Source organism: Coregonus clupeaformis, unplaced genomic scaffold (genome assembly GCF_020615455.1).
Source record: "Coregonus clupeaformis isolate EN_2021a unplaced genomic scaffold, ASM2061545v1 scaf1672, whole genome shotgun sequence".
Classification (NCBI taxonomy): domain Eukaryota; kingdom Metazoa; phylum Chordata; class Actinopteri; order Salmoniformes; family Salmonidae; genus Coregonus; species Coregonus clupeaformis.
This window is the reverse complement of record NW_025535126.1, coordinates 1-119,474: the sequence shown is the minus strand read 5'-3', so window position 1 is coordinate 119,474 and position 119,474 is coordinate 1. Positions and strand designations below refer to the sequence as shown.

The 119,474-nt window shown below is 43.7% G+C and overlaps 1 protein-coding gene across 6 annotated transcripts; it reads right to left on the bottom strand.

Moving 5' to 3' along the window:
- Positions 1 to 48,114: 48,114 nt before the first annotated feature.
- Positions 48,115 to 108,778, bottom strand: LOC123487352 (signal-induced proliferation-associated 1-like protein 2). 6 transcript variants are annotated; one of them, XM_045218577.1, is made up of 20 exons: positions 108,609 to 108,778; positions 106,032 to 106,135; positions 100,925 to 101,082; positions 95,131 to 95,710; positions 93,777 to 94,051; positions 85,451 to 85,666; positions 80,164 to 80,313; positions 76,496 to 76,593; positions 75,826 to 75,923; positions 70,691 to 71,091; positions 63,467 to 63,691; positions 62,083 to 62,136; positions 60,899 to 61,019; positions 59,797 to 60,031; positions 57,558 to 57,689; positions 55,287 to 55,313; positions 52,840 to 52,902; positions 50,726 to 50,843; positions 50,134 to 50,215; positions 48,115 to 49,545 (listed from the first exon to the last, which is right to left on the bottom strand). In XM_045218577.1, exons 1-20 carry the CDS (start codon positions 108,754 to 108,756, stop codon positions 49,396 to 49,398), a joined length of 3,435 nt encoding a protein of 1,144 aa, XP_045074512.1. In that variant the 5' UTR covers positions 108,757 to 108,778; the 3' UTR covers positions 48,115 to 49,395. The 6 variants fall into 6 exon arrangements, with proteins under 6 accessions (XP_045074512.1, XP_045074513.1, XP_045074514.1 ...); XM_045218578.1 differs by lacking the exon at positions 55,287 to 55,313 and having other exon boundaries at positions 50,726 to 50,846; XM_045218579.1 differs by lacking the exon at positions 55,287 to 55,313.
- Between the last annotated feature and the right edge of the window lie 10,696 nt (positions 108,779 to 119,474).

The following is a 119,474-nucleotide window of genomic DNA, read 5'->3' as shown; positions in this document are numbered from 1 at the left end:
TGTTTTTCAGAATTGTTGCTAATTAATACAAAATTCAAAGCTGAAATGTCTTGAGTCAATAAGTATTCAACCCCATTGTTATGGCAAGCCTAAATAAGTTCAGAAGTAACATTTGCTTAACAAGTCACATAATAAGTTGCATGGACTCTGTATACAATAATAGTGTTTAACATGATTTTTTAATGACTACCTCATCTCTGTACCCCACACATACAGATAATTGTAAGGTCCCGCAGTCGAGCAGTGAATTTCAAACACAGGTTCAACCACAAAGACCAAGGAGGTTTTTCAATGTCTTGCAAAGAAGGGCACCAATTGGTAGATGGGTAAAAAAAGACATTGAATATCCCTTTGAGCATGTTGAAGTTATTAATTACACTTTGGATGGTGTATCAATACACCCAGTCACTACAAAGATACAGGCATCCTTCCTAACTCAGTTGCTGGAGAGGAAGGAAACCATTCAGGGATTTAACCTTGAGGCCAAGGATGACTTTAAAACAGTTACAGAATTTAACGGCTTTGATAGGAGAAAACTGAGGATGGATCAACAACATTGTAGTTACCCCACAATACTAACCTAATTGACAGAGTGAAAAGAAGGAAGACTGTACAATATTCCAAAACATGCATCCTGTTTGGAACAAGGCACAAAAGTAATACTGCAAAACATTTGACAAAGCAATTAACTTGTGACTGCAACATGTTATGGGTATGTGTGCAATAGTTAAGGACCAGGAAAACCTGGTTCAGTCTGCTTTCCACCAGACACTGGGAGATGAATTCACCTTCCAGCAGGACAATCATCTAAAACACAAAGCCAAATCTACACTGGAGTTACTTAAAAAGAAGACAGAGAATGTTCCTGAGTGGCCGAGTTACAGTTTTGAAAATCTATGGCGAGACTTAAAATGGTTGTCTACCAATGATCAACAACCAATTTGACAGCATTTGAAGAATTTTAAAAATAATAACGGGTAAATGTTGCACAACCAAGGTGTGGAAAGCTCTTAGAGACTTACCCAGAAAGACTCACAGCTGTAATCGTTGCAAAAGGTGATTCTAACATGTATTGACTTAGGGGGTTGAATACTTATCTAATGAAGATATATTAGTGTTTTATTTTTATTTATTTTTAATTTTTACAAATGTTATAATTTTTCTTCCACTTTGACATTATCTATGTGTAGATCGTTGACAAAAACGGATAATTAAATACATGTTACTCCCACTTTGTAACACAACAAAATGTGGAAAAGGTTGTCGGGTGAGGTCGTTGGGTAAGCTCGTCGGGTAAGCTTGGCTTTATACATAGTTTGGGCTTTGTCGAGTAAAGCTTAAACTATGTATTTAGATTGTAGTTAGGTATTGTAGGTAGTTATTGTGGGTTGTTGTATGTAATTATTGCAGGTTAGTATTGTATTCGGCTGAGCCCGGTGAAGCACGGTGAATCACGAAGCTAGCTAGCTACCTGGACTAGCTGGCGGGTAGCTACTGGCAACTATTAGCAACGGTATAGTTGTTTCACGCCTGAGAGTGCCTGTAATTACGCCAGCTGGCTGCCTACAATAATTACATACAATAATGCCTACCATTCAGCTGTTTTCTAACCTCATTGTCTGAACCGTTAACATAGGAAAGGGTTGGGGTGGAGGAGGTTGTCGGGTGAGGTCGTCGGGTAAGCTCGTCGGGTAAGCTTGGCTTTATACATAGTTTGGGGCTTTGTCGAGTAAAGCTTAAACTATGTATTTAGATTGTAGTTAGGTATTGTAGGTAGTTATCGTGGGTTGTTGTATGTAATTATTGTAGGTTAGTATTGTATTCGGCTGAGCCCGGTGAAGCACGGTGAAGCACGAAGCTAGCTAGCTAACCCACTACCTGGACTAGCTGGCGGGTAGCTACTGGCAACTATTAGCAACGGTATAGTTGTTTCACGCCTGAGAGTGCCTGTAATTACGCCAGCTGGCTGCCTACAATAATTAAATACAATAATGCCTACCATTGAGCTGTTTTCTAACCTCATTGTCTGAACTGTTAACGTTAGGTAGTAAGTGGCTACTGTGCTTGAAATTTAGCTAGCTTGTTGCTACCTGGATAGCTACTAGTAAACAATAGCTGGAACGACCTAGCGAACAGACGCGAACTGGCTGAGTCAATTCAGTGGCTAGCGTTGCACTTGGCTAGCTAACAGTAGCTGCTAGGGGTAAGTCATAACCTACATTTGTGTTTTGTTTTTACATATTGGTAGCCAGAGTCGTTCAAGGAATTCGGGACATGGGTGACTAGTTAACGTTAGCTTGGCTCTCTCTGTGTGTTCGTGCCGTGAAAGGAGGGGTTTCTTCTTTGTCTGAAAGCAATGGCTAGCTAGTATGCTAAGTATTCTAGCTAACTAACTGGCTGAATAAGTTGACGACGGACTCGCTCAAGCTGTCGGGACTAACCCACAACGTTAGACACGGACACGAACGATCTGCTTGGCGTGTTGACACACTGGTGGTTTGTTGTGGCCGAGTATTGGTGCTAAACCGTGTTGTTGGAGTCCGGCATGCTAGCTGGCTGTGGCGTCTTATGACTAGGTGCCCTGGACGATTTTCACGGAAGAATACTGTACCAAGTTAGCTAGCTGAATAAACTAAGTTAGTCTATTCCTAGAAAACATTGAACCGCTGTAGTTTACAACAATTATAGTTTCTGAGGTGGAAGTTGGGAGAGTTATATTTGGGTGTTGTGGTGAGGGAGGCCCCGCTCTCTCCTATCCCAGATGTTTAGTTCATTTAATTCCGATCTCCTTTGCATTATTGTAGCCATTTTCTGCAGCCTGTCAACTATGCCTCTGTCTATCCCTGTTCTCTCCTCTCCGCACAGGCTATACAAACGCCTCACACCGCGTGGCTGCTGACTCTCTAACCTGGTGGTCCCTGCACGCACCACCCACGTGGAGTTCCAGGTCTCAGGCAGCCTCTGGAACTGCCGTTCTGCTGCCAACAAGGCAGAGTTCATCTCAGCCTATGCTACCCTACTGCTCTCTCCTCGTCTGACCATGTGTTCTCGCATACCCCGAGAGCATCTGGTCAGCGGGGTGGTGGCACAGGAATCCTCATCTCTCCCAAGAGGACATTCTCTATTTTTCCCCTGACCCATCTGTCTATCTCCTCATTTGAATTCCATGCTGTCACAGTCACTAGCCCATTTAAGCTTAATATCCTTGTCATTTATCGCCCTCCAGGTTCCCTTGGGAGTTCATCAATGAGCTTGACGCCTTGATAAGTTCCTTTCCTGAGGATGGCTCACCCCTCACAGTTCTGGGGGACTTCAACCTCCCTACGTCTACCTTTGACTCATTTCTCTCTGCCTCCTTCTTTCCACTCCTCTCCTCTTTTGACCTCACCCTCTCACCGTCCCCCTACTCACAAGGCAGGCAATACGCTTGACCTCATCTTTACTAGATGCTGTTCTTCTACTAATCTCACTGCAACTCCCCTCCATGTCTCCGACCACTACTTTGTATCCTTTTCTCTCTCGCTCTCCTCCAACACTACTCACTCTGCCCCTACTCAGATGGTAATGCGCCATCGCAACCTTCGCTCTCTCTCTCCGCTACTCTCTCCTCTTCCATCCTATCATCTCTTCCTTCTGCTCAATCCTTCTCCCTCCAATCTCCTTATTCTGCCTCCTCAACCCTCCTCTCCTCCCTTTCTGCATCCTTTGACTCTCTATGTCCCCTATCCTCCCGGCCGGCTCGGTCCTCCCCTCCAGCTCCGTGGCTTGATGACTCATTGCGAGCTCACAGAACAGGGCTCCGGGCAGCCGAGCGGAAATGGAGGAAAACTAGACTCCCTGCGGACCTGTCATCTTTTCACTCCCTCCTCTCTACATTTTCTTCATCTGTTTCTGCTGCTAAGGCCACTTTCTACCACTCTAAATTCCAAGCATCTGTCTCTAACCCTAGGAAGCTCTTTGCCACCTTCTCCTCCCTGCTGAATTCGCCTCCCCCTCCCTCCCCCTCCCTCCCCCTCCTCCCTCTCTGTGGATGACTTCGTCAACCATTTTGAAAAGAAGGTTGACGACATCCGATCCTCGTTTGTTAAGTCAAATGACACTGCTGGTCCTGCTCACACTGCTCTACCCTATGCTTTGACTTCTTTCTCCCCTCTCTCTCCAGATAAAATCTTGCGACTTGTGACGGCCGGCCGCCCAACAACCTGCCCGCTTGACCCTATCCCCCTCCTCTCTTCTCCAGACCATCTCCGGTGACCTTCTCCCCTTACCTCACCTCGCTGATCAACTCATCCTTGACCGCTGGCTATGTCCCTTCCGTCTTCAAGAGAGCGAGAGTTGCACCCCTTCTCAAAAAAACCAACACTCGATCCCTCTGATGTCAACAACTACAGACCAGTATCCCTTCTTTCTTTTCTCTCCAAAACTATTGAGCGTGCCGTCTTTAGCCAACTCTCTTGCTATCTCTCTCAGAATGACCTTCTTGATCCAAACCAGTCAGGTTTCAAGACTGGTCATTCAACTGAGACTGCTCTTCTCTGTGTCACGGAGGCTCTCCGCACTGCTAAAGCTAACTCTCTCTCCTCTGCTCTTGTCCTTCTAGACCTGTCTGCTGCCTTTGATACTGTGAACCATCAGATCCTCCTCTCCACCCTCTCCGAGCTGGGCATCTCCGGCGCGGCTCACTCCTGGATTGCGTCCTACCTGACCGGTCGCTCCTACCAAGTGGCGTGGCGAGAAGCTGTCTCCGCACCACGTGCTCTCACCACTGGTATCCCTCAGGGCTCAGTTCTAGGCCCTCTCCTATTCTCGCTATACACCAAGTCACTTGGCTCTGTCATATCCTCACATGGCCTCTCCTATCATTGCTACGCTGACGACACACAACTAATCTTCTCCTTTCCCCCTTCTGATAACCAGGTGGCGAATCGCATCTCTGCATGTCTGGCAGACATATCAGTATGGATGACGGATCACCACCTCAAGCTGAACCTCGGCAAGTTCGGAGCTGCTCTTCCTCCTGGGGAAGGACTGCCCGTTCCATGATCTCGCCATCACGGTTGACAACTCCGTTGTGTCCTCCTCCCAGAGTGCGAAGAGCCTTGGCGTGACCCTGGACAACACCCTGTCATTCTCCGCTAACATCAAGGCGGTGACCCGATCCTGTAGGTTCATGCTCTACAACATTCGGAGAGTACGACCCTGCCTTACACAGGAAGCGGCACAGGTCCTAATCCAGGCACTTGTCATCTCCCGTCTGGATTACTGCAACTCGCTGTTGGCTGGGCCCCCTGCCTGTGCCATTAAACCCCTACAACTCATCCAGAATGCCGCAGCCCATCTGGTGTTCAACCTTCCCAAGTTCTCTCACGTCACCCCGCTCCTCCGCACACTCCACTGGCTTCCAGTTGAAGCTCGCATCTGCTACAAGACCATGGTGCTTGCCTACGGAGCTGTGAGGGGAACGGCACCTCCGTACCTTCAGGCTCTGATCAGTCCCTACACCCAAACGAGGGCATTGCGTTCATCCACCTCTGGCCTGCTGGCTCCCCTACCTCTGCGGAAGCACAGTTCCCGCTCAGCCCAGTCAAAACTGTTCGCTGCTCTGGCACCCCAATGGTGGAACAAGCTCCCTCACGACGCCAGGACAGCGGAGTCACTCACCACCTTCCAGAGACATTTGAAACCCCACCTCTTTAAGGAATACCTGGGATAGGATAAAGTAATCCTTCTACCCCCCCTTACCCCACCCCACCCCCCTCCCAAAAAATAATTTGTAAGTCGCTCTGGATAAGAGCGTCTGCTAAATGACGTAAATGTAATGTAAATGTCAAGAAGTGTGAATACTTAATGAAGGCACTGTATGTCTTACATTTGCATCAATAGTGATTTTATAGAAGGTCCAGGTAGTCCCTCTCTGTGTCAGTCTGTTTTATTCCGTTTGGTGCTTAATGAACTTCGAGGCACACTGTTTTTATGTCATGACATTTACTCTGTCCAAAACAGAGGTTGCATCCCTAATGGCACCCTGTTCTCTACATATTGCACTACTTTTGACATTTACATTGACATTTTAGTCATTTAGCAGATGCTTTATCCAGAGCGACTTACAGGACCAGAGGCCATATGGATCTGGTCAAAAGTAGTGCACTATATAAGGAATAGGGTGCCATTTGGGATGCAGAGCCAGAGCCACGGAGCGTGTGGTGGCGAGTAGCCGATTCCCACGATGCAGTGGGGTACCCGGTGATGAACTGTTGATGAGACACTCCACAACAGGGGAGGTGCCAAAGGGGATGCTGCGATACGTAATTAGATCACAATGCCGATTGGACCAGAAGTGGACGTAGTTGACAGGAAGGCAGATAAGAATAGTGAAACAATTTCTATTAACAAATCAACTCCCAAAATTTGCAAAAAACATGCAAACAGAAACAATATCCTTAAGCATTAAGAACACTTTGTTATGCGAAATCTAGTCTCTGACCAAAATCCACCTTATACTATCGGCAGACGTATAACTGAAAACCTCGTTGGTTGTCGTCGCACAGCAGGAACAAACAAACACAGAGTACAGGGTGTGTTGTGGTGGTGGCAAGCAGTGAGGGCAATTCCCACAATGCAATGGGGCACCCAGTGAGGGGCAGTTGAGGAGACACAGGGGGCTGCCATAGTGATGCTGGGTAAATGTGATTAAATCTCAACTCCAGTGAGCCTGAAGTGGCTCAGACACAAAGGGGAGGCAAATAGGGAAAGTGTATCAGCTGTGCTTACGTGTGAGAGTAGACAGATAGTACACAGATCCTCTCCTCAAGGACCACGACAGTGTCCTGGCTTTTTACGTAAAAGGCAACTCCACCACTTTTCAACCTCATTTTCATTATCTCCAGCACAATACTAGTGTCAACAGTTTCATTCCAAAACGCTATGTATTCATTTTCAGAAATGTTGGTAAATTAGCTTTTATTGTTTAAAGAACTTATGAAAGCGATTGATGTGTTTTTTTCACTATCTAATCATGGTATGGGGTTGTTTAAATGACAGACATGTATTTGTTTGAAATGTATCACTTGGTGGTTTAATTTCTGAGAGACAAATAATGTTTTTTGCAAAACACTACAATATATATCCGCCTCACTCTCAGAGAAATAAGTAGTACTACTTGGTTTTACCCAGTCAAATGTAACAAATAACTGTTTTTAAAAATAAAGAACTGTAGAAATGATACATTTGTGACATCAATATTTAATACAGTAATATTAGATCTGTATGTAAAACATTTACATTTGACATTTTAGTCATTTAGCAGATGGTCTTATCCAGAGCGACTTACAGTTAGTGCATTGATCTTAAGATAGCTAGGTGAAACAGACACATATCACCATCAAATGTACAGTATACAAACATTCCATAAAAAAAACCACATAAAAAACTATCTATTTTTGTGAAAAAACAACTGTGGAAAATTGGTGGATATAGCGTTTTGGAAATAAACTCTTCAGATATGAAAATGGCGCATTTCTAAGTAAATAAATAATAAATAAATAAGTAAAATAGTTATACCCGTTGACAACAACAAAAGTTAAAACATTTTAAAAACAGTGATTTTCAAACACTGTGTGATTCGTGGTGGCATGGAGAGCAATAAATTACCCTCCCTTGGGCTAGAAAGTCATTGCAAGTTTTGAAAATCACATGTTTTTTCTCTTTAAATCCTGTCACAGAGAAGCAATTTTATAGGACCTTTCTTCTCACATTTTTAACCACATATCATAGAAACACACTGTTTTAACATATGTAACAAATGTAACACTGGTTTGGTGCTGGAGATGATGAATATGAGGTTGAAAAGTGGCGGAATTGCCCTTTAAGTGATACATTAAATATATGAATTGTCCAGAGGCAGCACACACATGTCTATGTCTCTTAGGCCCACTGCCTCTTTAGGCCTAAATCTGTTCATTAGTTAGCGGGCATGGATGAAAACATCGTGTCATGACCAAAATAATATAAAAAGAGATACAAATACAACAAATATTTTTTATTGCTCATTTCTTTGGGGCGCTGACTCCCTTGTTTGATTGTCAAGCCAAGACACAGGTGTAAAAAACAAAAGTCTGAGCACAAAGTAACTTCCCTGTAATAAGACAAAATGTCAAACCTGAGGAACACATGGCTTTTCTGTTCATGCAATTAAAATTAATAGAGTAGAATTTGAATTTATTCCCACACACAGAGTAGGAGACCACAAGCCAGTCCCCAAAGGCCTTCTTCACTCAAGGACACTCCATTCTAGATTTCACTACAGTCTTTCACCAGAAGCTCAATCCAATTGAAATGATGAAGATATCAGGCTGAGCGCCAGTACGTTTTCAAGTGCCCATGACAAACTACTCGATATCCGGCAATTCAGATAACGCTCTGCATCCCAAATGACACCCTATTCCCTATTTAGTGCCCTACGTTTGACCAGGACCCATAGGACTCTGGCAAAAGTAGTGCACTACAGGGAATAGGGTGCCATTTGGGGCGCATCCCACTTGTGTGTTGATTAATCAAAAAACACCAGATGGGCATGTATTATCAAGCCATGAAAAGTGATCAAAACAACACAGCCAAAGTGCTTGGGGATGGTCTAGTCGTAGTGCTGCTGAATCAGGACCAAGCATGTCCCCCCTGGTGACGTGAGTTTGAATCCCAAATCGGCAGCTTTCAATTCTGTCGTTCCTCCTCAATTTGTCTCATATTTACCATGCCAACTGTTGCAAAAAAGAAAAAAAGAAACACGGCCATATTGATGAGAGGAGACCTTTAACAGAGATTTTGTAAATCAATTCAAATTGACTTCAATTTGAAATTTGCAAGTCAATTCAAACAATGATTTCAAAAGACTTCATATGAAATAATCATGATTTAAATTTAAATTTAGCTCCTGAATTGACTTTAGAGAATAGAATTGACCCAAACCTTGGCCAATTACGGAAAAAGTTATTTCATTTTGTCAAACTGTGCCTAAAATGGTTGAATGATCATGCAGCACAGCTACGGTGCATGCCATCTCTTGGGCACCGTAGCTTCAGTTTGTTAATATGATCTCACACACCTAACTTACACTTCTTGGCACACCTCTAGTCACACCAGATTGTGTTCCACACACACACACACACACACACACAGGTACTAACACCCCGACCGAGGGCTGCCATGGTAACCTAAAGATAATTCACTTCTTACAAAGGTGTTAGCAAAACCCTTGGTGAGGTGATAGGAAGCCAATTATCTATAATGGGGTATTTCATTTACATTGTCTGAAGGTTGAAATTAGACTACCAGAGAATATATCATGGCTATGTCTGGGTGGATTATAATAGGGCAGATATTTGGGCCACCCATTGCCTATTCACATACATTTCTTGATTTACTCCCTTGTCTCAAAGGAGTGACAGGGACTACAGTGTGTTGGAACCACAAATGAAAATGGGCTCTTTTGCTAACTTTTGATGTGAACACTGAAGTGTTGATTACAGTTTTTGGATTGCTTGAGCACATTTATCCAAACAGAATTCACTTTTTCAAAACAATTAACACGCAGCCCCAAACTGAAACACGTTGGCCAAAATGACACATTTCATTTGCAAAATGCATAAAGACTCAAAACATGAAATACATGACACAAAAACGTGTTATCTAATGAAAAGTTATTTCAATCAATCGTTACACAATGGCCCAATAAATACTAACTACAACTATCAATATATCCTAACATGGTTATCCCACTTTGATACTATAATTATAGTATGCACTATAAAAGGCAAGTAAACATATTATCACAGCATGGGCTGTATTCTTTTTTCCTAAAATGATTTTACCAAAGATGACCAATGCAGAAAGAATGTCACTCAAGAGCATGAATATGCAGAAACAAAATGTTATTTTACCTATTTCCATTTTAACTGAGAGCTGAACTCTCTTCCTCTATGGGCCCCTCTACCTCTCTTTTGTCCTTGCCCTCAGCCTCTTACTTTGTCCATTCATGCAAACAGCAACTCAGAGGTGACCTCATTAATGCATGGATAAGGACTGATTGCTGATTGAACAATTGTGCAAAGAAGTTTTGCACACATGCAGAAGTGGTTCACGTTCATGGGAGTAATTTGTATCAGCTGTGACCAAATGTTTTAATTTTGTTTGTCATGATTTACTCAATTGAGTTTTGCGTCTTTTGTAGAGAGTTGTGTTTACTCTTTGCAAAAATGTGCTTAGCATTTGCATTGTGTGTGAAAGCAATGAGAAACGACTACAGTTTTTCAAGAAATTATACTGTTGTGCTCATTAGGTTATGATGGAGATCAAGTGAACCCCAGTTTCATTAAAAGTGTCTTAGCAATCGAGAAAAACTGTAATAGGCACTGTCCCTGTCAAATAAAAAATTCTGCAAAGATATAGTTAGAATTTGGTTTCCTGATTATCTGTGGTCATGAAAGAGCCTGTACCTCTTCTTAAAATGAGTAAGGGTGTGATTTGATCAATTCCTGTTTTGGATGCCCATTGAAAATAACAGGGGTTGTGTGGAAAAACAAAAATGTGTGTTTCTTATTGGTTCAAATACCTCCTCAATTAAACTAAAAAATAAACTAAAATAATCCTGTTTTGTGCCTACCGAACATAACCCTGTTCTTTCACTTAGGCAAACATTATGACATAAAGTATACTGTATGCTGTCTATAATACGACTCGATAATCCGAAAGTGATTGCGATTTTGGAATTCCACTAAAGACGTTGACCCTAGTTCAATTCGGTCTATAGCAATAATTTCATCCTAATATTCAATACAAGATCATTTATTGCAAGGATTTAAAACTGTCAAGATTTAACTGAGACGTCCTATAATCTCATTTAGTCTATATCTATACTAGTCAGTCAGATATCTCCCTACTTTTTCAGCTCATGGGAAATTCTTAATCCGTGTTTTGTGTTTGGGATTATACAATTGCTTATGACGACATACTGTAATATATCATTTTAACCTCTTAAAAGGCAGGATGTGAATTCACCGCCATTTTGCTTTCTGTGATCATATGTTATAATGAGATAATAGTACATTCTTAGGGTTTTCTGAATTGCATTGCTCTTTAATTAACTCAAACTGATTTCACTTGGTATGCAGCAGACGCTGATGGTTAAGACTACCACACGTTAGTGGTAGTTTAATACCGTAAAATGTATTAAAATATAAATATAATTTCTTCCACATTTTCGGTAATTACACGAATACTGTGCATCTCTTCAAAAACAAATGCACACTCACTTACTTAGAACATGTCAGTGAAGACTTCACAGCTTTTGATAAGATAAATGATCAAAATCTATGGCTCCCAAGATTAGGTGCATATTCCATGGCTATAAAACATGCACATGCACACACAGTTTGCATGCGTTTCAGAACTACCAAGAAGATGGACACATGATGCCCTTAACACAAAGCATTGTGAACTAGTGACATGTCAACTGCAGCTCAATCTCCCCACAGGGATCAATAAACAATGAATCTCTATCCAGTCTAATCAAACCACGAATGATAGCACATGATGCTAGCATGCCGTACCATACCATGATAGCATATGATAGCATGCCCAAATACATGTAACATATACCCTCCACTCTCTAACATGCTGCATATGTAACAACCCCCATATCATTTGGGGTACAGTATGTCTATGTGTGACGTTCTCACTGGTGGCCCAACGGCACAAGGCACGTCAGCCATGATAGTTGTTTCATTGACTGTGGTCATTTGATTTCCTGCAGTGTCACCCTCATCACCCGCTTCAGATTACGAGGCCAATGTTTCTGCGTGAGCGAGCGACACACAGGCCGTGAGCCAGAATGAGATGTGCGAGAAAAACAAATACACACAGAATATATACTGGACTAAAATATAAACGCGTGTTGGTAATATGTTTCATGAGCTAAAATATAAGATCCCAGAAATGTTCCTACAGTTAGTTTCAGAGTGGGTGGCAAGGAATAAGTTAGTCCTAAATATTTATAAAACTAAAAGCATTGTATTTGGGACAAATCATTCACTAAACCCTAAACCTCAACTCAATCTTGTAATAAATAATGTGGAAATTGAACAAGTTGAGGTGACTAAACTGCTTGGAGTAACCCTGGATTATAAACTGTCATGGTCAAGACATATTGATACAACAGTAGCTAAGATGGGGAGAAGTATAAAAGACGGGGGGCCAGTATAAAAAAAAAAGATATGTATTCACTAACTGTAAGTCGCTCTGGATAAGAGCGTCTGCTAAATGACTAAAATGTAATGTAAATGTAATAAAGCGCTGCTCTACCTTCTTAACAGCACTATCAACAAGGCATGTCCTACAGGCCCTAGTTTTGTCGCACCTGGACTACTGTTCAGTCGTGTGGTCAGGTGCCACAAAAATGGACTTAGGAAAATTGCAATTGGCTCAAAACAAGGCAGCACGACTGGCCCTTGGATGTACACAGGGCTAACATTAATAATATGCATGTCAATCTCTCCTGGCTCAAAGTGGAGGAGAGATTGACTTCATCAATACTTGTATTAATGAGAGGTATTGACATGTTGAGTGCACCGAGCTGTCTGTTTGAACTACTGGCGCAAAGCTTGGAAACCCATGCATACCCTACAAGACATGCCACAAGAGGTCTCTTCACAGTCCCCAAGTCCAGAACAGACTATGGGAGGCGCACAGTACTACATAAAGCCATGACCACATGGAATTCTATTCCACATCAAGTAACTGATGCAAGCAGTAAAATTAGATGTAAAAAACAGATACAAATAAACCTTATGGAACAGCAGGGACTGTGAAGCAACACAAACATAGGCACAGACACATGCATACACATGATAACATACGCACTATACACACACACATGGATTTTGTATTGTAGATATGTGGTAGTGGTGGAGTAGGGGCCTGAGGGCACACAGTGTGTTGTGAAACCTGTGAATGTATTGTAATGTTTTAAAAATTGTATAGCTGCCTTAATTTTGCTGGCAGACGCTAATGGGGATCCATAATAAATACAAATATAAATACAAATCCTTTCAGATCTACACAAGTGCCTAAAGGCCCTGGTGGTGGGAGCAGGGCCACTGACTGACAGCACCTCTCAACTACCTTGTCTCACTATCCTGTCAGTGCAGTAACTGACTAATGGCTGTGTTCCATATCAATATGTGTGCGCGCACACGCATGCTTGTGTGTCCAGTTAGGTCATTAGACAGGTTTCCATTGGCCCAGGTTTATTCGACAAAAGCATTGTCTCAATGCCTAGGGCGGCAGAACGGCCAGAACAGGCCCTGTTCATTGAACCTTCTTTATTGCGACAAATGATGATGGAAACTGGGTTTTTCAAGTAAATGATGATTGCCGAAGAATTTTGAAGGTATGCGGGGCATCTGATGTCATCACGTAACTATAAAGCTTCACCCCACATTTAATTCTTAATGCCTACTGTTTGCAAAATCAATTTCTTCAACTATAAAAAATAATGTTTCTTTGCAGGACAAGGATTTCCCTGACTTTCAAGAATGCCTGAATTGCTTCACCTTGCTTTTCTGGTTGGCTGGCAAGTTTCACCATCCAATTATTTCAGATCTACAGGAGGGCAAGTTTCACCATGGCACGGGCCGTGACAAAACTATAATTGGCACATAAGAATTATTAGAAAATGGCAAATATAAGTGAATTATTGCATTCTATCCTTGCTGGCTTTCGCAGGCTACCTGAGACATGAAAGAGATAGGTAGGATGGCATACAGGCTGTCACCAGTTTATTATTGTGCAATTTGCCTAAATGGGTAATGGAAACACCATTAAAAAATAATAATAAAATAATGTGACGTCATTTCATCCAGCTGTTTTTATCGACACAAGATAGTTCAATGGAAACGCACCCTAGCAGGCAATTGTCGCATTTATTTTCTAAATGTTGACAAAAAATCTATGGACAAGGTCATGGAAACATAACTAATGTCAGTTTAATAAGGGCTTAAGGCAAAGAGAAGAGAATAAGTGATTTGGGGGGTGTCTTTACTTGGCTCTGCAAGCCTGCAGTCAGATATATCCAAGCAAACAGCTGGAGTTAATCTAGTACTCCCTTCATCTTGGTTGTGTTCACTGGGCACAAAATGGAAGAAAACGGAGAGGTATAATAAAACGGGGAGGTATAACCTGAACTCATCCTATAAGAAACAATCATTATCGTTGCATGTTTTACTATGGTGTTCCCTAATGAATACAACCTACAGTAGTTGAGTGTTTCTTTCCCTGTGTGTTTCTTTCCCATATTGTAAAGGATAATCTTTCTCTGTTGGGTCATGCTTGGATGTGAACTACATGTGACAGGTTTTTTTTCTTCCCAAGAACAGATTGAGCGAGGGTCAGTTGTGCTAGTGCAGTATATTCTAAGTTGTTGTGTTGTGTTGGACTTCAACCAAAGTCACTGCTGGCAAACTACTGAAGCAGAAAAGGACTCCCTGAAATTCCTCACCAAGTTATTTTAAATCAATGAACTTGTCGGTTACCAGTGCTGCTATGGCGGTAGGTACGGGTTTCCTGAATACCAAATGAACCCCTAGTCCCTGTCCCGTAGGCACTAGATCTGAGAGGATTGGATATGCCTCCGCAATATGGCCACAATTCCACCAGGCCGATCAAAGGGCAAGATGGAGCTACCACTATATTGCTTACATCTATGCAATGTTCTCAGATCTACACAAGTGCCTAGGTAAGGGCTGGGCTGGGGCTAGTGGTTGATTTGGAAGTTAAGATTGCAGCTGCTCTCCTAGCTATCTCTCTCTACTCTGGCTCTTCCTGCCAGAAGCCACACCTCCTTTTTAATTAGTGAAGCACAGGTGTTCTGCATTAAGTCAGGGAATCTGTTAAATAGTCACACAGAATCAGTTAACAAGCAGTATTCAACCTCTCCCATTTCAATAGCTTTTCATCCGTCAAGTCCTATTGGATTATTGGTCTCAAGGGAAATTCAACTATCATAGACTGTGCTGGAGTCTGGTCAAATGGCAGTGCAGCCCTCTCTGGACCCCATGTTACCCCTAGAGACATGGGTTCTGATCCTGGGTCTGCCCGTAGGTTCCCCTTTTCATCCTACCTTTCCCCTTTCATTTATCTCCCTATCTTCACCTCTCTCTGAAAAACAACAACAAAAAGTATTAAAGACCTTTGGGTCCACAGTATTTAGATCCTTGAGATCCAGGTTTAGATAACAGCGTGTTTTCCTTCACGACACTACTATTGAGAGCTATCTATTTATAATTCATAATCTATCTTTGCATTATGGATGAAAGGACAGTTGTTTTTGTTAGGTACTGAGAGAGAGGAGTGTGTAGGGACGTTGTCAGTGGGTCGCCCAAATAGCTCAGAAGAGCTTATTTAGTATGACTCACCGTTCCACAACAATAAACACAGCCGCCATCCACTTAGCTGGGTCCCTGAACCCTCCCTGGTTCTACTTATTAGTTTTCCTCTGATGGAGGGAGGAGGGAAGTTGAACTCAATTAGTGAACACCATGTCTGGACGCGGGCAGTAAGCCATTGTCCCACAGTGATCAGCCAAAGTAAGCCTTACCATCATGGCTCTCAGTTCTGGCCACATTGGCCAGCACTGGGCCCGGCTGAGATATGTGGGGGAAGGCAAGGCCAAAGAACAGAAATAGGACTGCACTCTGGTAAATAAACTTCAACTGACATGTTTTTTATGCCGCAATAACGTTTCGGGCATGAGCCCTTCTTCAGCGTTCAAGGCAATGGCAATCAATGTCACAACAACAATACCACACAGTTGGGCATAATTATACATTCACAGTCAGTATTGGCCCAATCAAGAGATCCCAGCATAGGGAGCTGTGGGGGAAACCATACAGATCAAATAAAGATAGACACACAATACAAATACATTGTGATGTAATTACCTAAATGTTTGGCCTGTTTATAACCTACTACAAAAAAACATACTACAAGAAAAACAACATTCCTCATTAAGGCCTGCTGGGGCAAGAGTGCCCAAGCGGTCTATCCAATATGTCTCTCTTTGGAGAAGTAATTATCCCTATCTCCTCCTCTATGTGGCCCCTTCACCAATTCAATACCTGTATTAACGTAAGGCACTTAGTTCATGATTATGGCTATTGAAATGCCTGGCAACAGGTGATTTTTCATCATGGTCGTGAATGGAGCTCTTATGCTCACATATCCTTGTCTTAAGTTTACATTTGGTCTTACCCACATAATAAAAGTTACAGGAACACTTAAGGAGATATACAACATATTTCGTGCTACATGTTATTCTACCTCTAACCTTTATCCTCTCGAATGGGATGGATAAGAGAGTTCCCTCTGGTTATGGCATAACAGTGGACATAGTTGTGACAAGGGAAATTGCCATCTGGAATGATAGACGTAAATTGTGATGCTTTTTTCTTAGGCAATCTGACCGTACTAAACAATCCCGTAAATTTGAGGGTCTCTTATAGCAAAACCTCGGGGGGGATTCAAACGCTTTACCAAAGCTGGGGTCACTGTGTAATATGTGCCAATGTCTATTAACCACTTCCTTGATCGATCTTGAAATAGGACTGTAGGTGGACACCAAAGTTGCAGAGAGAGGAGAGGGATTCCTTTGACGTGACTGCAATAATGCCTTCCACTCACTTTGTCTTGCTCTCTTAAGGCAATAATTCTTCTTTATACCCTCTTCTTTTGAATCGTTCACATTGAAGGCCCACAGCAGACTATGTAGGGAATTAATGTATTCATGCCAGTGACATCTATAGCTTCATAGCCTTTAGGAAGGAACATGAACTACCCACTGGGTAAAACTGGGGTAATCAACGTTGTTTCCACGCCATAGAAAAATAAATCAAATCAAGGTGATGACGTTGAAAAAGTAATCGACGTAAGGGAATTGTATTTTTTTCACACAACTTTTAACCTAAATCCAATGACAAGGTGACATTTTTTGTTAATTTCCCGTTGAACTCACATTAGTTGACAACTCAGCCAAATGTAAATCAAAACTAGACGTTGAACTGATGTCTGTGCCCAGTGGGTAGTTTTCAATGCAGAGGCGCCTTTGCACCACTTCCTGGAAATCTATGCAACCAAGTCACAGGATGAGAAGTGGAAGCAATGGCAGGTGAAATCCTCAATGAACATTGATGAGAAGAACCTTGTGGTTAAATTTTGGACGGAAAGAGTGGCTGACGAAGATGTCGACGGCTTGATCGAGATATACTGCACCATTCTACAGCCAGCTGTGAAGCCTGTAGATAAGTATGGTATCTGGTACGGAGTGAGAAAGTACAGGGTGAAGTTGAAGAAGGGAAGGACGGGAGAGATGTTAGAGTTGCCGAACACAATCGCCTTGGGCCCCTACAGTGGTAGGGTTTTCTACCCCAGACAGGCCCTTCTCTGCTTCATCTGTAACCTTGCTGACCTTCAAGCCAAAGAATGCACAACCATCAAGTGCAGGCGCTGTGGATCCCTTGGCCACAAGGCCAGAGAATGTAACAACACCAGCAAATGCACCATATGTGATAAAACCAGCCACTCCTTCTTCGACTACCCAGAGTCCTATGCATATCGGACTATACAGAGCATTCGGAAAGTATTCAGACCCCTTGATTTTTTCCAAATTTTGTTACGTTACAGCCGTATTCTAAAAATGATTAAATTGGGGGGTTTTTTCCCTCATCAATTTACACAAAATACCCCATAATGACAAAGCAAAAACAGGTTTTTAGAAATGCTTGCTAATTTATAAAAAATCAGAAAGAAATCATTTACATAAGTATTCAGACCCTTTACTCAGTACTTTGTTAAAGCACCTTTGGCAGTGATTACAGCCTCGAGTCTTCTTGGGTATGACGCTACAAGCTTGGCAAACCTGTATTTGGGGAGTTTCTCCCATTCTGCTCTGCAGATCCTCTCAAGCTCTGTCAGGTTGGATGGGGAGCTTCGCTGCACAGCTATTTTCAAGTCTGTCCAGGGATGTTTGATCGGGTTCAAGTCTGGGCTCTGGCTGGGCCACTCAAGGACATTCAGAGACTTGTCTCGAAGCCATTCCTGCGTTGCCTTGGCTGTGTGCTTAGGGTCGTTGTCCTGTTGGAGGGTGAACCTTCGCCCCAGTCTGAGGTCCTGGAGCAGGTTTTCATCAAGGATCTCTCTGTACTTTGCTCCGTTCATCTTTCCCTTGATCCTGACTAGTCTCCCAGTTCCTGCCACTGAAAAACATCCCCACACCATGATGTTGCCACCACCATGCTTCACCGTAGGGAGGGTTTCTCATGGTCTGAGAGTACTTTAGGTGCCATGAGCTCTGTCAGAGTGACCATTGGGTTCTTGGTCACCTCCCTGACCAAGGCCCTTCTCCCCCGATTGCTCAGTTAGGCCGGGCAGCCAGTTCTAGGAAGAGTCTTGGTGTTCCAAACTTCTTCCATTTAAGAATGGTAGAGGCCACTGTGTTCTTGGGGACCTTCAATGCTGCAGACAATTTTTGGTACCCTTCACCAGATATGTGCCTCGACACAATCCTGTCTCGGAGCTCTACGGACAATTCCTTCGACCTCATGGCTTGGTTTTTGCTCTGACATGCACTGTCAACTGTGGGACCTGTGTGTGCCTTTTCAAAAACAAAAAGTATTTAGTCCATTTTAGAATAAGGCTGTAACATAACAAAATGTGGAAAAAGGGAAGTGTATATAAGAGGGAGTCCGAGCAGAACCACCTAGTGCCCCCCCAGCTCAGAGAGGACAGACAGCTTCCAGCGAAGAACCAGCAGAACAGGAACACCAGCAGCAGAAGCACGACTGCTCAACCTGTCAAGCAACGTCACTCCTCACCATCTGCAGGTAATGCAAAATGAAAACGTGAAACCTAATCCTACATAATAACTGTCTGTCTCTCATGAAAGAGAAAATAATCAGAGAGCTATGCTTTTATAAGCTGATCTTGTTCAAATCAGTCATATAGAGTCATTCAGGCCCACACCTTTCAGTGGAAATTGTGAGGTTGTACTCTGCCCCCCCACTTCATCCCTACATCCATCTCCTTAAGAGAGAGAGAGAGAGAGAGAGAGAGAGAGAGAGAGAGAAATAAGGCGCTCGGCTAAAATAACAAAGCAAACGACAGAGCGGGCGGAAGGAGAGGGGGGTTATTGTTTGGGGAAGGTTACGGGTGCGTTCCAAATGGCACCCTATTCCCTATATACTTCTGAACAGAGGACCCTGGTCAAAAGAAGTGCACTATATAAGGAATGGGGTGCAATTTGGGACGCAGCCTACATATCTGCTGTCTTCCTCTGAAAGGGAGACACAGTAAAGGTTTTAATGGTGGAGTTCGTCAGACAGTGTTGTTTGTGGTGGCCCCCAAGCACCCCGATCTCGAGACAGACAGTGTGACCTCTATTGTCTGGTTCTAGCTGCAACTTCTATCGCCAAATTTGGTGATGTGAGTAGGACCGGCTGGGCAAATGCGGGTCTCTTGGGCGCCACAAGAATGTGTTAGCCCTCTGAGCTAAAGCCTAGTCATTAGCTTGGTCATTTTAGATTGCACATTAGAAATGTTGAATAGGATGCTTTTTTTTTTTTTTTTACCACTGCTACCTTTTTAATTGGGGAGCAAGGTTGCTGCTACCTTAGCAACTAGGAATGATATATGTTTTTTTTGGTACCATGTTATTCTTTGCTGTCTGCTACCATCCTTTTACAAGTCTGTATATCGGTTTACTTAACCTTGTGAAATGAAATACGGATAATTGGCTCGACATAATAGGTGTTCCAGCGTGTTGGGAGTATTTTAAATGGGTTTTTGTGTGTATATGTGTGTGTGTGTGTGTGTGTGTGCTGTATCTTTAATTACAATTGCTTTTCAAAAATAACTCCTGTTGCCTGCTGATGCCTGAAGCCTCAGCCAATCTGTCGGCAAAACAAGCAACCATGATTGACTTCAATTGCCGGAAAATGCTGTTAGTTTCATTTAATTTACACCTGCAAATTTCCATTGTCCTGTTTTCCTTGAATTGTTATAGGAGGCATTTGCAATATCATGTAAAACCTGAAGTCATTTTATATCATACAACTGTCTAACAATGTAGAAATGTTTTCTTGCTGTTTCATATGACAAGGGAGATACTGTAGATAAGATAAAGGGAGTTGCAGAAGGGAAATCATTGTATTAGAAGATAACCATTTACATGCATCTGTCTTTGATTCTCATAATCTCAAACACATCAAAAAATAGTAGCCATTCTTGCTCTTCTACTCAGCCAACAGCAAGTCTCAATTCTTAGCTTAACAATTTAATGTACGAATATGGCGTCTACTCTTCACAGTATAAGCTGGCACTGTGTATGTAACTCTTCTGTTCAAAGCAAAACACTTTACTTTGAAGTCGGACCTTTCTGACGGCGGGGGCATTTTGCTACTTAACACGTGGAAATGTGTTCTATTTAGGGTCCAGATAGCCTGGCTCCCCTCATCGCTACTGTTTGGTCCCCAGCCCTCCACTCCTCCCTTCTGCACCTTTCTCCGTCTTCTCAAATCCTCCTCTCTGTCTCTCTGTCATTGACTAATCCATCAGCCAGGAGCTTAGATATGTGGAGAGAGAGAGAGAGAGAGAGAGAGAGAGAGAGAGAGAGAGAGAGAGAGAGAGAGAGAGAGAGAGAGAGAGAGAGAGAGTGAGAGACATCCCCACGCAATTTATTGTGCAAACCCAAAGCAGTCCTCTCCAGAGTCTCAATTTCATATTTCAATATCAAAACACTTCAGAAATGGAGATGATCCTTCATTAAACCTACTGTAAAAGAAACGTTTCAGATGATCCAGAAACAGTTATCATTAAGTGCTGCTGAAATTGTGATATACTTTCATGCTACATGAAGAAACGTATCTTTTTTTCTTTGATTGGTCTACCTTTTGGTTATTTAGGCCCAGAAGGTAGGGGTCTGTGTCTGTGAGTAAAGGAGGCTGTATCACCATGTCTACGGTGTCATTAGAGAGACTATTAGGATCAAACAGAGGCGGGAAAATACCCGGCATGTGGTGATATTGATGTCAAGACCTCTTTGTAATGGACTCCACCATTGAGTAACACTATAGAAGGGCTGTGACCCTGCTCAAATACCCAAGGTCATAGTGGATCCCCAGGCATTTAATGGCAGGTGGGTCTCCATTTTCAAAAGGTAATGCAATTCTTTCAGATAGAGAGAGAAAGAGTGTGTGTGTGTGAGAGAGAGAGATAGAGAGAGAGAGAGAGAGAGATATAAAGAGAGAGAGAGAGAGAGAGAGAGAGAGAGAGAGAGAGAGAGAGAGAGAGAGAGAGAGAGAGAGAGAGAGAGAGAGAGAGAGAGAGACAGCCCCATACATCAATATCAGTGAATGGAGATGGATCCTCTCCCTAGAGGGTTGAGAGGCGTATGGTGATGGGCTTGCTCAGAGGACATCTCTCAATGCACACACTGCAGAAATGTGTATGACAGTCAAACACCACTCGGACTCTCGATAGTCAGCAAGGCATATAAAACAGCAGACTCAAGTATACTGAGCAATGGTAAACTGCAATAAATACCATGTTTGTTAGCCTACTTGTGTCTAAACACACATCGTTTTTGTATTCTTTCATTCGATTATTTCAGTTGCATAAATATATTTACCATGTTTCATGAAAACGGGGACATACAGTACTGACTCATGAATGTCAAATAGTCCTATCTGCATAAATTAAGAGGCTAGAACTGACCTCAAAACCTACGCAAAACCTAACGTAGATCTATACACAGGTATCTATAGACAACCAGTATGTATTGTCCTCAATGCATATTTATTAATTAAGGGATTCAATTTGATCGTAGATTTAAACAATGTGCCATTTAAAGGTAATGTACGATTGAGCCGACAAATGCAGCTTTATTTAGATCACATTTTTACCTGTGTATTATATTGTATGACATCACATTTTATGTATGTTTCTGCATATGTACCAAGATGTTAAAATAAACCTAAACCTAATTGAAATTATTACTGTGTGCGTTCCAAATGGCATCCTATTCCCTATATCAGGGGTACTCAACTCTTACCCTACGAGGTCCGGAGCCTGCTGGTTTTCTATTCTACCTGATACTTAATTGCACACACCTTGAGTCCCAGGTCTAAATCAGTCCCTGATTAGAGGGGAACAATGAATAAATGCAGTGGAACTGGCTTCCAGGTCCAGATTTGAATTTGAGGGCCCTATATAGTGCACTACTTTTGACCAGAGCCATATGGGCCATGGGCAAAAGTAGTGCAATATACATTATAGGGTATAGGGTGCAGGGATCTGGCTACACAAGAGGCTCCAGATGCCAAGGTGATGCCAATGGATGCCAAGGCCAAGGATTTCAGCGTGAGAGGGTGAGAGAAAGCAAGCACAGATGGTCCTAGCACCCCCTTAGTCATGTACACACACACACACACACACACACACACACACACACACACACACACACACACACACACACACACACACACACACACACACACACACACACACACACACACCAAAAGCTGCATACATTTGTATCAAACAAAGTTACCCAAGTTAAAATCTGAGCCTGTTATCCTGTTACCACATTTAGCAGACTTCATTTAGCTTGGGGGGGTCATATCAGAATAATAGGTTAGTCTATAAATGTTAGACAGATTTCAGTGTCATAAAAAATGTCCTTTATTCGGCTTATCCTTTTCATTTTGGCCTGCCATAGGTCAGAGGTCAACTTTGTTTTTATTTAAAACCTGGAAGTGCATACAGAATGCCACCAATGCCATACTGTATGATCCCCATATGCATGCCCCACTCCACCACAGCTGTTAGTTGACATAACAGCTAACAATATGCAGCATAGCCTTGGGCTCTTAGAATAGGTGTAGCTATATGATATATTTGGAATATATCCATTGCTTATAGCAGAAAATGAAAGCAACCTCACTTAACGATATTGCATTAAAAAGCTGAGTAATGACAAAACAACACACTATGTGTCACACCCTGGCCTATGGAACTCTAGCTAGTTTGGTCAGGGTGTGAATATATTCTAGGTTTGTATTTCTATGTTTGGCCGGGTGTGCTTCCCAATCAGAGGCAGCTGTCGCTCGTTGTCTCTGATTGGGGATCATACTTAGGCAACCAGTTTTCCTGCCTGCGTTGTGGGATTCTGTTATGTTCATGTTTAGGCTTGTGTGTTAGCCTTTGGACCGTCACGGTTAAGTTTGTTGTTTTGGTTACTGTTTCGTGTGTTTATTAGTTAATAAACATGTTCGCCGTTCACGCTGCACCTTGGTCCGTTCCGTTCCTTAACGTACGTGACAGAAAATCCCACCAGACCTGGACCAAGCAGTGTGCCGAGGAGGAGCAGAGAGGATGGACTTGGCAGGAGATAAGAGAGGATCTGGCAAGAAAGATGGAGGCCCTGAAAGGGATCAGGGTGGAGAGACAGCCCCAAGAAAAAAAAAATTGGGGGCTAAAAGGGTGGTCGGGGAGCGACAGAGAGGAGCCCCGACCACTGCACTCGTGGGGGCTCAAGGAGGAGGACGGGGCGCGGAGTGTAAAGGACGGAGACAGTCATAGACCTCCAGCGCCAGTTCCCAGTCCGGTACGCCCCGTACCTGCTCCTCACACCAAGGCAGTGGTGCGCGTCGCCAGTCCGGCCCGGCCTGTTCCTTCTCCTCACACCAAGCCGGTGGTGCACGTCGCCAGTCCGGCCCGGCCTGTTCCTGCTCCTCGCACCAAGCCAGTGGTGCGCGTCGCCAGTCCGGCCCGGCCTGTCCCTGCTCCTCGCACCAAGCCAGTGGTGCGCATCGCCAGTCCACCCCGGCCTGTCCCTGCTCCTCGCACCAAGCCAGTGGTGCGCGTCGTCAGGCCGGCCCGGCCTGTCCCTGCTCCTCACACCAAGCTAGTGGTGCGCGTCGCCAGTCCGGCCCGGCCTGTCCCTGCTCCTCGCACCAAGCCAGTGGTGCGCGTCGCCATGTCCGGCCCAGCTTGTTCCTGCTCCTCGCGCCAAGCCAGTGATGCGCGTCGCCAGTCCGGCCCGGTCTGTCCCTGCTCCTCGCACCAAGCCAGTGGTGCGCGTCGCCAGTCCGGCCCGGCCTGTTCCTGCTCCTCACACCAAGCAAGTGGTGCGCGTCGCCAGTCCGGCACGGCCTGTTCCTGCTCCTCGCACCAAGCCAGTGGTGCGCGTCGCCAGTCCGGCACGGCCCGTGCCCGTTCCACCGGTGCCTGGTCCGGCACCGGTCAGCGGCTCCACTCCGGAGCCAGAGCAGTCCGCTCCACCGGTGCCTGATCCAGCTCTGGTCAGCGACTCCACGCCAGAGCCAGAGCAGTCTGCTCCACCGGTGCCTGATCCAGCTCCGGTCAGCGGCTCCACTCCGGAGCCGGAGCCGCCACCGAGGCTGGAAGCCCACCCCGGACCCTCCCCGATTCAGTCAGGTTTGTGCGGCCGGAGTCCGCACCTTTGGGGGGGGGGGGGTACTGTCACGCCCTGGCCTATAGAACTCTAGCTAGTTTGGTCAGGGTGTGAATATATTCTAGGTTTGTATTTCTATGTTTGGCCGGGTGTGGTTCCCAATCAGAGGCAGCTGTCGCTCGTTGTCTCTGATTGGGGATCATACTTAGGCAACCAGTTTTCCTGCCTGCGTTGTGGGATTCTGTTATGTTCATGTTTAGGCTTTTGTGTTAGCCTTTGGACCGTCACGGTTAAGTTTGTTGTTTTGGTTACTGTTTCGTGTGTTTATTAGTTAATAAACATGTTCGCCGTTCACGCTGCACCTTGGTCCGTCCCGTTCCTTAACGTACGTGACACTATGATTGGAGTAATAACCCATTAGGGCTGCATAGACGACCGTTAAAGGCCCACTCCTTAATTTGCAACAACAAAAAGGCAGCCCCACCACTTGATTTGCTATAAAGATCACTTTAAATTATCAGAAACGGGTGTATATATCACAAAGTGAGCCTTTAAAACCAGGTGATTTAATAATCTACAAGCTGTGAGCAAGGGGGTCATAATCTTTCATTCTATCCCTAACCCTGGCTTAACCTAGCCTTGACCTCCTCAACCATAGGATCAGTGTTGTATAAGCAGTCCATATATTGATGATTCCCCCTTGTTTTACATGGATTGTTTCATAGAATCGTGTGATTTGTAATATATACGTGGTGGTAGATAATCCATAGAAGCCTATGCATTACATAAGTGTTCATCATGCGGACTGGGGGCTACTTGTGTTTTGGTGCATAGGCGCTAATTCCATGCTATGCAGTCGTGCGATCTCCCAGGTGAATGCATTGCTAATACAAGGTAAGATAGGGTGCTGTTTCAGGTGGTCTTTTCTGCCATCACTCTGTAGAAATGATCAGATCACACAATGTCTAATCTACACAGCACGACTACAAAAACAACAACCTGAAACGCCACCAAGGTGGTCTTGCACCTTGATCCCCTCAACAATGTTAAGTTAATGTACTGTATGCTGGTTGGTATAACATCCAACATCCACTGCAAACATTTTTGGCTGCATACTGCAAGGCTCTGTAATCAGACTTGTAGCTTTTACTTAGTAGCCTACGACGAAGTCAGTGCCATGTTCAGGGATAAGCACAAATAAGCACAAACAAACCCCTGAGCAATAAATTAAATCTAAAGGGCAAACCAAAAGATATCTACGGTGAAAAAATGTAGGCGGCATCAAAACAACTATCATAATGCCTGTTAATAGTGCCCAAATGAACATGTGAGACAGTGTTTGAAATAAAGACAGTCAAACGAAAGACAGATGAGAAATAGTAGGCAGGAGGATATTTTTTTCTTCTTGAATCATAGGGGAACACTAAAGGAACACCAGAAGACTATGAACAGATCCCTGAGGAACGTCTTTACTACTATCTTCTAGTACACTAAAACACTTAGGGAAGGACATGAGTTATATGCCCTGGAAAGTGTGTCAGAGAGAGAGACTGTCTGACAACAGCTGAAGACAGCCTGACCTATATACGAGATGCGATGCAGACAATATCCCAGGGATGCAGGCAGCTCACCCCCAAGGAGAACGTCTGCATAACGTCCAGCCATTAGGCAAGAAGCAACAGCAAGGCGGCAGGCGGCATCTCCAAGAGAGCAATCCTCCATCCAGCAGCCCTACTATATTCTCACTGACTACAGAGAAGAGACACAAGCCATATCAACCACGCTAGAACCATTTGTGTACGGTATGGTGTGGTGTGTGTAAGCGGTGTCATGCCCACTGAAACAGAGTTTGCATCCATTTGTATGCTGAAAATACAGATACTATTGTTTATTTTACGCTGAGTTCATTCTAAGATATCGAATTTGGCCATGAGTGCACCCTCCAGAAAATAGGGTGCATGATGGCTTGTGTGTGGAATGTATTCTGAGGATCAGGCTTTTTAGCAATTCCACAATCCCTCCGAACTCCACCACAAGCAAACCCCTAGCAACCCTCTGATATTGGGACTATTTTACTGTAAAGTGTATTGAAAATGTCGATTTGTTGTTGTTGATGAATTCCAGAATGTACCAATTAGAAACTACAATGACTACGATGTGTCTTACTGTACAGTACTAGAGACTACTAGCTAATAGCACTCCCAGACTCCTACTATTCATTGTTCATTACTTACTTAATCCTCCTTCATCCCCATTGGGACATATGGCCACAATGAGGCTCCCTCCACTTCTCTATGTCCTTGGCGTCAAGTTCCTTGTTCATTGGTTTGTCGTAGCTAGCTGTCTAACAGCGCTGGGTGTGTAAGCCCCCATGGGACCCCCTGTCATGGCCGACTAATTGTCTCAATGACAGAAGGGGTCACTCTGACACTATCAATAAGGTGTCAGCTCGATCCAGCAATGGAGATAGGGACATTTCACCACCTCCTTCTCAAGGCTGTAGTGACTGAGTGAGAATGTGTGTTTGTTTTTGTCATAGTCTTGATCTTTGAATGACAACCTATTGAATTAGCACTGATTAGCAATAATCAAACGTTGTTAATATAATAATGTGCTTATGTTGTATATGCTACAATATGCTGCAAGCAAAGGTCATTTTCTTCCTCTGAAAATCATTGATATGTTTCATTGGGGTCATAGTGTAGCTTATTGACTTGTCATTGGTACTGACCTCTTGGGGTCATCTCTAATCGACTTATTCATTACCTGATGTGACGAGTGATTTCATTGCTATGCATCGCCAGCTAATTCAAGCTTGGCCTTGTCACTCTTTCAAAACATAAGTATAGGCAAAAGCTTTCAATGACCTACTACTGTATGCTCATCATTGAGTGAAAGCGTTTAGGTCTAGTAAGTCTCAATTGTAGAATGTCTGTGTCAGTAACACAAGCCTATAACAAGCCTCAATATATCACCACAGAGTTCTTACTTAGTAGTGCAGATGGTACCTACAGGCAATTGAATAGGAAAACATCAGAGCAGATTCATACAATAGTCCCTTGAGATAGTAAAGTTATACTTTTCCACATGAGGACATTTCCTCCAGGCATGTTCATGAAACATTAATGTCATCATTAGATCGGCCCACCTGCTTCTTCCCCAACTAACAAATGAGTCACATGATTCATCATAAGACATTTTTAAAAACATTTTAGTAATTTAGCTGACACGCTTATCCAGAGCGACTTACAGTAGTGAGTGCATAGATTTTCATATTTGTTCGTACTGATTCCCCATGGGAATCAAACCCACAACCCTGGCATTGCAAGTGCCATGCTCTACCAACTGAGCCACATTGCATCACCCTCACCAATGTACAGCACATTATTGGTAACACCATAATGACAAGAAGGCCACCATTCCAACTGGAAAGAATACATAGAACATAGTAAATATAGAATGGGCTGATTTTCTGTTTTCAGAATAAAAGGTGCCTCGCTAGATGAGCAACTTCAAGAAAAATAGCCAACTACTGGCCAATAATTGTCTACTGCATTTACATTTTAGTCATTTAGCAGACGCTCTTATCCAGAGCGACTTACAGTTAGTGAATACATATTTTTTTATACTGGCCGAACAGGGTTGTGGGAAACGAACCCACAACCCTGGCGTTGCAAACGCCATGCTCTATCAACTGAGCTACATCCCTGCCGGCCATTCCCTCCCCTACCCTGGACGACGCTGGGCCAATTGTGCGCCGCCCATGAGTCTCCCGGTCGCGGCCGGCTGCGACAGAGCCTGGATTTGAACCAGGATCTAGTGGCACAGTTAGCACTGCGATGCAGTGCCTTAGACCACTGCGCCACTCAGGTGTATAATTAATATACATGCGCCACACTGCATGTATAATTAATAGCATACAGCTCAGATAGTATTCTATGTGAAATGTATTGAAACCACTTGACATGGCTCTGTGTGCATCCCACATGGCACCTTACTCCCTATATAGTGCGCTACTTTTGATGAGAGCCCTATGGGCCCTGGTCTAAAGAAGTGCACTATAAAGGGAATAGGGTGCCATTAGGGACACAATCTCTGTCTGTCCTTCTGCGTAGTGTAGCCCTCTCCCTTAGAGCTGATATGGTTAATATAATATGTCTCTAAGGGTTAGTGAGGGTTAGTTAACACAATGTTGGGTACTCTTCCGTAAGAAGGCTTGCTACTTACTCTGCTCTGACTCTGAGTCTTCTGTCTGTCTTTGGTGTGTATTGCATATCCTATTGTGTGGTGTATTTTCTAACATGCAACGACTACATGCAAAAACGGACATGAAGTTCCCTGTTTTTTTCACTTGACGACATTATTTTTCATTTTATATATCTTATGTTCTATGTTCTATTCTACTCTATATGTGTCTAGTCCTATAGGACTTCCTCTACAGATGGGGCAAACCACACTGTGTTAAGCTGTAAATGAGTGTGAGACAACCTGGTCTCACTTAAGCTGATGCCTCTTGATGTGTTACAGGAGGGGGGCTAAGAGGGGTGCCTGCCTACACACATCTTATAGCAAGTACATAAATGTCTAGCGGCATTGTCCTGTTGGTGCTGCTAAGTACTCAGTATTACCACACACACACACACACACACACACAGACACACTCACAAAGAGATGCACGCACGTACACACACACACACACTCCTTCCCCAATTGCTGTTCTTGGCATGTATCAGTAGTTTTCTTTTCGGTCGGATACGCTGCGTAAGTGTGGCTAATGTATTCATGCTGTGTCAAAAAAAGACTCCCACCACTACAATGTGTCAGTTCAACGGTTTTGCAGTGTTCATATATAAGTGTTGGAATGTTAATTCCGCTGTTGCTGCAAAGCCAAGCAGACAGATGTGTCTATGTCTCACTCTAGTGTTGCATCCCAAATGGCACCCTATAGGTCCATATTCTCACTCTAATCACTATGACCGACTGGATTTAGAACCTGGCTCTGCTATACGCCATAAGACTGTGTTACGCTACTAAGCTAATGAAATTTTCCAGGTCATAGGCAAGGTTACTTATCACATCAGCGTGTATCAACAAACCACCTCCGTTACATTAGCGCTATTGTTGTCATGCTATGACATTTGAATTCCATGCTGTCACAGTCACTAGCCCATTTAAGCTTAATATCCTTGTCATCTATCGCCCTCCAGGTTCCCTTGGAGAGTTAATCAATGAGCTTGACGCCTTGATAAGTTCCTTTCCTGAGGATGGCTCACCCCTCACAGTTCTGGGGGATTTCAACCTCCCTACGTCTACATTTGACTCATTTCTCTCTGCCTCCTTCTTTCCACTCCTCTCCTCTTTTGACCTCACTCTCTCACCGTCCCCCCCTACTCACAAGGCAGGCAATACGCTTGACCTCATCTTTACTAGATGCTGTTCTTCTACTAATCTCACTGCAACTCCCCTCCAAGTCTCCGACCACTACTTTGTATCCTTTTCTCTCTCCCTCTCCTCCAACACTACTCACTACTCACTCCTCCAACACTACTCACTCTGCCCCTACACAGATGGCAAAACCTTCGCTCTCTCTCTCCCGCTACTCTCTCCTCTTCCATCCTATCATCTCTTCCCTCTGTTCAAGCCTTCTCCCTCCAATTTCCTGATTCTGCCTCCTCAACCCTCATCTCCTCCCTTTCTGCATCCTTTGACTCTCTATGTCCCCTATCCTCCCGGCCGGCTCGGTCCTCCCCTCCAGCTCCGTGGCTTGATGACTCATTGCGAGCTCACAGAACAGAGCTCCGGGCAGCTGAGCGGAAATGGAAGAAAACTAGACTCCCTGCAGACCTGGCATCTTTTCACTCCCTCCTCTCTACATTTTCTTCATCTGTTTCTGCTGCTAAGGCCACTTTCTACAACTCTAAATTCCAAGCATCCGCCTCTAACCCTAGGAAGCTCTTTGCCACATTCTCCTCCCTGCTGAATCCCCCCTCCCTCTCTGTGGATGACTTCGCAACCATTTTGAAAAGAAGGTTGACGACATCCGATCCTCGTTTGTTAAGTCAAATGACACTGCTGGTCCTGCTCACACTGCCCTACCCTATGCTTTGACTTCTTTCTCCCCTCTCTCTCCAGATAAAATCTTGCGACTTGTGACGGCAGGCCGCCCAACAACCTGCCCGCTTGACCCTATCCCCTCCTCTCTTCTCCAGACCATCTCCGGTGACCTTCTCCCTTACCTCACCTCGCTGATCAACTCATCCTTGACCGCTGGCTATGTCCCTTCCGTCTTCAAGAGAGCGAGAGTTGCACCCTTCTCAAAAAAACCAACACTCGATGTCAACAACTACAGACCAGTATCCCTTCTTTCTTTTCTCTCCAAAACTATTGAGCGTGCCGTCTTTAGCCAACTCTCTTGCTATCTCTCTCAGAATGACCTTCTTGATCCAAACCAGTCAGGTTTCAAGACTGGTCATTCAACTGAGACTGCTCTTCTCTGTGTCACAGAGGCTCTCCGCACTGCTAAAGCTAACTCTCTCTCCTCTGCTCTTGTCCTTCTAGACCTGTCTGCTGCCTTTGATACTGTGAACAATCAGATCCTCCCTCTCCACCCTCTCCGAGCTGGGCATCTCCGGCGCGGCTCACTCTTGGATTGCGTCCTACCTGACCGGTCGCTCCTACCAAGTGGCGTGGCGAGAAGCTGTCTCCGCACCACGTGCTCTCACCACTGGTGTCCCCCAGGGCTCAGTTCTAGGCCCTCTCCTATTCTCGCTATACACCAAGTCACTTGGCTCTGTCATATCCTCACATGGCCTCTCCTATCATTGCTACGCTGACGACACACAACTAATCTTCTCCTTTCCCCCTTCTGATAACCAGGTGGCGAATCGCATCTCTGCATGTCTGGCAGACATATCAGTATGGATGACGGATCACCACCTCAAGCTGAACCTCGGCAAGACGGAGCTGCTCTTCCTCCCGGGGAAGGACTGCCCGTTCCATGATCTCGCCATCACGGTTGACAACTCCGTTGTGTCCTCCTCCCAGAGTGCGAAGAGCCTTGGCGTGACCCTGGACAACACCCTGTCGTTCTCCGCTAACATCAAGGCGGTGACCCGATCCTGTAGGTTCATGCTCTACAACATTCGGAGAGTTGACCCTGCCTTACACAGGAAGTGGCACAGGTCCTAATCCAGGCACTTGTCATCTCCCGTCTGGATTACTGCAACTCGCTGTTGGCTGGGCTCCCTGCCTGTGCCATTAAACCCCTACAACTCATCCAGAATGCCGCAGCCCGTCTGGTGTTCAACCTTCCCAAGTTCTCTCACGTCACCCCGCTCCTCCGCACACTCCACTGGCTTCCAGTTGAAGCTTGCATCTGCTACAAGACCATGGTGCTTGCCTACGGAGCTGTGAGGGGAACGGCACCTCCGTACCTTCAGGCTCTGATCAGTCCCTACACCCAAACGAGGGCACTGCGTTCATCCACCTCTGGTCTGCTGGCTCCCCTACCTCTGCGGAAGCATAGTTCCCGCTCAGCCCAGTCAAAACTGTTCGCTGCTCTGGCACCCCAATGGTGGAACAAGCTCCCTCACGACCCCAGGACAGCGGAGTCACTCACCACCTTCCGGAGACATTTGAAACCCCACCTCTTTAAGGAATACCTGGGATAGGATAAAGTAATCCTTCTATCCCCCCCTTTACTCCAACCCCCCTCCCCCAAAAAAAATAAAAAAATAAAAAAACATTGTAAAGTGGTTATCCCACTGGCGATAAGGTGAATGCACCTATTTGTAAGTCGCTCTGGATAAGAGCGTCTGCTAAATGACGTAAATGTAAAAATGTAAATGATATAGAGTTGGCAGAAGCATCAGATGGGACCAGGCTGAATGAATTCATATTCCATGTAATAAACATAAAACAAAGACGAATGATCACAAATTCTGAATAATTTTACGAAGAATTGATGCATTGCTATAAGACGGATCCATGGAGACGGAAAACCCGCCAACACTACCTCTTTCTCATGCCTGCCTATTCAGACATTACAGTACGTTTGTTTATGCTAATTTATGCCATTCAAATGACCTCCACAAAGCATCTCACAAGAATGTAAACTGAAGGGAAAGACAGAGAAAAAAAATGTCCACAATCTCCACACAAACTCTGACAGATTGACAAAACCCATATGCAAATGAACCAGGATGCTCTGTCGGAGGAAAACCGCAGTGTCACCCAAAGGCCATTTCTCTCCTCTGCTTTGCGACAGACAAAATAAATAAATGTTCTTTAATTTCTCCTCATCAACCGGACCAGGGAATGACAAGTCAACAAAGGACAATGCAAGAGGGGAGCATCCTAAAAAAGGAAGCCATTGCGGGTTCCTGCTGAGCTGGTCGTAATGCCAGTTGCACAATAAACAGAGGCAGTATGAGGAAAAGGAAGGCACATTAAATATCGATCCCATGGCAACCGTGAGTGGCAGCCACGCTATGTTCCTAACTGGATAGCAACCAGTGCCTTAGGACAAAAAAAGGTTAGCTTAAATTTGTCCTTTGGTTGTGCTTCCCATGCATGTTTGTTTTTAAAATGCTGGGCCAGTCTTTTGGACAATGGAAAGAGAGAGGGACTTTTTTAGTGACTGTAGGACTGGAGCAGTTTTTCCTCCGTCATTGTCTCCTCCAGCCACTATCCTACAGAATTACTTTGACAATATCAGTAGGTCTCCACTATTGTTCATAGAATCTGTACAAAATGGCACAAATTCTTAAAATGAAATACGGATTCATTGAAAAAGAAGAAAAGATAAACGGCAGACCATGGGAGAGGAGATCCAAGAAGAAACACAGAGACAATCTACATAAACTGAAAACATTATAGACACGTTTGTTGTATGGGTGTTGAAGTCAGTGGAAGGTTGTTGTCTTTGAAGAGAAATGATCGGAACAGACAGGAGACTGACGGCTGGAACAAGGCCTGTGGCTCCTGTTCTGTCAATCAATATGATTGACAGGATAGACGGCATGGGGGCATCTCAGTTCATCCAGGCACTAAAGACAACATTCTTAGACTCCTTACCAGCGCTCAGTATAGGCCCTATAAGAGTAAATGTGTGTGTGCATGTGCGTGTGTGTGCACACATTTATGTGTGTGGAGGCCTACCTCCCCTTTGTGGGAGACGTTTTCCTCATCAACCTTGTCAACTAAGACCAGAAGTAGACACCATTTATCTTCCTAAAGGTGCATCATCAACCCTCTAAAAATAACAACATTTCTCTCCTGTTGGCTACATTACAGAGCGAGAGAGAGAGAGAGAGAGAGAGAGAGCGAGAGAGAGAGAGAGAGAGAGAGAGAGAGAGAGAGAGAGAGAGAGAGAGAGAGAGAGAGAGAGAGAGAGAGAGAGAGAGAGAGAGATTGAACGCTCTCCAGTCCATTTTTCTATGTTGTCTCTCTCCAAGTTATTTTTAGGATGGTTATCTGTCAATGCTTCGTGGTGCTTCGTTACAAGGCTGGCAATGGATTTGTTTTGTTGTACACAGACAGCTCGAAGAATCCATCATTGTGCTACTCGCCTTCAAAGGATTCTTGCTCTTGGCCAATGACCTTTGCCAAGCTGTTTGTTTAAAGTTGTTACATGTATTGTATATGACAAATGGTTAAGAAGAGAGAGCTTGCGCTAAAGTTTGGAAAGATAAGGAAAAGTTACATATACATACATATAATTTCATATTCAGTTCATATTGTATTTTCCATTAATTATTTTCCATTCGTTAATTTAAACATACTGTATATATATATACCTTCGGCTGCAACCCCCCCGCCTCCCCCCAAAGAAATACGTCCCATTTTTTTTTTACATAAATACAAAGAATTGATCATTTTGATCATATTACAGAGTTCAAAAGTAATTATAAATGTATTATGTAAAGGAAGAGAAACAGAAAGAAGTGAGCCTCCACCCCCAACCTCCCATCCCATCCCATCCCATTCCCCCAACCCCACCCATCCAACATGTCTCTGTCCAACCACCACCTCCTGCGGCAGTGCTGCCTGCCAGCAGGAATCATCTCTGATTGTTTTAGAGATTCAAGGAGCTATCATCGTTAAGTAACATAGTAGATGCAAAGCATTGAATATTTACATTCATGCACTTAGAAACACATTTTGTAACTTCGTCCCAGAAGCATTTAACTGCAGTGCACTCCCACATCATATGAAGTAATGTGCCTACCTGATTTAGGGGACACAGAACTACAGGCAATTCTAACAAAATGGTGTTCTGCATTCTGTTTTATTTCCAACTAGCTCTTACAGTCTCACGTCAGAATTAGACGTTCACCCATGTTTCTCAAACGTCACATTTCGAAGTTGTTGCAAACGTAAAATGTCTAAGTGTTTAAGGTTAAGTTTAGGCATTAACTCCGAATGGTTAAGGTAAGGGTTAAAGTTTGGGATGGGCTTAAAACAAAAATCACAAAAACTTTATATCGCTGGATTCGAACTTGAAACCTTTGCCCCTAGTGGCATGTTTCCACGTCATCTCCCGACATCCTCAGACATCGATGGACGTCGAATACTGACTTGTATCACGGGTGAGCTGGGTTGGATAGGCTACAAAAGGCAATCAAGCCATCCGTTAAAACCCTTTTCATTTTACGACTCCAATTGCTTGTGAGCGATGTAATTAAACATTTCATTTGGCCTAAAATCCCTTGAACATTGGTCAGTGTATTAAGCTGTTTTGCAAAAAGCCAAATGGATTTTCATGAATAAGTTAAGGACGCGCAGTACAAATTATATGTCAAAAGCTTGTAGGGTAGTGAAGCCTGAAGTGGAATGTATCAGAGCCCGTTGGGGGTGGACAAAACTCTCCTCATACGGGGGAACTAAAAATAATGTTTTCCGTTTTATTTACAGAATAAATAAAAAATCGGCCTAACTTAACCATTCCTAACAAGCCAGTTTCGATGACACATTGGTGAACCATGAAATGAGATAAAAAGCATTACCGGCTGAATAAGGCCACTCTGGTACACAGAGTAAGTGGTTTTGGAATAGTTTAAAACCTCTGTAGCTCAGTTGGTAGAGCATGGTGCTTGCTATGCCAGGATAGTGCATGACTGTAAGTCGCTTTGGATAAAAGTGTCTGCTAAATGGCATATATACACTGAGCGTACAAAACTCTTTCCATGACATAGACTGACCAGGTGAGTTGAGGGGAAAGCTATGATCCCTTATTAAATCCACTTCAATCAGTGTAGATGAAGGGGAGGACACTGGTTAAAGAATGATTTCTAAGCCTTGAGACAACTTGGACTGTGTATGTGTGCCATTCAGAGGGTGAACGGGCAAGACAAAATATTTAAGTGCCTTTGAACGAGGTATGGTAGTAGTTGTCAGGCACAACGGTTTGAGTGTGTCAAGAACTGCAACGCTGCTGGGTTTTTCAGGCTCAACAGTTTCCCATGTGTATCAAGAATGGTCCACCACCTGTGGAAAGCATTGGAGTCAACATGGGCAAGCATCCCTGTGGAACGCTTTCGACCCCTTGCAGAGTCCATGCCCCGACTGAGGGCAAAAGGGGGTGCAACTCAATATCAAGGTGTTCCTAATGTATATATGATGCTATGACATTACATGACAGGAGGCATTAGCAAATGTGAGTTTGTTTCCTGTGAACGAAAAGCTTCATGTTTCTGCAAGGCGGTGTGACTTCTACGCATACAATTATTTCAGCCTTTCACAGTATGTTGTATTCCTCTCTGAAATCCATGTGTAAATCTGGCCATGTGTGTGGATGTGTGCGTGCGTAAGGGAAGTGGATGTTGTGTTTTGTACTGTACACTGACACAATGCTCAGCGGATATGAGAAGACGGCCTTGTCTGTGTGGTAACTTCATTGCCGATTACATGATTTGTTGGCACAGTAACCAGGTCACCCGCAGGATATGACAAACAAAGTTACTGTAAGCCTCCTCTGGTGAGTTAGGTTTCCACTTTGCATTCCTCACTCTTGCGCTTGGAAATTTGCAGACTATTTGTTTCAAGTCTGCTGCTTGTTTCAACTATGCGAAGTTGCTAACTGTTATCAGCAGGGCCGTAACTACATATGAGGACACCAAGGTCCGGACCTCGGTAATAAAAATAAATAAATAATATAATTAAATAATAATAATATAAAAATAAATATTTTGTACACAATAAAGAAAATCAATTACAGGTCAACATCTAAATGTGGCTCCCAGTATTGGTTAAAGCTCAGATTGCTTATATTCTTGTTATAATCGCACGTGCCTCTTTGCTGGTCCTCTGTAGTGGTCCTCTGTAGCTCAGCTGGCAGAGCACGGCGCTTGTAACGCCAAGGTAGTGGGTTCGATCCCCGGGACCACCCATACACAAAAATGTATGCACGCATGACTGTAAGTCGCTTTGGATAAAAGCGTCTGCTAAATGGCATATTATTATTATATTATTGCTAACGAATGGAATCATGAACAGTGGTTTGTCCGTTATGTTCGCCTGCGTTCCCCAGAGGTGCCTTCCGGATTTGCCTTTTTAGCAGCACATTCACCACTCTGTAGCTCAGTTGGTAGAGCATGGCGTTTGCAATGCCAGGGTTGTGGGTTTGATTCCCACGGGGGGCCAGTATGAAAATGTATGCACTCACTAACTGTAATTCGCTCTGGATAAGAGCGTCTGCTAAATGACTAAAATTTAAAATGTCTCTCAAACGGTTAACTCCACCCACTCGCGGCACAGGCCGAGGGCCAAGTAGGCAACGAGAGACGCAGCTGACAATGTGTTTGCGAGATACCTGACAAAAGGCAATTTTAAAACCATCCTGTGACTTGAGGAAACCTACTGGACAAATACTAAAATAGCTAATTTCCCATAAACTGTAGGTATGACTGGAGTCTGAATGGATAGTTCAGAGCTTCTGCTCTTTTCTATTACCTGAAGGGAACACAATATACGGTCTATACCTGGCATGTAGGTTTCTCACTCATGGGTGGCACAAATTGGGATATGGGTAAAAAAAAATGCTATTATAAAACACTATTTCTCAAGCAATACTTTTGTTAGGACTGTCTGGGAGTGGTCTGAGAGGGGAGGGGAATAGGTCCTCCCGAGTGGCGCAGTGGTCTAAGGCTGTGCCACTGGTTCGAATCCAGGCTCTGTCGTAGCCGGCCGCGACCGGGAGACCCATTGGGCGGCGCACAATTAGCCGGCCGCGACCGGGAGACCCATGGGGCGGCGCGCAATTGGCCCAGTATTACTTTACTGCGTTGTTGCAAACAGGATGCATGTTTTGGAATATTTATATTCTGTACAGGCTTCCACAATTGCCTTAGACCACTGCGCCACACGGTTTTCTCCTATCACAGCCATTAAACTCTATTGTCTTCACGGAGAAATCCCTGAGCGGTTTTCTCCGGCAACTGAGTTAGGAAGGATGCCTGTATCTTTGTAGTGACTGGGTGTATTGATACACCATCAAAAACGTAATTAATAACTTCACCATGCTCAAAGGGATATTCAAAGAGTTCTTTTATTTTATACCAATCTACCAATAGGTGCCCTTCTTTGCGAGGCATTGGAAAACCTCCCTGGTCTTTGTGGTTGAATCTGTGTTTGAAATTCACTGCTCGACTGAGGGACCTACAGATAATTGTATGTGTGCGGTACAGAGATGAGGTAGTCATGTTAAACACTATTATTGGACACAGAGTGAGTCCATGCAACTTATTATGTGACTTGTTAAGCAAATGTTTACTCCTGAACTTATTTAGGCTTGCCATAACAAAGGGGTTGAATACTTATTGACTCAAGACATTTCAGCTTTTCATTTTTTATTAATTTGTAAAAATGTCAAAAAACATAATTCCACTTGGACATTATTGGGGTATTGTGTGTAGGGCAGTGACAAACATCTAAAATCTCTTAAATTCAGGCTGTAACACAACAAAATGTGGAAAAAGTAATCTCCTTATAGTCTGCCTTAACAATGCAAACTAAGGAATAAATCTGGATACAGATTCTAGAGAAAAGCAGAGACCAGATGCTTCTTGTGTTTTTTTCTTAAGAAGTATTATGTGAATTCGGGCCCAGATGTTTTTAGCAAGACAAAAACAGATGGAACATGCGGTATCTCCACGGGGCTTTGTTATAAGCCTTTTATTTCTCCAGTCCAGAGGAGACAAAGACATCCACTCTCCGTCACACATAAATGGTGTCGATTACAAAACCCACTGGCTGATGCGGAACCTCAGATTTGCCCTGTTTCTTAACTTTTCAGATGTTACATTATTTACTGAACTTCATTTTAAAGCCCACGTTTGATCATAATTATTTATTTTAAAAAAAGATCTGTCAGCGTTTCTCCCAAGGTGCATCACGGAACAAAGGTATGCTGGGCCGGACGCTAGATTCTCTAGTGCGTGCATACACTATCATCAGTGGAGGAGGAGAGAGAGTGTTGAGTGATGGGCAGGACTCGCAGGAGGTATGTTTGTAAATGAATTTGATCAAACTATGTAATCTATTGATTCCTTTTTGATGAATAAATAAAACAAAACTGTTTTGATGTTTCTCTGTAGTACTACCCACCTAGCAATTTTATGAAGTAGGCTTTAACTAGCCAGCTAGATACAGTAGGTTCCCAATCTCCCAACCTAATAACTAGCTAGCAAGCCATTTCAGGCTATCAATCAAGTTAGAGTAGCTTGTCTAACTATCTTAGCTGGCAAGGTTGCTAGACTTTAGAAAACACCAAAATTGCTTTAATTTTTGGGTTATGATAGTATATACCAGTGTAGCAGCTGTACTAAACTCCTAAGGCATAAAAGTTGTTAAATAATCAATGTGCATCGTTCATTAAAATGACAATTGAACAGGTAAAGACCTATGCTTAGATAACCTACGCAGATAAATAGACAGAAATATGTGCCTGCAGGATCTCTTGGAGATCATTTACATTTGACATTTTAGCAGACGCTCTTATCCAGAGCGACTGACAGTTAGTGAGTGCATACATTTTCATACTTCTTTCATACTGGCCCCCCGTGGGAAACGAACCCACAACCCTGGCGTTGCAAGTGCCATGCTCTACCAACTGAGCTGCACAGGAGATGAACTGTACACAGAGACATTGCCATCTGGACCTGTGGGTCTCCTGATTGGATTGTCGCCATGTGTGGACCGGTATTGTGGTTGTGAGAGAAGTTGACAGTTTTCAATGCATCGATGCCACAATAGAAGCCATATTCTTTTTATGTGTTCTAGTGCCGATTATTAAAGGAATGCTGAGTTTCTATGGTGACACATCCTGTGGGAAAGTCAAAGTACAACAACTCAGAGCAGATCTAGTTGATGCTTTTGTTCAAGTCATTATCACATGCACATATAGCTCATAACATAAGACTATTCGTGACTTTAAACACTTTATTGAAAATATGGGTGCCACATTAAACGAAGTACAACTTATAAAGGCTTCATATAGCATAGATAAAGGCTTCATAAGCACTATATAAATGCTTCACAAATCATCTATAAGCGTATGTCATACTCTATAAATGCTGTAGAATGTTACATTTGGCAATTCACCATACTATGGGAATGGTTATGTACCCTTTATACACCATTTATAGAGTATGACATACAGTGGGGAAAAAAAGTATTTAGTCAGCCACCAATTGTGCAAGTTCACCCACTTAAAAAGATGAGAGAGGCCTGTAATTTTCATCATAGGTACACGTCAATTATGACAGATTGAGAAAATAAAATCCAGAAAATCACATTGTAGGATTTTTAATGAATTTATTTGCAAATTATGGTGGAAAATAAGTATTTGGTCACCTACAAACAAGCAAGATTTCTGGCTCTCACAGACCTGTAACTTCTTCTTCTTTAAGAGGCTCCTCTGTCCTCCACTCGTTACCTGTATTAATGGCACCTGTTTGAACTTGTTATCAGTATAAAAGACACCTGTCCACAACCTCAAACAGTCACACTCCAAACTCCACTATGGCCAAGACCAAAGAGCTGTCAAAGGACACCAGAAACAAAATTGTAGACCTGCACCAGGCTGGGAAGACTGAATCTGCAATAGGTAAGCAGCTTGGTTTGAAGAAATCAACTGTGGGAGCAATTATTAGGAAATGGAAGACATACAAGACCACTGATAATCTCCCTCGATCTGGGGCTCCACGCAAGATCTCACCCCGTGGGGTCAAAATGATCACAAGAACGGTGAGCAAAAATCCCAGAACCACACGGGGGGACCTAGTGAATGACCTGCAGAGAGCTGGGACCAAAGTAACAAAGCCTACCATCAGTAACACACTACGCCGCCAGGGACTCAAATCCTGCAGTGCAAGAAGTGTCCCCCTGCTTAAGCCAGTACATGTCCAGGCCCGTCTGAAGTTTGCTAGAGTGCATTTGGATGATCCAGAAGAGGATTGGGAGAATGTCATATGGTCAGATGAAACCAAAATAGAACTTTTTGGTAAAAACTCAACTCGCCGTGTTTGGAGGACAAAGAATGCTGAGTTGCATCCAAAGAACACCATACCTACTGTGAAGCATGGGGGTGGAAATATCATGCTTTGGGGCTGTTTTTCTGCAAAGGGACCAGGACGACTGATCCGTGTAAAGGAAAGAATGAATGGGGCCATGTATCGTGAGATTTTGAGTGAAAACCTCCTTCCATCAGCAAGGGCATTGAAGATGAAACGTGGCTGGGTCTTTCAGCATGACAATGATCCCAAACACACCGCCCGGGCAACGAAGGAGTGGCTTCGTAAGAAGCATTTCAAGGTCCTGGAGTGGCCTAGCCAGTCTCCAGATCTCAACCCCATAGAAAATCTTTGGAGGGAGTTGAAAGTCCGTGTTGCCCAGTGACAGCCCCAAAACATCACTGCTCTAGAGGAGATCTGCATGGAGGAATGGGCCAAACTACCAGCAACAGTGTGTGAAAACCTTGTGAAGACTTACAGAAAACGTTTGACCTGTGTCATTGCCAACAAAGGGTATATAACAAAGTATTGAGAAACTTTTGTTATTGACCAAATACTTATTTTCCACCATAATTTGCAAATAAATTCATTAAAAATCCTACAATGTGATTTTCTGGAATTTTTTTCTCATTTTGTCTGTCATAGTTGACCTGTACCTATGATGAAAATTACAGGCCTCTCTCATCTTTTTAAGTGGGAGAACTTGCACAATTGGTGGCTGACTAAATACTTTTTCCCCCACTGTAGGCTTATAGATGATTCGTGAAGCATTGTTGTAGTGCTTATGAAGCCTTTATCTTTATGTATGCTATATAAAGCCTTTATAAAGTATACATAGTTTAAAGTGGGACCAAAATATGTTTAGTTTGTATGAGGCAGTAGCCTCAAGGCTGGAGAGGCAGGCCAGTAAACAAAGGGTTGCCGGTTCAAATTCCAGGGCTGACGGGGAACAATCGGCGGGAATGAGGTGCCACCTACCGCTGTTATGCCCTTGAGCAAGGCACTTCATCCCTAAACTGCTCCAGGGTGCTCCTCTTCAGCTGACCCTGTGCTGCTTCCAGGCTCTCGTGTGAGTGTATGAAGGGGTTGGGAAAAAACATAACACAGCAAAGACACATTTCCATTTTACAATAACAAGTTATTTTGTATTTTATTATGAAATGCTTACTTAAAGGTAGACTCAGCGAAATGACGTTGCCACAAGCAGCACCGCAGATATTGAGATGAGCGAGATGCAAGACTTCGCTCTCACACAGTCACACACAGTATCTGCGCATGTGCACGGGTTCGCTTCACTCTGTTCAAAACAGCGGAGATGTTGAGCCTCGCACTTCAACACTCTTAGTTGTTGTGGAAATGTACCCACTATGCTGTTTACTTTCTGCATCTACAGTCCGTCATTAAACTATGTCTACGTTTAATGTACTGAAAGGTCAGACCCAAAGGTCCTGTGTACCCTCTTACATATACAGTGGGATCCGGAATTATTGGCACCCTTGATAAAGATGAGCAAAAAAGACTGTATAAAATAAATAATACAAATACTGAGCTATATTGTATGCTCAACAAAATGTGAAAATTATATTATTATATACTAATACAATTGCACAGAGAAATGTATTTTGTTTAACAAGTAATAAAACAAATCTAAAAAAGATAGGGGTAAGAATGATTGGATCCCCTGTTATCAAAACTGCAGCACCCTCCCCTTGCAAGGATAATAGCGCTGAGCCTTTTTCTAAAATGTTTTATGAGATTGGAGAACACATTGGGAGGGATAATGGACCACATTGGGAGGGATATTAGACCTCCATACAGAATCTTTCCAGATCCTTGATATCCTTCGTCTTTCGTTAATGGACTCCTGTATGTATCTTTCTGTAACTAAAAGCACTATAGGCCTATATGTTCTAATTAACAAATTATACTTTTTTGGACGGAAATAATGTTGTAATTGTGAGATCCAGGGCCAAAAAATTCGGAAACAAAAGGGAAATAATTTACTAATTGATGTGGCTCATTTTCACTGACATTCCTGTGAACTTTCCTGAGAGTTTTTTTAGGATGTAAATCATCCATGCATGCATGCACACCCATACATCCTCATGGAGGCTCACCACTCACGCATACTGTACTGTTCACCAACCACTAATACTATGGTTACTATCTAGTGATTAGTGACTGATTATTACAATTGTTTATTGATTGCTCAATTTATGTCTATAATTGATAAAAAGAAAAGGGGGCATACTGAAGTGAAACGAATGGTGACCTCTAGCTCACTTTGGTTTCTTCCCATAAACATACACGCTGCACTGTAGATTTGAACTTCTACAGCTTATGTGTAAATATTTCATTTGAAAGATGATTATTTTAAAGAACCCTTGGCTGTTATGTTCACCCAAAATGTCCATCATTTGAAAAGGGAGGATTTGATTTTGCCTTCTGTGGATGTCACGAATTCAGCCGAGGCTGCCCCTCCTCCTTGCTCGGGCAGGCTTCGGCGTTCGTCGTCACCGGAGTACTAGCTGCCACCGATCTATGTTTCTGTGTTCTACTTGTTTTGTCTTTATTGTACACACCTGGTTCCCATTATGTTCATGATTTATTCCCTAGTTAACCCTCTGGCTCCCACTGTGTTGTGGGCGTGTTTGTTCTATGTTTGGTGTCATAGACTGGTGAGCGGGAATTGTCCTCCCTGCGTGGAGATTATGTTCATTTATTTTCACGAGTAAAGTACGTTGTCTACTAGCTCTGTGTCCTGCGCCTGACTCTGTCCTACCGCTACACACTGACGCCTGACAGTGGACGAGTGTAGGAGTAAAATGAACTACCTACTGAAGGACCTGCTGCTTCTCTTTCCTCCATACTCAATAGCAAAGAGTAAGCAAGAACTATTCCTGATTTCTACAGACAGATAGCTTCGGGAATGTCACACTTAGTCCACCGGACTAACTTTTGCCACCGTTGTGACATTGGCAAAGAGTGACTATAGTGGAGGTGCTTCGGTGAACCATGCTCATGTGATGAGTAACATCCTGAGACCTGAAGATTTGCTTTGGCTAGCTTTAGCTCAGCAGGCTAACATAATATTGTGGTCTCTCAATTCACAACTCTACTGATAGATAGTTTCGGGAATTTTTCATTCAGGGCACCGGACCAAACTGTCAACATTGCTAACCTTGGTAGTAGAATTCCCCCTGTAGGACCGCCGGGAGATGTGACTTCGCCTGAACTCTTCCACTTGTCTGGCTGCCCCCCCTGCCCAAAACCTCTGTTGGCTTTGCGATTTGCTGAGAAGATAAGATATCTACAGTGCATTCAGAAAGTATTCAGACCACTTTCCATTTTCCACATTTTGTTACTTTACAGCCTTATTCTAAAATGGATTAAATAGTTTTCCCCCCTAATCAAATGTATAAAAATGTATAAAAAAATGTATTTAAAAAAAAGAAACAGAAATGTATTTTAAAACCCCGCCAGAAATATCACATTTACATAAGTATTCAGACCCTTTACTCAGTACTTTGTTGAAGCACCTTTGGCAGTGATTACACCCTCGAGTCTTCTTGGGTATGACGCTACAAGCTTGGCACATCTGTATCTGGGGAGTTTCTGCCATTCTTCTTTTTAGATCCTCTCAAGCTCTGTCAGGTTGGATGGGGAGCGTCACCACACAGCTATTTTCATGTCTCTCCAGAAATGTTAGATCGGGTTCAAGTCCGGGCTCTGGCTGGGCCACTCAAGGACATTCAGAGACTTGTCCCGAAGCCACTCCTGCATTGTCTTGGCTGTGTGCTTAGGGTTGTTGTCCTGTTGGAAGGTGAACCTTCGCCCCAGTCTGAGGTCCTGAGCGCTCTGGAGCAGGTTTTCATCAAGGATCTCTCTGTACTTTGCTCCGTTCATCTTTCTCTCGATCCTGACTAGTCTCGCAGTCCCTGCCGCTGAAACACATCCCCACAGCATGATGCTGCCACCACCTTGCTTCACTGTAGGGATGGTGCCAGGTTTCCTCCAGACGTGACGCTTGGCATTCAGGCCAAAGAGTTCAATCTTGGTTTCATCAGACCAGAGAATCTTGTTTTTCATGGTCTGAGAGTCTTTAGGTGCCTTTTGGCAAACTTCAAGCGGGCTGTCATGTGCTTTTTACTGAGGAGTGGCTTCCGTCTGGCCACTCACCATAAAGGCCTGATTGGTGTAGTGCTGCAGAGATGGTTGTCCTTCTGGAAGGTTCTCCCATCTCCACAGAGGAACTCTGGAGCTCTGTCAGAGTGACCATCGGGTTCTTGGTCACCTCCCTGACCAAGGCCCTTCTTCCTCGATTGCTCAGTTTGGCCGAGCGTCCAGCTCTAGGAAGAGTCTTGGTGGTTCCAAACTTCTTCCATTTCAGAATGATGGAGGCCACTGTTCTTGGGGACCTTCAATGCTGCAGAAATGTTTTCGTACCCTTCCCCAGATCTGTGCCTCGACACAATCCTGTCTCTGAGCTCTACGGACAATTCCTTCAACCTCATGGCTTGGTTTTTGCTCTGACATGCACTGTCAACTGTGGGACCTTATACAGACAGGTGTGTGCCTTTCCAAATCATGTCCAATCAATTGAATTTACCACAGGTGGACTCCAATCAAGTTGTAGAAACATCTCAAGGATGATCAATGGAAACGGGATGCACCTGAGCTCAATTTCGAGTCTCATAGCAAAGGATCTGAATACTTACTTATTGTGTTTAGATTGATGAGGAAAACATTTAATTTAATCAATTTTAGAATAAGGCTGTAACGTAACAAAATGTGGAAAAAGTAAAGGGGTCTGAATACTTTCCGAATGCACTGTACGTTTCTCAATCCTGGTCCTTGAGTACCCGAAAGGTTGCACAATTAACTTATTCTGTTTTACCCCATTTTAATTGTTCCAACCACTCAACTTATCATCAAGCCCTTGATTAGTTCGGGGGAGAAACAATGTTCCAACTTACAGTATTTGAAAGGACTGTGTAGTGAAGAGCAAAGATGGAGGCCTAATGATGCTTAGATGAAGCTTCGATACACGGTTGGTCACATACACAACAATATACTCAAAATTACCATTGCATTCCCATGATAATTATTAGTAAAAATGTTCTCATTTTGACCTAAGGCTCACTTCTGAGAATACACTCTGGCCTAGAAAGCCCAAAGATTCGGGGCACCACCGCTGAAAACATTACACAATTTGCAGCTTCAACCCGAGTCATATAGGTCTCTGATCTTTCTCTTACTCGCTGCTTTCTATTGTGTGTGCAGAACACAGTGAAAAACACCAATGCATTTATATTTTTTTCCCTTTCTCTCAGCATTTTTTCGGGAAACTAGGTCATCGAATCTATGAATTATAGATCCCCCTCCATGACAAACTCCGGCACTGGCAACATTGCGCAGCTTTCTTTTTCCTCCTTCTGTTGAACACTTCTGTTCGGGATTTAGCGTGCCTTGTGCTTCGCAAGCATCTTTGTAAAGTGTTGTTCTATTAAGTCAACTCTTGGTTCAAAACACAGGTTCATTGGGAGGGAGGAGACGCATCGTCTTCTCATTTCGTGTCACACTCGAGTCAGGGCTCTCATCCTAAAAGCACTAGCGGCAGGTGCTCCATACATATCCCACGCAACCACCAAAGTGCTCAATCAATAATGAAAATACTCTGATTGGCTCCACTGAGGAGAACGCTGGGGTTTTGAAATGGAAGGTGAAACATGAGCTAGAGTAAAAGGGGCGACGATTGCGCTATGGCACTCCATTCACTATTCAGCACTACATTCACTTTCCAGCACTCCATCCATCCAACGCTCCCATTTTCTCTTCCATTCATCTTTAAAAAACCTTACTTTGAACTATTTCACTGGCCCATTTGTCTTCCCCTCCTTGTAGGATGCCTCTCCTGTTTGATCTTTCCTCTCCTTTCTCTCAGGCACTCATTAAAAAAGAAATCTCTCTCCTTCCCCATCTCCAACCAAACCTTGCTCCTCCTCCTGGACCTCAATGACATGCATGTGTGTGTCTGCTACCAATTGCATGTGTGAGTGGGTGTCGCGCTCTCAGTTCCTCCACTTTTTACATCTGCGGTCAAACCATATGGAGAGAGGTGAGGTAATGGGACCTACATTGGGTGGCTGGAGGCTGCAGGAGAGCCATCTGGGACATAGGCCTACTGTTGTAGTCAGGCTGGGATGACAACTGTAGACTTCCCCACCACCCCCACCAAACCACAGGCTATTGTCTCTAAGGGATGGGAGTGTTCTCGATCTGCCATAAATAATGGCTCATCTGTTGGACACAATGGGAGTATGTTGCCTTAATTGGACATGAGAGTTAAACTTGTATTCAGGGTTTTCATAAGAGACTAGTTTGGTTGTGCAGGGTTTTAGGAAAATACTATGCTCTGATTTCTCAACAAACTAAATGTTCCAATATGTGAAGTCTAACCAAAGAGGAATAAACACAAATATAGTGCAGTTAATATCATGTGAATTCTAAAGTACAAGACGCAAGGTTGTCAGCTATTTGCACTTGGAGCAAAATTTCACTTGTGCCACCTTGCCATAAGAGCTGGTAGGCCTACTCGGGTACAAGAGACCTCTGAGCCAAATACTTTAGTCCATGAATTATTCAAAAGGTTCATATGGGTGATTCTTGTGGACACTGAAGGCCCATCTGGGTCTAATAAGACACGAGTGTGCTACACTCCAGAACACCTGCTTCCATCCAGCCATCACTTTTGCTAGATCCTTTAGCTGTTTTGAATAATGGCCTGACCAATAAAAAAGGAAGGCACATATGCTACTATGCAGATTCCCAATTGTGCCTAATATGTGATCCCTGTACAAGTGTTACCCATAATTCAATACTCCAAATGACTGCATGGCACTTATCAAACAGTGTGGCACTGATTATACTATTTTGTCAAGAATGTCAACTAACCAGTTCATCAGGGACATACCATAGGCTGTATGTTTAAGACATAACATTTTCTGTCCGCAAAACAGCACCCAACTATACAAAAAAATACCTTAATACTCAAACGTTGTCGCTGGAATTAAATGACACTTGAGTCCATTTAGTTTTTTCAACATCCTACATTTATTAAAAAAGCAAACCATTTGTCCCGTCTTTAACAATACATCTTACAAAGAAAGAAAGGCATACAAAACAACAGGCTGTATTCTAGCAGCATCCAAACGTTGGACTTCCCAGAAATAACCCTTTATATGTATATAGTATTTATATCTTATCTCTTGCCAACTATACAGATATTGCCAATAAGGAGCCATTAATCTTTTTTAGTGCAGAAAGGAACAAAATACTCAATATTAAAATAAACAATTTGGAGGGTAAATTTAAATAAGAGTGTTAAATACAAGACACTTTCTCTGAAGTACTGTACAAAGACCATCAAACACATTTTGGCATTGAAAATACATAATTCGTACACTTGGTGGTACCTTGTGTACCTACAAGTTCAGGGTCAACTGCATAAGAATACATTTCTCTGTGGCAAAAAAAAAAAGGGTAATAACATCATGGTAGACATCATTAGTGAGAGTAGTGGACAAGGCGTGGGGTTGGAAAAGGATGAGGGACTACAACAACAGAAAAGACTACAGTATCCATACACCACTGGTTAAAGTCAGGCACGTTTTTGTTCCTGCAAAATAAACACGTCCAAGTAATCCAATACAACCGCAATCTCGACAACACCACAATCAGTGCTAACCATTAATAACAGTTTTGTGACTATCACCATATTTATTGCTAGGACAATTTCTATTTTTTTGTTCAAAACAGTGGAGTACTTTACAAAACTTACTAAAGATTAGCTTTTTTTATACAAGAACCTTGTAACACCTTAATTATTTCCTGGTTGTTTTATAATACATTTAATGTCAAGGTAAAGTTTAGTAATTTTATTTGGGTGAACATTTTTTAAATTGTTGTTTACTGAGGGAACTCATAAGTTTTACGCTTGCCTTTTTCGGCAAAATAATATAGATTTCACATAAGTTACATTCATTTGTTTTTAATTCACATGTTCCTTCCTCTCCGCAAATAGCCAAAAACATGAGGTCTGCTACATTCTTCCCTTCCTCCCCTTTATCTTAACCTTCTATAAATGTATCGCATTACCCTCCCCCCGGCCCCTTGGATATTTACACTAATTAATGTTGTTTTGCTTTCAAAACAATGCAACTAGCATTAGCACGCTAACTCGCAACTTCTCGCTCTCATGCGATGGCTATTCACTTTGAATCACTTCAGACTACGTCCCTCTTGACATGCCACTGGCTCAGGTAATGTGGAGTTAACGGCCATGTTGCAGTGTGTGTCAGTGTTTTTTGCTCAGGGCTTCTTGTTGTCGACCGAGTGTAGGAACCATTCGCTGAACCTCCTGAGCTGGGCGGCTGCCATTTGGCTCTCCTCGTGCAGACGCATGTTGTCCTGACGCAAGTGCTGGACCTGCTCCTGCAACATGGCCTTGTCCTCTTGCTCCTGTGGAGAGGGAACACACACACTTCGCTTATTACGCAACCTGGCATGACGGCATTGGCTATACATATGATCACCATTTGGCACAGTGGACAACATTTGGCTTCATTATGACATAATTGTCTGGTTGTACATTGGTTTTCTGAATGATAATACATAATATAACCAGATTAAAACCAACTGGTCTCTGTTACAACCAGGTAAAGATGTATATTATATGACAATGTCAACACATCATGGGAAAGCAATCATTTTGTGGTTGTTTATCTGGTCAGATAAATACATTTTTCTGGTTGCTGAAAAGACTGACAAAACGTCCTTTACAATCAGTATACAACCTGAACATGACAACTGGTTTTGCCTGCTGGGGCTGTATGATTTACAAAATACACCAACAGAGAAGCGTACATTTTAGAACAGCAGCTAACTGTACAGAGCATTCTAGTACATCATAGTAGTATACTGATTAATGTGTTAGCTGCACATCCCTTTGGATAAAAGTCATCTGCTAAATGACCATGTTATTATTGTTATACATGCTAAGTGGTTCTCTGGACACGTCACCGATATGCTTCGGGGAGTTGACTTTACCTTTCGTAGGTCGAACTGAAGCTGTCTGAGGATCTCTTCCAGTTGGATGACTTTGCCCGTGAGCAGAGCAGGAGAGCCGTCCCTATATAGAGATAGAGACAGGCTTCTTTAAGTTTTGCAAGTCTATAGACCAGTCTATAGAAATTGACCTCTTCGTTATGTCGGTCTTTGATGGTATATGCTTTTATACACTAATTTACCACCTGGTGATGTCACCAGGCAGGCCAAAACTCCATCCTACCAAAACAGGCAGACATTTTAGGAAGTCTTTCAAATTGCTCTTACACTAGAAGGGCATTATCATAATTTTCACAATTTCACATTATTACGCCAACCTCAGTATGAAAAAATAAATAAATACACACACACAGAGAGCGAGGAAAATCACATTTTTGACTGCACTGGGCCTTTAATTATAATATTTTGATAATATAAGTTATTCCTTTAGAGGAGGATGAACAATGTTTCGGCATTCAGTCAGTAAGTAGTGTTCAACATACGTATATGTAAGACCTTCAATAACTAAATCCCCTTCTCTGCCAAGTCAAGCTCCTTTAACTGCCTGCCCCACCCAAAGGCACAGTACACCTACCCTGCCTCCAAGGTGGCGGCCTCCGACGCAGCCACCCTCCGACTCAGCTCATGGGACAGCTCCATGGCCTGCTGGGCCTGCTCCACGTCCAACATGGAGCAGAGTGAACCCTGGTCCGCTGCTAAAGAAACACACCCAATACTATTAAAGCTGCAATATGTAACTTTTGGGCGGTAGATCTGTTCTATGTGCACTATTTCTATGCTTCCCATTCTTAAGTTTTGTTTTTTGCAACTTTTACTGTGTTTTGTACACCAGCTTCAAACAACTGAAAATGTACTGAACAAAAATATATACGCAACATGCAACAATTTCAAAGATTTGACTCAGTTACAGTTCATATAAGGAAATCAATCAACGGAAAAAATTTCATTAGGTCCTAATCGATGGATTTCACATGACTGGGAATACAGATATGCATCTGTTGGTCACAGATACCTTTAAAAAAAAAAGTAGGGGCGTGGATTTGAAAACCAGTCCGTGACCACCATTCGCCTCATGCAGTGCGACACATCTCCGTCGCATAGAGTTGATCAGGCTGTTGATTTTGGCCTGTTGAATGTTGTCCCACTCCTTTTCAATGGCTGTGCAAAGTTGCTGGATATTGGCGGGAACTGGAACATGCTGTCGTACACATTGATCCAGAGCATCCCAAACATGCTCAATGGGTGACATGTCTGGTGAGTATGCAGGCCATGGAAGAACTAGGACATTTTCAGCTTCCAGGAATTGTGTACAGATCCTTGCGACATGGGGCCGTGCATTATCATGCTGAAACATGAGGTGATGGTGGCGGATGAATGGCACGACAATGGGCCTCAGGATCTCGTCACGGTATCTCTGTGTATTCAAATTGCCATTGATAAAATGCAATTGTGTTGGTTGTCTGTAGCTTATGCCTGCCCATTCCATAACCTCACTGCCACCATGGGGCTCTCTGTTCACAACGCTGACATCAGCAAACCGCTCGTCCACCCGACGCCATACACGTGGTCTGTGGTTGTGAGGCTGGTTGGAGGTACTGCCAAATTCTCTAAAACGACGTTGGAGGCGGCTTATGGTACCGAAATGCACATTCTATTCTCTGGCAACAGCTCTGGTGTACATTCCTTAACTCAGCATGCCAATTGCACAATCCCTCAAAACTTGAGACATCTGTGGCATTGTGTTGTGTGACAAAAAATGCACATTTTAGAGTAGCCTTTTATTGACCACAGCACAAGGTGCACCTGTGTAACGACCATGCTGTTCAATCAGCTTCTTGATATGCCACACCTGTCAGGTGGATGGATTATCTTGGCAAAGGAGAAATGCTCACTAACAGGGTTGTAACCAAATTTGTGCACCAAATTGACAGAAATACACATTTTGTGCATCTGGAAAATTTCTGGGATCTTTTATTTCAGCTCATGAAACATGGGACCAACACTTTACATGTTGCGTTTATATTTTTGTTCAGTGTACAATATTTTTGGTTATGGAAAATAGATTTCACAGCAGTTTAGATGGTACAATGATTCTCTACACTACACTTGCTTGTTTTGTCACAAACTGAAATTAGGCGAACTATTAGAATTTTAGCAACCAGGAAATGGCAGAGCGATTTTTGCATAGTGCATCTTTAAATACCATGACACACATCTCGACTAAGATAGTCCCTAACTGCTTGGAAATGCCAGATTAGAAGAGCAGTTTAAATCAGGCGTGTTAGTGCTAGGCTGGAACAAAAGTTAGCAGGAGAAAACATCACAATAGAAGTAGTGGTTGAGGGTAACACTAGGCAGCTAGTAGTAGAAGGTGGTGGTAGTAATAGTGGTGGTGGTAGTAGTAACCACTGTAGTGTTACAGAAGCATTAGCTGTTGTAGTAGTAGCTGTGGTAGTATTGACAGAAATGCTAGTAGAAACCCTAATTTGATTTCATACTAAATAAAATTGTAGTAGTTGTAGAGGTTCCATAGCAGTAATAGCAAAAGCACCAATGGCAGTAAAGGTGAAAGAAGCTCTAATGGCAGTAACTAACTAGAGTGGTAGTAAAAGTAATTCCAATAAAGAGGAGAAGACAAAAAAGAGTAAAGAGAACCCAGTGCTTTGTTGAGCAAAATGTCAAGGTCACCTAGTGATTCTTTCTGACTGTCTTTATCACACAGGCGATTGGCATCCTTGTCGAGCTCCAGACCTGAAAACACGAGAGGAGACAGCACACCCCTCAGATACAGTTCAGCTACCCACACTGTGTATAGTGCACTTTCAGTGCAAATAAGCTACAGTAGCTCTTAAATGCTCCAAAAGCAATGTACTAAGGAAAGGCACATTCTGGCGCAGCCCTTTTAAGCAGTCCATTCTTGCAACCATGGAGGTGGCGAGCATGATGTAGAGTAGAATGGATCCTGTGAAAGTGCTATAGTTAGCTGCCATCCCTAAACCTTTGCCATGGTCTATTCTAAAAGCAACAATTATGGAGTTACGGTGCTTTGAAAAAGTATTTGCCCCCTTTCTAATTTTTGCTACTTTTGCATATTTTTGATACTGATCTTCAACCAAAACCTAATAGATAAAGGTTGAAGATCTGATAACATTCAGTATCAACAATATGCAAAAATAGAGAAAATCAGAAAGGGGGCAAATACTTTTTCATGGCACTGTATATAACAACTGGATCCACTCTCTCTGTGGGTGAAGAGGGTCACACGTGCAGGTGGTGGGTTAAATATGAGAGCTAACTGGATTTCACACAGTTAAGGCCCCACAGTATAATATACATTAACTTCCGAAAGTATTCAGACCCCTTGACTTTTTCCACATTTTGTTACATTACAGCCTTATTCTAAAATAGATTAAATAAATAGAAATCCTCAGCAATCTACACACATACCCCATAATGACACAGCGAAAACAGGTTAAAAATAAATAAAAAATACCTTATTTACATAAGTATTCAGACTCTTTGCTATGAGACTCGAAATTGAGCTCAGGTGCATCCTGTTTCCATTAATCATCCTTGAGATGTTTCTACAACTTGATTGGAATCCACCTGTGGTAATTAAATTGATTGGACATGATTTGGAAAGGCACACACCTGTCTATATAAGATCCCACAGTTGACAGCACGTCATAGCAAACACCAAGCCATGAGGTCGAAGGAATTGTCCGTAGAGCTCCGAGACAGGATTGTGTCGAGGCACAGATCTGGGGAAGGGTACCAAAAAATGTCTGCATCATTGAAGGTCCCCAAGAACACAGTGGTCTCCATCATTCTTAAATGGAAGAAGTTTGGAACCACCAAGACTCTTCCTAGAGCTGGACGCCCGGCCAAACTGAGCAATCAGGGGAGAAAGGCCTTGGTCAGGGAGGTGATCAAAAACCTGATGGTCACACTGACAGAGCTCTAGAGTTCCTCTGTGGAGATGGGAGAACCTTCCAGAAGGACAACCATCTCTGCAGTACTCCACCAATCAGGCCTTTATGGTAGAGTGGCGAGATGGAAGCCACTCCTCAGTAAAAGGCACATGACAGCCCGCTTGCAGTTTGCCAAAAGGCACCTAAAGACTCTCAGACCATGAGAAACAAGATTGTCTGGTCTGATGAAACAAAGATTGAACTCTTTGGCCTGAATGCCAAGCGTCACGTCTGGAGGAACCCTGGCACCATCCCTACGGTGAAGTAAGGTGGTGGCAGCATCATACTGTGGGATTGTTTTTCAGCGGCAGGGACTGGGAGACTAGTCCGGATTGAGGCAAAAATGAACGGAGCACAGTACAGAGAGATCCTTGACGAAAACCTGCTCCAGAGCACTCAGGACCTCAGACTGGGGCGAACATTCACCTTCCAACAGGTCAACGACCCTAAGCACACAGCCAAGACAACGCAGGAGTGGCTTCGGGACAAGTCTCTGAATGTCCTTGAGGGGCCCAGCCAGAGCCCGGACTTGAAAACGATTGAATATCTCTGGAGAGACCTGAAAATAGCTGTGCAGCGACGCTCCCCATCCAACCTGACAGAGCTTGAGAGGATCTGCAGAGAAGAATGGGAGAAACTCCCCAAATACAGGTGTGCCAAGCTTGTAGCGTCATACCCAAGAAGACTCTAGGGTGTAATTGCTGCCAAAGGTGCTTCAACAAAATACTGAGTAAAGGGTCTGAATACTTATGTAAATATGTTTTTTATTTTTAATAAATTAGCAAAAATGTCCAAAAACCTGTTTTTGCTTTGTCATTATGGGGTATTGTGTGTAGATTGATGAGGAAAAATAACTATTTAATCAATTTTAGAATAACGCTGTAACCTAACAAAATGTCAAGGGGTCTGAATACTTTCCGAAGGCACTGTAAGCCAGTGATTCTCAACTCCAGCTGTAAAGACCCACATGACTGCACATTTTTGTTCTAGCCCAACACTAACACACTTGATTCAACAACTCAAACAGCCCATGTTTAGTTGAATCAAGTGCGTTAGCACTGGGCTAGAACAATAAAGTGCAGTCCAATGGGTTGCCGAGTTGAGAAACACTAGAAGCCAGTCCCCTTCCGTAGTAACCGACACGGCACAGCACACTATTGTTACCTTCCAGATAGAGAGCATAGGACAATTCTGGATAGGGAAGAAAACAAGAGAGGGGGGGGGGGATTGTGAGAAGTCAGAACAGCCTAGCAGATGTCCGAGCCGGCATCACATATCCCTTTAGAAAGCTGGGGGTCTTAGTGAGGAAATGTAGGTTAAGTTTCTAGCGAAAGAGCAGCACCCCCCCCTCCCCACATGCGTCTATCTTCTCAATAGTTGGACAGTGTTGAGAGGTGACGTGGGTTTGGAATGTGGTATTTGAGGACAGAAAGGAGGGAGAAGGGGAAAGAGATGGGAGCCGTTCTTGCTAAGATTGTTCTCGCTAAGGAGTGAGAAAAGGGGGAGCGCGAGAGAGGGAAGAGAGATGAAAGGGGTTCTCAGTAAAGATAAGTGTCTCACTGAAGTTGCTTCTGAGAGCCAAGCGAGAGATTGAAGCTGTGAAAATCTCACCCATAATCTCACACATCTCTCTCTTTCTCCCTTTTAACAATCCCTCTCTGTTCTAATTGACAGTCTCAACATTGACTTAACGTTGACTGAAGTAAATCACAGGTGAAGTGATTATCATAGTGGAAAACAAAGAATACAAAGGAGGACAAGGAAGAAAGTAAAAGAGGGAGATCTTCACTTTTCCTTTAGAAAAAGCACTAGCCTATATTGAGATGGAAACAACTAAAACAACATCCCATTACATTTTCTGTAATGTTCAATATGGAAAAAACTAACGGTCTAAGATAAAACTTGAGGTTAAGTTATCATTGATAAATATGAATCACAACTGAACAATGAGACGCGCAAGGAGAGAGGAATGTCTGTGTTGTCTGTTCTGCTGCACTCTTGGCTGTGAATGTGAACCATTTGTCCTGTTCTAGTATGCGTGGGTCTACGGAAACAGAAATCATGCTCGCTAGTCGCTACTAATGCTCACCCCGCCCTTTGCCCCCCAGGCATTGCTAATGAGGACTAGCATGCTAGTGTTTCTGCGTGCTTAGCAACACTGCCTTTCGAGCACACAGCGAGCACCACGAAACAAAATAAGTCAACTAAACGACACGGCAAGCCTGGGCTACTAAATGCCAGGGTCAGCACTCCCACGACTCTCCAAGCAAATTAGTTCCCCCTCTTTTCTCTGTTGTTGACATGTATGCAAATCGAAGGCTGCTGTGCAGCCCGATGCTAGTCAATGGCGTACCCGGCCCCACCCCTCGCTGCTCAGGGTGAAAGAAATGTGGTCACCGGTTCCAACCTATCCAGTCTATAAACATCAGTTGGTCACGAAGGAAGCAGAAGCCATTTGCAGAAAAAAAAGAAAAGAAAAAAAATCGGGAGTATATCACCCTGTTGCTCACCACATCATTCCAGGTTACCAGAAAAACACTCCAGAGGTAGCGAAGCTATAACTGCCAGAGAAAGTGTGCAAGCAAGGGGTGCAATTACGGCGCGAGGCGGCGTTGAATCATTTGGCAAAATGGTTCCTTGCTGTGCGCTCCATTGTGATAATGCTTCATTTCTCAAGACCAAAAATACGCTCTCTCTCCTTCCACTTCCTGCTAATTAGCACCTCGAGGTAGACAGACTGAGTTCAAGGCAGACACAGATAATGGGAGAGACTGAAGATTTTGACTGGGTCAAGATGATATTGAGGGTCAATCTTAATTCATGTCCAGTCGCTTCAGCAAATGAATTTGGCAGACTTTAATTGGACGACAGACAATGAATTCACATCTGAACATTACGAGAAAAGAAAAACAACTTTTATAATGGTCTTTTCGCACTTTGAATTTCACGCCAAATTAGATACCTAAATTGACCAGAATGGGAAAAAAAAACATTGAGTACAATTTAGACACTGAACAAAAGGGTAACAGTTCAAGCTCTGAAAGCCTGATGAGAACTGGGGACAAAAGACTTGACAGCCTTTGACAGTATGACACCTGACAGGGACCTTGGTAGCAGCAAATGTTAATCAGGTACCACTTACACCTAGCTAACATTTCTGCATTCCCAGAACATTTCTGGTAGGTTAGGGAACAACGTTTCTGGTAGGTTAGAGGATAACATTCCCATAACCTTTGTTGGTCCAGCTTTTAAGTGCTTTAAGAAAGTCAGTCAAAAGGATGTTCCTTGAATGTTGAGTTACAACAGATAACCTTTTCCTTTTGACATTGTTCAAACGTATCTAAGCTTTAGGGAGCATCAAAAGATCAAACAGTGAATAAGCACTCCATTTTGTTTAATGCCATGCGGGAGTATGATGAATCTAGATGTCCTTACCTTCAAAAGCCCTTGCGGCATCAACAAGATGGGACCAGTCCAGGCCAGACACTGCTTCCGGGAGGGGCATCAGGCTGCCGTCGGCCATTTTGCAGCGGTCGGCCAGGGAGCTGTCAGAGAACCACAGCTCATCTGTAGAGATGAGACATTTTGGTTTAGATAAGTGACCGACAGGCTCACCGATTTGGGTGAAGGGAACAGTTGGTGCTCCCTCCCTCTTCCCTCCCTCCTTTCTTTCCTCCTCCTTCCCGCTCTCACTCTCCCTCCCGATAATGAGACATCAGTGCTCATCCATTCTCCACTTGGAACACCTGCTCCTATGTTAAGCCCAGACTGCTTGCAGATTTAGAAAGTAATTTCAGGGTTTTAGGTTTCAAAGTCAGTAAAAACACAAAATAAAAAAATGAAAGATGGGCACTTTCCACCAAAGCGTAAGACAAACATCTCACAGAGGTATCCATACAACTTGTATCACCTTAACATACATTTTTAAGAGGCATCTGCAATTCCCCTTGAAGCAAATACCATTCAGCCTGTTCAATTTGCACCAAATTGACTGTGCGAGACAACCCCCCCCCCCCCTCTTTTTTTTTAACCCAATGTCACAGTCTGCTGTTGAAAGCTGATTAGAGGACGGAGAGGAAGGGGGAGCTTTCCCCCGCCAGACAGACAATTAACCTGCATCTAGGGGATGCCCACAGAGGTCAGCTTTGGCGGACAGACACACACAAACCTAGGCACACAAATATGTGCATAAAAACACACACACACAGGCTTTCAGTCATTTGCACAGCTGGAGGTTCATGATCCTTCATTCTGGCTTCTGATCCCAGACAGCCCACCCCCACCCCCCAGCAGAGTTAAAGGTGATCTGAATAAGACACAGCAATCACATATCCACACACACACCTCCACGGCTTGCAATAATGATCTGAAAGCAGTGGATTTGTGATTGCTGGCTGGCCTAACCCTTTGAGGGGTGATTTTTTTGGGGGGAACATTCGCCTCAGTTGTCCATTCTGGAATTCTCACGTTTTGACATGTGATCGCTGGAGACACCCATTACAATGTTATGTAAATGGAGGGGGGGCAGCCCCTTTGTGTCATTGTGAAATACAACCAGTGGTTAGAATGTTTCAACAAAAAACGCAAGGAGGACCGACAGTGAAAGTGTTAATATCTTGCATACTCAATTACCATATACTGGGATGCATAGCACATCCTCTGATGTTTTTCCCAGTGGAAAAGATCCAATATCTTGCTGTGTTTCTTAAAAACAGACAGCTTTTTAAAATAGGTTTGCATCAATTTAACACCTACGAATTCTCACCTAATACAAGACAGATGGGAAATTGAAAAAGGCATATGCTGTAGCTTTTACGATATGTCTCGTAAAGTTCAGCTTCAGACTGGCAAGGGCGTTTGCATTTAATTGACCACAATGAGCTCACAGTTAGATATTTTTTATTCCTATGGCCCACTCCATAATTTAAAAATCTAATTGGCTGCCCCGCCACTTTGTTTACTATAAAGCCCTGTGTAGCTCAGTTGGTAGAGCATAGCGCTTGCAACGCCAGGGTCATGGGTTCGATTCCCACGGGGGGCCAGTATGAAAAAAATATATATATATAAAAAAAATGTATGCACTCACTAACTGTAAGTCGCTCTGGATAAGAGCGTCTGCTAAAAGACTAAAATGTAAATGTAAAATAAAGCTGAGGAATGGGGCTGGAGAAATATAAAAGTGACTGTAAATATCACAGAGTGGGCTTTTCAGGAGTAGATGCATGCAGCTGTCCACTCAGCACCATTTGACTTGTTACTACACCTCAGGAGCATTCCATCTTTGGTATATACATTAATGGACGACTGATTTCGTAACACGTGTTCCATTCCTAATTGAACTCCAAGGTTTCACTAATACAAAGCAGACTTTGGTACTTTAACAATGACTATACAGTTTGGACATGTTTTGATTTTAAGGTAAAAAGGGCCTTGAAAAAACAGTATTAGGTGAATCAGGTGGGTTAGAGCAGGACTGGAACAAAAGCGTATACATCCGGTAGCTCTCCAAGAGAAAGGCTGGCCATCCGTATTCCCTCTCAACCATAGAGATACATTAAAGTATCTATTATCTATCTGTTCTATTAAATTCTATGCTCACAACCGACAAGACCGACTAGCTAGTCAGCTACCCTAAACATCCGAAAATCTAAATCCTAAACGGGCAGACACTCACTCTTGTGTAGAGGCGCCCCATTGCTGTGGCCGAGGTTCATGCGAGGTGCCAGGGTGCTGTGGTAGGGCCCAGAGGCGGTGCTGAAAAGGATATCGTTGGGCAGGGCCTGGTCCAGGAGAGAACTCTGGGAGCAGACCAGGGACTTCCTGTGGCTGCTGCACAGGCTCTCGTCCGACAGGGTCCGGTACAGGGACCTCCGTGGGGACATGGGCAGGCCGTCAGGACCAGTCAGACTCTGCGGGAAGGGATGGAGAAAATGAGGGAGGGAAAAAGGGAGACATTTTACATCTCGGAGGGCTGCACCATGGAAGGGGTGATTCAAGCGCCAACTGTTATGTGCTAAACTGCTTGAATCTATCACAAAATTGGCAAAACAGTAACGTCGGTCTGCCACAGTGCCAAAAATTACAGTAAATAATTTCCCCTCAATTATCTGATGATAGCTTCCCTGTGCATAGTAGTTGGTATCAATGCCATTTTCTTTCTGTCCTGTTTTGTGATCAGTGAACAAAGAGGTCTGAAGAGCAGCTTGCTAGCTCCCAGATAAAATCAATTTCTATCAACCCCTTCCCATTCCACCTCCACACTTGTTTCCTGGCCACATTGTCTTCTTCTAATTACCCAAGAGCCTTTACATCAAGTGGTGGGGGTTTTCCTGACGCTAGTCGCCATGGCAGGTGGCATTGAACGGGAGACGTCTAAATTAACCTTTCGACAGGCGGAGGGAAGCTGCACTAGGAAAAGGTTAGCGCGAGTCTGGCGCCTTATAACCCCCCTTGGTTTTAATTTAAGTTAATTTGAAAACGGTGCCAGCCTTGATTTTTAATATCACAACCAATCTGAATGGATTATGTCAAGCGGAGGAAGGAGCCGACTGAAGGAGGGAGGGAAATTAAAGCAAGACACTCGTTGTCAGAGGAGGAAAAGGGGAACACTACATTAGAGAATCGTGTCAGCTCTATTTATTAAATTTATATCTGCAACGTTCCAAACATTTCCTTTCACTGAACACAGCCCAGACAGTATGCGAATGAACCAGAGAGTCGTAGTGATAGTGAACCGAGTAGAGTGTGGAGAAAAACTAGCGGGAGCAGCGGCTCACCTTGCCACGTCCCCCTTCCCCGGGGGGACTGTCGGGCAGCATCATCTTTAGGAAGGCCTCTCTGGTCAGGCTGGGCTGGACCTTCTGGAGCTGGCCATCTGCACCCAGCATGGCCCGCAGCCTGCTCCCCAGGGGAGGACAGGGGATGAAATGGGAAGGGGGGTGGCGGGGGGAGACGAAGAGGGGAAACAGAAAAGAGAGTGAAGAGAGAGAGTGAAATAGGGTTGAGAGAGAGAAAGGGATAAATGAAGAAACATTGAGAAAGATTGTTAAGGTAGAAAATGTAGAGAGAAAGTGAGGTGGAGAAAGAAGGGAAGAAAGAGAGAGAGGGATGAGAAACAGGCAGGGGGAGGATGTAGATGGGGGGCAAAAACAACGGGAGGAGAGTTGAATTAGAGACAAGCTCATCAGTTTCATTGCAGTTTCTTGTGAAAGGTAACATACAAGGGTAGGTGGAAGGCAGTCTCTCGTGAACAAAGAAGGTGTCTAAAATAACACCCCTTCCTGGTCAGTGCACTACATGTGGAATAGGGGGTCATTTGGGATTGGCCAATAAAGGTGAGATAGAGGAGGGGAGGTGTGGGAGAGTAAGGCCATTCCTGAAGAAAAGTAAGACCAAACCACAGTAAGATTATGGAAACAAAACTATCAGAAGTAAGACCAGGCAGCACATTACACAGCTCTTTGGGAAGGACAAAATAAGAAAGAAGGATACTACCATAACTACAGTACAGGGTTATTGAAAGTCGAATATCAACACACACACCAAACAGGGGGCGTAATCTTTTACAATATGCTGTTCGGAGCCAAACTTAATCACTGTTCCTCAACTGGAGGGCATCTAGTTTGGGGAGTAGCCGTTTCCAGGCAAACACACAGAGTGGGGTTGAGGTGTCACAGGAGGCACAGGTTGCATTGTATACAGACACCATGTGAGTGACAAAGTGGGTAACGATTTATTTTACCACCCCATTTCAACCGGACTCTGTCCGATATTTACTAAGAAATTATGCACTTAAGTTAAAAAGACTTCCATACAATCAAATGGTGGTTTTAATCTAAAAGAAACAGGTTTCAGTTTTACAATGACATTTCTTAGTAAATACTATGTAAATAGCGGACTGTAAAATAAAGTGTACATACAGGTTTATTGAACCAAACAGGGTTCCGTAAAGCTACTGTACCTGGATCTCAGTGTAAGAGTCTTTAGTAGGTAAGACAATACGCCTTCCACTCCACTGATGTAGAAAACCCAAAGTGAAAAAAGGAGGGAAATAATGGTAAAGTACATTGAGATGTAAACAAAATATGTACATGGCTGATATGCAAGCATATAGCTGTCAAAATTGCTATGCTACTTAGGAAGAAAATATGGTCACACCTCACATAACATTGGCCTTATCAATACCTTAGTATCTACAGTGCATTCGGAAAGTATTCAGACCCCTTCCCTTATTCCACATTTTGTTACGTTACAGCCTTATTCTAAAATTGATTAAATTAATTGTTTCCCTCAATCTACACATAATACCACAAAATGACGAAGTGAAAATTGGTTTTTAGAAATTTTAAACTAAAAACAGAAATACCTTGTTTACATAAGTATTCAGACCCTTTGCTATGAGACTCGAAATTGAGCTCAGGTGCATCCTGCTTCCATTTATCATCTGTGAGATGTTTCTACAGCATGATTGGAGTTCACCTGTGGTAAATTAAATTGATTGGACATGATTTGGAAAGGCACACACCTGTCTATATAAAAGGTCCCACAGTTGACAGTGGATGTCAGAGCAAAAACCAAGCCATGAGGACGAAGGAATTGTCCATAGAGCTCCGAGACAGGATTGTGTCGAGGCACAGATCTGGGGAAGGGTACAAAAAAAGGTCCCCAAGAACACAATGGCCTCCATCATTCTTGAAATGGAAGAAGTTTGGAATCACCAAGACTCTCTCTAGAGCGGTCTGCCCGGCCAAATTGAGCAATCGGGGGAGAAGGGCCTTGGTCAGGGAGGTGACCAAGAACCTGACGGTCACTCTGACAGAGCTCCAGAGTTTCTCTGTGATAATGGGAGAACCTTCCAGAAGGACAACCATCTCTGCAGCGCTACACCAATTAGGCCTTTATGGTAGAGTGGCCAGACGGATGCCACTCCTCAGTAAAAGGCACATGACAGCTGCTTGGGGTTTGGCAAAAGGCACTCTCAGACCATGAGAAACAAGATTCTCTGGTCTGATGAAACCGAGATTGAACTCTTTGGCCTGAATGCCAAGTGTCACGTCTGGAGGAAACCTGGCACCATCCCTACAGTGAAGCATGGTGGTGGCAGCATCATGCTGTGGGGATGTTTTTCAGTGGCAGGGACTGGGAGACTAGTCAGGATCGAGGGAAAGATGAACAGAGCAAAGTACAGAGAGATCCTTGATGAAAACCTGCTCCAGAGCACTCAGGACCTCAGACTGGGGCTAAGGTTCACCTTCCAACAGGACAACGACCCTAAGCACAGAGCCAAGACAACGCAGGAGTCCAATTAAGAATACAACCCCACAAAATACTGCTTCTTTACTCACCCATAGTCTTTTGGCCTGCCCGGATCCTCCATTGGAGAGCCATCCTCAGCTTTCTTCCAGCCAATCAGATACTCTTCACCTGGTGATTGGCGGGCGTGGACGGGACCATTAAGCCCCGCCCCTGTCGCCGTGCCGCCGGAGACGACGGTGTAGACTTTGGAGGAGTCAACTGAGGTGGAGGTCTTAGGAACATGTTCCGAGGGGCTGCCAGAGTGCCGTGAGCCACTAGGAAAACCGAGACAGAAGCATGTGATCACGGTTGGCCAATTACGTCAAAGATGAGTGGCTACCAAAATCCAGTACAAGAGGACAAATGTGTAAGATGACTTTCATTCCAAACTCGCCATATTCACAGAAAATCCACATCATTAGTAGAGACCTGCTTACAGTCCTTCAAATCTACTAAGTAAGGTACATTTATTTAAAGTATCTTTCACTCAAGTGAGAAAACCTGATACAGTATGACATACATTTACATTTTTGGCATTTAGAAGGCGCTTTTATGCAAAGCGACTTACAGTACGTGTATTCATCTTAAGATATCCACATCATAGTCAATAAACAGGTCAAATTAAACACGACCAAATGAAGGCAACAACAAAAACCTGCTCACTGAGGGGTCCAACAATGATGAAAACAGCTACTACCTGTATAGGTACCAGGGTTGGGGTCAGTCCATTTTATATCAGTCATGTCAGGGGATTATCAGGAGGGATAATTCCCCTCCTGAATTGACCCACACCCTGCCACCCATATCAGTGGTTCTCCTCACGATGGGCTCGGTGTGATTCTCGGAGCAGGTTTTGATCCCAACTCCTATGACTCCACTAGCCTACTACAGCAGAATTCATGCCAACCCTGCCTATGTGGACAACATAGTGATACGAATCGGGGCATGATGAAACCGCATTGGTGCCGCTGGCAGCGAAGGGCAAATGTGTCACACCTCATTAAATGCTGCATTGTGCACACTGCGGGGGGAGGCAGGATCATGCCATGGCCACAGTGAGCCTGTCACAACATGGCAGATCGGTCGTCACCTTTTAGCCTAATCTTGTTCCCAGACACTTTCGACCCAAATGCACAAAGAGTCTGGTGGACCAACACGTCAAACTTGGCCTTTGTTAGCCAATACAGAGAGCCTGGGGAAACTCCCGGCGCATAGGCATTGGCTTGATCTAAAAGCCAATCATCTCCCAGAACACTTTCCACGTAACCCTCCCCGTATGTTAGCACATCACAAGCACAGAGGCACGCTTCGAAGTCGTGTGATTCGCTAAAATTAAATGACAAATACTTTACTCAGTAGAGCACTCCAATAGAATTCTATGGCCACTCCCACTAAGGCCAACTTAGAGTGGTTAATAGCCCAGGCTTATATAGGCTGTGTGCAATAGCCGGAGGACGAGGTTACTTTTAGTCTGGCCCGGCAGGAAACTGCAGTTTGACTCAGCCTGGCACAGCATGAAAATGAAGACTATATCTGGTCGTATCTGACCCCAAAATGGGGGAACTGGTGTCACTTCTCAGCCTAGCCCAGCAGGAAACTGCAGAGTTGGGCTCATACCGTCTGACCCCAAAATGGAGGGCAGGAAACTGTATACTCTGTTTCGTTCAGTCTGACCCAAAAATGAAGGAAATGAAATGTTGGAAAGTTAACCTTGACTCCAGGCTACTGTGCACAAGCTTAGAGAGGAAGTGCGAGAATAATGGATTGGAAATCTGGTGAGGAGATTCTGTGATGATGACGACATGGTGGTTTTTGCTTAGTCGCTGGCTAAGTAGGTTAGCTGGCTACTTTAGCTGCGTCATTATCGTTGCTGATGTGCCCGGTGTCTATGTGAATGAATAACAAAATCAATTGTGCAGGCACAGCCTTGCAACAATGACCTATTTAGCCTTACTCACAGTAGCGGACTGGCCATCTTGAGCACCGAAATGGCTAACACTACATTAGAGAATCGTGTCAGCTCTATTTATTACATTTCTATCTGCAACGTTCCAAACATTTCCTTTCACTGAACACAGCCCAGACAGTATGTGAATGAACCAGAGAGTCGTAGTGATAGTGAACCAAGTAGAGTGTGGAGAAAAACTAGCGGGAGCAGGGGCTCCCGTTCACGAGAAGTTGAGCTAGCTATCAAGAGTCTGTGTAGGAAAACTCCCAAATCAACATTGAAAAGTAACACCACCACACTAAAAAAAACACAAAGGTGGGGCTGGAAAGTTAAGGGACAAAAAAGTCCCTTGAGTCAGATGCAGCCAAATGTAGGAAATTAACAGACTTATTCGGTAGTGCTGCTGCTAGTGCTAGTGCCAATGCTAACGTCAACGTGCATGTAGCCCATGCCGAGGAGGATGCCACAGCCCCGGGTCAAAGAGTTCTAGCAGAAGATGAGGACAGCGACAGCATAGCCGACGATTGTGAGCACAAGCAAAAGTCAGTGCAGCCGAAGCGGTAGGCAATGGATATCCAGGGCAGGGAGGGAGACATGGATAACACAACATCAATATTGGGCAAACTAACTAGGCTAACTATACCAGTAACATGATGCCAGCCAGACAGTTTGTTGATTGATGTACATGCCAGACATAGTCATTTCAAGCCCTATTCTTCAACTTTGTTGAATAGGAACTACAACATATGATATTTCATATTTTAATCATATTTTTCCTATGTACTTTAACTTTAAAAGTGAGTACACGGCAGCAATTTCGAACTATTTTGACCAGAAAGGTGCGATTTTTATCTTTCTTGGGAGTACGCAGCATTACTAGTTATAGTTTATGGCACTCACGAAAAATAATTACTTTGGGGAATGTATATTTCGGTGGAATTCTACATTTTTACATTACATTCAACAGGTTCATGTTTGTTTGAAGCCCTACTATTGACATTAGTCAAATCAAATCAAATTGTATTGGTCGCACACACATATTAAGCAGATGTTATTGAGGGTGTAGTGAAATGGTTGTAAAGTCAGTCCTTGACACAGCACAGCCGCCTTTTATGAATTCATTTTATGATGATTCATTCTGACTATAAAGCTATTGTTTCCAGTATGTTGCTATATTTATAATCTGTAGCAAAAACAACTATGAATTACAACATCATTTTTGTGCTAAGTTAGAGAAAAGTGAGTTGCTGAGAAACCTGCTCCTACAATAAGATAGCCAGGCCATATTCTTCTATAACTTGCTTACTTACCATCATCTTTACGCGCACATTTTGGGTGTATTTTTCTTGGTTCACTAGGCTGTCTGTATACTACTTTGACAGAGTGAAGCAGCCAGCCAGCTATCCCTGAAAAACAGCCAGCCAGTGTTCTATGTCTCAGTGAGTATTTTAGCTATTATACATTCTCCGTTTTATTCTAGGCTTCAGATGATGTTGTTCAAACATGACAATTCAGGATGTGTTCTGTAGAACTCTTATAACAGTGTACAGTGCGTGTGTATGTGTGTTCTGTAGCACTCTGAAAATAGTACTGCATTAGTGTACAATAGCTGTGATGCAGCTAGGTGGTGGTGTGTGTACGTGTGTGTGTCGGTGGGGGCGGTGGAGTATCCGCGGGCTGGTTGTGGTGGGCCAGTCTGAGTCAAAGTCCAGGGCCGTTTTTTTGTCCTAGGCGGTCCCTGCTTACTCATCATGCCAATGTGTAATGTGTACATGCCTAGAGCAAAAATAACTCACATCCAATAATGACAGACATTGAAAACAGGGGCAGTTTGACCTCACATTACTTAGCCTGACGATGTGTCATTGTTAGTGGTTGAATTGGAATGAAAAGGGTACCAGTACTGATTTCAATTTTACAGTACCAGGGTTCATTTTAGAGTGAATATTTTACAAGAGGTGCCGATAATCAAGCAGAAGAACATTTCAGATGCTGGTACTCTGTATCGGTGAGCCGTGGTCACAATTGAAGCACTGGTCGTTGGTCAGTCAAGAGGGATCCAGTCAGCCTCTTGGTATAGGGTGAAGTTGCCCCTCGACGCTGATCATTGGTGAGTTCTGCGGTTTCCCCACTAATTTTATTTATTTATTTATTTTTATTTCACCTTTATTTAACCAGGTAAGTCAGTTGAGAACAAGTTCTCATTTACAACTGCGACTTGGCCAAGATAAAGCAAAGCAGTGCGATAAAAACAACACAGAGTTACATATGGGGTAAAAAAACATAAAGTCAAAAATACAACAGAAAATATATATACAGTGTGTGCAAATGTAGCAAGTTATGGAGGTAAGGCAATAAATAGGCTATAGTGCAAAATAATTACAATAGTATTAACACTGGAATGCTAGATGTGCAAGAGATTATGTGCAAATAGAGATACTGGGGTGCAAAAGAGCAAAATAAATAACAATATAGGGATGAGGTAGTTGGGTGGGCTAATTTCAGATGGGCTGTGTACAGGTGCAGTGATCGTTAAGGTGCTCTGACAACTGATGCTTAAAGTTAGTGAGGGAGATAAGAGTCTCCAGCTTCAGAGATTTTTGCAATTCGTTCCAGTCATTGGCAGCAGAGAACTGGAAGGAATGGCGGCCAAAGGAGGTGTTGGCTTTGGGAATGACCAGTGAGATATACCTGCTGGAGCGCAGACTACGGGTGGGTGCTGCTATGGTGACCAATGAGCTAAGATAAGGCGGGGATTTACCTAGCAGTGATTTATAGATGGCCTGGAGCCAGTGGGTTTGGCGACGAATATGTAGTGAGGACCAGCCAACAAGAGCGTACAGGTCACAGTGGTGGGTAGTATATGGGGCTTTGGAGACAAAACAGATGGCACTGTGATAGACTACATCCAGTTTGCTGAGTAGAGTGTTGGAGGCTATTTTGTAAATGACATCGCCGAAGTCAAGGATCGGTAGGATAGTCCGTTTTACGAGGGCATGTTTGGCAGCATGAGTGAAGGAGGCTTTGTTGCGAAATAGGAAGCCGATTCTAGATTTAACTTTGGATTGGAGATTCTTTATGTGAGTCTGGAAGGAGAGTTTACAGTCTAACCAGACACCTAGGTATTTGTAGTTGTCCACATACTCTAGGTCAGACCCGTCGAGAGTGGTGATTCTAGTCGGGTGGGCGGGTGCCAGCAGCGTTCGATTGAAAAGCATGCATTTAGTTTTACTAGTGTTTAAGAGCAGTTGGAGGCTACTGAAGGAGTGTTGTATGGCATTGAAGCTCGTTTGGAGGTTTGTTAACACAGTGTCCAATGAAGGGCCAGATGTATACAAAATGGTGTCGTCTGCGTAGAGGTGGATCTGAGAGTCACCAGCAGCAAGAGCGACATCATTGATATACACGGAGAAAAGTGTCGGCCCAAGAATTGAACCCTGTGGCACCCCCATAGAGACTGCCATAGGTCCAGACAACAGGCCCTCCGATTTGACACACTGAACTCTATCTGAGAAGTAGTTGGTGAACCAGGCGAGGCAGTCATTTGAGAAACCAAGGCTATTTAGTCTGCCAATAAGAGCGCGGTGGTTGACAGAGTCGAAAGCCTTGGCCAGGTCGATGAAGACGGCTGCACAGTACTGTCTATTATCAATCGCGGTTATAATATCGTTTAGGACCTTGAGCGTGGCTGAAGTGCACCCATGACCAGCTCGGAAACCGGATTGCATAGCGGAGAAGGTACGGTGGTATTCGAAATGGTCGGTGATCTGTTTGTTAACTTGGCTTTCAAATACTTTCGAAAGGCAGGGCAGGATGGATATAGGTCTGTAGCAGTTTGGATCTAGAGTGTCACCCCCTTTGAAGAGGGGGGATGACCGCGGCAGATTTCCAATCTCTGGGGATCTCAGACGTTATGAAAGAGAGGTTGAACAGACTAGTAATAGGGGTTGCGACAATTTCGCGGCTAGTTTTAGAAAGAAAGGGTCCAGATTGTCTAGCCCAGCTGATTTGTAGGGGTCCAGATTTTGCAGCTCTTTCAGAACATCAGCTGTCTGAATTTGTGTGAAGGAGAAGCGGGGGGGTATGGGCAAGTTGCAGCGGAGGGTGCAGAGTTGGTGGCCGGGGTAGTGGTAGCCAGATGGAAAGCATGGCCAGCTGTAGCAAAATGCTTGTTGAAATTCTCGATTATTGTAGATTTATCGGTGGTGATAGTGTTTCCTAGCCTCAGTGCAGTGGGCAACTGGGAGGAAGTGCTCTTATTCTCCATGGACTTTACAGTGTCCCAAAACTTTTTGGAGTTAGTGCTACAGGATGCAAATTTCTGTTTGAAAAAGTTAGCCTTTGCTTTCCTGACTGCTTGTGTATATTGGTTCCTAACTTCCCTGAAAAGTTGCATATCGCGGGGGCTATTTGATGCTAATGCAGTACGCCACAGGATGTTTTTGTGCTGGTCAAGGGCAGTCAAGTCTGAGGAGAACCAGGGGCTATATCGGTTCTTAGTTCTGTATTTTTTGAATGGGGCATGTTTATTTAAGATTGAGAGGAAATTACTTTTAAGGAACAACCAGGCATCCTCTACTGACGGAATGAGATCTATATCCATCCAGGATACCTGGGCCAGGTCAATTAGGAAGGCCTGCTCGCTAAAGTGTTTTAGGGAGCGTTTGACAGTGATGAGGGGTGGTCGTTTGACCGCGGACCCGTTACGGACGCAGGCAATAAGGCAGTGATCGCTGAGATCCTGGTTGAAGACAGCTGAGGTGTATTTAGAGGGTATGTTAGTCAGGATGATATCTATGAGGGTACCCATGTTTACGGATTTAGGGTTGTACCTGGTAGGTACGTTGATAATTTGCGTGAGATTGAGGGCATCTAGTTTGGATTGTAGGATGGCCGGGGTATTAAGCATATCCCAATTTAGGTCACCAAGCAGTACGAACTCTGAGGATAAATGGGGGGGCAATCAATTCACATATGGTGTCCAGGGCACAGCTGGGGGCTGAGGGGGGTCTGTAGCAAGCGGCAACAGTGAGAGACTTATTTCTGGAAAGGTGGATTTTTAGAAGTAGAAGCTCAAACTGTTTGGGCACAGACCTGGATAGTATGATAGAGCTCTGCAGGCTATCTCTACAGTAGATTGCAACTCCACCCCCTTTGGCAGTTCTATCTAGACGGAAAATGTTATAGTTGGGGATGGAAATTTCAGAATTTTTGGTGGCCTTCCTGAGCCAGGATTCAGACACTGCTAGAACATCAATGGATTGGGGGAGGGGAAGCTGATCCTAGATCTGTACTTAGGGAACTTTATCTTGGAGCTACACCTTACCTGGACATGGAGGAAATCTCGCTCAGGTCGCCCAGGCTCCCGTCTGTTACGTGCCCAGCCGAAGTGGCCTGAGTGCTGTAGCCTTGTGACGTCAACCCTCCTTCCGGCGCCCCCGTCCCGGGGTACTCCAGCACCCACTGCTCCCCTCGGGCATCCTGGGGGACAGGCCGGCCGGCTGAGACCCCCGGTACGCCACCTCCGCTGCAGCCAGGTAGAGGGGGAGGCAGCGGGGGCATGCAAGGCACCGTGTCGATGCCGCTGTCGGTGGACGCGCCCTTGATGTAGATGAGGCCCAGGGCATCGGGGTCAATGGGGTCGCCCGAGCCGAAGCGCTTGTCGTCGCTGCTGCCGCTGGAGGCGTTGCTGGAGAGCGTGTTGCTGCTGGAGTGGCTGGAGCCAGACTGGGAGAAGAGATGGAGATCAAACAACACTAGTTAATGGTTATTGGCATTCATTTGGGTCTGTAAATTTGTGGTCAAATCCTTGCTTCCTCCATCCTTGTTTCCTCAGTTCCTCTCAAAGCGCATTGGTGTAAAGGATCCAAGAACCCGACCTCCGACCTCCAATGAGCTTTGAGAGGAATTGAGGAAACAAGGATTCGGCAGCTAGTATACACAAGTTTACGCGCTGTATCCCGGGTGGCGCCATAACTCTACACAAATGCATTTCATTTCCGCCGGAAGTTGTTTGCACAACGTCTGCCGGTGTAAACACAGCGATGTCGACGCTAGCTTGGGAACACGGTTACTTGGGAAACAAGTCACTTGCAGAATTTTTGGCAACAAAGAACTGCGAAATCACAACTGTGGCAAACAGAGATAGGGTAGATTACCATATTGCCTGCAATGGTCCAAAAGGCTACTACATGCAGGTACAAATTGGGATGCACTGCACAGGGCTTCAGCACTCCAAGTTGGTGATCTGGAACAAAACTGAGCACCTAGAAATCGAAGTACCCTACGACCAGGGGCATATCATAAGGCTGCGCACATTCTACTTTGCCCACATGCTCCCGAAAATTGTTGATGATTTTGTTGAGGGAAGGTTACAGTTCTGCAGTAAATATCTCAGCATTTTAAAACCAAAATAAACTGCCTTATTTAGGTCATGCCCACAGGAGCCAACATATGTCCATTGTTTACATGATCTCTTTATGCTGTGCCTACTGTTTGAGTGAAAATAAAGTTTGATGTAATTTCAATCCTTAGAGTGCTACAATTTATTTTAACACAGTTCATAATTCATAGTAAGCTCATACTGTACATAAATAACACTGGATTAATTAATTGTTTTGAGGAAACTAAACAAATGGCTTCAACAAGAAAGATTGCGTGTTTAATCTTAACAGGTATTAAAAAGTAAAATACAAAAGCAGCCCACACAATTACATCACTATGAAAATATTCATATATAATATTAAAAAATACAATGCACGCAGTATTTGTTGTGTTTATCTGTATTTAATGAACAACATGGCTGGGTGTTGGTGGACAGGGACACAGGGCAAGATTCTAAACCTCACTGATCAGTGGACTCTTCAGGTTAACTAGGCCAGCACAGATGGTTAAGATGTTGTCCAGTTTCGGTGCCATGCTGATGGGAACATTCTGGGATAAAATCTTAAACATCTTCAGTCTCTGGATTGCTCTTTCCACATGTATGCGGACATTGGCTACTCGCCTGGTGCGTGTCGTCTCCTCATTGGTCAACTGATTGCGCCTGTAGGTGAAAGCAGGGATGTTCAAACTGACCCTTCTCTCATCAAGCAAGTCTCGAATGGTGAACCCACGGTCCGCCATGACCTCATCACCAGCCCTCAGATAGTCTAGGAACCCACTGTCCATGGTGATAAACTTATCGCTGCTTCTGCCAGCATAGGCATCAGATATAAACATGATTAGCCCATTAGGGGCCACAGCGACGAGATATTTCACAGTGTTGCGTGATTTATACTGGCTGAAAGTGTCACTCCTTGAGTCGTGGTTTGTGGCTCTCTGCATGGCACTTTCGGCACAGTCAATGATGCAGGTGGTTCGAGGGTAGTTCCTCTGAAACGACAAGGGCATGGTGGCACGAATGGTCTCTCTTGGAAGCCAGGGGATCAGGACTTTGAACTGTTCACCCATCACGTCAATCCAGTGACTAATCACAATGCTTGCCATGGATGTAGACACATTGAAGCGGTGAGCAATATCTCCTAATATTAGGTTTAGTTTTAGTTTCATAAGTATTTGGTCAACAACAGGAAGGGTAATTGATGGCTTACTGAAAGGCAACAACACTGTCACCAGGGTGAAGAATTGAACCATAAGCACTCCTGTATACAGCCGGGACCTAGCATCATCAATGACCGTGGTGCTGGTCACAGTAGGACCCATTTCTGCCTCGCACTGTGTGGCCTTGTCTACTTTAACAGACTTTGTTGTTGAACAGTAAATGTGATCAATATGTGACGGATCCTCCCATTGGGTCTGGGCATCTCGAAATGTTGGTGTAGCAGGCTCGGCCTCACAGACAGGCTGACAGGTTTCTGGAGCATCTAAAAAGGGGAAGAGAAAACATGGATGGAGCAAAATTAATGCAGGCAGAGTCCTCTCACTACAAACATCACAATGGAAAAATGTGTACTACAACATTGCACTCACACGCACACACACAATCATCATCACAACAGCCTGCCACCTTGCATTGTATTTATGATGTAGACTAAGGCACACACAGGCAGGCACACACACACACACACACACACACACACACACACACACACACACACACACACAATTAATGATGTAGCTATCGTGGGCATTGTTTGTCCCATCTCCAAAACAATCAACTGCCTTAGCAAAATACCGGTAGCAATGTTAATGTATGACAACTTCTTCATAATTAACAGTATTGTCAGCTTCATAGCTAAAGTTGCTGAACTTACCCTCAGATTCAAGTCTGCGTTTCTTTATCTGGGGGAGGCAGTGGTCCGCTGGGTGAGTTGACGCCTCTTTGGCTGGGGAGGGCGATTGTATCCCAACCACAACTCTGGGAAAGGATTATCCTTGGTAGGTTTTTGGTCAACAAAGTGATAGGAACAAACAAAAACGTTGAGGGGTGGTTTCTTTAGATTCAATGCCTTCAGCCAGGTCCTTGATTCCGAGTCGGTATCAGGCTTGCGAAAAAATTTAAACAATGGAGCGCATGGACATTGCCTCTTCGTAGCTGGTTTGTGGTCGTAGCACTCTCTATCTAACCACTCGTTCAGGTGCTTTCTCAAGTTTTTGCAACCAACTACCGCATCACGTCGTTCCCCGAACCACTTTTCTTCATGTTGTAATTGTAATTTTTATATCCTCTTTGTCACTGCGATATCAGTGCTTTGTCGGCACAACGGAGCTAGCTAGCAAAACAAACCCAGCCCGGCAGAACGGAAGTGGATTGCATCGACGGGAGGAGTTCAGGAAGTAGAGCGGAAACGGCTCAAAAACTTGTCTATACATAAGCTATGTATCCTTACGCCACAATTCAATCAAATCTCAGATAAAAGTGGAAAAACACATTGTGGGTTTATTCACCGTTTCGGAATGTATGGACGTGGATGACGATTAAGGCAGCCCCCCGCACCTCTCAGATTCAGAGGGGTTGGGTTAAATGCGGAAGACACATTTCAGTTGAATGCATTCAGTTGTACAACTGACTAGGTATCCCCCTTTCCTTTCCCTATTAACCGCTTAATCTTGAGAATGATGGAATTGGGATCCTGGAAATGTTTGGTACACTTTACATTGTTCATATTGTTCTATTGTAATTCTTAATCGTTACAATGCATTTACAGCAGTAAATGACCCTAATCCAACAATAAGGTGTGTGGGAAAATGATCAACATGCCACTTCGCAGGCCTTTAGTTTAACAAAACTGCATTTCAGTTAAAACATACTTTTCTTGTTGCTGGATGATATGCATTTTGGACTTTAAACCATTCACGTTTTGATTTACAGCCATTGAGCTTCCTACTCCTATTAAGAGAGAGCTATATTCATAGCCAACCTGGGTCCCATTTCAACTACACCGTAGTCAAATAAATAATTCCTGAAGCTGCAATTAACTGAAAATTCCATAAACCAAGCCATTCCATATGAGTTAGGAGGGCATATGAAACTTTAATGCGCTCTGCATAGGGAGACAAATACATTCTCCCCCACTTTCTGTTTATTAGCAATAGAAGCAGCATCCCCTCAAGCTTCAAACATTGCAATATTTTTCCAGGAACAATTGTTGGGATGCTTCCTCATTTATAGAAATATTAATGCACAGATAATGCAAATAAATAATGCACATAAATATCGATATTCACCATGCGTCTCCATTACTTTCAATACACATTTTAATTTACTTCAGATTAGGTGGGGTGGGTGGGGGATAGTACAGGAGAATAAATCCGAAGCGATAGTTTGTTGTTAGCAAAAACGTCATCACCGACAAGGGTAACCTTTTCCAGGCTGATCCGTCAAGGACAGTTCTAGTCAACCTGACGAGAGGAGGGGGGCCTCGTTCTCTGCAGGCATAGCGCTACACACCATCGTACCGTGTAGGCTTGGGGCTGTATGGGTAACCGAGCCGTTCTCTACTGCTGGGTGTGACACCCAGCTCCCTAAAGATCAGATGACTATACATACAGTATCATGGCCCAGCTGTCAAGGGTGTTGTGATGCGGTCCAAACCTAAGACCATGAATGTTGCTAGTAGAGGATAAGGTGCTCTGGGAGCGCATAGGTAGGTCTACCAAAGCTTTTTTTCTCTCTGATTGACGAGACATACTCCTACGGGATACGTTCACCAAATAGCCATGATGTTCTGTCATTGGATGACACTAATGCTTTCATATGAAACCAATGAAACAAATGATTAATTTATTACTTTTTTTATTTAAAGTGTCTAAGAACTAACTGGTTTTGTCCTGAAACAGTGTTACAAGAAATGTTTTCCATTGACGCTCAAATGTAGGCTATTGCATGAGACGACATAGATGCAACAAACTAACCCAAATCCAACATGACAAGAAAAAAGCATTACAGTGTAAAATCAAAGTCAACCTGGCAACCCTCATTAAACATTAAAATAACTCTTTCCAAGTATGAGTACTCACATGTTGGTATTTATTGGGGGAGTCCTTTGCTCCTTGTCTCGGCTGGCTTCTCTCCCTCACGTTCAGAATCTTTGTGGAGGGATGGTGCCACTTGGCCTCTGTAAAAGAGGAAGAAGACAATTCGTGATTGTTTTCTTTGAAATATAATTTTCTCATTAAAATACTTGTGGTCCACCAGAGCTGATGTCAGGTCAATTCACCATAAATTCAGGAATTTGTCCAATAAGAAACGCTTGTTTTCATTTCCCATTGCAAAACCTTTTGATACAGTGTGAACTAATGAATATGACCCTAGTTGCCATTACTGGCATTTTTTCAATGCAGTTCCTGAAATGCCAAAAACATTTATTGGAATGGCAGTTCTTTGGTCATTCTAATCTATGGTATAGGCTATGAAAGCACATTTGTCATTTGTTGACATCACATAATCATGACACGTTTGGTAACACTTAGTGTGAATGCCAATCTTGAATCTGTAAGAATGACAGTTAATATTGCTTTCTGTTTTGTCTGTCTCCAGCTGACCTTTCTGCTAAGTGCATTTCTACTGACTGGCGAGTCTCTTTCATAGCACAGTTGATGATGATGCTGATAATTATATTGGTGAAACATGATGATGCTTATGATGGTGACGATGATGATGCTGGTGATGAAGAAGAGTAACCCATACCTGCAGATCTGGTCCTCTCCAGCTTGGGCTCCCTCTCTCTCCGGCCCTCTCCCTCCTTGTCGCTCGGCTGGTCCAGGAGCAGTGCAGGGGACTGGCATCTACAGGTGCATGAAAGAAGGATACGTCATAAAGCTAGAGGTACCAGCAAACTGGTTTAAATCTGAAAAGGGGGGAGGCAAGATATGACGTCTTTGTTGAACATTCTAACCATGAAGACAGTCAGGTCAGCCATTTTTTTTTTTTTTACCCGAACAGACTCCCAGTATTTTTTTTACTGACCCGCACCTGCATGATCCAATGTAAAGCTGCCAGACCCTACCTCAGGGGTTGGCAACCCTGGTCCTGGTGCGCCGCAGGCACTTCATGTTTTTGATTTAACTGACCTGGAAGACCAGGTGTTTTGAATTTAGGCAATCATTTAACTGATCAATTACCTCAGTTGGTCAGGTGTGGTACCTAGTTGGAGCAAAATGCTGCAGTACCTGCGGCACTCCAAGAATAGGGTTGCCTACCCCTGCCCTACCTAATCACAACTGTATCAACTTTTAATGCAATAATTATGTCAAATGAGAATCGTTGTCCAAAACTCACACCTCAAAGAGAAAATAGAATGCTAACCAGCATATCATGGCTGCCAAACATTACAATTGAGAAAATGTGTTCAAATTATAGTATTCTCCCACAGCATCCTCAACGCTTTGCCATTGCTTTGCATCGGAACCTTTAAAAGTGCATTGTAACACTTATCCGGCCCACTTCCTGCTTTTCGCACCACTGGCCATTGTTTCACTGTTTCTCACCACTTGGCTAGTCGAACTGAGCTATTTCAAACCTTTCCCTTGGTGTGTAACAGTATCCGTTAAGCTGCGGCTGCCCAGACACATTTCCACAACGGATGCTGTTGGGATATTGAAGGAATGCCTTGCAACCTGAGAGCCAGGGTCCAGCTGGGGCCTCTGGCCTGGCGACTATAGACTTGTCTGGACTGCAGAAGGTCAAGGTATGGCGTCTCTGGAAGAACCAGGATGGGGGGTGGTAATGGCATTGTTCTGTCCTAGATAGAGGAGACGGCCTATCATATACAGTGGGGAGAACAAGTATTTGATACACTGCCAATTTTGCAGGTTTTCCTACTTACAAAGCATGTAGAGGTCTGTAATTTTTATCATAGGTACACTTCAACTGTGAGAGACGGAATCTAAAACAAAAATCCAGAAAATCACATTGTATGATTTTTAAGTAATTCATTTGCATTTTATTGCATGACATAAGTATTTGATCACCTACCAACCAGTAAGAATTCCGGCTCTCACAGACCTGTTAGTTTTTTTTAAGAAGCCCTCCTGTTCTCCACTCATTACCTGTATTAACTGCACTTGTTTGAACTCGTTACCTGTATAAAAGACACCTGTCCACACACTCAATCAAACAGACTCCAACCTCTCCACAATGACCAAGACCAGAGAGCTGTGTAAGGACATCAGGGATAAAATTGTAGACCTGCACAAGGCTGGGATGGGCTACAGGACAATAGGCAAGCAGCTTGGTGAGAAGGCAACAACTGTTGGCGCAATTATTAGAAAATGGAAGAAGTTCAAGATGACGGTCAATCACCCTCTGTCTGGGGCACCATGCAAGATCTCACCTCGTGGTGCATCAATGATCATGAGGAAGGTGAGGGATCAGCCCAGAACTACACGGCAGGACCTGGTCAATGACCTGAAGAGAGCTGGGACCACAGTCTCAAAGAAAACCATTAGTAACACACTACGCCGTCATGGATTAAAATCCTGCAGTGCACGCAAGGTCCCCCTGCTCAAGCCAGCGCATGTCCAGGCCCATCTGAAGTTTGCCAATGACCATCTGGATGATCCAGAGGAGGAATGGGAGAAGGTCATGTGGTCTGATGAGACAAAAATAGAGCTTTTTGGTCTAAACTCCACTCGCCGTGTTTGGAGGAAGAAGAAGGATGAGTACAACCCCAAGAACACCATCCCAACCGTGAAGCATGGAGGTGGAAACATCATTCTTTGGGGATGCTTTTCTGCAAAGGGGACAGGACGACTGCACCGTATTGAGGGGAGGATGGATGGGGCCATGTATCGCGAGATCTTGGCCAACAACCTCCTTCCCTCAGTAAGAGCATTGAAGATGGGTCGTGGCTGGGTCTTCCAGCATGACAACGACCCGAAACACACAGCCAGGGCAACTAAGGAGTGGCTCCGTAAGAAGCATCTCAAGGTCCTGGAGTGGCCTAGCCAGTCTCCAGACCTGAACCCAATAGAAAATCTTTGGAGGGAGCTGAAAGTCCGTATTGCCCAGCGACAGCCCCGAAACCTGAAGGATCTGGAGAAGGTCTATATGGAGGAGTGGGCCAAAATTCCTGCTGCAGTGTGTGCAAACCTGGTCAAGACCTACAGGAAACGTATGATCTCTGTAATTACAAACAAAGGTTTCTGTACCAAATATTAAGTTCTGATTTTCTGATGTATCAAATACTTATGTCATGCAATAAAATGCAAATGAATTACTTAAAAATCATACAATGTGATTTTCTGGATTTTTGTTTTAGATTCCGTCTCTCACAGTTGAAGTGTACCTATGATAAAAATTACAGACCTCTAAATGCTTTGTAAGTAGGAAAACCTTCAGAATCGGCAGTGTATCAAATACTTGTTCTCCCCACTGTAACACACGACTGGTCCCATTACATATACTGAATATATGGGTCACTGTATTGAATATATACACTATGCTGAATATACAGTATGGGCTGATGTACTGAATATAAACACTATACTGATGCTTCTGCATTGCTTGCTCTTTGGGGTTTTAGGCTGGTATCTGGAACTGCTGAGGTAAAAAGGGCTTTTAAAATAAATGTGATTGATTCATATACAGTATGGGTCACTGTCAATGCCGAACAGTTATGAAAATCGCTTTGGATCAAAATGTTAAATGACCATAGTATTATTATTATGGTCCTCTTTCTCTATAGACTATGTGCCATCTATGCACAGGAAGGGATAGTCTGGTTTAAGAGGGTTGATAGGAGTGTAAATATGTATTGCACTTTCGATGTAAATATGTAGCCTGTTGCACTTTTCATATTAATTTGAATTGTGCATTATTCTGCGTCTCTATGTATTATGTACTTTGTCTTTTTAAGCACACTGCCAAATGAATTTCCCCCTGTTGGGATAATAAAGTTGATCTAATCTCGGAGCAAAGAAAAGCACCTAAATGCATCTTATTAGATAGATGATGGCCATTTCTCCCATTCATTTGGGCTTGGGGTCTGTAGATTTATCTTAATGCTCTCATAGCTGTAGGCCTATCGGTAACCAGTACACACAAGATGCCACCAAATACGGAAACATCTAACAAAACTTTGATTTTGGACTGAACTATCCCTTTAAACAGATAGGTGGGCAGGGTTTGCACTTTTGGTACTATTCCATTGGCACCATTGCCCCAGACAAGCTCAATCAAGCGCAGATACAGTATTTGAATATAATTGTATTTAAACCCAGTCTGCTGTGTACGTAACTCTCCATGGAGGGGTGAGGCATGAGGTTGAGAGTGTCCTAAAACGCACACCGTAGTTGTCCTAAAATATATACCATAGCTGTCATAAACTGTATGCTACGGTGCCCTACTGCACTTACCCGTTAATGTATCCTGCCTTCTGGGACCAGGTGCCGCATGGTCCGGGGTCGCTGGAGGTGGACTGGTTGCTGGGGGAGCTGCAGTAGAGTTGTCCTGCTTCCCGACTGCTACAGGAGGCCGTAGGAGATATCTCATATTCCTGCAGTACCCTGAAACCAACAAAGGAACGTTTAGAGGCCTCGACCACCAAAGTTCCCCACCTGTAGGCTACAGCTCCAATGGCTCAGTTGAATGGAAAGGGTTAGTTGTTAGTTTGATTCTCAAAAGGGCCACATACATTAGGTCTAAGAAAACACTGACTGTACCTAGCAGACAAAACTATATTGGCCACTGGGTGTGTCACTTTGGTTAAAGACATCTACTAAACGACCATGTTATCACTCCTATTATTCTCAGAGTTGTCAAACAAAATAAAAGAGCCGTCATGACAATGCAGGCATGTCAATACAACTCAACACCTAGTCCGGATGTATGATTGTGCTCCTGATGTTTGTTAGTTTTGTGTCTCACCATGTCTGTTATGCCACTGTGAAGCCAAAGGTCAAATTAAACAGTGTAGACAACGTTTTATTCGATATGGACAATACAAATAGTGGAACAGGGGTCATCCACTGTACTGTGACCATAAATAGTAACTGGACTTCTAGAATCCCACCAATTTATGAAGCGTGCTTGGGGAAATACTTGCGGAACATACTGTAAGTAACAATTAGGCAAGGCGCTATTCTTAGCCTGAACGGACTGTTCCAAGCCTCCATGGAGTGGGAGATGCTCGAGCCTCCAACTCGTGAAACCCAACTCTCCCGCCAGCCCGAGAGGAACGCTGAGCCCTCGAAAAACACAGAATCATGGATCATATGGAAAAGCTGAGATGAGATCGTCAATGTGCAATGGGGAATGTGAGAGAAAAATTACGTATTTACCTGATTTGTTTGATATTAATAGTTAACAATGATATACTTAACAAAGAGTAAGACATTTCTGTTCTGCTAATGCTGTGTTTGTGATGGTTTCTACTCCAGCTCCCTGCAGCTAATCTGGGCGTATGGTCACTAGAGATAGCTTGAGCTAAACCCCTCATTGTTTCTAATCATTCTTGCATTTGGGAAAATAATCCGGCCTGGGGGGTTAAAACAACACCTGGTGCAGAAAACCATAGGATGAACCCAAGGTGGCTTATGATGCCACCTGATATGCATGGGAGGGGTGGAACCAGCCATGACTAAGCATTTTAGTGTCAGCTATATAAGAACCAGGATTCCTCTGTAAGGTCAAGCTCTCGGCACACACGCTTCAGTGTGTGCGGTCGACCAGCTTCATTATTGCAATAATTAATCGATGTCAAATAAAGATTGATTGTTTGAATAATTGTCCAAGTCTCCCTCAGTATACATACATTTCCACGACAGGAAGCTTGCATAATAGAGGGTATATAGGAGAGGGAGTAAGGGAGGAGGGGTCTTTCCAGATGGGGCGGAATAAAACTCTGCATATTCAGCAGCTTCGGAGCAGTCCTGCTTCGCAAGGCGTTGGCAGATGCAAATTGAGTCCCACCTCTTAATTAGCTGCCGAAGCTCCAAGGGACACGTTAAGAATAGGATGGGAAGCCACAAAGTGTTGGAATTCGAACAACCCCCACACAGTGTCTCCATGTCTGTTTCCCTTAGGAAAACATGTCACCTTAATGGTTCCATTGTACTACCTCAGAGTATATCACTTATGTTTTTTTTTTGTAGAACCCAGATAGTGTCACATATGACAAATATGGTATGGTAAAAGTGTGCGGGAAATGTAATGTTAAATGAATCATAACCCAGAAACCCGTTTTTATATTTCCTGCTGGTAATGGTGTGGTAACTCCCGGTACGCTCCACAGTGCGTATAAGAACCAGTATGTTACTACAGTATATTACCTGGTCTGGTCCGAAAGGTAGACTGAGAAGGCTGGTGTCTTGGAAATACGTGGTAATTCTCATTATTTTTCTCAAGATAATTTCGGTGACAATGAAAATTCGAACTTTGTTCTAAAAGCTTTTCCCCCTAAGTGAAGCTCAAAGCACTAACTAAAACCCAAACAATAAAGCACAATGACTAGTGGGTTTGGACTTTAGGTTAATTAAAGATGGCGTTAATCGTAGCGCACTGCACTTTATTACGGGCGACAATTTTAGTACTCATCACTGCATTCTCTACCAGAAAGTTGGTTGGCCCTCTGATGTCACGTAGGTTGATATACTGCTATGTTTTCATTTATAAAGTCCTTTTACAAAAAGTCCCACTGTACCGAACATCTTTACTAAACTTTAGACATATGAGTTACCATACCCGGTCTCAGGGATGGCGAACACTGGAAATTCCTTTGGTCTCTACCAAGTTAGGTAAATCAGCTTTTTGTGGAACAATCTTCAAAATGTTCTTAAAATGTTATGTTTTGGTGCATCTAGGGCAATTCAGAAAGTTGATTAAGGACCTTATTACTGATGAATGTGTTTTGTTTTTTATGACAGTGTTTTTCTTTCTTTCTGCTTGCATTTTGTATTTATATTTTGATGTTGGTATTTTCTGTAATTCAGGCTCTCATCTGTAAAAGAGACCTTGGTTTCAGTATGACTCCCTGATAAAATAAAGGTGAAATAAATTCACCATTTAGTGCCAAAGCGGGGTTGACATCTTAACTCATGTCATCTAAGTTCAATGAGAGAAATGTCATAACAACCATTTGGTTCCCAGACTGCCACCAGAAGAGTTTGTAGCCAACTAATCCACCTATTTTGCTTTAAAAGTATACAATTACCCAGCAATGAACAATAACCTCTTCTGTGTGAAGTGCACTCCATATGAAATGCCCATGTCACCAAGAGAGAGGGACATGTCTGATGAGAACAATTTAAAAGGTTGCAAACAGGTCTATAACATATACTGATTGTAAAAAACATGAACAACACGTTCCTAATATTGAGTTGCACCCCCCCACCAGAAGAGCCTCATTTCGTCGGGGCATGGACACTACAAGGTGTCGAAAGTGTTCCACAGGGATGCTCGCCCATGACGACTCCAGTGCTTCCCACAGTTGTGTCAAGTTGACTGGATGTCCTTTGGGTGGTGGACCATTCTTGATACACACGGGAAACTGTTGAGCGTGAAAATCCCAGCAGCGTTGCAGTTCTTGACACAAACTGGTGCGCCTGGCACCTACTACCATACCCCATTCAAAGGCACTTAAATATTTTGTCTTGCCCATTCACCCTCTGAATGGCACACATATGCAATCCATGTTGTGGATTGTCTCAAGGCTTAAAAATCCTTCTTTAACATGTCTCCTCCCCTTCATCTACACTGATTGAAGTGGATTAAACAAGTGACATCAATAAGGGATCATCGCTTTCACCTGGATTCACCTGGTCAGTCCATGTCATGGAAAGAGCAGGTGTTCACAATATTTTGTACACTCAGTGTAGACTTGTAAAGTCTTTCATGCAGACATATACAAGGACAGTCCAATCTGAAAATAGAGTTTTCACTCAAGAGGCCAATCCATGCCGTAATCATTCCTGTGAGACCAATGACTATAAGGAAAAAGGCTTTTCTTTCTACAAAAGGTCAAACTGATCCCACACAAATGCACTACTCCCATGTATACATGCACACATACAGTTGTCACACAGTTGTAAAAGGACATGCGCACACACACGCAATGGCATGCGCACACACGCGTTCAACCTGATGCACCCTTGCATAGCTGAAATGTAATGCAACACCACCCGAAAGACCAGTGCTGAGGTAGCCTTGCTGTCACTGTGTGTTTGTGTGCGTATGTGTTCGAAAGCGTGTGTTAAATAACAGGGGCACAACATGGAGGTCATTCCTTATAGACACAGAGTGAGAAACAGCCACTCTAAATACCGGGTCAAAAAAAGTATATGCTTAGGGAGTGATATTAGTGCAAACAAAATGAAACATGTTTTAATACAAATTCAATGATTCAATTCTGATAAAAATTCTGTTGCCACTAAAATCACTCCATAGATATGCCAGGTGTAAAAAATGACCCAACATAATGGCAACAACAAAACGACTAGGAAAAACCTTCTATAGTCTCTTTTCTGTTCGTTTTTCTGTTAGCATTATATCACAATGCCAAAGAGTGCTTCTCATCGACATTCCTTATTGATTCAGTTGTTTTCTCTAGTCCTGGGACCCACTGTGTGTGCAAATACCATCTGAACCAAGGTCTGTGAGAAACACTGCTTTAAGTATAGTAGCTCAGTATGTTAGAGTGGGAAGAAGAGCTGGGTCGAGTTCATCAACGGTAGAAACATACAAACGGCATCAACGGTAGAAAACAGACAAACAGGGACGGTTTACCTAGACTTGTCAAATAACAAAAGCTCATTCTTGTTTTCCATTGCAAATCGTTTTAAAACACTCAGATGCTTTCCCTAATGAACATGCCCCTTCCGCCATCTTGTTTTTCTTCCTGTCAGATCCTAGTCTCAGTTTCCCAGTCATGTCCTTGCCACTTGATAATTTTATGCTAATCACATTACAAAAACCTTGACCTCATTATTCACGGCCTATGCTAATGTTGTGCGGTGTGAGTGATACTAAGGATAGAGGTGCCATTGTGTCCTGTCGGGAAAATTATACAATTTCACTAACAAAAAGAATGCATGTAAATGACAAATAAATTAAATGAAGAAACTCTGGGCTTGAGAATGTGTAACGTTAAAATGGAAGCTAACACAGGAAATACTACTTTTGTGGGGTTCAAATTGCTTTTCACCTTATCCTGTCCATTCAAATCAGTGGCCCTAAAGGAAACAAGTCGGCTATGGGTCCTATTCAATTATTAGTACAGGTCCTTGGGATGAGTCAGACATGATTGGCCAGCAAATCTGTATATGTATCTGAAAAGATGTTCTGAATCTGAGTGATTCTTTATGCCAAGCAAGGAAGCATGCTTGATGTAATATACTGCAAGTTTCTTTTGGTCACACACTTGGAGCATGATTTTGAGCGTCAAAGGCAGGGATACCCACATCTGGCCTCCAGACAAGAAGTACTGCTGATGTAAATTCTTCGCTCTATGTAGAGACTGATTAAGACAGTGCTGGTGAGTGGAATATCTAACCAACCAGTGACAATCCGTTAACTCTGTTAGAAAAGAAAACCGGCAGCACTTTGGCGCTCCAGGCTCATATTTGAGTACCTCTGATGTAGGGGCTTTGAACTAGGAACTATGAGTCAATTGAGCCAAAGAAGATGGAGGTGGGTGCTGAGGTGTACCTGGTCCCGTCCTGTTGCTTCTTGTCGAAGGAGGTGCTGCGGGAGATGGCCCCCTGGGCGTAGTGGAACATCTGCTGCCCGGGGCTGGGGCCCTGTGTGGGGGAGGCCCGGGACAGGGGCAGGCCGCCACCCGGGGCGGCCGAGACGCGGTGCCAGCCAGCAGCCGTGGTGGTCTTGTACTCCACCACAGGGATGCGGTACATCTCAGAGCAGCTCCTGATAGAACAAATCAAAAGACACATCAGCAATGGAGCGTCTTACAAAACAATCTTAAATGGTAAGTAGAAGTTAATGTACTTACATTATACTGTAAGAGCATGAGTAAGTGTTGTTATCGTGTTATTAAGTGCATCTAATGTAAAAAGTGTGACACAATCCTCAAACTTGCCAAATAGGCTATACTGTAAGTCAATGGGAGAGTTAAATTGAGATTTGGCAGATGGACTGCATTTTGAGTGTTTGGTATTTTTAGATTTTTCACTTCCTGTGACATTTTTCCTCAAACCTCACTACTTGATACGTCCGTTTCCAAAGTGGTACAGCCCCGTTCCACCTCTTTCTTGCTTGATTTAACCATCAGAATATAGTATTAACCCAATATTCTGGGTGCGAAAGAGATGACCAACTTCCCATTGCATTTGGGACCAGTCGGTGCCAACTTGTGCCCAACTTCATCCCAAATAACTGCTACTTTGCTACAGTTAAATATGTAAAATATTTGCTGATGGATATGAGCTGTATTGACTAAGCCTGTGGCCGATTGACATCAATAACACTGGTATTTTATTAGGATCCCCATTAGCTGTTGCGAAAGCAGCAGCTACTCTTCAAGGAGTCCACAGAAAACATGACATTATACATAACATTAATATATAATAACATCTGTTTCCAAGATGGCGTAGCAGTGCGGTCGCGGTTTTATTCATTGTCCTAGTGTAAATATCCCGTTTCTTGTTTTTTTTTGTCTATTTTGTATATATTTCTGAATTTTTACTTTTCATTCTTTAACTAAATATACTTTCCTGCAACCCGCCTCACCCAACGTGGAAAGGATTCTATTATTTCTTTATAACTTTCATCAAGAACCTTAAGCTGAAACTAGTGTAGCTGCAACTGAATGGCTACTTGCTATTAGTCACCGTTAGCGTCTTCACCATTGTCCGTGGCCTACACTATCCACCAGCCAGCTCTAGCTCTAGCCTGGACAATTCGTCGGCCAGTCTGCACAGCGTGCTATCGACCCAGAGCTTATCGGACTTTCTGCCGGAATCACTGGACCCTAGCGCCGGATCATCGCAACCAGCTAGCTAGCTGCAACCTGTTGTTGGCTAATTACCATTGCCCTATAGCAAGCACCAGTTAGCCTTGAGCTAGCCTCAGGCCCATCTCCCGGCTATCTACCTCTCTGTCAACCGGACGGGACCTCCTAGTGTTGACACTGAGCCCCGCCGATCCAACACGACTGGTTTGCCGACAAAATCGTCTGATGTGGTTTCAACAGGCTTCCCGTTGCGACGACCACGAAGATCCATCTGCCAGCCCCGGCCCGCTAGCACACGCAAACTACAACTGTGCTCCCTGCTAGCTGTGCTGAAGCACCAATTTGAACTGCTCTCGGACTCACATATTGCTGTTCACTGGACCTTATGATCACTCAGATGCACAGCTGATGCCTGCTGGACTGTTCCTTTACACGGTACCCTATCCTGTTTATTCTGTTTAGCCTCAGCCCAAACTTTATCGCTATTACCAGTTGTTGTCTTAGCTCTCTCTAATAACACCTGTGATTGCTTTATGCCTATCTCCCATGTCAATTATGCCTTGCCTATTGCTGTTTGGGTTAGTTCTTATTATACAATTTCACTGTAGAACCCCTAGTCCCTCTCAAACTGCCTCAAATAGTTCCTTTGTTCCACCCCCCATACACGCCGAGACCGGCTCAATCGGTGCCTCCAGTGATGCTATCTCTTTCATTGTTACCCAACGCTTAGGGTTACCTCAACTGTACTCATATCCTTCCATATCCTTTTCTGTACATAATGCCCTGAATCTTTTCTACAACGCCCGGAGAACTGCCCCCTTTATTCTATGTACCCAACGCACTAGAAGACCAGTTCTTAAAGCCTTTAGTCGTATCCTTATTCTAGTCCTCCTCTGTTCCTCTGGTGATGTAGAGGCTAACCCAGGCCCTGCAGCCCCCAGTATCACTCCTACTCCCCAGGAGCTATCATTTGTTGACTTCTGTAACCGTAAAAGCCTTGGTTTTCTGCACGTAAATATCAGAAGCCTCCTTCCTAAGTTTGAGTTATTCACTGCGTTAGCACACTCCGCCAACCCTGATGTTCTAGCAGTGTCTGAATCCTGGCTTAGGAAGGCCACCAAAAATTCTGAAATTTCCATCCCCAACTATAACATTTTCTGTCTAGATAGAACTGCCAAAGGGGGTGGAGTTGCAATCTACTGTAGAGATAGCCTGCAGAGCTCTATCATACTATCCAGGTCTGTGCCCAAACAGTTTGAGCTTCTACTTCTAAAAATCCACCTTTCCAGAAATAAATCTCTCACTGTTGCCGCTTGCTACAGACCCCCCTCAGCCCCCAGCTGTGCCCTGGACACCATATGTGAATTGATTGCCCCCCATCTATCCTCAGAGTTCGTACTGCTTGGTGACCTAAATTGGGATATGCTTAACACCCCGGCCATCCTACAATCTAAACTAGATGCCCTCAATCTCACACAAATTATCAACGAACCTACCAGGTACAACCCTAAATCCGTAAACATGGGTACCCTCATAGATATCATCCTGACTAACTTACCCTCTAAATACACCTCCGCTGTCTTCAACCAGGATCTCAGCGATCACTGCCTTATTGCCTGCGTCCGTAACGGGTCCGCGGTCAAACGACCACCCCTCATCACTGTCAAACGCTCCCAAAAACACTTCAGCGAGCAGGCCTTCCTAATTGACCTGGCCCAGGTATCCTGGATGGATATAGATCTCATTCCGTCAGTAGAGGATGCCTGGTTGTTCTTTAAAAGTAATTTCCTCTCAATCTTAAATAAACATGCCCCATTCAAAAATACAGAACTAAGAACAGATATAGCCCCTGGTTCTCCTCAGACTTGACTGCCCTTGACCAGCACAAAAACATCCTGTGGCGTACTGCATTAGCATCAAATAGCCCCCGCGATATGCAACTTTTCAGGGAAGTTAGGAACCAATATACACAAGCAGTTAGGAAAGCAAAGGCTAACTTTTTCAAACAGAAATTTGCATCCTGTAGCACTAACTCCAAAAAGTTTTGGGACACTGTAAAGTCCATGGAAAATAAGAGCACTTCCTCCCAGCTGCCCACTGCACTGAGGCTAGGAAACACTATCACCACCGATAAATCTACAATAATCGAGAATTTCAACAAGCATTTTGCTACGGCTGGCCATGCTTTCCACCTGGCTACCACTACCCCGGCCACCAGCTCTGCACCCTCCGCTGCAACTTGCCCATGCCCCCCCCGCTTCTCCTTCACACAAATCCAAACAGCTGATGTTCTGAAAGAGCTGCAAAATCTGGACCCCTACAAATCATCTGGGCTAGACAATCTGGACCCTTTCTTTCTAAAACTAGCTGCCGAAATTGTCGCAACCCCTATTACTAGCCTGTTCAACCTCTCTTTCGTAACGTCTGAGATCCCCAGAGATTGGAAAGCTGCCGCGGTCATCCCCCTCTTCAAAGGGGGTGACACTCTAGATCCAAACTGTTACAGACCCATATCCATCCTGCCCTGCCTTTCAAAAGTTTTTGAAAGCCAAGTTAACAAACAGATCACGACCATTTCGAATCCCACCGTACCTTCTCCGCTATGCAATCCGGTTTCCGAGCTGGTCATGGGTGCACTTCAGCCACGCTCAAGGTCCTAAACGATATTATAACCGCGATCGATAATAGACAGTACTGTGCAGCCGTTTTCATTGACCTGGCTAAGGCTTTCGACTCTGTCAACCACCACATTCTTATTGGCAGACTAAATAGCCTTGGTTTCTCAAATGACTGCCTCGCCTGGTTCACCAACTACTTATCTGATAGAGTTCAATGTGTCAAATCGGAGGGCCTGTTGTCTGGACCTATGGCAGTCTCTATGGGGGTGCCACAGGGTTCAATTCTTGGGCCGACTCTTTTCTCTGTGTATATCAATGTCGCTCTTGCTGCTGGTGACTCTCAGATCCACCTCTACGCAGACGACACCATTTTGTATACATCTGGCCCTTCATTGGACACTGTGTTAACAAACCTCCAAACGAGCTTCAATGCCATACTACACTCCTTCAGTAGCCTCCAACTGCTCTTAAACACTAGTAAAACTAAATGCATGCTCTTCAACCGAACGCTGCTTGCACCCGCCCACCCGACTAGAATCACTACTCTCGACGGGTCTGACCTAGAGTATGTGGACAATTACAAATATCTAGGTGTCTGGTTAGACTGTAAACTCTCCTTCCAGACTCACATTAAGAATCTCCAATCCAAAGTTAAATCTAGAATCGGTTTCCTATTTCGCAACAAAGCCTCCATCACTCATGCTGCCAAACATGCCCTCGTAAAACTGACTATCCTACCGATCCTTGACTTCGGCGACGTCATTTACAAAATAGCCTCCAACACTCTACTCAGCAAATTGGATGTAGTCTATCACAGTGCCATCCGTTTTGTCTCCAAAGCCCCATATACTACCCACCACTGTGACCTGTACGCTCTTGTTGGCTGGTCCTCACTACATATTCGTCGCCAAACCCACTGGCTCCAGGCCATCTATAAATCACTGCTAGGTAAATCCCCGCCTTATCTTAGCTCATTGGTCACCATAGCAGCACCCACCCGTAGTCTGCGCTCCAGCAGGTATATCTCACTGGTCATTCCCAAAGCCAACACCTCCTTTGGCCGCCATTCCTTCCAGTTCTCTGCTGCCAATGACTGGAACAAATTGCAAAAATCTCTGAAGCTGGAGACTCTTATCTCCCTCACTAACTTTAAGCATCAGTTGTCAGAGCACCTTACCGATCACTGCACCTGTACACAGCCCATCTGAAATTAGCCCACCCAACTACCTCATCCCTATATTGTTATTTATTTTGCTCTTTTGCACCCCAGTATCTCTATTTGCACATAATCTCTTGCACATCTAGCATTCCAGTGTTAATACTAATTGTAATTATTTTGCACTATAGCCTATTTATTGCCTTACCTCCATAACTTGCTACATTTGCACACACTGTATATATATTTATTTCTGTTGTATTTTTGACTTTGTTTTGTTTTACCCCATATGTAACTCTTAGTTGTTGTTTTTATCGCACTGCTTTGCTTTATCTTGGCCAGGTCGCAGTTGTAAATGAGAACTTGTTCTCAACTGGCTTACCTGGTTAAATAAAGGTGAAAAAAAAAAAAAAAAAGACAATATTGATACATTTAACAAGCCCATTAGGTCATGACTACAGAGATAATTAGCTTTGAACTAGCTGGGAGATATAGGCTGGGTCCCAAAAGGCACCCTATTTCCGATACTGAACAAAAATATAAATGCAACATGTAAAGTGTTGATCCCATGTTTCATGAGCTGAAATAAAATATCCCAGAAATGTTCCTTAAGCACATATAGTACAAACTATTGATAATGTTTTGTCCTTCACTCTGCTTGATTCCTGTTTAAACATGATTTGGCAAGTCTCAAGTTCACAATCCAACAGTTCACCAACCAACCCAACGGACTGGGATGTTCCAAAAAATGGCAAAGCGCGAATGCCCCGTCTTGATTCATACATGTTGGCCTAGTCTAAGTCTCAAATGGCACCCATTTCCTTTTAAAATGCACAACTTTTGACCAGGGCCCATAGGGCTCTGGCCTAAAGTAATGCGCTATATACACTTAACAAAATTAGAAACGCAACATGCAACAATTTCAACGATTTTACTGAGTTACAGTTCATATAAGGAAATCAGTCAATTGAAATCAATTCATTAGGCCCTAATCTATGGATTTCACATGGCTGGGAATACAGATATGCATCTGTTGGTCAAAGATACCTTAAGAAAAGGTAGGAGCGTGGATCAGAAAACCAGTCAGTATCTGGTGACCACCATTTGCCTCATGCAGTGCGACATCTCCTTCACATAGAGTTGATCAGGCTGTTGATTGTGGCCTGTGGAACGTTGTCCCACTCCTTTTCAACGGCTGTGCGAAGTTGCTGGATATTGGCTGGAACTGGAACACGCTGTCATACATGTTGATCCAGAGCATCCCAAACATGCTCAATAGGTGACATGTCTGGTGAGTATGCAGGCCATGGAAGAACTGGGACATTTTCAGCATCCAGGAATTGTGTACAGATCCTTGTGACATGGGGCAGTGCATTATCATGCTGAAATATGGTGATGGTGGCAGATGAATGGCACAACAATGGGCCTCAGGATCTCATCAAGGTATCTCTGTGCATTCAAATTGCCATTGATAAAATGCAATTGTGTTCATTGTCTGTAGCTTATGCCTGCCCATACCATAACCCCACCGCCACCATGGGGCACTCTGTTCACAGCGTTGACATAAGCAAACCACTTGCCCACAAGACGCAATACACGCCATCTGCCCGGTACAGTTGAAACTGGGATCCATCTGTGAAGAGCACACTTCTCCAGTAAGCCAGTGGCCATCGAAGGTGAGCATTTACTCACTGAAGTCGGTTACGATGCCGCACTGCAGTCAGGTCAAGACACTAGTGAGGACGACGAGCACGCCGATGAGCTTCCCTGAAACTGTTTCTAAAGAAATGTTTCGGTTGTGCAAACCCACAGTTTTATCAGCTGTCCGGGTGGCTGGTCTCAGACGATCCCGTAGATGAAGAAGCCGGATGTGGAGGTCGTAGGCTGGCGTGGTTACACATGGCTTGCGGATGTGAGGCCGGTTGGACGTACTGTCAAATTCTCTAAAACAACATTGGAGGCGGCTTATGGTAGAGAAATTAACATTACATTATCTGGCAACAGCTCTGGTGGACATTCTTGCAGTCAGCATGCCAATTCCATGCTCCCTCAAAACTTCTGACATCTGTGACATTGTGTTGTGACAAAACTGCATATTTTTGATTGCCCTTTTATTGTCCACAGCACAAGGTGCACTTGTGTAATTATCATGCTGTTTAATCAGCTTCTTGATATGCCACACCTGTCCGGTGGATGGATTATCTTGGCAAAGGAGAATTACTGATGTAAAACTCAACAGGTTATAGTGGTCGAAATCGTGGGAAATTGATGAAAAACTGATACTAACAGAGTGTTTAAAGTAGCAATTTGTAACTTTAATTTTGTAAGTGGCAACTTAAGATACTACAAACACCAAGAAGCAAAGCTAAAAATAAAGGGACATATTCACCAAGACCAAAACCCTGCTCTTTTGAGAAAAAGTACGTTACAGATTGTACCTATTAAGAATGAATTGGTTATATGGCCGTCATTGTAAATAAGAATTTGTTCTTAACTGACTTGCCTAGTTAAATAAAGGTAAAAAAATATAAAAAAAAATATATATATATATATAATGAACAAAAATAAACACAACATGTAAAGTGCTGGTCCCATGTTTCATGAGCTGAAATAAAAGATCCCAGAAATATTCCATATGCACAAAAAGCTTATTTCTCAAGTTTTGTGCACACATTTCTTTACATCCCTGTTAGTGAGCATTACTCCTTTGCCAAGACAATCCATCCATCTGAATATCAAGAAGCTGATTACACAGGTGCACTTTGTGCTGGGGACAATAAAAGGCCACTCTAAAATGTGCAGTTTTGCCACACAACACAATGCCACAGATGTCTCAAGTTTTGAGGGAGCGTGCAATTTGCATGCTGACTGCAGAAATGTCCACCAGAGCTGTTGCTAGATAATTTAATGTTAATTTCTCTACCATAAGCCGCCTCCAACGTCGTTTTAGAGAATTTGGCATAACGCCCAACCGGCCTCATAACCGCAGACCAAGTGTAACCACGCCAGCCCAGGATCTCCACATCCTGCTTCTTCACCTGCTGGATCATCTGAGACCAGCCACACGGACAGCTGATGAAACTGAGGAGTATTTCTGTCTGTAATAAAGCCCTTTTGTGGGGAAAAACTCATTCTGATTGGCTGGGCTTGGCTCCCCAGTGGGTGGGCCTGGCTCCCAAGTGGGTGGGCCTCAGTATAAGAATAAAAACGCTTGGGACAGATGTTTTTGTAAGCGCTATTAAGCTTAGTTTAAGTTAAGTGCAAAGAAGAAGGAAGTGGTGTTTAACCTACCTCCTGGGTGTGCCGTCCTCATGGGGCTGGACGATGACCACACTGACCGTGTTGGACGTGCGCAGCAGGTCGATCATCTGCTCGTGGGACAGTGTGGCCACGGCCACCTTGCAGATCTCCATCAGCCGGCTACCCGGACGGAGACCCACCTGCCAGGCGAAGCCGAAGGGCTCCACGTCCGCCACCACGCCCTCGAAGTTGACGTGGAATCCCAGCTGGCCCAGACCGTTCCGCCGGAGGGTCATCTCCACTGTCTCGCAGCCCCGGGTGACAATCTAGGGTGACATGACCAAGAGAGTCAATTCCAGCCTACTCTGATCTACTACAACGGCTTTATTAGGGTTTATCCATGTTGGCAACTGTTTTGATAAGTTATGAGCGTTAGGTCAACCTGTAGGTCAACCTTTACCCCAGTTAACTTCAAGAAGGGGCAGTAATTAGCAACTTTGTGGTTTGACACAATCCACACACATACAAAATAGCGCCGAAGCCGATGAGAACTTAAGTCATTATCCCTTTCCATTTTAAAGTTGGTTGAAAAGACTAAGGGCTCCATTACTGAAATTTAAAATGGCCGGGGATAGAGCGCTGAGGGACACCCGATCCTATAAAACCTCTCGTCTCCCCCTAAATAATACAATTATCAACCAAACGACTCAATCAATTCCTGGCATAAAAAGCAGGATGAAAGTACATGCCCCAGCAGGCCTTTATTACCATCAGTGATTCAAGAACAGTAACTTTTAACAACAAACATATTGTTGTGAGGCTGAGGTATGGTGGAGGTATAATGGGGCACATCTGCCGACCTGCTGACTAAACTGCTGTGACTTGGGCCGGCTCCCAGGACTTGAGTAATCACCTCACTGCAGTGTTTACCCACAGTAAACTACTTAGCTTAAAAATATATTTTAACATCAGATCTTTTACAGAGCTGATCTGATTGGTCAAAAATACCAATTAGTGAAAAAAGATCAGAATTGGGATGCCTGTCTAAACGCAGCCTAATACTGAGGTACAAGGTTTTCATGCAAGTGTTTTATGATACTTATGTCTCAGGCAGCGGTGGCCAATTTTCTCTCTGGGCCAGTGTGGGTACAGCCAAGCAGTAACAAACCCAATTCAAGTGATCAACTAAACTTAAGTCTTCTGTAAATACTTGGAGGTTGAATCAGATATGTTTCTCGTAGGTCTGATTGGCGACCCCTGAGGCATGGTTTCCTTGACAAAATAATCATTCTCAATGGAAAATCTTAGTTGAAAATGCTTTTTAGTCCAGGATTAGGCTTAATCTGTGTACAGGAAACCACCACTGAATTATGTGGTGTTTTAGTCCCCCACACAACTCTCTTACCTCCAACCTCTGCATGATCTCCCGGACGTCGTCCCAGCATCCTTCCTGCGTGGAGAACACCACGCACTCACCACGCTCGTAGAAAAGCCGGACGCTCCCAGATGTTGCGCTCCAACCGAGGACGTCGCGGCAGTAGCAGTTGAACACCACCTCCTTGGATGCCTCTTCGATCAGCACCACAAACTCATTGGAGACGGCCAGCAGGCAGCCAATGTCCGCCGACTGGCCAAAGTCCCGTGCCACCACAGCCCAAGTGACCGCACCGTAGCTCTGGAGGTGGGCGTTCCGCCGGGGTCGGCTGCGCTCCTTCTTCTTGACACCCAACGAGATGAAGCTGAACTTGGCCGCCGAAGAGTCCACGGGGGTGGCGCTTACAAAGTTCTCGGCCAAATCCTTCAGGTACTCCTGGCGCGTGCGCATAGCCATGGCGCGGAACTTGTCCGACTTATGCACCGCATTCTCGCCGTTCAACATCTTGGCCAGGAGGAAGTCCCGGAACATGGCCGACTTTGGGAAGAGCACCCCCTGGGGGATAGGAGGACCGAAGGCGGGCACATCTTTGGATCTGGTGACCGCCACACTAAAAACAAATGAAGAAAAACAGCCATTTTAATCCCTCTGTCATTTTGCATCATCATCTTTTATAAGTAACACAAATAGGTCATGACAATACATTTGAGAGAGATCTGTTGGGGGATTTTGAATTACAGCCATTACGACCCCTCTCTGGAAATGGAAAGGTTTCAAACTGTTGTTCTGCTAATCCAAAGAGCACTTGCTGTTACAGATGGGGGCAATTACAAGAGCAGAACAAGTGGTTTCACGATCAACTGTACGTCATATTAGATAGCTAAAGTTCTGTTCCATCGCGTGAATATAATTTAACACTGACTACACAAGCTTTTTAATAATCAACTATTATAAATAGAGGTGTGGTTTCAGTTTAAACAAATAGAGGTTGTTTCAACTATCACAGTGGTGTAGGTAGAGACAAGCAACTGGTGTTACTGTATGATCAGAATTCTGATTCAAGACTCAGGTCCTCTAACAGTAAGGGCCGGAAATCATTGTAGTGGATTTTCAGAAGTTTCTTTGAATTGTACAGCAGCATATCCAAATCAAAGTTTATTGGTCGTGTACACAGATTTGCAGATGTTATCACAGGTGCAGCGAAATGCTTGTGTTTCTAGCTCCAACAGTGCAGTAATAGCTAGCAACAAAAACAATACACAAATAATCCAGACAAGAGACTTGAACATACATATATATATATATACATACATACAGTGCATTCGGAAAGTATTCAGACCCCTGACTTTTTCCACATTTTGTTACGTAGCAGCCTTATTCTAAAATTGATTAAATAGTTTTTTCCCCCTCAATCTACACACAATACCCCATAATGACAAAGCAAAAGCATAGATATATATATATATATATATAAATCTATATATATATATATATATATATATATATATATATATATATATTTGGGGAGTTTCTCCCATTCTACTCTGCAGATCCTCTCATGCTCTGTCAGGTTGGATGGGGAACGTAGCTGCCCAGCTATTTTCAGGTCTCTCCAGAGATGTTCGACCGGGTTCAAGTCCGGGCTCTTGCTGGGTCACTCAAGGAAATTCAGAGGTCATTGTCCTGTTGGAAGGTGAACCTTCGCCCCAGTCTAATGTCCTGAGTGCTCTGGAGCAAGTTTTCAACAAGGATCTCTCTGTACTTTGCTCCGTTCATCTTTCCCTCGATCCTGACTAGTCACCCAGTCCCTGCCACTGAAAAACATCCCCACAGCATGACGCTGCCACCACCATACTTTACCATAGGGATGGTGCCAGGTTTCCTCCAGATGTGACGCTTGGCATTCAGGCCAAAGAGTTCAATCTTGGTTTCATCAGACCAGAAAATCTTGTTTCTCATGGTCTGAGAGTATTTAGGTGCCTTTTGGCAAACTCCAAGCGGGCTGTCATGTGCCTTTTACTGAGGAGTGGCTTCCATCTGGCCACTCTACCATAAAGGCCTGATTGGTGGAGTGCTGCAGAGATGGTTGTCCTTCTGGAAGGTTCTCCCATTGCCACAGAGGAACTCTGGAGCTCTGTCAGAGTGACCATCAGGTTTTTGGTCACTTCCCTGACCAAGACCCTTCTCCCTCGATTGCTCAGTTTGGCCGTGCGGCCAGCTCTAGGAAGAGTCTCGGGGGTTCCAAACTTCATCCATTTAAGAAGGATGGAGGCCACTGTGTTCTTGGGGACCTTCAATGCTGCAGACATTTTTTGGTACCCTTCCCCAGATCTGTGCCTTGACCCAATCCTGTCTCGGAGCTCTTGGACAATTCCCTCGACCTCATGACTGGTTTTTGCTCTGACAAGCACTGTCAACTATGGGACATTATATAGACAGGTGTGTGCCTTTCCAAATCATGGCCAATCAACTGAATTTGCCACAGGTGTACTACAAACAAGTTGTAGAAACATCAAGGATGATCAATGGAAACAGGATGCACCAGAGCTCAATTTTGAGTCTCATAGCAAAGGGTCTGAATACTTATGTAAATATGGTATCTGTTTTTAAATTTGGTGTAAATTTGTAAACATTTATAAAAACCTGTTTTCACTTTGTCATTATGGGGTTGTGTGTGTAGGTTGATGAGGATTTTTTATTTTTTAAACCATTTTAGAATATGGCTGTAACGTAACAAAATGTGGAAAAAGTAAAGGGGTCTGAATATTTTCCGAATGCACTGTACATATAAAGTGGGTAAAACAGTATGTAAACACTATTAAAGTGACCAGTGTTCAATGACTATGTACATAGAGCAGCAGTCTAAGGTGCAGGGTAGAGTACCGGGTGGTAGCCAGCTAGAACAGTGGCTAAGGTTCAGGGCAGGGTACTGAGTGGCTTCAGCATGCTTCAGTTCGGCTGGAGGCTATGCTCCCTTAAAAGACCTTAGCTTGAAAAACAAGAAAAAAGCAGCAATAGTACTGTTTGTCCTATCAGAGACGCCGTAGCCAGTCGTAGCTATTCCTCAAAATAGTCTGAATTAATCTAAGATAACTCAAGAAATCTGTCATTAATTTTGACATTTTTGCAGAGGAGTTCTATAGTTGCTCAATTTTACATCTAACTAAGATGTTTGGTGCAGTATTTCTCAATAAAAAATGTTTTGCATGAAAACGAGTCGTCTCTCATTGAATGATAAAGACTATTGAAGAATCCCTACAGCTGACCAATCACGGACAAAGGGGCGTAGACTTCGGCTCCCGAACTTCGGCTGGCCTCGAGAAAAATGTGTGTGCCCGAACAGCCGGAAAAAACTCTTACGAAGTCCGAAACGAACAAAAATGCCACAAATTGTCGTCATGATATATGCACAACCTCTTCCAAACTGTTTCGGCTGGGAAGCATGCGGACGCCTTTAGGAGCTAAGCCACATTTCTTCAGCCTCCTGAAGTTGAAAAGGCGCTGTTGCGTCTTCTTCACCACGCTGTCTGTGTGAAGGGACCCTTTCAGGTTGTCAGTGATGTGTACGCAGAGGAACTTGAACTTTTCACCTTCTCCACTGCGGCCCCGCCGATGTGGATGGGGGAGTGCTCTCTCTGCTGTCTCCTGTAGTCTACAATCAGCTCCTTCATTTTGTTGAGGGAGAGGTTCTTTTTTTCTGGCACCACTCCACCAGGGCCCTCACCTTCTCCCTGTAGGCTGTCTCATTGTTGTTGGCAATCAGGCCTACCACTGTTGTGTCGTCAGCAAACTTGATGATTAAGTTGGAGAAGTGCGTGGCCACGCAGTCAAGGGTAAACAGGGAGCACAGGAAGGGGCTGAGCACGCACCCTGTGGGGCCCCCGTGTTGAAGATCAGCATGGCGGAGGTGGTGTTGCCTACCTTCACCACTTGGGGTCGGCCCGTCAGGAAGTCCAGGACCCAGTTGCACAGGCAAGGGTTCAGTCCCTGGGCCCTGAGCTGTAATCGATTAACAGTATTCTTACATAGGTATTTATCTTGTTCAGGTGGGATAGGGCAGGGTGTAGTGCAACGGCGATTGCGTCGCCCGGGGATCTGTTGAGGCGATATGTGAATTGTAGTGGGTCTGGGTGTCGGGTAAGGTAGAGGTGATATGGTCCTTAAAAAGCCTCTCAAAGAACTTCATGATGACAGAAATTAGTGCAACGGGTCGATAGTCATTTAGTTCAGTTACCTTCGCTTTCTTGGGTACAGGAACAATGGTGGACATCTTGATGCAAGTGGGGACAACAGACAGGGATATGGAGAGATTAAATATGTCCGTAAATACTCCAGCCAGCTGGTCTGCACATGCTCTGAGGAAGCGGCTTGGGATGCAGTCTGGGCTGGCAGCCTTGCAAGGGTTAACATGCTTAAATTACTCACGTCGGCCACAGAGAACGAAAGCACAGAGTCCTCGTGAGCATCGGTGGCCCACGTCGGCGGCTCGATGTTGTTTTCCTCGAAGCGGGCAAAGGTGTTTATCTCGTCCGGGAGCAAGGCGTAGGTGTCCGCGACGTGTCTGACTTTCCCTTCATAATCTGTGATTGTCTGGAGTCCCTGCCACATATGTCTGATGTCTGAGCCGTTTAATGGAACTTCACTGTGTACGGTTGTTTTGCCTCTTGATTGCGTTGCGGCGGTCATAGCTGGTCTGCTTGTACACGTCCATGTTCCCAGTCACCTTGCCACGGTTAAATGTGGTGGTTTGCGCTAAAGCGTGAATGCTGCAATCTATCCACGGTTTTTGGTTTGGATGAGTTCTAAATCGTCACAGTGGGAACAATATCCTCTATGCACTTCCTGATGAACCTAGTCATCGAGTCAGTGTATACGTCAATACTATTCTCAGAGGTGACCCGGAATATTTCCAGGTCCACGTGATCAAAACAATCTTGAAGCATAGATTTCGACTGATCAGACCAACATTGAGCAGTCCTTACCACAGGAACTTCCTGTCCAAGTTTCTGCCTATAAAGGTGGGGAGGAACAGAAGAAAGGTGTGATCGATTTGCCGAAGGGAGGGCGGGGGAGGGCTTTGTAGCCCGCCCCAAAAGGGAGAGTAGCAATGATCCACGGTCCGTGTTACGCATGTAGCACAGGAGATGTGTTGATAGAATTTCGGTAGCATTTTCCTCAGATTTCCTTCATTAAAGTCCCCAGCTACAATAAATGCGGCCTCAGGATAAGCGGTTTCCACTTTGCACATAGAAAAGTGTAGTTCCTTGAGAGCCGTCGCAGTGTCGGCTTGGGGGGGGAATATACACGGCAGTGACGATGACCGAAAAATATTATCTCGGGAGGTAATGCGGACTGCATTTGATGGTGAGGTTTTCCAGATTGGGAGAACCACAATGTTAATCATGAAACAAACCCCTCCGCCTTTCTTTTTCCCTGAGAGTTTTTTCTTCCTGTCTGCGCGATGGACAGAGAGAACCCTGCTGGCTGAATGGACGTGGACAATATATCCGCAGAGAGCGATGATTCCGTTAAAAAAAATAATAAAAAAAGAGTACGTTACAGTCCCTGATGTCTTTCTGGAAGGAGATCCTCGCCCTAAGCTCATCTAATTTATTGTCCAGGGACTGAACGTTAGCGATGGAGGGAGTTGACACTTGATTCAACAATCATTAATAAACGTACTTCTCAATGATCGGATTCCAGCTGTATTGAAATTGGGCCCTTAGGTACATGAATGCTTGAATCAATGCAAGTTCATTTAAACTAGCTCTACACATCTCTCACACCAAGTCTTTTAGAAGTTTCGGCGGTCCGCTTTGCTCACCTGTAGCAAACATTTTCTGTGCAAGGGTTTTGGACTTTGACGATGATGAACACGTGCTGGAAGTGCGAGCGAATGTTTTTCGGAGTGAAGGGAAGAGCACCAGGTTCCTGGAAGATGACGGTGACGATGTCATTTCCAATGTGTCTTTTCCTCAGTAGCTAAATGGCAAGAAAAGGAAACGGAAAAGAAAAAGCACATTAGAATTCAGAAAAGTAAATGTCTCAATGGTCTCAAAAGGCTGATGAAGACCTACATGGTGGAAATCTATCCCATTCTTAATCTATCATGAGTCAAGCTGTTAAGTGGTCAAGGAAAGGATATGGAGGAGCGTAAAACATGTTTATTTGGAGTCTATCAGAGGGCAAGTGGGAGCTACAGTACTGTCATATTGCTTATACCTCTCATATCCTTGCCAATTGACAGAAGTGCTAAAAGGGGTCAGTGGCTAGGGACCAGGGTTTTTTAACAGGGCAATAGCCTCCTCACCAGGAGACCATAGTCTCTTTAGTCCCTTGGTGTTGGTGGTAAATAAACAGGATGAGGGGTGGAATAGGCCGGATCAAGGGGCTCAAGTAGTGGCAGAGCCTCTGCAGACCTTGGGGGGCTTACTGCTAATCCAGCAAATCCTGATAATCAAGGCCCAAGACACATGCGATGCTCAAGACACTTGGCCCGTTCTATTTCCCTAGAGCTCGGAAACGATACTGGCCCTCGTTCCTGTATAGGTGGCTTTCTATGAACGCTAGGCAGTTTGCGGCTTATAATAATAATAATAATAATAATAATAATAATAATAATAATAATATGCCATTTAGCAGACGCTTTTATCCAAAGCGAATTACAGTCGTGCGTGCATACGTTTTTGTGTATGGGTGGTCCCGGGGATCGAACCCACTACCTTGGCGTTACAAGCGCCGTGCTCTACCAGCTGAGCTACAGAGGAGCTTATGTCCAGGAATCAGGATTGACAGATGGTCACAGCTTTAAAATGGCCTAAAATCTTTATTGCTGTAACTGAATTTCAGACCTCCAGAATAGTCCATTAATCAAAAAACAGTGATATGTATTCTGTTCCCAAGAGCTTTACGTAAGATACAACTGCAAAGCAAATAGATTTAACATGGTGCACATGACAATTCATTTATAGGGCGTATTGCTATGGTCTAGATGAAAGACCCACCCAGGCATATTCACAGACACCAAGCAGAGTGGGAAATTTAATTGAGGAGTGCATGCAAAATTGTTGTTGTGGCAACATCTCCAGCAATAGCATTTCCAATTAACAAGGGACTGACTGGGGAAATTATGCGCGACTCCGAAATGATGAGTGCCAATTTCTAATATTGGAAAGCAGATTGTGACTAAAGGATCAAGATGGCAAGCTACCTGTTGTAGTAAATGGGTAGAAACTATAAGTAATGTTAATAATAATAACTATAATGATAGAAAAAGGGTTGCAGTTAGTTAGAGAAAAAATGTGAGAGTTTACAGAGCAGCATAAAAAAATTTCACTTGACTTGAGTTTCTGGGGGGGAGGGGGGGGGTTACTAAGCTAACATATGGAATTGTTTTAAGATGGTCATAGCAAGGATCATTTAGCTATTTGATTTTGAATTTTAGAACCCCTTTATGTATCCCAAAAAAATATGAAAACATTATTTGATGAAACATTGAATTTGGGCTTATTGCATTTAGGCAATAGAAACGCATTGAATAACAGATTCATACATGGAAAAACAGATAGTAAAAAAATGAGATATTATAAAAAGGAAGATTGTTTTGAAGTGTCTGTCCTATATCTGAGAGATATAAGATCAGGAAACGATTGAATAATTTTTCTTACACATATTTCACCAAAAACATGTTGCTACTAAACTACTTCCATATACAGTTGAAGTCGGAAGTTTACATACACCTTAGCCAAATACATTTAAACTCAGTTTTTCCACAATTCCTGACATTTAATCCTAGTAAAAATTCCCTGTCTTAGTTAGGATCACCACTTTATTTTAAGAATGTGAAATGTCAGAATAATAGTAGAGAGAATGATTTATTTCAGCTTTTCTTTCTTTCATCACATTCCAAGTGGGTCAGAAGCAGAGCATATGAGCGGAGTGGAGCGGGAGCGAGCGTGGAGCGTGAGCGGACAGATTTTGAACAGAGCGCAGAGCGGCATTTTTAAAAGGACGGAGCGTCGCCCTATGTCCCGCTCCAATTTCGCTCGCTCACACCACGAGTCTGAAGCATGCTCAAGCCTGACCCAGAATCCATCTGTTTAATTTAATTTGTGTCGTCCATGAATTTGTATTTTATAGAGCGAGAGGAGCAGCAGCAGCAACAAGAGAAAAGGGTTGAGGAATTCAAAAGTTTATTCACTGCACGCAAAGGCCCAACCATAACAAGGGAGAGAAAAAGAGAGCTGGATGTAGCATTTTTTGAAATGATTTTCATGGACTATGAACCGCTGAGTAAAGGAGAACGCGGAGGGATGCAACACTTCGCCAGCGCAGCTCAACCGGGCTACACCCCCCCAAGAAACTATGATAAATCAGTACTTTACTTTGTCAAATTTACATCTGAGATGCCCCATTCACATGCTTCAGCTGGCGATCAAAAACGCCTTTAACGAGCACGACAACATTAATAGGCTGTTAGTGAAAGTCGGGCACCTGGTGAAAAGTGTACGCAAGAGCACAGAGGAAACCGACCAATTAGGTGTCCGCCCCACAAATGCCTGCGCCATTCGATGGAGCAGCCAGCTGCTGATGATTCAGTCGTTCATCCGGTTGTTCCAAAAAGACCCGTTATGGCAAAACAAACTCAAGTCTAATGTTGCTAACATCACCCTGAATCAAGTACGGCAGCTGACGCACCTTGTCAGTGTGCTGACACCACTAGCAGATCTCACAGACAAAATGCAGAAGGAGCTGGGGAACCTGGGGATGATCCTCCCTGCTGTCACAGAAATCAAATCCCTGCTCACCGATTACACTCACGCTGCACTTCCAATGGGCATCGCTGCTTTTGCAGAAACATTGGCAAACAACGTGTCAATTCGCTATGGAATATACTATACTGATTAACATCAAATTTTAGCGTCAGTGTTAGATCCCCGTTTCAAGACAGAATGGATAATCCGAGATGAGTCTGTATGCAACAAATTCGGGGAGATAAAGTAAGGCTGTGGTTTAAGCTAAAAGTGAAATACATGCAGATTTTGTTCCTTTTTTGGAGTGAGCGGGGGGCGATTTGAGTGGAGCGCGATGCAAACTGCGTTGAGCGCTGAGCGATAATGAGCGGACTGGCCTGATGTGGCTTTGAGCGGGGGGAGCGGAGGGGTGAACAGCTCCGTGAGCGAGGAGCTGAGATTCTCACCGCTCCACTCCGCTCATATGCTCTGGTCAGAAGTTAACATACACTCAATTAGGATTTGGTAGCATTGCCTTTCAATTGTTTAACTTGGGTCAAACGTTTCGGGTAGCCTTCCACAAGCTTCCCACAATAATTTGGGTGAATTTTGTCCCATTTCTCCTGACAGAGCTGGTGTAACTGAGAAAAACACATTTTTCAGTTCTGCCCACATATATTCTATAGGATTGAGGTCAGGGCTTTGTGATGGCCACTCCAATACCTTGACTTTGTTGTCCTTAAGCCATTTTGCCACAACTTTGGAAGTATGCTTGGGGTCATTGTCCATTTGGAAGACCCATTTGCGACCAAGCTTTAACTTCCTGACTGATGTCTTGAGATGTTGCTTCAATATATCCACATAATTTTCCTTCCTCATGATGCCATCTATTTTGTGAAGTGCCCCAGTCCCTCCTGCAGCAAAGCACCCCCACAGCATGATGCTACAACCTCAAACAGTTTGTAGAAAATACTTATTTTCCACCATAATTTGCAAATAAATTCATTATAAATCCTACAATGTGATTTTCTGGATTTATTTTTCTCATTTTGTCTGTCATAGTTGACGTGTACCTATGATGAAAATTACAGGCCTCTCTCATCTTTTTAAGTGGGAGAACTTGCACAATTGGTGGCTGACTAAATACTTTTTCCCCCCACTGTATGTAAACTTCTGACCCACTGGAATTGTGATATAGTGAATTATAAGTGAAATAATCTGTCTGTAAACAATTGTTGGAAAAATTACTTGTGTCATGCACAAAGTAGATGTCCTAACCGACTTGCCAAAACTATAGTTTGTTAACAAGAAATTTGTGGAGTGGTTGAAAAACAAGTTTTAATGACTTCCGACTTCAACTGTATACTTCCATTCATTTTTTAAACTGGTACCAGGTTGCCTTCAGGTGAGTCTTGTGGAGTAAAACAACCGACATGTATGTATTCATAAATCTAATCTTTCTGTAGAGGGTCATATTAGTTTTTTTAGGCCAAACCGTTCGGACGCTACAGAAGTTTCGTGAGAAGACCGATTTTCGGGATGTCTCATGGTCTGACAAACACTGCTGTAGCTCAGCCACCTTCCACCACACATGCGGAAGGCCACCATTGGCGGATGCGGTGGATTGAGACAGCCCATGCAAAAAATAAATATACAACTATCTTAAACAGACAGATTTTGATGGGGATTTTTTTATTATGCCAATTATATTTCAGCGGGACCGCGGAAATTGACTCAAGAGGGTTATGTGCACATCAACTTTTGATTCAGCCCTTAATGTTTTGAAAATCTGACCTACTAGATCTTTGTGTTAATTATCAAAAAGTGTTAAATAGCTCATTTGAAGCAGCACTCCTGAATCTGTCCATTTTGGCTTTAAGGGCAGTTACAACAATATTAAGATACCTCAGTGACATTTGCCAAGACCAGTCTCTCAGTATACTTACACAAATGTTGGGGGCCCACTGTGGGTGGACACAGATTGACTAGTGCTGCTTTAAAGGGATACTTTGGGATTTTGGCAATGAGGCCCTTTATCTACTTTCCCAAGTCATATGAACTTCTGAATAAAAATTTTATGCATCTGTGTCCAGTATGAAGGAAGTTAGAGGTAGCATTAGCGCAATGACTGGAAGTCTACGGGTATCTATTAGCATGCTAGCAGATACCCATAGACTTCCAGTATGTGTGTCCACTCACCTGTTGTCTGTTGTTGGGGGTGTAGGGGAGCAGTGTGGACACGTGGAACATCAGCTCAAAGTCTTTGTAAGTAGTGTAAAGAGAATGTGTTCCAGTGGAATCCGCTGTAACACCCAAACAAAGAATTTAGGTCAGAGCAGCTCAGACAGAGACATTCTAAACAATAGAATTGAAAATAATGTAATACTGTAGTCTCTGAAAAACAATACCAAATTACATGATCTGCAATAAGATCATTGTACACTGCACTAATAATCCTGTGATATTGCCAGGGACGGACTGGGACCAGAAATGGGCATTTCTACAATACCGGTCCATTTGTTTCCTTGATGCCCCATTATGAGTCAAATAACGATAATACTGCGCAAATAGTATTTGTTTATATATATATTTTTTTTACAAATGTACACAGGCCCACTGGGCTTAAGACAGACCAGCCAATCTTGCATTTGCCCTATCGCCAGTCTGTTTCATGGTATTTCAAAATGTCACGTTCTCTTTCCAGGAATCAGGATTGACAGACAGACACAGCTTTAAGATGCCCTAAAATCTATATTCCTGTAACTGAATTTCAGACCTCCAGAATAGTCCATTAATCAAAAAACAGTGAATGCTGAATGCTTTTCCCAAGAGCTTTACACAAGACACTGCAAAGCAAATAGAACCAACAGGGTACACATGACAATTCATTTATAGAGAGTGTTGCTATGGTCTAGATAGAAAGACCCACCCGGGTATATTCACAGACACCAAGTCAAATCAAGCTTTATTTATACAGCTCATTTCAGGAATGCAACGCAATGTGCTTCACAGGAAAAAACTAATAAAAAACAAGGAAAATAAAAGCTGAAATATTTACTACACAACAAACATAAGAATAAAAACTAAAGAGTGACAAAAACTGAATGACTAAAAAGCACCCTAAGGAAAAGCAAAGCTAAAAAGATTAGTTTTAAGATCTCTTAAATATGTCCACAGTTTCGGCCCCCCTCAGGTTCTCTGGTAGGCTATTCCAGAGGCTGGGGGCATAATAACTAAAGACTGCCTCTCCACCAAGCAGAGTGGGGAATTTAACTGAAAAGTGCATGGAGTGCATGCGACCAGCCCATCTTGCATTTGCCTGAACTGCCCTATGTTTCTTGGTATTTCTAAATTCCTGTACTTCAGCAGAACTAAATATAGATCTCTATATATCTATATTAATATACACTGAACAAAAATGTAAATGCAATATGAAACATGGGACCAACACTTTACATGAGCTGAAACAAAAAATCCCAGAAATATTCCAAACGCACAAAATGCTTATTTCTCTCAAATGTTGTGCACAAATTTGTTTATATCCCTGTTAGTGAGCATTTCTCCTTTGCCAAAATAATCCATCCACCTGACAGGTGTGGCATATCAAGAAGCTAATTAAACAGCATGATAATTACACAGGTGCAGCTTATGCTGGGGACAATAAAAGGTCACTCTAAAATGCGCAGTTTTGTCACACAACGCCACAGATGTCTCAAGTTTTGAGGGAGCGTGCAATTGGCATGTTGACTGCAGGAATGTCCACCAGAGCTGTTGCCAGATAATTGAATGTTCATTTCACTACCATAAACTGCCTCCAACGTCGTTTTAGAGAATTTGGCAGTACGTTCAACAGGCCTCACAACCGCAGACCACGGGAAACCACGCCAGGCCAGGACGTCCATATCCGGCTTCTTCACCTGCGGGATCGTCTGGCTGGGCCTGGCTGCCCAGTGGGTGGGCCTATGCCCACCCATGGCTGCAACCCTGACCAGTCATGTGAAATCCATAGATTAGGGACTAATGAATTTATTTCAATTGACTGATTTCTTTATATGAACTGTAATCAGTAAAATCTTTGAAATTGTTGCCTGTCTGTATATATGTATGGATATATGGCCCATGTGGGAATCAGTCCCATAACTCAGGTGTTGCCAGCATCAAGCAGAAGGCAACAACAGATCTGAAGTTGGCCAAACTCATACAGTACCTCCATAGACCTTGGGCATTTCTCCATATACAGTGGCTCGGTTTTCATATTCAATTATGACTTGTTTCACATACTCCAAACTTTCAAAGCGAAAGAGAAACAAAGGGTAGGAGCTGCGTGAGTTTGGCGGAACAGTTCTCTTTGGAAACAGGTATTGACTGATAGGAACAAACTTGGAAGGTAGTCCTTTGCTGCATTACCAAAAAACTCTAAGGCACTTATGTGTATCATTTCTTTTTTCAATCTTATTACGTTTGCACCGTTCAAAGAAAACCTGGCCATGTAACGCATTTTGAAGCATTTTTCAGTGCACAGAGAGAAATTGACTTTTTTTTAAATGGTTTTGTGCAATCTACCAAATGTTTTCTAACACAGAAAAGGACTAACTTCCAAGTTTGCTCCTATCAAAAGATAAATCATTCAGTTGGACTGTACAAGGTGATGTATTGTATGTGTCCAGCTGGGCCCTGATCTACATAACTTACTGCACATTTATCAAGCATATGATAAATAAAATGATAATAAAATATATAAACAAATTATGTGTGTGTTGAGTCGTGGACTCTTACTTTTGTTGTCCAGCTGGGCCCGGTACTTGGTGAAGCCCTTCAGCCTGACTCTCTGGCCTAGCAGCTCCATGAACTCCTCCAGAGCAGGGCTAGCACTCTCATTGTTGTACATCTCCTCTTCGGTGCTCTGGCCCGCCTGGCAGTACATAATGCCCACCTTGTGCTGGAAGCTCAACTGGAACCACAAAGAACAATAGAAGTGGGGTTATGACATACCAATGTCTGCCCAATATCTGTTTATGCCATGCTAATGGGTGGAAGAACCTTGTAATAGAGAGGTGGGTTATAACCTGGGGTTATGACCTGCCTATGTCTACCTAATGTCTGTTTATTATACGATAATAAATAAGTATTTTTTTTAATCTCAATTCAGATCATATAAGAACTGGCATAACGCTTGTGAAACATTTCTCAAAATGTTTGGGCTCATTACCAAATTATAGCAGGTGCAATTTTTCATAAGACATTATTTCAGCGCAACACTGAGATGGGACATACAGTATTCAACAACGCATTCCTCCTGATCTACACTCGATTGAAATGCTCTGTAGAGTCAGAGACGGTTGCCGGCGCTGGTATACGGTGTAAAATTAGACTGAAACGCCCCTGTAAGCACTCAGGGAGGGAGGGATAAACCAAGCGTTTTACCAGCTCAGTGCATTTGATCTCCTGCTATCAATACCTATTACCTGACACCTGGTGCTGAGATAGCTAGCGCTAAGTGTGCTATCAATCTGAACAGAGGAGTGGACATACAAAAGAGGAAGTAATTACAGTGTGAGTGGCCCTCAGACAACACCTAACGGTTGGTCCTGAATAATTTATTAATCTTAGAAATGCTATAGGATGTAAAGGTTTTTTTGTGTGTGGGGGAGGATTGGGGAGGTTGTGTGTGTGTGTGCGCGCGAGACCAGGATCAGCAGACCCTTGCGAAACTCAAAGAAGGTCCTCATAACAAGACAGTGGGGCAGCCCACTGCTGACAGCTAGGCAACATGAGACGAGCGGTCAAAAGAAAAATGTATTAAATCGAGAAAAGTCTCAATTTGCTTGGCTGGTCTCTTTCCAACTCTCCTAACACAGGAAATAAAGGGGCTCGCCTCGTGGTGCCGCCACGGCAGTTGTCATGGCAACACTGCAACAATTCAGTGGGAGGCAAGGTCATATTGTTTTGGATTAGTAAATGATTTACACTTGAGGGGGATGGGGGAAGTACTGCTGGTAAAGCGAAGTTAGACTGCCATTGATGGTTGTCTTCACTACGTAGCTCCACGGTTGCTTACCGAGTAGCTAAAACAATTACATTTACATTTTAGTCAGACGCTCTTATCCAGTGCATACATTATTATTATTTATTTTTTCATACTGGCCCCCCGTGGGAATCTAACCCACAACCCTGGCGTTGCAAACGCCATGCTCTACCAACTGAGCTACATCCCTGCCGGCCATTCCCTCCCCTACCCTGGACGACGCTGGGCCAATTGTGCGCCGCCCCATGGGTCTCCCGGTTGCGGCCGGCTACGACAGAGCCTGGATTCGAACCAGGATCTCTAGTGGCACAGCTAGCACTGCAATGCAGTGCCTTAGACCACTGCGCCACTCGGGAGACCCATGGGGGGAATAATAGCATTCCAGTCCTACTTGCAGTAGATATAACCGGTGAAAGCTCATTATGATATTATGAATATCACATCAATGAAATGTAATGTAATTAAACTTAATTGAATTAAGGAACATGGAATTTAACTTAATCGAATTGAGGAGTAAGAGATGTGACCCCTAGACATTCCTCGAGGTCAAGATTCCCCCTCCTCATCTCTCCAATAGATTTACAAACCACCCGTCATGCTCCCCAAATGAAAGAGGCCAAATGAAAGAGGCTTGTATGAAACTTGATCTTATCAATACTCCGTTATTGCACCCCGATGCCATTTCTCCCCCTGCTGTTACATGCTTTAGGGATCGATCTGTCTCGATGCACGTCTCGGGTTACCCAGAAATCCAGTTACACGGCAATACCGCTTATTGTTTTCCCCCTGTCCAGAGTTGAGTGAATATTCCACGATATTGATACTAGATATCGGAGACATGGACACATAGAAATATAATTACTAGAATGGGAAAAGCCCCTCAGACGGTGGCAATTTGATTTCTTTGCATGGCAGTCAAATGGAGAAAATACATTTAATTAAAGTCTCTGACTGAGTGGTGAGTTGCGTATTTGTACCATTTCCTGATTTCTCGCTGTGCCAGACATAGCCCGAAGGGCAGTATGCTAAATCCATAAGGGCTTGATTGATGATAAGGACTCGAAAACAGCAAACTACAAATCTGGGTTTTTGCTGAATACAGTAAAGCAATCAAAATCTGCAGTGTAATCCCTTGTTGTAAGCGGAAATACTTACTTGTGACAACAGTGACGTATAACATACGTGATTGTAGTAGGATGTGTCATATTGTGCACTCAATTGCAGTACAAATACCTTAGTCATTTACAAGTCACATTAAAAGGCCCAATGCAGTCAAAATCCTGTGTTTTATATATATTTCCAGACTATGGAGGTTGGAATAATACTGTGAAATTGTGACAATGATAATGCCCTTTTAGTGTAAGAGCTATGTGAAAAGACCGCCAGAAATGTCTGAAGGTTTTTGTGGGATAGAGTTTTGGCCTGCCTGGTTACATCACCAGGCGGTAAATTAGTTAATAGACCAAAAAAATATTTCCAAACCTCTGTGCCAATAACATCTAATTTTTAGTTTACCCCTCCTCACTCAGACCACTCCCAGACTGTCCTAGCAAAATTATTGCTTGAGAAATTGCTCTTTGCTAAGAAACTATTTGTTTCTTTTAGACCAGTGGTCACCAACCGGTCAATCGCGATTGACTGGTCACCTAGTCGATCACCAAACATTTCTGTAATAACCCAACAACAAGATAAAGCCTTGCGATCCTATTTTTTTTGTATTGTTTCGCGCTGTTGACGGTGTGCACTTTAAGTTGTTATTCAACACTGTCAACACTTCGTTCACATTTATAAGCTCTGATCACTTATTGATGTCACCTGTTAAATCCACTTCAAATCAGTGTAGATGATGTGGAGGAGGACAGGTTAAAAAATGATTTTTATGCCTTGGAGACACGGATTGTGTATGCGTGCCATTCAGAGGGTTAATGGCCAAGACAAAATAATTAAGTGACTTTGAATTGGGCATGGTAGTAGGTGCAAGGCGCACAGGTTTGTGTCAAAAACTGCAACGCTGCAAACTCCTGGGTTTTTCCCGCTAAACAGTTTCCCGGGGGGTGTATAATAATATATAACATTTAGCAGATGCTTTTATCCAAAGTGAATTACAGTGATGCATGCATCATTTTCTGGGGGGTATTGTTGGTCCAGGGAATAGAACCCATTATCTTGGCATTGCAAGCGCCATGCTCTACAATAGCAATGTTGCCATGTAAAGCAGGCTAGAACCTTTTGCATTGACCTGTGGCTTTATTATGAAGCTCCATCAGTACTTCCATTAACTTTAAGCGAGCTTAACTACATCCATTAAATCAATTTAACTGCCCTGAGGTCAGCAAAAAGGTGATGCCAAGAAAAGGGAGTTTGTTAGGATAAAAATAAATATAAAATTAGCAAAGCCCAAGTAAAAAGTTAGAGGAAAAAACAACTCAGTCTTCTGCAAACCTAACCCTGGGGTAGAAATGTTATTTTTCAGTGGGTTAATTACACCATTTTCAATGCCAAAAACATCCCAGAATGGCACCAGAAAGGTTTGAGTATTGCTGCCCATCAATGACTCCCAACCAAATTTACTATTTTGACAAAAACAATGGATAAATGTTGACCTAAGAGTTGTGCAAAGTTGGTAGAATCTAATTCAAAATGATTCACAGCTGCAATCGCTGCCAAAGGTGCTTTCACCAAGTATTAAATGTAAATGTAAATGTATTAACTCTCTGTCTGTCTGTGTGTGTGTGTGTGTGTGTGTGTGTGTGTGTGTGTGTATATATATATATATATATGACATCAAAACTATGAAATAACACATATGGAATCATGTAGTAACCAAAAAAAGTGTAAAACAAATCAAAATATATATTTTATATTTGAGGTTATTCAAAGTAGCCACCCTTTTCCTTGACAGCTTTGCACACTCTTGGCATTCTCTCAACCAGCTTCATGAGGTAGTCACCTGGAATGCATTTCAATTAACAGGTGTGCCTTGTTAAAAGTTAATTTGTGGAATTTATTTCCTTCTTAATGCGTTTGAGCCAATCAGTTGTGTTGTGACAAGGTAGGGGTGGTATACAGAAGATAGGCCTATTTGGTAAAAGATCAAGTACATATTATGGTAAGAACAGCTCCAATAAGCAAAGAGAAACGACAGTCCATCATTACTGTAAGACATCAAGGTCAATCAATCTGGAAAATTTGAAGAACTTTAAAAGTTTCTTCAAGTGCGGTCACAAAAACCATCAAGCGCTATGATGAAACTGGCTCTCATGAGGGCCACCACAGGAAAGGAAGACCCAGAGTTAAGTATAAGTTCATTAGAGTTAACTTCACCTCAGATTGCAGCCCAAATAAATGCTTCAGAGTTCAAGTAACAGACACATTTCAACATCAAATGTTCAGAGGAGACTGCGTGAATCAGGCATTCATGGTCGAATTGCTACAAAAAAACACTACTAAAGGACACCAATAAGAAGAAGAGACCTGCTTGGGCCAAGAAACATGAGCAATGGACATTAGACCGGTGGAAATCTGTCCTTTGGTCTGATGAGTCTAAATCTGAGATTTTTGGTTCCAACCGCGGTGTCTTTGTGAGACGCAGAGAAGGTGAATGGATGATCTCCGCATGTGTGGTTCCCACCATGAAGCATGGAGGAGGAGGTGTGATGGTGTGGGGGTGCTTTGCTGGTGACAATGTACGATTTATTTAGAATTCAAGGCACACGTAACCAGCATGGCTACCACAGCATTCTGCAGCGATACGCCATCCCATCTGTTTTGTGCTTACAGGAACTATGATTTGTTTTTGTTTTCAATAGGACAATGACCCAAAACATACCTCCAGGCTGTGTAAGGACTATTTGACCAAGGATAGTGATGGAGTGCTGCATCAGATGACCTGGCCTCCACAATCAACCGACCTCAACCCAATTGAGATGGTTTGGGATGAGTTGGATCAGAGAGTGAACGAAAAACAGCCTACAAGTGCACAGCATATGTGGGAACTCCTTCACGACTGTTGGAAAAGCAATCCTCATGAAACTGGTTGAGAGAATGCCAAGAGTGTGCAAAGCTGTCATCAAGGCGAAGGGTGGCTACTTTGAAGAATCTCACATATGTCTCCATATGTGTTATTTCATAGTTTTGATGTCTTCATTATTATTCCACAATGTAGAAAATAGTAAAAATCAAGAAAAACCCTTGAACGAGTAGGTATGTCCAAACTTTTGACTGGTACACTGTCTGTGTGTGTGTGTGTCTGTCTGTGTGTGTGTGTATGTATGCGTGTGTGTGTATGTATGCATGTGTGTATATGTATGCATGTGTGTGTGTGTGTGTGTGTGTGTATGCATGTGTGTGTATGTATGCATGTGTGTGTATGTATGCATGTGTGTGTATGTATGTATGTATGTATGTATGTATGTATGCATGCATGCATGCATGCATGCATGCGTATATATATATATATATATATATATATATATATATATATATATATATATATATATATATATATATACTGCTCAAAAAAATAAAGGCAACACTAAAATAACACATCCTAGATCTGAATGAATGAAATAATCTTATTAAATACTTTTTTCTTTACATAGTTGAATGTGCTGACAACAAAATCACACAAAAATGATCAATGGAAATCAAGTTTATCAACCTATGGTCTGGATTTGGAGTCACCCTCAAAATTAAAGTGGAAAACCACACTACAGGCTGATCCATCTTTGATGTAATGTCCTTAAAACAAGTCAAAATGAGGCTCAGTAGTGTGTGTGGCCTCCACGTGCCTGTATGACCTCCCTACAACGCCTGGGCATGCTCCTGATGAGGTGGCGGATGGTCTCCTGAGGGATCTCCTCCCAGACCTGGACTAAAGCATCCGCCAACTCCTGGACAGTCTGTGGTGCAACGTGGCGTTGGTGGATGGAGCGAGACATGATGTCCCAGATGTGCTCAATTGGATTCAGGTCTGGGGAACGGGCGGGCCAGTCCATAGCATCAATGCCTTCCTCTTGCAGGAACTGCTGACACACTCCAGCCACATGAGGTCTAGCATTGTCTTGCATTAGGAGGAACCCAGGGCCAACCGCACCAGCATATGGTCTCACAAGGGGTCTCTCATCTCGGTACCTAAAGGCAGTCAGGCTACCTCTGGCGAGCACATGGAGGGCTGTGCGGCCCCCCCAAAGAAATGCCACCCCACACCATGACTGACCCACCGCCAAACCGGTCATGCTGGAGGATGTTGCAGGCAGCAGAACGTTCTCCACGGCGTCTCCAGACTCTGTCACGTCTGTCACATGCTCAGTGTGAACCTGCTTTCATCTGTGAAGAGCACAGGGCGCCAGTGGCGAATTTGCCAATCTTGGTGTTCTCTGGCAAATGCCAAACGTCCTGCACGGTGTTGGACTGTAAGCACAACCCCCACCTGTGGACGTCGGGCCCTCATACCACCCTCATGGAGTCTGTTTCTGACCGTTTGAGCAGACGCATGCACATTTGTGGCCTGCTGGAGGTCATTTTGCAGGGCTCTGGCAGTGCTCCTCCTGCTCCTCCTTGCACAAAGGCGGAGGTAGCAGTCCTGCTGCTGGGTTGTTGCCCTCCTAGGCCTCCTCCACGTCTCCTGATGTACTGGCCTGTCTCCTGGTAGCGCCTCCATGCTCTGGACACTACGCTGACAGACACAGCAAACCTTCTTGCCACAGCTCGCATTGATGTGCCATCCTGGATGAGCTGCACTACCTGAGCCACTTGTGTGGGTTGTAGACTCCGTCTCATGCTACCACTAGAGTGAAAGCACAGCCAGCATTCAAAAGTGACCAAAACATCAGCCAGGAAGCATAGGAACTGAGAAGTGGTCTGTGGTCACCACCTGCAAAACCAGTCCTTTATTGGGGGTGTCTTGCTAATTGCCTATAATTTCCACCTGTTGTCTATTCCATTTGCACAACAGCATGTGAAATTTATCGTCAATCAGTGTTGCTTCCGAAGTGGACAGTTTGATTTCACAGAAGTGTGATTGACTTGGAGTTACATTGTGTTGTTTAAGAGTTCCCTTTATTTTTTTGAGCAGTGTATATACAGTGAGGGAAAAAAGTATTTGATCCCCTGCTGATTTTGTACGTTTGCCCACTGACAAAGACATGATCAGTCTATAAATTTAATGGTAGGTTTATTTGAACAGTGAGAGACAGAATAACAACAACAAAATCCAGAAAAACAAATGTCAAAAATGTTATAAATTGATTTGCATTTTAATGAGGGAAATAAGTATTTGACCCCTCTGCAAAACATGACTTAGTACTTGGTGGCAAACCCCTTGTTGGCAATCACAGAGGTCAGACGTTTCTTGTAGTTGGCCACCAGGTTTGCACACATCTCAGGAGGGATTTTGTCCCACTCCTCTTTGCAGATCTTCTCAAAGTCATTAAGGTTTCGAGCCTGACGTTTGGCAACTCGAACCTTCAGCTCCCTCCACAGATTTTCTATGGGATTAAGGTCTGGAGACTGGCTAGGCCACTCCAGGACCTTAATGTGCTTCTTCTTGAGCCACTCCTTTGTTGCCTTGGCCGTGTGTTTTGGGTCATTGTCATGCTGGAATACAGGGCGCCAGTGGCTAATTTGCCAATCTTGGTGTTCTCTGGCAAATGCCAAATGTCCTGCACGGTGTTGGACTGTAAGCACAACCTCCACCTGTGGACGTCCCGAAAATCGGTCTAGCCCATTTTCAATGCCCTGGCTGAGGGAAGGAGGTTCTCACCCAAGATTTAGTGGTCCTCTGTAGCTCAATTGGTAGAGCACGGCGCTTGTAACGCCAGGGTAGTGGGTTTGATCCCCGCGACCACCCATACGTAAAAATGTATGCACACATGACTGTAAGTCGCTTTGGATAAAAGCGTCTGATAAATGGCATATTATTACATTATTATTATTATATTATTATTATTTGACGGTACATGGCCCCGTCCATCGTCCCTTTCATGCGGTGAAGTTATCCTGTCACCTTAGCAGAAAAACACCCCCTAAGCATAATGTTTCCACCTCCATGTTTGACAGTGGGGATGGTGTTCTTGGGGTCATAGGCAGCATTCCTCCTCCTCCAAACACGGCGAGTTGAGTTGATGCCAAAGAGCTCGATTTTGGTCTCATCTGACCACAACACTTTCACCCAGTTCTCCTCTGAATCATTCAGATGTTCATTGGCAAACTTCAGACGGGCCTGTATATGTGCTTTCTTGAGCAGGGGGACCTTGCAGGCACTGCAGGATTTCAGTCCTTCACGGCGTAGTGTGTTACCAATAGTTTTCTTGGTGACTATGGTCCCAGCTGCCTTGAGATCATTGACAAGATCCTCCCGTGTAGTTCTGGGCTGATTCCTCACCGTTCTCATGATCATTGCAACTCCACAAGTTGAGATCTTGCATGGAGCCCCAGGCCGAGGGAGATTGACAGTTATTTTGTGTTTCTTCCATTTGCGAATAATCGCACCAACTGTTGTCACCTTCTCACAAAGCTGCTTGGCGATGGTCTTGTAGCCCATTCCAGCCTTGTGTAGGTCTACAATCTTGTCCCTGACATCATTGGAGAGCTCTTTGGTCTTGGCCATGGTGGAGAGTTTGGAATCTGATTGATTGATTGCTTCTGTGGACAGGTGCCTTTTATACAGGTAACAAGCTGAGATTAGGAGCACTCCCTTTAAGAGTGTGCTTCTAATCTCAGCTCGTTACCTGTATAAAAGACACCTGGGAGCCAGAAATCTGTCTGATTGAGAGGGGTCAAATACTTATTTCCCTCAGTAAAATACAAATCAATTCATAACATTTTTGACATGCATTTTTCTGGATTTTTTTTATTGTTATTCTGTCTCTCACTGTTCAAATAAACCTACCATTAAAATTATAGACTGGTCATTTCTTTGTCAGTGGGCAAACGTACAAAATCAGCAGGGGATCAAATACTTTTTCCCCTCACTATATATACAGTGGGGAAAAAAAGTATTTAGTCAGCCACCAATTGTGCAAGTTCTCCCACTTAAAAAGATGAGAGAGGCCTGTAATTTTCATCATAGTACACGTCAACTATGACAGACAAAATGAGAAAAAAAATCACATTGTAGGATTTTTAATGAATTTATTTGCAAATTATGGTGGAAAATAAGTATTTGGTCAATAACAAAAGTTTCTCAATACTTTGTTATATACCCTTTGTTGGCAATGACACAGGTCAAACGTTTTCTGTAAGTCTTCACAAGGTTTTCACACACTGTTGCTGGTATTTTGGCCCATTACTCCATGCAGATCTCCTCTAGAGCAGTGATGTTTTGGGGCTGTCGCTGGGCAACACGGACTTTCAACTCCCTCCAAAGATTTTCTATGGGGTTAAATCTGGAGACTGGCTAGGCCACTCCAGGACCTTGAAATGCTTCTTACGAAGCCACTCCTTCGTTGCCCGGGCAGTGTGTTTGGGATCATTGTCATGCTGAAAGACCCAGCCACGTTTCATCTTCAATGCCCTTGCTGATGGAAGGAGGTTTTCACTCAAAATCTCACGATACATGGCCACATTCATTCTTTCCTTTACACGGATCAGTCGTCCTGGTCCCTTTGCAGAAAAACAGCACCAAAGCATGATGTTTCCACCCCCATGCTTCACAGTAGGTATGGTGTTATTTGAATGCAACTCAGCATTCTTTGTCCTCCAAACACGACGAGTTGAGTTTTTACCAAAAAGTTCTATTTTGGTTTCATCTGACCATATGACATTCTCCCAATCCTCTTCTGGATCATCCAAATGCACTCTAGCAAACTTCAGACGGGCCTGGACATGTACTGGCTTAAGCAGGGGGACACGTCTGGCACTGCAGGATTTGAGTCCCTGGCGGCCTAGTGTGTTACTGATGGTAGGCTTTGTTACTTTGGTCCCAGCTCTCTGCAGGTCATTCACTAGGTCCCCCGTGTGGTTCTGGGATTTTTGCTCACCGTTCTTGTGATCATTTTGACCCCACAGGGTGAGATCTTGCGTGGCGCCCCAGATCGAGGGAGATTATCAGTGGTCTTGTATGTCTTCCATTTCCTAATAATTGCTCCCACAGTTGATTTCTTCAAACCAAGCTGCTTACCTATTGCAGATTCAGTCTTCCCAGCCTGGTGCAGGTCTACAATTTTGTTTCTGGTGTCCTTTGACAGCTCTTTGGTCTTGGCCATAGTGGAGTTTGGAGTGTGACTGTTTGAGGTTGTGGACAGGTGTCTTTTATACTGATAACAAGTTCAAACAGGTGCCATTAATACAGGTAATGAGTGGAGGACAGAGGAGCCTCTTAAAGAAGAAGTTACAGGTCTGTGAGAGCCAGAAATCTTGCTTGTTTGTAGGTGACCAAATACTTATTTTCCACCATAATTTGCAAATAAATTCATTAAAAATCCTACAATGTGATTTTCTGGAATTTATTTTCTCAATTTGTCTGTCATAGTTGATGTGTACCTATGATGAAAATTGCAGGCCTCTCTCATCTTTTTAAGTGGGAGAACTTGCACAATTGGTGGCTGACTAAATACTTTTTTCCCCCACTGTATAAACACACACACACACACACACACACACACACACACAACCAG

What these genes read in the sequence shown, in the direction of transcription:
- LOC123487352 (XM_045218577.1), bottom strand. Translation starts at nt 108,756, where the DNA reads ATGTACTGCCAGGCGGGCCAGAGCACCGAAGAGGAGATGTACAACAAT. An exon ending in ACAGAAAATGTTTGCTACAG is followed by an intron (nt 95,711 to 100,924) that starts GTGAGCAAAGCG and finishes ATTTGTTTTTAG; the next exon opens with TGTGGCGGTCACCAGATCCA. An exon ending in GAGATTTCCTCCATGTCCAG is followed by an intron (nt 63,692 to 70,690) that starts GTAAGGTGTAGC and finishes CGGTTTTCCTAG; the next exon opens with TGGCTCACGGCACTCTGGCA.